This window comes from Prosopis cineraria, unplaced genomic scaffold (assembly GCF_029017545.1).
Source record: "Prosopis cineraria cultivar Desert tree isolate PC_DT_omini unplaced genomic scaffold, ASM2901754v1 PC4, whole genome shotgun sequence".
NCBI lineage: Eukaryota > Viridiplantae > Streptophyta > Magnoliopsida > Fabales > Fabaceae > Prosopis > Prosopis cineraria.
The window spans coordinates 6,874,083-6,976,849 of record NW_026555335.1 but is presented as its reverse complement, the minus strand read 5'-3'; the positions used below and the strand labels follow the sequence as shown (position 1 = coordinate 6,976,849).

The following is a 102,767-nucleotide window of genomic DNA, read 5'->3' as shown; positions in this document are numbered from 1 at the left end:
TTATCAAAAATAAAAAAAATTACAAGAATTATAAAAAATTTTAATATTAGCTATAAATTATTTAGACTCCAAAGTATATTTGAATAGTCAATTTATAAAAATAAAAAAATTAATATTAAACAAGACCTTCCGGATAAAATTTATATTATTTAGATTAGTTATTAACAAGCTTATTAAAAATATTATCTTTTTTATAAATCTTTACGTTAGATAAATTGTGATTATTTGTTTACAAATGAAGAGCCTTTTTATACACTTATTTCTCATTAGCCATTATATAAAAATTCATGGTCAAATTTTTCCACCTCTTATCTACTGCACAATTTCCCACTGCACATGATCCATGTCCTATGAAATGAGGGTTGTATTTTAAAAAAAAAAAAAACACACACACACACACTTTGTTGTCACATAACTAGCCTTATTTTACATTTAACATCAAGAAATCTATCGTATTTTTGTTTTTACATAGTTAATGACTTGATGAGTTGATGTTGTCTTCAACTTATCTTTGAAAAAAAAAACTGAAATGCTTTCTAAGTTAATTATGATTAGTTGTGATAAATTGATTATTATAATTATAATTGTAAGAAATATGCGTGGATATTTTATAATAAGCAAAGGAATTGTAAAATTATAAAATAACCATCGTGTGAAAAAATAGTATCTTACTTTTTGTAGAATGAGAAGATAATTTAAGAGAAAAATTGCTTAAAAAGACATGACCAGCATATGTATTCCTTAAAAGCACTTAGGATATTAGGTCTTTTGCTGGCAATAATTTTAGGGGTAAACGATCGTTAATGGTGGGGGGAAAAAGGTTGAGCACGGTCCTTTGCTATCAATATGTCACTCAAGGTCATTTGGTGACAATTTATTAAGCACTAAAGCACAAAGTCTTTCAATGTTACTATATTAAACAAGGTCATTTAATGTCAATATGTCATATAAGGTCCTTCAATGACAATGTGTTTGCACCTAATGTGTATTTACAGATGTTTCTTGCATATAGCGAAAGACTCTTACATATGATAGAAGAAACATTACATATTGTGGAAGAAATTTGCCCCTACAAAAAAGTATTGCATTTGATAAGAAAGTATTACATATCATGGAAAAAATTTACATTTGTAAGAGAGTGTTGCATATGATGGCAGAAATATTATATATTGTGAAAGAAATAAGTATCTGTGGGGAAATATCGCATATGATAAGAGAGTGGTTGCATATAACAGCAGAAATGTTGCATATCATGAAAGAAATTTGCATATGTGAGAGAATGTTGCATATGTGGAAGAGTATTGTATATGACGGGAAAGTATTGCATATAATGGAAAAAACATTGCATATTATGAAAGAAATGTACATTTATGAGAGTATTGCATATGATGAGAAAAATCTTGCATATCAAGGAAGCTTATTTTATATGAAACAAAAAGAATCATAGCCTTTGTTTCTTCAATTTTATGAAACTGCAAATAGATATCCTAACAATTTTCTAAATTTTCATGAAAATGCAAATAAATATTCTAAACAAACATAGATAAAAAGGAATCATGCTCTCTATTTCTTCAATTTTCATGAAATATAAATGGATATTCTAAAAATTTTCTTATTTTCCATAAATATTCTGAAAAAACATACACAAAAAGAAACCACAACTCCTAACTATATCAATTTCATGAAAAAATTATATCATATCTTAAAAATGTATTTAGCATGACAAATATACTCATACAAATTGGAAAAAATTTAATGGAGTGACAACTAGATATTAACATCATATCATGGATCAATTTTTTACATTGAGCATTAAGTCTAAAAGAAACACTATACAATAATAACAACGCTTTCTATACAAAAACGTTCCAACTACATTACAAGAAGTAATCTCTATGAAATGTTATTTATAAAAGAAGTGGATGATTTTGCTCAACTTCTTTTGCTTTAGTTTGATGATTTTGTTTAATGGGATTCTCTTTAGAATCTTCTTCTAGTTCTTCACATGATCCATCTTTTTCACATTCTACTTTGATCACTTCATTAAAAAGATGCAAGGACTAAACAATGGCCATGAAATTATTCTCTAACTATACAAACAAAAGCCATATTCATTGGTGTTAGATAGTAACAAGCAGTCACAACTTTCTTATTGAGTCTTTTATTCTTTTTGAGGGGATTATTAAAAAAATTAATTCTCAAACCACATATTTCAATGAGAAAAACTAAAAAGAGCATGAAATAATTAGAAAAATAGTGCCATTAGTTTGAGCAAGTATAAACATAATCTTTGTCTACATAACATGTAATATAGCTTTGTGACTTAACATGGAATAAAAAGGACTCAACATGTTGCATTAATGTTTATTTAAATATAGTTTTGTGAAATAAAATGGAATACCTCAAAGGAAATGAAAAGCAAAACATCAATTAGGAAGAAGTAGGCATCCAACTTGGCAAAATTATTAAGGTTGACAAAAAAAAATTTTAAGGAGTTGATCCAACTTGTATTTAATGATGATTCTAAAAAATTAAAGGTTTACGCAAACGGCCATAATCAAAATTTTCAACAAACTAAAATTGCAAAATCCAAGGCCAAGTCTATACTCATGTCAAAGAATATCACCTTGTCAATTGTTAGTTAGGCCATTTTGCCACTATTTCTTTAATATGAAGGCAAGCAAATTACAAAATTGAAAGCAAGAACCAAACCTAACAACAAATCACCAAACAACCCTAAATTTCATAAATGTATACAGCCACAATATGCTATTGGACACTTTCCTCCATAAAAAAAATCTATTATTAGACACTTTTAAGAGCTTAACTAATGAGTTAGTTCTTTTGCAGCAGAGGTTTAGCCAATGAATTCAGATAGGATAAAGAATAACTCCTATTCCTTTAGGAAATCATAAAAACTTTACCAAAAAGCAAATAATGATGATCAAATACAGCTGTGGCGTACAATGGCTCAAGTCATGTATGAATTCTTTATTAAAGCTATGCAAAACAAAGAGATCATTGAAACATTCAAGACATACAATGTGTAACATTCTAAATTTTTACCCTTCACTTTAACTAGGTTAACAACATTTTGAGAGATTAAGGGTATTTAAATGCCTTAGAGAAAAATTTATAATCAATTAAGGCTTAAAAGGAGATAAGAAATAACCTGTCTTTATAATTAAATATTTTCAAAAGGCAAATGATAATATTTTTGAGTAATTCTTTTTGCATTAGAAAGTAGACACCTCAAGCTTTGTATAGAGTTCTAATTTATAATTTTTTTGAAGATGTGTGAAATTAGTTATGAATTTTTAAATTTAGGGCAATAAAATTATATCGTTGGCCACTGCCAATAGCACTTGTAAGAGGTTTAGGGATGACAGTGAGAATTAAAGTTTGTTTGTGAAACAAACACATGAAATTGATTTTTAAGAGGTTTGGGGGTGATTTTTAAAGAGCTTTGCTAGGTGATTAGAATAGTTGCCTGTCTCTCAAAATAGTTCTAATTTTAACATTAATGTAGTAAAAGCTCAACCTTAGATCATTTTCCTAGTGAGTGGCTCAAGTTAATTGGGAGGTTACCTAGTAAACAAATTACCCAATTATTTGAGAGTGATTTCTAGCAACCTACTAAACAAGTAACAAAAATCCAGACTAAAGCAAGTAAAGTGAAAATGTCCTTATAAATGATTAGAACCCAAGAGTTTGGCTAATGAAGGAATCCTTTTCTTCTCATTAATTAAGCCATTTCGTGCTTACAAAACCCCTCTTGACTGAAATGTAGTACACCTAAGACAACTATTCTAAGCTACTTAGCCTATCTAGTTCAATTTCATGAGTCTTAAACTAAAGTCCTTAGGTGATTACATAGTTAGTTTCAAGTATTGATCAAGTATGTAAATAAATTTTCCCTTAAGAGTCTTGGCCAAATTGTGAAAGTGAGAAAGCCATAAAACTATGAAAAGCTCCCTCAAATGTCAAGCAAACACTTCACAAGACTATATAAAATTAATGCAAGACAATCACCAATTAAAAACACAATACCATGTATAATTCCAGTAGTGGCTAAATCAAACTAAGAAATAATTAAGAGATAAATTAATTTCACAAGCTCGTTCTCTTTATACAAGTAATCAATTCAAACTATAATTACATAGCTATGATGATCAAATCCTAAATCAAGGATTCTAATCCTTTATCTTCCTCCCTCTAGAATTCTTTCAAGATGCCTAGCCTCTCATTTTCATCTTAATGAGCCCAATGATTGGCTTGAGTTTGTCAAATCTATTTGCCATTCTAATGGAGATTTGAAGCCTTAGAACCTTGAAAAATTGGAAGGGATTAATTGAACTTGATGAGAGGAGGAGAATAGTATGTGATTTTAGTAAGTTTGTGAGTGATTTATGTGAGATTAAGGGGTTAGCTAAGTAGAAGGATGAAGAACAAGAGAGAAAATGAGAGAAAGTAAAGGAAAATCTATGAATGAGAGAGAAGAATGTCTAGATCTAAAATAAGCATTGGGAATCACAAAATTATGAGATGGAAAATAGAAGAAAATAAAATAAAATGTGGTCTTCGAATTCACAAAGCAAGTGGTCAAATTCTGTAAGCAATCTTGGAGGAAAGGGTGATAATTCCTATGCTTGTTCAATTGATCACTTGCTCCACACCTCTTTATAACTTATGCTACACCTTTAAGGCTTGTTAATCACACCACTTCAGCCCCTTTTAGTCACATTAAAGTTGTCTTGGACTTATATATTTAAATCACATATGTCTTCCACCTATGTCAGATTTTATATAAAATCAATATACTAAAGTGTGACATTAATAAAACTTAGGCCAAACTAAAATCCCTTAGAGAGACAATATTGAATGTTGTCTTTTCTTAATAACTTCCAAACTAAGATAAATCAATAAAAATTAATTATCCTACTTGTAACATATTAAAAAAAATTTCTATGATTTATTAATATAATGAAGGTTAATTATATAAATTTAAATATAATTGGGTTTAAGGATAGTCAGAGACGATTATTGAGTTTGGCTTTAGCCTTTAGATTAGGTTCAAAAGTGAATTGGGTTATCTGAGCTCAAATTGTAAAAAAAATAGATTTTGGCCCACTGTGCGCTGCAGCATAATTTCTAGAATTAGTCTTTTAAAACACACAAAAACAGTTCAAAAGTTAAGGGAGACACTGGAAAGCAAAGAGAGGGTGATAAAGAGAGTATTTTATTGCTAGGGCATTAACTTGTAGGCATTTTAGAGGTGATTAGAGCTTAATTTCACCTAGATATGCCTTCCTTATCGCTTCTTCTTTTCTCTACACATTTTGAAAGTAAGATTTGAGATTAAGAGATAAGGATTTTTGGATCTAAAGCTATTGCCTATGGGTCTGAACCTATTAGTGTAAATGGGACTAATGAAAGTTGTTTAAGTATTCTATACATAGTTTAAAAGTTTTTACAAGGTTGCGAGTTTGGGTCATCCATTTTGGATGAACCCTAAAGCTCTAAAGTGTGATTTTTAAATTGTTGGATGTTATATTAGTGATTATTTAAGTTAATGGAAGCTAAATGGAGTTAATAAACCTAATAGTTATGCTTAAATGCAAGATATTGAAATTTTAGGTAATTAAAGTGTTGATTAATGAAAGTTGAAAGAATATTTATGATGATATCAATGATGATTGGTATGATTAATTATAAATCAATCATCTTGTCCACTATTCAAACTTTAGTATAGCTTGTAAAGAACTTTTATTGAGGGGTAAATCTTTGACCTCTCAAAAGTTTAACGTAACTGAAAAAAAATTAACTTATGCATTTGTTTGTTAATTAATTATAGCCGTTTATAATTGAACATAAGATATGAGTATATTTTTGAATATATGGAAGCATGCAAATTGTGGCAGAGTTAATATTTAATGGTTTTGTTGTAAAAAAGAATTTGATTATGTGAAATTATTTCTTATACTTTATTTTAGCATGATTTGAAGAAAATATGGATTTGAGAAGTGATGAAATTGTGATAGGAGTGTAGATGAGTATGAGAATAATGAGTATTATACGTGTATGCCATGTAGAGCATTTAGTAAATAATTGCATATATTATGTGTTAGCCATGATTTCATTGCATAATTATATGAGGTGGGGGGTTTTCCTATAGGGAGAGGAGTAAATATTAGAAATTCATGTGGTAAGGCTGTCATTCAGAGCTCGATGGCTTGTCTCTTTATTTTATCATCCTACTTATTCTTTAAGGGACTGTCCTACTTGTTCATCAAGGAACTCGAACCTAACTAGCCTCCATCGGTTCATGAGGAGACTACATTACGCGAACAACACCCCATGATCGTTAGTATTGGAAGAAACTGTAACTTACAAGTGAGTGTAGTAGCTTTAGTCGGGTAGCTTCTCATAAGTGAAAGGCTTGAGTAGTCTAATGAAAAGGATGAATCCCACTAAATAGCCACCAATTTTACGACAGAGGTATCAAGAGGGTATAAAATTGGCATTGATCATGCATATTATTATATGGTTATATGGTTGTTATTTTTATGATCTTGCACATTTTATAAAGGGCACATTGTTGTTAGTGTTGTGACCTTTGCATGCTAAATAATTTAGTGTCATATAATTATTAGTTTTATGATTATATGAATTTGGTAGTTTAATATGTGAATGTGTTTCATTTGAATATGTCATTTGTATCGTTATGATTAATTAACATGAATTTATAGAGGCTAGATTAAATTTAGTTACTGAGTGGTTGTACTCACTCATTTCTCTTCAATATTACAGGTGCTAACTCATTAAGACATGATTAAGGGAAACAATCTGAGGCTTAAGATTTTTATCCTAGATTTATAAGCCTAGTTTAAGAATTGATGTGTATAATTTATCTTGATAATTCTAACTAGAAGATTACATGTTTTTGTTTACTTGTACTGTTAGATTCTTAATCTAAATTGTGTATTTTGGATCCTAAGTTGTATGTGAAATGTGAAATTTAAATAGGGCAAAAATACTAACACAAGTAAAGAGTAAGTATATTTGTGAATGATGGTGAATTAGATGTGAAATTATATAATTAAGACTCTCCCTATCATTTTTGAGATTAAGGGGTTGAGTATTGAAAATGTGTTGTGTAACATCGTAAGTTTTTAATTTGAAACTTTGAGTGTTTAAGAAGGATAAATTGATCAAAATATGTGATTTATAAACTAATGGTGTTTTTGAGGAACTAATAAAGTTATTTGACCTTTGAACAGCCTTGGATATGAGTTAAAATGGTGTAGAGCTCAATTGGACTTGAGAGAGTGGCCAAAAAGGCATGTGATACTTGTTGTGCCATGTGTCGTAGTGCACATATAATGTGCCATAGCACACGACCAATTTTGGGATTAAACTAGATGCAAAATGCACCTAATTTTAAACGAGAAAAAGAAAGAAACGAAAGAGAGATGAAGGAGGAGGACTTGAGGTTTGTTAAGGCTTGCTTCCATCATTACTTTGAGAGCATTTTGAGCTTCAAATCTATATTAGTAAGCTTCCTATCCTTTTCCCTTCTCATTTATGCAATTTTTTAATAGTTTTGGGTATGGTTGAGGCTTGATTTGTGTTTTCTTGGGTATTGACTAAAGCCATTGACTTAGTTAAGGTTTAAGAGAGTTAAATCAAGCTTTTAAACTTAGATTTATAAATTGTGTGGTGATTTTAAATTTTGATTAGGGTTTGGATGAACCTTAAGTTAAAATTTAGAGTTTTGAAATAATATGAATAAATGATTAGTGATATTAATGTGTTTAGATGTTAAATAGGATTAATGGAGTGTGTTGTAAGAATTAAGGTTGATTAAGTGGGATCTTTAGGTATAGTAGGTACATGAAATTTAGTGATTTAGGGTGTAATTAAAATGATAATTGATAATTTTTACTTAATTGTAAAAATTAAGTATTGCTCGAGTGTTTATGTAGACTATATAGAGAAAACATTAGACCACAGTAACCCTTTTTGTGATAAAAAGATTGAAGTAACAAAATAATTTACTCTATTTAATTAAGTGCTTAACTGTTTGTTAGTAGATATGTAATTTTCCTACATATGTCTTGAAAGTATTACATATTGTGAAAGAGATTTTATACATTTGAAATGATTTTAAAATAATGAAATTGTGAAAGTTTCTTATATAAGCAATGGGTGATTTTGATATAAGTATGTGATAATTATTAAAATGTGAGCATGATTATGATAGGGGGTGAGAGTTCACTTGTAGGAAGAAGTAGTAGAAGTCTGTATGGCATATATTTCCTTAATACTCTAGTAAGTTGTGGTGTTAGAGATTTATCTCTTTAGTATCCATGTGGGATACAGTGTTGGAGATTGAAGCTCCTTAGCATCAATGTGATGTAATATTGGAGTAATGAAACCCTTATTAATGTATATGCACTTGGTCCAATAAAGCCTTTAGTTTTACTGAGGTAATATGAAGGTTCAGATGGTAGAATAATCATACTAAAGTATGAAAATGGCTTATAAATATGGAAATATTTATGTTTGAATATGCTACATAAATGTTTTTACTTTTATAAGCTTTACTTGCTTCTAGTTATGTATATTAATTGATAATCATGAATTATTCTGTTATTAAGATTTTTATCTCACCTCGGGGTTCTATTTTACAGATGAGGGCTCTGGTAGTAATAAAGGGAAGGAAGGAACTACTGAGGATTGAAAGCTTTGTCTATATAGCTCTTTCCTTTTCTATTTTGGTATTATAATGAATATCAAGAATTCTATGCCAAATTAGGATTTCATGCATATTTTTTGTCACTTGCATAAAAAAATATGAAATATATGTATTTTGACTTAAAATGAAGTATCTGATTAAACGAATATGAATGGTTAAGATACTAGCGCAAGTAATGATGTTGTAATGTTTTGTATATGTGAATGGCCATAGTATTTTATTTGGAGTTAGATTATTCCCTTTTGAATGCATTATGGAATAGGGTATTTGGTGATTAAATTGTGTTTAAAATGTTGTTGTTGTGATATAATTGGCGTATCAAGTTGTGTATGGTCCATTTGAATTGGTCCAAGTAGTTCTAAGACTATTACCATTAGGTTGAGAGTTTTGAACACCTTTATGTGTGTTATAGTTTGAAAATGAACCATTTTGGATTCAAATGTCCAACTTTTAAATGGTTGAATATTTAGATGTAAGATTAGTGCCAATAGTTAAAGGGCTTGAAGAGCTACGTTTGGATGCTTAAACTGCTCAAATCAGATGTTGGATGGTGAAATGGTGTGCTCCAAGAGTTAGATCCAAAGTATTGTCATGACAGCAACAATGCACTACTGCACATCACACAACGAGAAGCTTATATTCTCTACATCATCCACCGCGATGAATGGAGCATATTTTAGGCATTCAAAAATAACTCTTTTAGTACTTGTTTGATAGGGCATTTGACCTCCTTGCTTATGCTACATTATTTAATTTGTTTTAAACTATTGTTTGAGTTCAAATGACTTTTCAAAAAGAGTTTTCTTAGAATTCCAATATTTAAACCATTTACTTCTAAAGCTTTAAGTTGTGATGACTTCTCAGGGATTTTAATTAATCCTGATTATCACAACAATGTGTTAGAATGTTTTTTTGATAATGTCAAAGCAAACATTACATATTGTGCATGTTATTAAAGTATTATGGTGTGTTGCATATGTATTATTGAGTCTATTAATTATGGTCTCTAGATGATTGTGACTTTATGACACTTGGTTGTGATTTTGGACACCTTAGTTATCTTTTGAAAGCAAAAATGAGTGAGTTTTCATTTTGGTATCTAACTTTTAATTGAGAAATGATTTAAATTTAAAACTAGTGCAATTAGCTAGAGCTCAAAGAAAACTTTTCGTGGACATCTAGATCACTTTAATCGGATATTGAATGGAGAAATAGGGCGTATTAGAAGTTTAGGTAAAAAATCTGTCATGGCATAGGTTTTTCATGCTATGTCGCAACATAAAATTTTATGCCATGGCGTATTATACCAAAATCACTATTGTTGTTCTTTTGACCTTAATTTGATGTTGTCTTATTTTGTATGATATCCATGATTTCGTATACAGGTTTTGCTCTTATTTTAGTTCAGGAAATGATTTTATAGCAATTTAAATTTTGAAAATTCTAGATCCTATTAATATAAATTTTACAAACTCAATAATTTACTTAGGCTAGTCTCGTGCTTACCTCAATTGTAGAATTAATTATGGATTAGAAAAGGAGACCTTATACCACAAATCATATCCCATCAAAACATATAATTCCAATGCATTACATGTAAATTCTGAAAAAGTGAATTTTTAGACCAAAATATCACTAGTGCATTAAATCTTAAAACTTAGGCACGTTTTCACTATAATTGCAACAGGAATGCACTTTGTAGCATACAGATGTATAAAATAGCCTTGATTAGCTAAGAAAAGTGTGCAAATAATATGTCTTATCACTAAGATTTTGGAGTTCCCAATATTAGGGTACGGATTCTAACTCATACTCACTCAAGGTAATACTTTTAATCCATCTTCTACCCTCCAGTCTCTTTTTTAAGAAAGTTTTAGCAGTGATTAAGGTTAGGGTTCAAATTTTAAAAAACTCTAGCCATTAGATTCAAATTATGTAGGATGCTTGGGGTCAAATAAATGTTATTTAGGTTGTTTTGATTATGATTATGATAATGAGATGCTTAAATATGAAAACTTTAAACTTGAAGGAAAGTTTTTATGATGATTTGAGGAGTTACAAACTAAATAAATGTTATATAAGTGGAGGGATGATTTTGGTGATTAAGTTTAAGCTTAATGAAAGTTAAATAAGTTAATGGAAATAAGTTTTAGAATTGATTTTGCTTAATTACACTTAATGAAGGTTTTAGGCCTTAATCGTGATTAAGGGTTAATTAATGACGATTAGCCATTAATGAGGCTTAATGATTTTAATTATAGATTTGACTACTTTTAGAGCTTGTTGATTGCTTGAGAGTCCTATAAGGTTACCCTTACTAATTCAAACTTAAACTTCATCACTAATATAATCATGGGATCAACCCAAAATGATCATCAAATCATCTAAAAAGTCATTAGTCTAAGTTTTAAAATTATACAAACGGGATTTCAAGTTTTCAAACTTTTAAAAACACTACAATATACTTTTCATAAACAAAATCAAAGTAAAATATGCTCGTAGAAGCATAAGATACCAATTTTTGTCAAGGTATTTGTAGTTAGTTGAAAAACAACAACTCAGTGCAATAACACAGAAGTGCATTATGGCATCTCGCACATGCCACAACACATTCCTCTTTATGTCATGAGTGACAACATTTGACAACAACAAGAAGGGCAAACTTTTGATGTGCTTCATTTCTTCGTTTGACATCCAATTGAAGTGATATATATATATATATATATATCTATCCACAAAAAACTCTTTCAAATCTCTAACTAATGATATTGATCTCACTCAAAAATCATTTCTCATTAAAAAGTTGCTATTTGCAAACTCACTCCTTTTAAACTTTGAAACACAACTATGGCGTTTAATTTCATCCTCAAGTGCCAAAATGCTTACACCTATCATTTGATCACACTCAATAAATTAAAGGACACTTGTGTAATATACCACAGTAATACAATATTACATATATCACATTTTCAACTCTCAACCCCTTGATCACAAAAATGTAAGGGGGACTATTTCATATGAAATATGAATATACTTAGTTACAATCAATTCTATCATCAACATCATAATTGTAATAGTATTTTGGCTCTATTTAGATATTACAACCAATCATACATGCAACCTAGGTGTAAAATCACCCTTACTTATCCACAATTATCTCCACAAAATCAAGGTAATTATAGGAATAACCTAAATAAATTATTAAGTTTGTAAAATTTTTATAAATGGGATCCCAAATTTTCAATACTATAAAATCATTAAAAAAATAAAATCAAAACAAAACATGGATACAAAAGCATGGACATCTTATAAGGTAAGATAACACCAAATTAGGGCCAAAAGAGCAAAAAAAAATTAATTTTGGCACAATTAAGCTACAACATAAAATTTTATGTTGCAGCATAAACAGTAGAATCTATGATAGCAATAAAAAGCTGTCATGGCAGACTTCCTATCTGAACTTTCAATGCGCACCAAATCTCCATCCAATGTCCGATTGAGGTAATCTAGGTGTCCATAGAAAACTTATTTAGTGAACTAGCTAATGACACTAATCTCATTTACATATTCTATCATATCAAAAAGTTGGACACTCAAAACTCAAACTACTACTTTCTCAACTTCTAAAATGTCCAAAACCCAACCTAAGTTCCATTAGCCCACACAACCACCTAGATTATACTCAAGGGACTTAAGATAACCTATGCAATACACCACAACACACATATATACCACATATCATATTTTCACTTCTCATCCTTAAATTCATCAAAAGCAAATAGGGAGGTCATCATCATTTAAATTATCCAATTACACATTTATAACCCTCAAAATAGCCTTAAACACACTTGCACAGCATTTTGGCTTTAAAGAGGCATGTTTAACTCATACAAACTGACCAAGGGTATCAAAACACCAACTAACAATCACATATAAATGCAATGGTGTAAGTAATCAACATAATTATCCTAGTTGGCAATATCATGATAATGACATATTGGTCAAAAGTATTTGAGGCATTACAGTAGTAAATTCAATTCCTAAACCTCATATGCCTTTTCTTTTTCTCAATCAGAGCTAGCCTTATAAAATGTTAAATAGGGGGTGAGTATAACCACCCAGTAATCAAGTTTTACCTAATTTATATAGTTGCATATTAATAAAAAATGAATGTACTTGGCAATAAACACACACATAAAGATGATGATAATGTATAGCCTCAGCTACAATAATAACAACCATGTGATCGGACTTCAAACACATAATCATATATATATATATATATATATCAATAATGCACAACTTGGGTCATAGTAATACCAACCATACATCCCTAAATCATACCGAACCATAATACTAACAACCACGTAGCCAGGACTAAATGCATGATCATGTGTCAATCTTATATCCTCCTGTTACCTCTGACTGAAACCAGTGGCTATTCGGTGACTACGTCTTTCACAGACTAACCTAGCCTTCCATTTGTGAGGAACAGGCCAAGGTCAACTCACTCATTTGTATAATTTGATTTCACCCAAAAATAACAATCATGGAGTGTTGTACCCCTAATCTAGCCTCCTCATGAATCGGTAGAGACTAGTTAGATTTGAAACCCTTATAAAATAAGTGGAATAATCCCGAATCAACAATGGGACAAGGCCTACCTTTTGATTCTAATGTCAAGCTAAGCTTCCAATTCCAATGGTCACCACTAATACCACGTGGATTTATCAATCTATTCCTTTCCCCAGGCGAACTTCGGCCAGTAATCATGGTATGCATAGGTTACACATATTACAAATGTGACCAAATTCACAATATCATGTCATGTCCACATTAATTTTCACTCCCAGTAAACTCCACATATTATATATATATATATATATATATATATATATGCATGTGTGTATCACATATGTTAATATTTTCTCAATATCACAGTCAAATGGTATAATTGCTTCACACATATGTATCATGCACAAAACTCTTCATTTTTTAAAAGCCATTTCATGTATAATACCACACAATGTCAAAATTGCATCAATAACTTTCTACACATCAAACAAGTTTCAAATCATAAATTTCAACTACTTAATTAACATACAACTATATAAATAAGGTTTCCTCTATTTACCCCAAACCTTTAAGAAGTCAAATGTTATCCCTCAATCATAACTTGCTTTTCAAGCTAAATTCAAACTCACCGGTGCTACGTGAGGTTAGTATACAATTATATTAACACCTATCACTAATAACCATTAAAATCACCACTTCCAACATCTAATTTCATACTTTAATAATTAAATTTCTCAACTACAAGATCAACCTTACATCCAATAACTTTATTAACTCCCATTATCTTCATTTAACTTTGAAAGACTTAAATAATCACTAATATATCATCCAAAAATTCAAAATTATCATTAATATCATAAATTACTTACTTCCAACTCTTAAATTTAAACACTTTAATCATCCAAAACTCTCAGCTCCTGAGTTTAATCACCATATTAGGTTTATTAACTCCTTTTAGCTCTAACTAATATTAACACAATCCTTAATCAACATCAATGGCAGCCACCTACCCAAGCACCACCATTTATGGCATTAAAATGCACAAATTCATCCATAACTAAGAGCCCACTCTCAAGGACGCATAAAACTATTATCTTTAAGCTTAGATAACTCAAACAACTCCTATTAGTCTCATTCAGACCCATAGATTCAGACCCATAGCTCTAGGTCTGAAAATCATCATCTCCCAACCTAAGTGAAATTAAGCTCCAATCACCTCTAAAATGCCTAAACGTTGATACCCTAGTAGAGGAACAATTCTCTTCATCGCCATCCCTCTATTTCAAACTCATCTCACCTTGTTTCAAACATTTTCATGTTTTTAAAAAAAGTTAATTTTGAAAATTATGCTACAGTATAAATTTTATGCTGCAACATAAAGCACAGTGGGGTAAAAATTCAATTTTTCTCTACAATTTAAGTTCGAGAGACTTAATTCACTTCTAAACCCAATACAAAAGCTAAAACCAAACCCAATAATCGTCTCTAACCATTCTTAAATTCATTTATATTTAAATTTATAAATTTACTCTTCATTAGCTTAATTATTCAAGGGAATAATTTTTGGGATGTTACAATAATCCAAAATACAATACTTAACTCAATTCAACATATAATGCAAGTAAACACAAAATATGAGGTTCCTAGCTAGCAATGTCATAAATGAATACACATAATGAAACATAATATAGGAGGCCTATAGTTAGGAAATTATATTCCTAAGCCTCTGGTGCTTTCCCTCTATCTTGACTCGAGCTAGCATGTGTAAATATTAAAGATAGAAAGGTAGGTACAACTACTCAATAACCAAAGTATGTTTAGCCTATACAAAATGTTAATCAATTATAATGATGCAAATAGCTTTAACAACAATAACATACAAACTTATTAACCACCAAACATTCACAGCCACAACACTAACAACTATGTAATTAAGAAATAATATCTCAATACTTGTCATAACAAGAACAACCATGCAACTTAACATATTATGCAAGGGTCATAATACTAACAATTGTGTGCCTTTTATAATGATATTCGAGGCCACAATACTAACAATCATGTGGCAATCAGATGTATATATGATCAAGCCATCCTTATACCCTCCCAGTACTTCTAAAATAAAACTATGAGCAATTTTGAGGTTTATTCATGTGATTGGACTACTTAAGCCTTTCACTTATGAGAAGTTACCCAAATAAGGCTACTATACTCACTGGTATTGTAACCTTAAGCTAGTCCCTTCATAAAACAAGTGAAGACTAGTTAGGTTTGAGTTCTTTATTGAACAAGTGAGATAGCCCTTGAAGAACAAGTAAGACGATAAATAATTACAAGTAAGCTATCGAGTTCCAAATGGTCACCATACTATGTGGATTTCTTTGACAATTTTGTGGCATATGGTACAGAAAGCTGACTTTGTGTTTTCCATGACTTATGCGTGGTGACGTACAATACTCCATAAGTTCAAAATTGGGGAATCCATAGGCTGAGAGTGAGAATGGGGCCTTAGCCAGATCACCCCTTACAAATGGAGAGTAAAGCTAATTCGGTACATAAGTTAGTTCCATACAATTTAATAGCCCATAAAATCAGCCAAAAAATATAAGGAGAGAAATAAGAATGGAAAGCATATGATTATACATAATTATCATCATTTCATTATATGCTTTGTGATTAATAGTTAATGATCTTGTGATATATGTTGAATATTAATAGAATGTTAACTGTAAATCCTTGCCTTATATGTTTGCATTTGCCACACTTTTATGTACTTGGATTTATGTGTCTTGGTTACTAAGATTGCATAATTTCACTCCTATTGTTTAATACTTTTTAGGAAATGCTAAGTATGTGGTTAAAGGGAAAGCATCAAAGGTTAGAGAATCTTAATTCTTTAGTAAAGCCTCTAGCTTTGTAATTTATGTATTTGAATACTTATTATTGTCAACATTATAAGTTTATACATGCTTAGCTACATCTCATTTTCTTGTTTGAATTATTTCACAAATGCTTGTTAGCCCTAGATGTTAACTTGGGCATTTTGGTGGCTGGCCTTATGTTTTATGAAAAGGCTCAATATGCAAATATGTGAAGATGTTGATTAATGCTTGTTGATACATGTTTTTATATATTATTGAGTATGAAGGGCTTATACATGAATTTGGTTACTTGTAATCTAGTTAGAAGTTGCTTATAGGGGAGGCACTTGTACTTGTGCATAAAGCTTAATTGCTTGCTTAGCACTAAATGCTGTAGGATCCTCATATGATAGCAGATTGGTTTATAACTGGAATCACTGGTTAAATTGTTAATTTGCCTACATATGAGAGTTTGAATCACCTTAATCGGATATCGTAGTGTTTAAATAGGAATTTTAAAAGTTATTTTTGATTGTTGTCAATTTGTGCTGATATGCAAGGTTTGCTGTCGCAGAATGCATCAGGTTGTGACAAGCGTGTGCATGAGTAGTGGTTGCAGCAAGGTGGCCTTTATATCACTAGCTGTGATAGAAGTATGTTTAGCCATGCAAATGTGTTAGTGGATAATTGGCCAAGGCAGATAGACTTTTAGTCACAACAAACATGCCAATTTTGTGAAAAGACATTTTTGACCTGAATTTATGTTGTACTTAAGGTTACTCCCATTTTCCATATTTCAGCATATTTGATTTTTATTAACTATCTTTGAGATCCCAACATTAAAGATAGCCTTTATGAAGTTAATAATTGTAATAGCCATGGTTGATCCTAAATATTTAGGGTTTGTACGTTTAGGGAAGTTTAATTTTAGTTGGCAAAGGTCATTACACAATGCAAGAAAGCTAGATTATTGTCTAAACGTACCCATTCTTAGTCTCAAAACAATCCCAAACCATTGAAGTTGAATATAGGAAATATAAAAAGATCCCAATTACTAGATTGACACAATAGTCTTGTAAGAGGCACACTTAGGTAAGATGAAAGATGAATAGTTCTAGAAATCACAATAGTTCCCCGAAAAGTTAATTGTGTAGACTAAAAAAAAAGCTTTATGCAATAAAGTTCAAATCTTTCTGCATAGCTTATTGGATTCTAACAGCCCATGGTTAATTTTTGTAAGAGAAGCCAGGGGAAACCAATGATAAACTTTGCAAGGCATTGCAAGATTCGAAGTCACAAGGCAATGTCTAATCAGGATATGCCAGGAAAAGTAAAATGAAGAACCTAAAGATAAACATGTTAAAAACCAAAAAAGCTAACAATTAATATCCATTAAACCTGTGGTCCTGCAACTGCAAAAATACATGGAAAGCATATCGTAAAGACATGAAATCAAATGAAGGGAAAATTAGAATGAGATTGGGGTCGAAAGGTGAGGCCGTTGGAGGGAGGAGCTGAAATTGGGGTCGAAAGGTGAGGCGGAGCATTGAGCATGAGGACACCGATAGATCCCATATCAAAGGACTTAGGGATAGGAATCGGAGGAGAGAAAATTATCAATGAACCAGAGAGATATCAAGTAACCAAGACCTTTCCTTATCCTCCATTGTCGCTGTCGAATTACCGAGCTGCGGCCATAACGATGTCAAAAATGGGAGTGGGAGAAGAGAGAAGTAGAGGATTTGGTTAAAGATAACTTAGTTATTTAACTCTTGAACATATTGACACCACAGGAACCAGGTTCCACTCCAAATTTCAAATCCTCGTGAGCAATAAACATTGTGGTAAGTCTTTTTAAGTAATTTTCCCAAACTTGAGAGAAGCAGTTTAATTAAACAAATCAATTACTGGGATGACTAATAGGTGGGGGAAAAAACCGAGTACCCTAACATGCACATTGACTTCTCCATGGATGATTTAGTCCATGCTTGACTAATCATTGTGCATTTAAAACTTGGCCTTCCACTGAATCCAGTTTATTTTTCATATCATTATCTGTATCTAATACTATTAGATTAGATTAAATTATTAAATTTATGTATTGTGAGACCCAAGAGCTCTCCTAAAAGCATTTATCATAACAAAGCTCAAGCAACAAGTATAATCTAATAAGCCTTCGCAATCATTGAAGCTGTTGTTAACCCTTCTCATATCCCCACTCTATAATCCATGAAATTCCTATTCCAGTAATCAGAATAAATTAAATGATAAAAGCAGAAACTAAAATACGCTAGATCCCATGGAATATGATCAGCACCAATTAGAATAAACATAAATAAGAACTACCGGTAAATTAAATTCTTTGAAATAAATCTCTCCATTACGTTCCGTCATCTTCAGCAAAACAATGTAAGGTAAATTTAGGGAATAAACAGAATGACAATCTTTGCAAATAGTAAGCACAGAGAAGAAAGTTACAGAGAGTTCAAACTAACGTCGAGTATGGCTTTGGATGAAACAGCAACAAAAAGAAACAATAAATTCACTCGTATCTTAACCGCAGCAAGGTAAAACGCAAGAAAAGTTACGCTGTATCATACTCGCTTTCGGAGGCAGCACCACTACTCGCTTTCAGAGGCAGCACCACCGTGAGCACAGATCCCTTTGAAATCAGAATGACACAGTAACTAGCAATGGTGGGGACTGAACCAGAGAAAGAAGACAGAGAACTACAAAAGATGAAAAAGAAACTCAAACTTCCAGACCCTTCTTTTTTCTTTTTCTTTTGGCAAAGTATTTTGCGACACCTTTTTTTGGTAAAGTATTTAGCACTTGTAAAGCATCGACCAGACAGACATCAATTCATCTTCAACCAAAGGAATAGCACTGTTATGGCCCATCATTAACGTTGAGATGCATTCTTAACAGATGATCCTCCTTTATCCAGTTGTAACGCTCTTGGATCAAGTGGGATACTCCCGACCTTCAAAATCCCAGAAGACCCAGCATATCCGTTGACTTTGACTTGCATGGAGCCAACTGTTAGAACATCAGTTGGCTCTTTGTTAGCAAGACCAACTGCAGGCGGTTTAGGATCAACCGGTTTTGGGGTGATGGTAACTGAACCGATCTTCAACGTTGAGGTAATATCTTCACTGTCAACTGCAATTTTATTAGCCTTGTCATCCACAGATTGTGAACTGGTAACATCAGGATTAATAACAATCTGCCCAGAGCTTGAATTTGAAGTCTCATCAAAGCCATTTGAATCATTAATCAGCTTAGAAATCTCCTCAACTTTGTCAGGCAGAGTCTCGACAACATTATTTAATTTCCGAGGTGGTTCTGATGTTGGTATGAACAATGGACTCTCGAAACTTTTCATAAGCAATTTGGCTTTCTCGTCCTGCATGATCTTCTGACGATTTTCATAATACATAAAGTCATCTAGCAAAGATGTCTTCAAATTATGATTTTTGAATATCTTCAGCATTTCCATACCTTTTTTGTACATTATCTGCAAATACACAGATGCATTTTATAGTCAAAGTAATGACAAATGGTAGAGCTAATAAAAATCTCAATTGTTTATCAAGTTCAAATAAAACCATGATAAAGAAGGTAGACTAAAACATGAAACAAGCAGAGAAATAAAAAGTTAAGAGTGGCAAATACTGTCCCAAATCAGGAAAGAATTATAGGAACATATCATGGGTCTACTTTTCATGTCTTAACAGCTGCTAAATGAACACAGTCAAATGACAAAATAAATCACCTTGCTAATTGAATACAATCAAATATGATGAACGTCTGTAAGTTTATTGAGAGAATTTTGAAGACTTGAAGGCTTTAGAACCCTAATCCAGTCACAGGTAATAATCCTCATCAGAAGGGCACCAAATTGCAACGGGAAACAAACTTCAGATGGGAGAAGCAAAAAGCAAAAAGCAAAAAAAAAAAAAAAAAAAACCCTTGAGAACAGATACAGAGGTTCCACAAGCCTACTACAGAGACATCAATGTTGAATATTAACTCAAATTGCCAATTCTACATTGGTTTAAAGAAACTGCTGATTAAAAAGTTTTCTACCTCTTGAGTATCTCTACTATTGGTGACTGGCTTGTTCTCATTGTTCTCAAGTATAATGTGCCTAAAATTTGCATTAGGCACATCTTTGATGATGTGCCACCTTACAGGGAAGCTGCCACTCCATTTATCCTGCTGCCAAAAGTCCATATCTTTGTTAAAGTCAACTGGACCTACCATCTCTGCAACACCACAGAATTGTCCACTGGCGTTGACCTGCATGAAAAAAATTATCAACAGTAAGCATGGAAAAATAAGTGACAGACTTGCACAGAGATTTTATCTGATTATACAAAGGGCAAGATTCAAGTACTTAGCCTCACATACATCATATACTTTTATCCATTCAAATCAAAACAACTGGATTTTAAGGTTGATGATATTAATAACAAGACTTTGTTATTTCTTGTTATAAATATTATTATCTATAAAAGATTCACGTCTTGATTTAATTGGAGACAAGCACTTTGAGTATACAAGGCAAAGTATATAAGTTTTCCCTTTATACAAATAGAAAAGGGGGGCATAATTGGAACACATTGAATGCATCCACATTCCACACCATATAAACTTACAGAAAAAAATAAAAATATAGGACAGCCTCCAGATTTTCCCCCGGCTATTTTCTTTGCATCTTCAAAAACACTCTGCAGTTTCTTGTTTCCATGAGGTGTAGATGACCAGACATTATATTTAATGCTTTTGTGAACATCATCCTCACTGTATGACTTTATGACAAAGAACTTGGCATTTTCATATTCAAGAAGAAAATCATCTTTGTTATACTGATCTGTATAAATCATGATGTTCCCCTGTGCATTACTGTCTCCCGCCTTGGTTGTATAGGCCTTCACAGTCAATTGATGCTTTGATCTATTGATTCTAGGACCTCTATTTTGTTCACCCAAAGCATCAAAACTTCCATTTACATCATTCGGCACTTTGCTAATGGGAATCTTTGGTCTAAATTTACCAACTGTAGACAGCCCATTAGCACTAGAACCAAAGTCAGAAGATTCAGTATTTGAAGGAAGAGCCGCTTTCAATTGATTATGATGAGACAAAGCATTCTCGTTTGAAACATTATCTACAGGTTGGATTGAGGCACCAGCTCCTCTAGCCTACAAAACAAAAGGCAGGTATAACCATAAGAGGATCCTTCAAGGAAGTTCTGAAACTTCAAGGAGCAAAGGATCAGAGGTAGGCAAAAGCAAAAGGCACTCTTAAGGGTACTAGACCTCTAAAATGCCTTGAACAAGAGGTGCTACGAAGGCACATGCCCAGGTGAAACAAAGCATCAAAGTAAGAACAGAATATGCCAAATAAACAAAAAATAGCATTTGACATAAATTAACTATTCAAACATAATAATCATCAAATGCACTAATTAAGTCACTAACATTATTACTCAAGCATAATAATCATTAAATCATAACTCATAATAATATTAAGTACACTCAAAATCATCGTTCAGCCATATGCCAAAGTATATAGTTAACTAATTAACTCAAACTATAAATAGGTCTGTGGCTGTCACCCTTTATGGGCGGGTTTGCTTATTTGTGTTTTTTTGAAACCACAGCCTACTTCAATAAAAGTTTCTACCTTATTCTTGAATTAAATCTTTAGCTTTGGGTTGGAAGGGAGGGTTTATGTGCAAATGCATCCCTTTTTTGCTTCCAAAAAGAAAGGCATAAAAAATGCTAGTCTGGAAGATCTGAAAAAATTGACAAAGGCAGCTCCATGGTAGTGCTTGGTTTACGTTACTGCCTCTCATGGTGGGAGAAGCACTAGCCTTGAATAGTATCTTGCAACAAAAAGTTAGTGAATCTCATGCTGAGGTGAGTGGCCCAATCCCGCCCCCCTTTTTCAATTTTAATAGAATACACTGAACCCGTAACTGAAAGTGGGAGGAATTCCTACCTGATGAACAGGTGAAGCCAAGTTGAGAAAACCACGGCCAGAAACACTTCCATGTGTCACAGCTTGCTTCCCATTAGCATTAGCTCTAGGGCCTTCTGATACCCTGGTCAAGGAACTTGCCTGATTTGATAAATATTTTGAAGAGTTCCTACTAACAGCACCAGAAGCTGGATTGAACTTATGTTTCAAACCTCTTCCATCAGATCTACCGCCAGAAGCACCAATCTCGAACAAGGAGTCAACAGAACTATCAGGAAAAATGTCCGGTTGAACAACAAGAGGAATGTAAGCAGGTGAAGAAACAGGGTTTTGATAATTGGGGAGGGTGTAATACTGATGTGCCCCTCCAAACGGGCCATCAACTCCTATCATAGCACCAGGAATGTAAGGATTGTAAGGATTGTATGGAGACTGTGCATATCCATAATTAGGTGTATAATATACATAAGGCATACTTTCATTCTGAGCACCCTGCAGCAGAAACAAAAGCATTTAGATCAACAGCTACACTAAAATAGGTCAGAAATTGTTCGGCGTTGGGATGGGAGATTCTACTTACCGTATACTGGATATCAGGACCATCTACACCAAAAATCCTATTGTGGTCCTCCCATTCACCGGGTGGTTCAAATCCTAACAACAATAAATGGGAAAAAAATAACATATCAAGATACTGCCAAAATACACATCCGAAAGTGCTGATTCAAAACCCTATTATTCACCTGTACAGTAATACCCATAATTGGTGGCAGCAGGGTAGTACATGTTCTGATCAACAACAAATTCAGGGACTCCTTCGTTATACATGACTTCAGATCGTTCAAGATTTGGGCTCCTCAAATGTGAGTTTAAAACAGCACCTTCAATCTAGAAGTGAAGTAATAGAACATTACTGACCATCAATCAAATAACATACAAAATGCTTAGGTTCAGCAAAATAGAGATTATTAAGCAGCGTTCATATGGTTAAGGTCAAGGAACATAAGTTACATGAACTCAAAAAATTACCAAGCAAGAATCTGGGTTTCTAGTTTCAGAAACATCATACATTTCCATATCAAAACTGCCACCACTGCATAAATCAATATAAAAGAATAAGCTCACAAAATAATTAAAATTTAAAAACAATAAAATAGAAGGCAAGAAATAACTTTTTTCCCAAAAAACAGATTTCATCAAATGAAAAAAATAACATATATAATCTATAACATGTCAAAAATAAAAAAAATACACTCATGGGCAACTTCCTAGGAAGCACCTACAATTCAAAACGGTTTATATATGTGACCTCCATGTACCCAAGCCTAATACGCATAAAATACAGCCCAATACCTAACCAAGGAGTATCCGAGTTAAAAAAAATTAAAAGAAAAAAAATACTTCATAACGGATAGACCTTAATATTTCTAGATAAAGCTTGGACAGCCCACATTAATGCTTCACTTTAGATATTCAGAAACAAGCCTTCTCGACCTCCGGACATGATTGACATGTCTTCTGAATTTCTCTTTCATTTCTTCTCGTCTCTATTCTCCATGATTGTACAGTGTTCAGCAAATATCCGCTCTTTATCTTAATTCTTAATGCAATAAAACAGTAGTTTTACTACATCCTTATCTTTTAAGAGCTTGAAGTTTTCACTGTGCAGAAAGAAGTGAACGCACTAAGAACTTCCAATTCACTCTGTGCTCCTACCCTATTATTCACTATGCAGCAAGAGGAACGCACACTAAGAACTTCCAACTCACTCTGTACTCCTACTCTGTTATTCACTACGCAGCAAGAGGTGCACATACTAAGAACTTCCAATTCACTCTATACTCTTTACACTCCATTTCTCACCACGTATTTATTAAAAGTTGCCAAATCCCTCTATGTCATACTCAAATCATAGCATCCATGCTTCATAAAACCACTCATAAATCTAGTATAAATACTATGCAGTCCAACGAACATGAAAGCCAGGGTTACTGACATCGGCATCCCCAGAAGAAACAGTGATGAATGTGTCAGAATCTATGGAAATAGATTTCTCTACTCCAATCTTTCTGGTACTCTCTTTGACCAGAAAAATGTAAATAAATAACAATGCCTCAATCATATCAATTGAATTCATTGCATCCTTAGCGCTGACAGGTATTTGCACTATCTCTAACTCTAAATGCACACCTCATGCAACATGCATACTTTTAAGCTGTGTTAATTTCTGATAATTTAACAGCAAAATGCCCAAAGATGCATCAATACATTCAAGCATAGGTGTATAAACTTTTAATTCCGAGGACATAAATGAACAGCAGAACTTCCTTTGATATTAGAAAATGCAACACGAGTAAGAAATATTTTCCAAAAAATGAACAGTACAACCAACCCAATCATCCTCTCAAGAAGAGATAGGGGTAAAGGAAACTGAAGCAAAGATAAGAACACTGCTCAACTGGCTACAAGCCTGAAATAGATAACACCTCCCTTGAGTATTTACACTATTCGTCAAATTTCAATTTACCTTCAAAACCAAAAATCACAATTTTTTATTACACACAAAACCCTTCAACGATAACCGCTAAAATGCTAAATATTGAAGTTCTTCAACCTACAAATCACAGAAAAACTTAGCAACTCGCAAAATATGAAACCAATTTCACGAAAAAGCAAAAATCTAGCCAGTAAACACAGGAAACAAACATTTTCACTCACAAATGCAACACCAGGTAACCAAAGAATAGAAAAGAAGGAGTAAATGGCTCAAATCCACCCCAATATATAACCCTTCAAAAAGACAAAGGCCTCACATTACTGGAGCATGACTGAAATCCACCAAATACAAGGAATGAATCAACAAAGGAAGAGAAAGGGCGAAACGAAGAGGTACCCGTACGGAAGGAAAAAACTATTGAATCAAGCCATGGGTGACACGAAAAGGTCCCTAAGATTGGAATTCAGGGCTCCCAGCAGCGAAGGAGGATTTTCCAGCAACATCCTAATAGCGCAGAGATGCCTAAGAAACCCTAACCATCAAGTGGACCAAGGGAGCCTTTGGCGGTTTAGGCTTGTGTAAGAAAACAGAAGAGAGAGACTGTCTGTTGTCGAGAGAGTCGAAGAGAGAGATAGAGAAATGAAGAAGAAAAGAGACGCGCAAATAGAGATTCCTGCAGATTTAAAGATGCAAAGCGTTTCGAAACATTATGTAGATTCTGCCAGATTGCCGAAAATAGCCCTACGTTGTTCCGGATACAGCAGAAACGCCACGGAACAAACTCGAATGGGGCAACATGTAAAACAACACCAAGGCCAAAACGGCGCCGCTTGCCCTGCTTTCTTACTACGCAAGATAGTAAGGGTTACGGTGACAGTCAACAACACCTAAAAGTGGTCCAAGGAACGTTTTGCTTAATTTATTGATTTTCCCATTTCTATTGCTCCACTCTCTGCCAACAGTGTCTGTGTCTACAATGAGCGCTGTCAAAATAGCCTCGCCCCTTGATAGTTTTTGCCCAGGAAGCCAGAGAGAGGAGAAGGTCTCTCGCCTTCTCTGCCATCTTCTTCGTCACAAGTTCAATTTGGTTTGTTGTGGTTTAATTGAACAAAAAAAAAAATTACCAAATCAAACCAATCAATTTATTATGATTTAAAACTTATTCAATTTTTTATTTTAATTAATTTAATTTAATTTTTGAGTGATTTAGTTCAACTTGATTTGGTTTAGATCTGGATCAAATTTAAATTTTTTTTAATAAAATATTTTTCATAATCACTATTATACATTCATGTTAATTAGTAAATTTTAACTATTAATTATTATTTACAATTAAAAATCTCTTGAGCATAAAAGAATATTTTTTAATAATTAATTAACATGTTTAACTATTAAAAATCAATGCATTATCCTTAAAACACTTGAGTATAAAATTAAAAAATTATCTTGAAAAATTATAAACAACATTTAATTAATTATAATTTATTTTTATTAATGATTTAAAAATAACTAAATTTAAAAAAGGAAAAAATTGATAAATTTATAAAAATATATGTAATAAATATAATAAAATTTAATTCACTTTGGTTTAAATTTCCGAAAATTAAAACTTGAACCAATCAATTTTATCGAAAGAAAAAACAAACCAATCTTCATTTAAAATCAATTTTAATCGATTCATGTTAATTTAATTTGATATGATCAATTTGGATTGATTTTCACTACCCTTACCTCCTACCACAGTTAATAGTTTTCTTTCTTTCTTTTTAAATCATATTGATATATTTTCCGGTCAATGGATAAGTTGCTTAGCGTGGTGGCAGCTCTTTCTTTTTTTTTTCTTTTTTTTTGGCGCCAATAGTGGTGGCAGTTCAAGATAGAAAATTTTAATATCTGGTTCGTCTGACTCTTTTTTAAATAAATTGGACGTTCCAGGAATTTATCTTGAGCGATTTGCTTGAAGAGAGGGGCCAAATTATAATAAAAAAAAATCATATAACTTCAACAAGCGTATTCCAGTCTTAAGGAACAAGAAATTAAAGTCAAAATTTCTTTTCAAAATACATGCGACTGGTGCATTCTGATTGAGGGCCTAATATTCAGAACACAAGAAATAGAAGAAAATTAAACAAATAATGATGATTAAAGAGAACCAGGTAGAATACACGTAAAAAGTCTCTGACTGAAGCTCCCTTGATGTAAAAAAGAAAAGTGGCGAAAATAGATTAAATTAAATTAAATCATTTTTAAAAAAAGAAAAAAGAATAAATTTATTGTTTGGAGACAACATCATGCTGACAAGAGATACAAGGGGAATGGGCCTGGAAAATCAAAAAGCTTAGCAGGCTCCAAATCTCCAAGCCCATACATTGCAAGGCCTCCAATCTTGCTAAGGCGATCCCATATTCTTTCCCACCACCTTCCCATGCTGGGGCCCACCCACTTTCTTTTGCTTCCCCCAGCGCACAATGCACAGGTTGTTAAAAGTAGAGGCTATAAAATGACTCCCACTTTATCAGCAGCCATTTTTATGTTTTCTCATTGACACTACCAAAACATCCATTCCCCGAATCGAAGGTGACAAAACAGTTATATATCTCAAGGCATAGTTTTCTAATTCACAATCTTAGACAACACAAAATTAGCACAACCAAGATCCATAGAAATGCATCAGGTTTAAGCCATATAGATCTTATGCAGTGAAAATGCCTAAAACTGGGTGACACTCAACAATACTTGGTGATGCGATGACAATGTTGCTCTGTAAAAGAACCTACACTACAAAAGGATTGAACAGTGCAAAATATATATTATACGAGTAGATAACGGGTTACTTTCAATGAAACCAAAGAAACAAAAATTACCACGAAGGTCATTTGACGACACAAGAATATAAGAATTGCGCCCCAGCAGCCAATATCCCAATTCCATAATTAATACAGCAAAGATGATCAAAATAAATGTTAACTATATTCCAGCCAACCTAAGATTTGCTACTTCCACCGAGACGTGTGAAGATTTCTTAAAACAAGTCTTCGGATGATTTAACCTCGGTTTCCTGTGAGATTATCCAAAGCCAATACCCCAAATATGTGAAGAGCTTAACATAGCCAACCGGTGGGCAAAAGTAGGACGTGCCCTTCCAAAATCAGGAGAATTAAAGCAAGACTCTAGACATTAGGATCTGATTGAAGGCAAGGGTCCACTACAGCCCCTGAATTAACTGTCTCAATACTACCAACATCCGGTAGCCGCTCCACATGTTCAGTACCCAGAAGTGAGTTCCCCTGGGACCTGGAAGACGTAGTGACTGTTCTTGGTTCAGTAGCTTCTACTTGTGCTCTATGCTCATTCTGATCAGAAATAAGTTGATCCGGTCTATCACGTCTATCATTGCTGTGGCTTTGACTACGGCCGCAACTGCGGCTGCGGCTGCGGCTGCGGCTATAACTTCGACTCCTGCGGCCATGGCTGCGACTGCAACTCCGGCTGTAACTGCGACTCTGGCCACGAGACCAGCTGCGACTTCGACTGCGACCCCTACTCCAGCTCCTACTCCTGCTTCGTGTTCTGCTTCTGCTTCTACTGCGACTTCTGCTATAATCCCATGTTCGAACCCTTTCAGGACTGCGGCTGTAACTTCTGCCTCTATTCCTGTAACTCATATCTCTTCTGTTGTCAAAACGCCCACGGCCACGCCCACGTCCTCGCCCATCCATGCTGTAACGATCATGAGAGTCACGTTCACCCCTACCCCAGCCAACATGACCACCTCTAGGGCCACCCATTCCCCGACCCCTGTTGCCCCTACCAGGAAAGAAATCACCTCTTCCACCTTGCACACCTGGACCATCCCTCATGCCACCACGACCACCAAACCCACCACCATCTCTCATGCCACCACGACCACCAAAGCTGCCATCTCTCATGCCACCACGACCGCCAAAGCCGCCATCTCTTGTGCCACCACGGCCACCAGACTCCCAACGGCCACCACCAGAGTCAAAACGGCTCATTCCACCCCTATCCTTTCCAAAGTTAGCTGGCCCACGCAATGCCATCTGTCGTAACTCTGGAGGCACAAGCTGGTTAGCACCCTCCAAAACTTTAATCAAGTCACCTGCATGTTTCCAGTCCTGCTCAGAGATAAAGGTGTATGACACTCCGGTGGCTCCAGCCCTTCCTGTTCGTCCAATACGGTGCACATAGTCCTCAATTCCATTAGGGAAATCATAGTTGATCACAACCCTGCAATTGGTAATTTCAGAGAATGTAATTGAGAACATGTGAATGGCACAAAGACCATCATAAACTCAGAAGATAACTGTAATCTAATAATTCAGATATTATATTAAAAAACAAATAAATTTCTGTCAAACACTATAGGTGCAACTAAAAAGCAGCTAACCTTATATCCTTGATGTCAAGCCCACGGGCAGCAACATCAGTGGCAACTAGAATTGGCGACTTCCCAGTCCTAAACTGATTCAAAACCCAGTCTCTTTCACCTTGAGACTTGTCTCCATGGATTGCAGCAGCTCCAAAATTACGGCCCATGCCACGGGCCAGTTGATCACATAACCTCTTTGTGGAACAAAATATTATGACCTTGGAACCTCGTTCTTGGGCTCTGATGATCTGCTCTAAACGCCTTTGTTTCTCCATTTGTGGGACAACTTCAACATACTTCAAGATTACAGGACATCAAAAGGAAAATGAATCACCATATACAAAAAAAATCTCACATTGCAGTTATATTCAAAGGAAAAAAAAAAAGGTTGCAAATGGCACATATGAGCACAAGACAAAAAGGAAGACCAACTCATTCAAGATCTCTAAAAAATATATCATCCAAGCTATATACCAAGCAACAACTTAGCATCTTGAAATCTCTATTTCTATAAAAGCAATTAATATTATACTTATAAATAGTTTGATTACATTCATTAGTCAGCTGATTAACTAGACTGTACAAAGTGTAGGGAGAATGTACATTTAAATAGACCAAAATGTAGCAAAAGAATCGGTAGCACACAGGTCCAGCTCAGGAACATAATTACCAGGCAATAAATCTAAGCATTAAATGCCACAACGTTCATAAACAAAGAAAGGAAGGAGTGTTTTGATTGTTGCACCAAATATGGAATTAATCAAGAGATAAGTCTAGAGAGAACAAGAAGAAGAAGAAGAAGAAGAATTAATCCCACTAGGTGGAATCAGCTACATGGATTGTAGACACCAAATAACTTAGATTTATAATTTAATTAGAATTACACCAGATCAGGTCTGATGTGAACGGAAGAGAGAGGTAGGCTGTCAGCAGTGTTATATCGGGAGATCCTTGCGTCTCAAACAGCTAGGAGGCCCAGTGTTTTCCACTTTTCTACTCTGTTTAAAGCTTAATCCAATGGACTTACACTCTGTGGATTGATTCCGAGAATTTATACCAATATTGAAATTATATCTCCATTATACATACACAAGCATTCCCAAAGGCATACTGATTTTGGTGTTTTTGCACAAAATATAGAAAAATTTAAAAATATGAAGCCCCAATTTTAAGAATTACAAACCTATGATGGATTTCCTTCCTGTTATGGACCATCATCTCATCAATCAAGATAGGATTTAGTCTCAAAGTATCTTTTTTTCTTGGTGTTATGTTTTGTTTTCTTCTTTTGCAGTGTCAGCCATGCTAGACACATGCTCAAGCTGAAAAAATTATTTATACTAACAAGCATGAACATATGTTGTCTGTTCCATTGTGCTGTCAAAGTTCGGCCCAACACACCAGAAATTAGGTGTCCAAGCTTGATATAAAAGCATATATATAAAACTTGCTGATCTCTCCATAAATAATGGCATGTACATACTCGAGAAGAAAAAAACACAGGAGCATGCACAAGAGATAGGCAGATTCCCAAAAGATCTTCTCAACATAAGGAATTTATTCATTGCATAATATTTCTTACGCTAATAATACTTGAAACACACCTACAAGAGCAGCAATCAAAATTTGCCAGGAAAGGAAAACATAAACTGTTCACCAAAACAAATAAGCTTTAAAAGCTTTTAGAAAGCAACAGGCAGAAAGTATCATAAGCCTGTGTTTCAACCACGGGGGCACTAATCCAATACCTGTGTGATAGCTTTATTTGCAGCAAGCTCATCAACATTTCCAATATTAACTTGGACAGGATTAACAAGGAGGTCACCAGCAATTTTTCGTACTTCTTTAGGCCATGTTGCTGTGTACATAAGAGTTTGCCTGCGTGGCGGTATCTCATTCACAATCTTACGGATTTGAGGCTCAAAACCCATATCAAGCATTCGATCAGCCTCATCAAGCACAAGAAGTGAGACTTGCCCAAAGTCAATTTTCTTCATCTCAAGTATGTCATTGAGCCGGCCAGGTGTAGCAACGACAATGTCTGCTCCACGATCTAACTCTTTTAGCTGAAGAGCTTTTGGTGCCCCACCATACAAGCACTGCAGAGAGGAATGAATTTGAGAGACGTGCCGAGACATGTTAAAAACCAAGTCAACAGACTAAATTTCTGAGCGAAGATTAAATATAAAAGTAAGATTATGATAAATTTAAAACTGAATACAGACCGTGCAGGAGACCCTTGAAGATTGGCCAAATTTTATGGCTTCATCTTGAATCTGTGTTGCAAGTTCACGTGTTGGAGCCAATACCAACACTGTGGGGCCATTCTGGGGATTGTTACGCCTCTGTCTAAGAATCATAAATGCTGGCATTAAGTAACCCAATGTCTTTCCAGAGCCTGTTTTGGCAATAGCCACTATGTCCCTACCCTGTAGTGCAACAGGCCATGTTTGAGCTTGAATAGGTGTTGGAGTTGAGAAGCCCGCAGAATAGATCTGAAATAAGAGCATGTGCAGGTAATAAACACCGTGAACATTGGATACATCCAGTTCCTTGTGATTTTCAACAAAACAATAACACTCAATGGCACACATAATTTAGCAGACAACAATAAAAAGACCCATAGGTTATGGTTGCTTACTGAAGCAACTAAAAAGGGCAATAAAGACTTAAGAGGCGGAGCCAATAAGCAACAAATCCCATGTCACATAAGGTGAAATTTGAATAAAGGGCGAACCACCCTTCTAGAAGATGCCCAAGAAAGGCTCCAACCATCCATTTTGCAGGCTCCAAAAATCAGGATAGTAGTTGCACATGTAAGTGTGACAATAGCTGCAGCGTACGACATATGCTCCTGCTCCGGAGCAGATATCGCACCTGCGACAAGTGAGAACAGATGAGTTTAAAAGTAAAGTTTAAGGAAAAGACCAAAGAAAAAAGAGTGGACCCATGACTTCATTAGGGATTATCAAAAAAATGCAGCACCTTTAACATAAGTGTGTAAGCTTACCTCTCTCAAAATCTCTGGAGGAAACCCAGCAGCATCAAATGTCATGAAGGGGGGAGGAACATTGTCACCCTGCCATGTAAGACAAATACTGACGTCAGAACAGCCCAGGACAAAATAATACAACAAACAGAAAATTTAAACAAAAGTAATCTGCATGACAACAAAGCCCAACCCACACCAGTGTGCTGCAAAAAACTTTGTGCACAGCACTATCCATGAAAAAAGTCATATTAAACATGAACAAGGAAGCATATTTTTATGTTAAAAAGAATCATAATTCTAATGTGAGAGATAATCATGATACTGTACAAATTCAACAAAAATGTTAACATCAAACACCTCTCTGTATCCAGATATGTTAACAAAAATGTTGACATACTGCAAGAAAAAATAATCTCAAAAGGAAAAGTACGGACCGTTGCTGTAACTTCATGCTGCTGACGGTAAATTTCAGCAGGTGACAGATCAGTGACATGAGGCCTTGTCAAGGAGTTGCTAGCAACTGGTGGAGGGCCCCCAATCGGAGGATTAAACATGTTATGCATACCATCCCCTGGGACACCATTTACCCCATTTCCACCAGGCGTTGCATTTTGAAAAGGGGAACTGCCGATCCTCATATCCTGCAATGATATAGAAGACAATCAACTGCTTAAGATCAACACTTAATTAGAACATCACACGTACACTCTAGAGAAAATATTAAAATAGAATGGTTAACTAAGAAAGCAACATAAATGAGAACAAGGGAAGTTTTTAACACAAGCATTATGTACAGATAGGACTGATGAAGTGACATTTTCCCAAAAGTACAAGGACACCCAAAGGGATATATTTCCTGAACTGCTTTTTCTTCTTACTTTATAGCATCTAATCGGAAACATAAACATAATTTTCAGAACAGTATGCCAGCAACTGTAGTTATTTAGGAGTACAAATTTTCCCTTAATCATTAGAAGTCAACAGAACTTTAATAACACCCAAAAAAAGAAGAAGAAAAAATCTCATGTCAGTAACAGTCAAACACCAATAAAAAATATTTCATCAAATAAATTAGTATGGAAATGATTTAGACTTGACACACGAAAAAACCTGCTGATAAGCCTGCTGATTTCTTGAAATAGGTATTGGTGCAATATTTGGCTGCTGAGAACCCATTGATGTCATCTCCTTGCCAGAGTTGTAGTAATATTCATTCGCAGCTCTAACACGTAAATTATCCTCATGTCCCATCTTTAGGTCAACAGGATGGGCATTAGATGGCTGACCATGCATCATTCCTGGGCCCATCTGGTTTTGAAAACTATGACGATGTTGATAAACTAAATCAGCACTACCCTGCTGCGATTGAATTGCTGCAGAAGGTTGCTGCATGCTACCAGACAAAGCACCAAATGGTTGTGCTTGGCCAGCATGAACACCAACACGTGGCCCCTGGACAGAGGAAATACCAACAGGAATGTTCTGATTGCTTTGCAGAGGCAAGGCACTCTTTTGTTGATACTGGGATGGTGAAAGTCCAACTTGACTTCCATTTTTAAAATCTACATCCTCTATCTTTGGGAATGCTGCTTTAAACTCCTGTTGATTTTCCAATGGCTGACCATGCATGTTATGCTGGATCGGTTGGGAACTTTGCTGCCCATTTGAGTGCATGCTTTGTGAATACGGCATGTAATGTGGGTTCTGGTGACTGAATTGATGAGCTTGTGGCTGTCCCATATATGAACTATGATCCTGGGTAGCTCCTTGCCCAAAAGGTTGTGAATGGATGGCTTGTTGTGGCATCTGATGATGCATTTGGTGTGGTGGAATTTGCTGACTCAGAGGCTGTAACATCTGCGGCTGTCGGACTTGTTGCAAACCTGGTTGTGGCATAGACTGCAGTGACTGTGAACTCTGTTGTTGTCCAGCTTGTGCTCCTTGAGAAGGTTGCTGCTGAGCAACCTGTGCCACCTGGGGACTATGCTGTTGGGATAGGTGGCTCATTTGCTGTCCCTGTTGGTGAGAGGTTTGTAGTAACTGCTGCCCATGCTGTGCCACCACCCCACCAGGTTGCACTGAATGAGCCGCTGGTATGGGAGCCAACTTGGGCGTAGAAGCTGCAGCAGGTGGCCCAGCAGGTAAGGGTAGTGGCAGCGCTGTAGGCTTTTCATACTGGGTGATGTTGGTTTCAGGATTCCAATAGTATAATAGACCCGTACTTCCGTCAATCAATCCCTTCCAGGGTTTTGGAAGGGTGGGATCATCAGGTGCGTATCGTGGACCAAGAGCAGCCGGAGCGGCCTCAGCTGTTGCCATGTATAATATGTATATCTACAATCACAAACAGGAACAACTGTTCAAATAAAAACACGGTAAAGACGCTATATCCCAGAGATTCTGTCTACGCATGCCAGAACCCACTAAAAACAAAACACAATATGCGAGAACCGATCAAAAGACAAGAACAGAAACTTAGAGGAAAACGTAATCATTCTTCGCAAATATTTCTAACAAAAATGAGCACAGAAAAACGTAAATGCCCGAATAAATCCAATCAATAGAAGTAGGAACCGATGTCGAGGTTAAAAAAAACATCCAGAGAGTTGGAGCAACGATGAATACCACGCCGAATGACGAGAGGAGAGTTGAACCCGAACGGTGAAGGAGCCTGGATAAAATGGCATATCAGAGGCAGAAGAACTACCACGCCTAGAACGGGCAGATAGTTCGGGATCGACGGCGATGACGATCTCAACCGCAGAAGGCGGCAAACAGAAGCGAACTTCTGATCGGTGGCGAGGCTGCGAGGTGATGCTCGTCGACGATTAGGAGGTCGAGGAACGGCGGACGCAGCAAGCCAGCAGGGGAATGGGGATTTTGGGAATTAGGTTAAGGTTATGCGGGCAATTGGGCAATGACTCGGTACAGCCCTACTTTTTCATGTTTCCATCTTTTACCCGGCCAACTTGCAAGTTTTCTTCGCCCACTGCCGACCCAGTACCCACGGGCCACAGCCCGGGGGAAAAAATAATAACAATAAGAAATGTCGGTCCAAAAATAATAATAATTAACTAAATAATTTTTCAATTTGGTTAAAAACTTATATTCATTCATCCGTACATGTATTATTATTTTTCATCATATTTTATTAAAAAACTTATTCATCTTATTTACTATTTTTAATTTTAAAAAGAAAACCCAAGAAGGACGAAATTTGAATTATATTTTTATCTGAATTATTAGAGTTATCTTAATATATTTTACTGTGTTTCATAAAAATGTTGTTCGAACAATATGATATTCCTTTTGTAATTGTAGCAGGATCAGAGTGATGCCTGTCTTGTAGGGAGAGATAGAAGTGAAAAATATGTCTTGAGGTGATTTTTGTTTTAAAGGAAAGTCTATTTTTATTTTAAACTTTGTTTGGTTGGAGGAAAATGAAGGAGAGGAGAAGGGAGTGGGTCCATTTTGTTCATTTGGTTAAAAAAATTTCTCCCTCTAAATTGAGATTTTTTTGGAAGAGAGATAAATTTATTGACTAATTTACCCTCATGATTTTTGTTATATTCCCATATTTTCCTTGGAAGAAAATAAACACACGACTGCTCTCTATCTTCGCAAATGTTTGGTTTCTCTTATGCATGGGTCTTCTTCAATTACTCAAACCTCTCACCATGCATCTTGTTTGGAGTGTTCGAAGCTCCCGCCATGCATCTTCTCTAAAGTGGTTAGAGCTCCCGCTGTGCATCATCCCATCAGATTCTTTAAAACTCTCACCATACATCGTCCAGTTGAACTGTGAGTTCTTCTCTGCTCATGTTGCCCACTTTTTATCTTTGCTTTGAATGGATCTGCTATTTCTGTTTGATTTGAGCTTCATCCACTTCGTCGTATTCTGAGATTCATCCTAAGCTTTCTTTTCTTTCCGTTCGAGCCCTGTTCTAAGATTCACCATCTTTATCCTCTGTAACTAATAATCTGTGAAGTAGGTCATAGAACCCAAGTGAGAGATTTGTGCTCTTGAAATTCATAGCTTGAGATTCTCTATCTCCAATTGTTCTCTCTATTTTATGTTGCTCTTGAAATTTACAGCTTCATGATTGAGCCAAATGGATATTTCTTCTAACAATCCACTCACCTTGACTTGTGGAACAAAACCTATAATCTCTCTTTGACTTTAAATTACTCCTTGTGTTCTCGTTTGCATTTTTTAATTGGAATATTATAGCGTTCTTTTTAAAGCTCTAAGATCTCTATTCTGGAGGTTTCGACAGAGCCAAAGGGAACTGATATATTTATTGCTTGTAGTGAGCTCCACTTTAAATTCTGGGTTGTGGTGATATGTTATTATTGGTATCTATTGTATTCTACGTCGACTTGGCTTTTGTTTGTGTTTGATATTGAGGAGTTTAAGTCACAATTACATACTCACATTTCTTATCTTTAGAAATCTTAGTAAGATGCTCAAGTATTGATTTTTTAATCTTATGGTACATTTTTTTACCTAAGACATTAGAGCATAATTGTTTGGGATTGTCCATATTGTTAAACAGGTTAATTTTAGACCACTTAGGAGTTTGTTAGTTGGGAATTGTATCTGTTGTGTGGATGACACATGATTGTATAGATGCCTCAATTTTCTTGCATCGAGGATTAACTGCTGCATGTATTTGTTCTTGATACACTTATTTCTTGGTCCGAAAAAAATCTTACAGGGACTTTGATATGAGTTAAGGGGATAAAATGAGAGAAAAATGTAGTAATTTGTAAGTGTTAATGAATAAAAAATTTATTAATGCTTTTTTTCCTTTTTTAGCCAAGTATGTAATATATATGATCATTGTTTTATGCTAATTAAACTGTATTTTTTGTTCTCATTTATGATAATTGTGGCTTGTTTATTGATTTGCATTATGCTTTTTTGGTTACCTTGTTAGATGAGCAAGGAATCTAAATATCTTTTACTAATGTAACACTGGTTTAAATTATGTCAAAGAGCACTAGCTTTTCTTACTTGTGTTCTTGTAAAAGTATATGCAAGTGAGATGTGTTTGAAGAAAATAAGTTACAGTTTAAGTGGCAAGAGAGAAATGGCATGTGATGAAATAATGAGTCAAATTAGTGATTGTCTATCTAGTCAAAATATCATTAAAATGACTCCTAAAACTTTCTTGGCATAGTGTCGTATATTAGAAAGAGAGGTTGGTACCCACATGATGATCAAGTGTGAAAGAAATGGTGCAAAAACTCTATTGACACATTATGCAAAAAATTGTGAAGTAAATTTTTAGTTTAGGCATTCTGGTGAGACAATTAGTCACCATTTTTATCAAGTTTTGACAACTATCATTGACTTAAAAGAAAAATTTCTTGTTTAACCTAATGGCTCAATCATCCCTCTTAAGATTGAAAAGGATAAGAAGTTCTTTCCATATTTTAAGAATTGTGTCGGTGCTTTTGATGGAACCTATATACGAGTCAATGTGCCTTCTTTAGATGCTCCTAGATACTATGTAGAAAGATTTCTCGACACAAAACATGTTAGCAGCATGTACATTTGATCTAAAGCCCACTTATGTGCTCCTTGGATAGGAAGGTACTGCACCTGACTCAATAATCATTAAAAATGCATTAATACAAAAAGATAAGCTTATAATTCTTGAAGGTAAATATTTTATCAATTTTGATAAAGTTTACATTTGTGATTGTAAAGTTATTATAGTAATTATTTTCCTTTATGATAGATAAATATTACCTTGTTGATGCTGGATTCATGTTAACAAGAGGCCTTATAACACTTTATCGGGTAGTCCGCTATCATTTAAAAGAATATTCAAAACAGAATTCACCCTTAAATTATAAAGAGTTATTTAACATTTGAAGTGCAAAGTTACACAATGCCATTGAACATGATTTTGGCATTTTGAAAAAAAAAAGATTTGACATTCTATCCAATGCAATTGAACCTACATATGGAATCAAAACTCAAAAAATGATAATATATGTATGTTGCATTCTTCATAACTTTCTTGTGAGCATGAACCTTGTTGAAGATCTTTTAAAAGAAGTTGATGCTGCCCTTACAAGACAAAACCATTCAAATAATAATAATCATGCTTAAAGAGGTGACATTAATGAGGTTGTTCAAGGTAAACTTGTTAGAGAAAATATAGCCAATCAGATATGGGTAGGTTATCAGGAACATCTGGATGCTCTTGAGGATGGACTTGATTATTGAAATTTCATTTTTTTCAATAAATTAGAGAATCTATTGTATTATTATATACATTGAAATGTGTTGTATTATTACATTGACTTATATTGAGTTTTATTGAAGTTTGATTAGACATTGAAATTTGTTATTACATTAACTTTTATTTGCTATGTATTGTTTGTTTAGATAGACATTGAAATTTGTTTAGCTTTTAATATTAGGATTGATATTATGCGATTATATTATGTGATAGGATGGCACTAAACAATAATAAGGAAACATTGAATTGGACAAGATTAATGGATGATGTCTCATTGATGCTTTTATGACTAAATATAATAAGGGCTATAAAGTTAATGACACTTTTACAACTACAGCTTATGATAACATATATAAATATTTGAGTGCTTTATTTGATAAACAAATTGACAAGGAAAAGGTGAAGAATTGATGGAAGACTTTAAAGAAAAACTTTTCAGATGTATATGACGTTTTTAAAAATTTGAGTGGGTTTACCTGGAATCCAACAACTCAAGTATGGGATGCTAAGCTTGAAGTTTGGGATGCATTAATTGAGGTAAATTTCCTATATATGCATTAATTATATTATTCTTTTGTAATTTAAAATTGGTCAATTTATGGCTATACTTGTTTAATGGTCTTTGGAAATGGGAAAGCATGCATTTGCAATTAAATTGCCTTTTACCAAATCAATTTAATATGCTATTTCATTGTTTTCTAGGCTAAACCAAAAGCAGCATTATAGAGAACTACTCCTTTTCCAAACTATGAAAAAAATGATGATGTTATATGGAGTAGATAGAGCTAGTGAGATAAGAGAGAGACAGCACATAAGTGGAGAAAGAGATGTCATTCTTAAGAATAAGTCATTGAAATTATTAATGATATTAACAACATTATCTCACAAAATAGAGCTACAATTAATGTTGAGCCTAATAGACAAGAAAACTCACCTGACCAAGAGCACTCACCCCTATTAATGGTGCATGTAGCAAGAAGACAAAGAGGATATCTAAAGAGACGGAGGCTAATCTAAATGAGTTAATAGGAGCAATGTTAGCTCTGGCTGAGACAATTCAATAAGGAAATGTAATGTGGGACAAAGTTTAAAGAAGGTACCACAATTGTCAGGTGAAGAAATTTGAAAAATACTTGAAGAGTGTAGGTGTGATGCTGTAAGATTACTTGACATATATTGGTCTCTTATAGCTGATAATGATATGCTTAGGGCAGCAACTCAATACCCAGCATCAATACAAAAGAAAGTGATAATGACGATATTTTATAGTTCTAATTAGACGATGACTTTTATTGTTAAGTTTTATATATTTCGTTAGCTAGATGCTTACAATGTGGTTCTTGAGTATTATTAATGACTTTTGAATATTTTGTTAAATGTTCAATATGTTGGATGCTCTTAACGATAATTATATTTTATTAGATGCTCAATATTTTAGACACTCTTGCTCTATATATTTTGTTATTAATGATGACAATTATTGATCTTAGTATTTATGTAAAAAAATGATGTTAATATTGGTATTTCAATTTCCTTGGTAGGCAACCTCTTTTAATGGATATTAGGATTGTTTTTTTTATCAAAGAATTAAATGTTTAATGTGTGATTCTTTGATATAGGAAAAGGAATTTATTATTAATGGCCAACATATATAATTCTTTCCTATGAAATTTTTACCCAAGATGTTAAGTGTTTTATATAATTATTAATGAAAGTGTCACTTATTTGGGGAGAAGAAGTAAAAAAAATTGATAAGTTAGGGTGCTTTTTAAGAAAAAAATTATATAATTTGAGTTTATATGTACAATTGATTTTTGTGACAAAAGGTTAAAAAATAAAAATATTTTTACATAAGAGTATAAGGGTAGTTTAATTATTACCTCCGTTCTCCTCCCCTTTAATAAAACCAAACAAGGTAATTTAAGAACCCTTCCCTCCCTTTGAACTAAATACAGCCTTAGAGAGATGGGTAATTAATGATAACTTAGGTGATTATGATCAGAATGTGAGTAAAAAATTACACAAGTTAGCCTTATATTATAGAAAAATTATCAATACAAAGAAACTCTAAGAAATATAGGAAGTAAAATTTCAAACAAATCTATTGAGCCATGCATGATAGATAGACTCCTAACATAGAGAGAGAAATAAAAGGAAACATTATATTGGTGCAACAACACAACCACTTGGCTTGATAGATATAACATGCTTTGACCCACAAAATCATTCAAACAATAACCAACACCAAGATCCAACCAATACTATCATAAAGAAGTTGTTAAATAAATCAAAATAAAACAATCTTAAAAGAATCTTTTGCGGTCTCCTACAATGCTAGGCAACAAGTATGCCTTGTAACCTCCCTAAGGTTAAACCGCAGTTAACTTTAAATCATGATAATCTAGGTTTAACCTTCAAAAGATTACCAAGCATAAGGTTTTACAAAGGAATTTCTCAAATGTTCTTTCAAAGGAATCCAATTTTAACAATTCAAATCTTAAATATAATTTAATAACTCTAAATTAGAGTTTTTGAAGACAAAGCAAAAGCTTGAAAATTGATTAGGACCCAACAAACTTTGTGTAAAAAGTGACTCATGCGCTACAGCTTATGGCACATGCGCTACGGTGTGTCTTCTTTGTGCCATGCGTCGCGGGGTATTGCATAAAATTTAACAGATCAATGTTGTAATATGACAACATAGGCATAAACTTCCAACGTGTCGCAAATCTTCATCCAACGTCCGATTGAAGTGATTTCAGTATCTACACGGAATTTCTCCTAGCTCTAGCTAATGGTATCAGTTTCACATTTAAACTCATTTTCTATAAAGAGATGGACACCAAAACCCATTTTGACCACACTTTCACAAAATCTCACAAATGGGTTGTCCCAACTTAACCACACGTGCCAATAGCTTACACCAACCCTTCAACAACACTCAATGGACTCTTGCAGATGTAACACACCACATACAATCAAAAATACTTATCACATGAAATCACCACTCAACCCCAATTTTCACAAAATGTAATAGGGGAGGAAAAGTTGCACAAAATCAACAATTTCATTCCAAATTTCTCAAAATACATATATTTCTACTTGTACAAGTATTTTGGCCCTAACTACGAGTTCACAACAAAAACTCACTAATCTAGGGTACAAAATACACTATTTATACACAAAATCATGTAAGTAGTGCATAAATTGTGACAAATGATTCTAGTTGGCAATTACATTAATAAATACACATGAAAGTAACAAAAGAAAGGCATATAAAGGATTACTCCATAAATCCTAAGTCTCTGTATGTTTTCCCTAACTCGAATCTGATGAGCTAGGTCCTAAAAATATTGAGAATTGAGAGGTGAGTATAATCACTTAGTAACCAAGTTTCACTTAACCCTTATGGTTGCATATTAATCGTAAATAAATATAATTAGGCAAACAAGCACATATATCATATAACACTAGGCCACGATTCATAAAACTAATAATCATGTGATCAGGCTTGCCATAAAACATTTTATCATGTTATTTCACAAAAACATAACATAGGGTTACAAAAACAGTAACCATGTGCCCTCAACACATGCCGGACCACAAAACTAACAACCATATGGCCGGATTTATATACATGATTAGATGCCAACCTTATATCCTCCCGTCACCTCTAACATAAAATCGGTGGCTATCACGTGGCTACGTCCTTCACGGACTAACGTAACTTTTCACTTGTGAGGAGCTATCAGGCCAAGGTGAACTCACTTATTTATGTAATTCGATTTCCTCTAATACTAACAACCATGGGGTGTTATACCCCTAATTTAGCCTCATCATGAACCGATGGAAACTAATTAGGTTTAAGTCCCTCTTAGAACAAGTGGAACAGTCCCAAATCAACTATGAGACAAGGAGTACCTCTTAATTCCAATGATCTATGACAGGACTAGTTCTCGATTCCAATGGTAACTGCCAATACCACTTGGATTTCAACCAATCTACTCCTCTCCTTAAGCAAACTCCTACCAATGATAATGTTATGTATATTTCTTATATATTATGCATTTCAATAATAAATTCATGACAAACTCTCACATACTCATATAAATCACTCCACACATTTTATTATATACTGCACATCTCTATTTTTGTAACAACATGCCATAAATAAACCTTTAAATCACAAGTATGGCATAATCAACATTTTATTTTCCAAAACCATTTCACAAGTCGATCAGTGCCAACATGCATCATACATTTAAATCATTTATCATATTTCACAAAACACAATTAATATTCAACCATAAAAGTAAAGTTTCCAATGGTTATCTCGGTCAAAGGTTTACTCTTTACTATACCAACTTCCTAAAGCTTCAACAAGCTCGAATGGTGCCAAAAACAAACTTCTCTACAACCATACCATAGGAATATTTTTATTGTCTAAATCTTGAAACTTTATCAATATAAAACTCCACACACTATTTTTTTATCAACTTATAATCGCTACTCATTCTTACCCAATGGGCTCATTAGGCTCTATTAATGCACATTATCATTAATAACACCTCAAATTATCATTAATGCACATAAACCTCTCCCAACTACCTCATAAATTTTTGAATAATAAATGCTCTCATGGACCAATTGTAACATCCAAAAATTTCAAATCTAAAAAAAATTGATTAATTAAGAGATAAATTAGTTAAAAATATAATTAATTTATTTAATTATATTTTTGGGTTGCTAATTGAATTTTTGGGTCATATTTGGCTTTAAATTAAGATAGGATGAAAGTCATATCAAGTCAGGTGGCATCAGGGAGAGCAAAATTCACTTGTTGCTTGCTTGTCGTGAGCCGTAGTTTGCGTGGCATGCGCTACGGTACACGACATAGCAGACAACTTGAAATTTTGGAAATGATCAAAAAAAGTTAGATTTTGGGGTGGAAAACCTAGAACATAAAGGGGGCAACTTTGGGCACTATTAGGGCATTAAGTTTGAAGGATTTTGAAGACAAATTGAGCCTCTAAACTCTTGAGTAAGTTTTATATTCTTCTCATCTACCTTTTCATCTTATTTTTCATGGGATTTGAAAGAGTGAGAATTTGGTCTGATTGGATTAAACCATGAGTCAATGTTTTAAAGGTTTCTATTAAGTTTAAAGGTTTAATTTAGGTTTATTAATCTTGGATATGTGGTAATAGGAAGCTACTTTCTTGTTTAGTGAATTTTAGATCAAGCCCTAACTTGATTATAGGGTGTGATAAGTTGAGATATTAAGTTTTATATTATGATAAAGTAGAAGGAGGCTTAAAGGAATGGTGTGAACAAATTCTAATCTTAACAAGCCTCTTTGTTGAGAATATGAATGAGAAGTGAGAGAATTAGGAGGTTATTAATAGTTAATAGTGCTTGTGTTAATTGAAAATTAACATATAATACTTGTTGTTGTAGATTGTGGTGTGGGAAGACTTATCTTGATAAAAGAAAAAATTTAATACCACGGGTAACCTTTTTAGTAACAAAAGGGTTGAGGTAACTAAATAATTTGCATTGTTTATTACCTTGTGTAAATTATTCTCAAGTTATTTTTTTATGATTTGTTGAGTATATATGTATAAATTTGTTAAAAGTTAACTATTTTAGAAAATGAGTGGAGTATTGGTTTATGAAATTCTATATTTTTGAAGTAAATGGTAAAAGTTGTTATATTTATTTGGAAAGTTGTTTATGCATGGTCAAGTGGAGATATGTAGTGAAATATGGCATATTAGAGGATGGGAGGTTACCCCAGTGAAGATTAAGTCTATATAGCATTGCTAGCACCTCAGGACGTCAGGTGCAGTACTTACTCTCCTTAATGCCTGAAAATGGGTCCAGTGTTGGATATTTACTCTCCTTAGTATCCAAAAAGGTGCGGAGTTAGAGACTATACTCCTTAGCATTCGTAAGATGCGGTGTTGGAGTAAAGACACCCTAATTACTTATAATAGGGGGAAACAGTAGTCCATAAGTGATTTAAGACACCTTAGCCAGGTAGTCCTACCACGGATGGTGAGCTTAGGGCCCACACATGTAGTTTGGTTCTGTGAAATAGCCTACTAATTCGGTCGAGAGTATTGAAAGACTGGATGGTTAGGGATCATGCATGCAATTTATAGTGATCTTATATGATGTGATTATGTTACTTATTTTAATGCTTGTTTATAACTTAGCTTATTAATCAATAATATAGATTATCTTAGTTACTGACATTTTTATTCATCCCGTCGTTATCATTTTACAAGTTCCACCAGTGAGACTGAGCCAGAGAGGGAATCTGGCAAGGGCTAGCATACTTGTTACATTCTCATTGTAAAGCTCGTTTTCGATTTGAGTGGTGTACATAAACTTGTTATATGATATTATATGTTGCCAACTAGGAATGTATATCATTTTGATTGGTTGCACTTGCTTTATGCTATGTTATTTTGTATTTTAGTCCAATGTTGTATATGATGTAAATATGTGAGAATTTTATGGTGATAGGCTAAAATGCTATTATAAGTGTAAGGAATGTTTTATCTATGTGGTGACAATGCATTTGTAGTGTATTATGTGATAATAGAGGCCAAATAGTACTTGTAGTATTAATTGTGTATTTTGACCATTTTGGGCAAAAAGGCTATTGAGTGGCCAAGTTTTAGATTTGGTATGTTTTTGTGTGTTTAATTAGTCACTCAAGTTTATTTTGGTCTATTGGACTTGGTTCAAGCCTTACAATGGGTTAATGGTATAAGTTATGAGTTTTGGGTACTTGGATGGTTAAATTTTTTTAAAAAACTGACTTTTACATCTGAGTGTCTAAAATTCTCATATGGTGTTAGATCGTAACGAAGCTTATACCATTAGTTAGTTTATTAAATAAGCTTCACGTAGGCGCTTGAATCACTCCAATTGGACATTAGATGTAACAATGGCGCATGTTTGAAGTTCATCTAGAAAAGCTGTCACAACATTGTTGTCATGGACACGTGCGCTATGGTGCATTTCACGCAAGCCGTGGCATACGGTACAGTGAAAAAACTTAGCTTTCTGTGCCATATGTCGTGGCGCATGGACCAAAACACTCAAAAATGACATTTTTGGCCCTGTTTTGAAGTGTTTTGCTTTCCAAAACTTTTCCATACTTCCAATACCTATATAAATCATTAAGTTTGAGCTCAAACTATTAATTTGGAGAGTTTTTTATGGGATCCCAATTATTCCACAATTATTTTTAAAGAATTATTAGTTTTAACCCTTATATTTATAATGTGAGGTTAGGAGCAATCCTTGCTCTTAATTATGATTGTTTGTTGTGATTATGTGGTAAATTTTGGTAATATCAAGGTGAACATTACACCAACCACTTCTAAAATCATTAATGTGGTGTTTCAATACATTAAACAACTCCTATTATGCTTATTTTAACTAATGAAATTGGACCCATACTTCTATTAATCGAAAATCCATCTCCCAACTCAAACCCTACCATAAATCATCATAAATGTGGGAGAGAAAGGAAGAATGAGGCTTAGATTACTTACCTTAGAGTTTAGGAGATTCAAAATGTCAACAATGAGAGCTAATATATGTGCCCTAGTAGAGCCTCAGTGTTCTCTTCATTTTCCTCTTCCTCTTCTCTTCTATTTTCATGTATAGAATGAATCAAATATATTTGATTTTTGGCCGTGCACCGGGGTGCATGGCATAGAAGACTTCGTTACATTTAAATTGTCTCTGCGCACCATGGTAGACCAAGCACGCATTGTGGTGTTTGGCACAGAGAACGGTTCTCCACTTTTTCTTCCTCTTTTCCTCGCTCGAATGGCCCGTCATCGATCTGGACCCACTTTTAGAGCTAAAATCTCAACAATTTTATCAAGTTAAGCGCCTCTGGCCACACACCTCATTAACTCACTAATTACCCTCATTACATTAATAAATTAGGATTAAATTTTTTAGATGTTACATGCATGTTTTGCATGACATTGCAACCTCTATAGGCTTGGACTGTAAAAAGGAAAAGTAGAGAGCAACATTAACATGCATTTCTATAAGATTGTGAAGTTGTTTAGAATAATGCCAACTTCTACAAAAAAAAAAAACAACACTTTTGTCAATAATAGGGTTGTAATTGGAAGCATAAGATAAAACCTAAAAGAAGGAAAAATAAATAAACAAGAGAACTAAACAATAAACACAAATAGTCAGAGTAGGATTATAGATGTAAATGTAGGCCAAACCATATCCTTGCAATGTCTTTATAAGTAGGTTGTGAGATTGTGGTGCGGAATTTTTGGGAACTCGTAAAACTTGATCTGGTAATTAATCATTTGTAATTTGTAATAGCATAAAAGAGCATACTTTATAAAGTAAAGTTCCAATCACACAAGGTGTTATTGTAATATCCTCTGACATTAACTACCATTAAGCACAACACTTAAGACCATTTATAGAAATTAAGAAAGAAATCAGAAGACAAGATCAACCTTACAATGACCTCTATCATTAACCACGCTTAATCATAATCATATCATCAATGAACATGTGTCATTCCTAAGAAATAATGAACATAAACACTTTTATAAAATATGCCAACTATCGTGCATAAATCTTGATAGAGGTTACATCATATAGAATTTCCATATTGCTCTTAGTCATTAGGTGAACTCCTGCCCATCTATGAACATGTAACATACTCATGTTATTCAACGATATATTACAAATGCAAACTTGATTAACTTATTGTATAACTAAGTACATACTATCGAGTCAAGATTGTTTAACCAATACTTAATCTTATGTCATAATTATGTGCTCATACTTATCACAATGTAAAGCATTCACTTAAGCATATATTACAACTTAATCATAAAACTCAACTAATCATAGCCACATCATTCTCAATCATCGATACTAACATACTTGCATATTCATAACATCAAATTCATCATAATTAACAACATATAATTCATAATTATGAACAACAATTATCTACAATAATTTAACTTATGGTTATCTCCACCCCACCCTCGGGTTACCACCCTATGAGTATAATTTGGATTCCAAGAGAGCTTTCCAACAAACACAACAAGCTCTAAAGCAATCAATTTATAATTAATAATTAACAAATAACACCAATGAATAATTGTCATTAATTAAGTCTAATAGTAGTTCAAGCCTTAAATCTTTGTTAAGCACGATTAACCAAAATCAACCATAAAATTCACTTCCATTGACTTATTTAAACTTCATTAAGATTAATAAATTCTGTTATCCAACTTTCTTAGCTCAAACTTAATTAATTAGCATTAGGTTCAACTCTAAACTCGTCATTAATTACACCCATCTAATGCCATTAGCAATCATCAATGATTAGAAACTTCATCCATAGACTCTATTATAATCATTAAAATGAGTTAAACTCCACTAAGAATTTGAACAACAACACCTAACTCAGCAAAACTTGAAGAAAAATGCATGAAAAGGATAGATGAATGAGTAGAAAAGCTTATGTAGGGATTTGGTAGTCTACAAACACCTCCAAACATAGGGTTACAAAATCTTGTAAAAGTAGTTGAGCATTTTAATAAATTAAACATAATTAAAGAGTCAATTTTCACAATGTAGGACCATCCACCAAGGCTAAAAACTACATCCATTACGGCTTATGGTAACAAGACCACTTATTGTGGCCAAAACTATGATCCACTATAGTCATTTGCAATGAGGCCTTAGGTTAGGAATTATAACAATTCCTTTTGAAATATCCATGAATATTTTATAATATCCAACAGGAATTAAGTACTCAAAATTGCATACACACAATACCAACTAGAGGTTTTACAATGAATACTCTGTGTCACTGTCTTTAGATGCTTCCCCTTTACCCTTGCCCTTACTGTCTCTTGGTAAAATATTAACAACGAAAGTGAGATTATACAATCTCAACAATTAAGACACATGAACTTAAATATATAAAAGTGTGGCAAATATAAACACACAGGCCAACATCCACATTTAACATTCCATTGATGCTCAACGTATATCATAAATCTACTATTCATTAATCAAGTGGCTTATAATTAAAAGATGATAATTAAGCATGATCATATTGAATGAATGTTATTTTTTAGAAGTTTATATTCTACACATAATTTGGGACCACGATAATAATATTTTAGACAAGATATATTATTATGGGAAAATGAAAATAAAATTATTTTAAATTATGTAAATGACATTTTAATAACTTGAAATGCCATAATTCTGTAATTTCTAAATACTTTTTTATTGTTAGAAATTAATATAAATAACTAAATTACTCTTAATTTAAACTTGTGAATTGCTGCTGAATTCTTACAATTTAAAAAAAAAGTTGTGAATATAAGAATAAAACTTATAAATGATAATTGATATTTGTAAAATTTAAAGAATATCAAGATTTTAAATGTGAGTTTTTGAATTATTGTTAAATTTTTATGATTTAAAAAAAAGTTGCAAGGCTTGAAACAAAATTTATGAATAATAATTGATAATTGAATTAAAGATAATTTAGTAATTTTTATTAATTTTTTAATGATAAAAAAGTTCATAAAAACTTAAGAAAATTATGACATTTTAAAGGATCAAAATAATATTTATATAATTTAAAGTAATTTTATTATTATTTTTTCTATTATTATTATTATTATTTTATCAATATCTAAAATCTAAAATGGAAAATGCCCCATTGCTTTCGGTCAAACAAAATTGACACCTGCTCAGGCGGGGATTCGGCTTCTAGAAAGCAAATAAACTTGCTGGACAATTCCAAACTGCTAGGCCTCTATAAGAGCAAACGGTAATCACAGTCAAGCATCCTCAACCGCCTTTCTGAAGAGACTAGCTAGGAAGGAAAGGAACGGGCAGCAAAGAGAGTGAAAGAGAGGGAGTGTTCTTTAATTTTATTCTTGATTCAGTAGCACGTACAGGCTGAAGGCTATGGAAACTGAGGCTGCTGCCACGACAGAGTTTGCGCTGGCCGATACAGATATCAACTGGGACAGGTTTAATCACGAACTTTCTTATCTATTTTTCTTCCTTTGATTTGTAGACTTTGGAGAATTAGAAGCATTTTTTTGGTATATGGGGTGGCTTCGATGTTTCGCTCTTAACGATAGAAAAGAAGCAAAAACAGTATTTTGCGTGAGGGAATTCAAAGGGCTGACACATATTGATGGGGGTGACTGGTGAGGTTGGCGTTAAACGCAGGCGCAGGAGAAGGAATGTTGGACGAAGGAGAAACAAAAATTGCCTAAATACGTCTTTTTTCTCTTTACTTTGAAGGATTCCTACCTCATTTCTTTCAGTACATCGAGTAGGTAGGAATTTCGCATATAGTACGTCTAAAAACTTGTTGAGTTCGTACATTTTCTTTAGAGCGTGAAAATGATGGTAAGATGGTATCCCATGCATACAGCGTACATATGCTTGCTTGTATGTCCAACTTATCTTATTCCTACATTCCTATATCTTTAATGAACGCTAGTCAGTTCATTTTATCGTTTTGTCTGTGTGGGCAACTCTACACTACTAGAAGTTTGGCAAATTCTCAAGTTGGCCTATGTAACACAAGTTGCTTTCCCAAGTGCTAGTAGTTTCGTAGTAGATGAGCTTGGTGTATCAATAAGACTTGAGGATATCCTACAAGCAATAGACTTTAGCAACTTAGATCAACATTCACTTCCATGTTTGAGTGATAGTTTCTTCTTTAAGCTTGTCCTCCTTGGGTCTTAGAGGAATTTTATGCCCCTAATTATTATAAAAACTTTGATATTTTTTAATATCGAGATCTTGGTTTTGTACGAGATGGATCTTAAGATGTGATTCTTTTATCTTCTCTATCTCTCTGTTTTTTTTTTTTACATATATATTTTCCTATATTCTATTTCCCTCAAACTCTAATTTGATGTTGTTGATTTCTTATAATCTCAATGGTCTAATCAGGTTGGATAAGAGCAAATTTCACGTCATTGGTGCTGTACTCTTTACTGCTCAATCAGCCTTGCTTCATCCAACAGCAGTGGTAAAGACAAGAATGCAAGTAGCTGGATCTGGCCTCTCCCACATGAGAGGAACATCAGTATTTACTCGCATATTAAAAAATGATGGTATTCCTGGACTCTTTAGAGGTTTTGGTACTTCTGCTATTGGATCGATGCCTGGTCGGGTCTTGGCTCTAACATCACTTGAGTTGTCAAAAGACTTCATGTTAAAATATACTGAAGATTTTGACATGCCTGAAGCATCATGTATTGGCCTGGCAAATGGAGTGGCAGGCATGTTCTCAAATCTGGTATCTTGTGTATACTTTGTGCCTTTGGATGTGGTATGTAATCCTTCTCTATTTTAACAGTTCTTTGTCCTTTAACTTTACTAGGTATGAGCTGTACAAAACTTACTCATGAAATTCTGATAATATGTTCTGTAACCATGTAGAGTTTGTTTATTGACTTGTCAGATCTGTCAGAGGCTAATGGTACAAGGTCTTCCTGGAACTACGTACTGCAGTGGGCCATTTGATATTGTCCGTAAAGTTGTGAAGACTGAGGGTTTTCGTGGCATTTATAGAGGCTTTGGATTAACTGCTGTAACCCAGTCACCAGCATCTGCACTTTGGTGGGGTTCATATGGTGCTGCACAACACATCATTTGGAGGCAATTCTATCTTAGACCAATCTATTAAATAATCTTATAGCTTATTACTTCCTTTGTCATGTTTTACTTATATATGCTTATTGTTTCAGGAGTTTAGGCTATAGAGATGCCATGGAGAAAAAACCTTCGCAAACAGAAATGGTGATTGTCCAGGCTACAGCAGGGATGGTAGCTGGTGCTTGTTCCTCTGTTATAACCACCCCCATAGATACTGTAAAAACAAGGCTTCAGGTATGTAAAGCTTCTTGTTCTGTGGCATTCCATCTTCAGCAAGATAGCCAGGTTTTTTTGTTTGTATTTGAAATTGTATTGGCATGTCAACTAGTTGAATGTCCCATTCACAGGAGGCGCTTCTTTCTTTTCCTAGTGTTGATTTTAATATCGTTAATTTGGGTTTGCCTCTTTTTGACTTGCACAAAGGTTATGGACAACCATGGTGGTGGAAGACCATCAGTGCTGAAGACAACAAAGACACTTTTCAAGGAAGATGGATGGTGGGGTTTTTACCGGGGATTTGGACCTCGTTTTTTGAATATGTCACTCTATGGAACTACCATGATTGTTACATATGAACTGATAAGTATGTCACATCTCTCTTATTTATTCTGGCGTCAATTTTATTCTATAATGGCTACTTGAAATGATCAGAGCTCTGTCTTTTATCACGTATTATTCAAATGTGCAATTTCCATCTGCATTATATGCAAAAGTTTACGAGTTTTAAGCAAGTTTTGGGTTCTAGAATGGCTCTCTTTTTGACAAATATGCTCCCGTCCTACCTCTGTTCCTTCATTGAGTCTGTTTTTAAACTCTCTACTATTTAGATGTTGGAAAAATCAGCTGATAGCTGAGAATGATGGCTCTAATACTTGAATTAATTAATATATTTGATAATTGGTTATTAGGATAATCGGTTAGTATCTGATGCAAACCATAGTGGGTCAGGAATTAGGTGATTTTGTTGTTATTCAGGTCTTGAATCTTATCATTCTAATTCAGCTAACCTCTATGTTCTCATTTACCTCCCTTTTAACAGAAAGATTATCCATACAAGACGGCCGAGTCTGAGATCATCTGCTTGAAGAAGCTGCATGCCCTGTAAGGCACAAAACTCAGATTCCATTCCACTTCCTCTTCACTTTACAAGAACTTGATGCATCCTTTCAATCACTGCACCGTGCAACATGGGAATGTTTGATGAAGCAAACCATGTCTCAGATATTTTCGATGCTCTTGCTCCGGTTCTTACACAATTTTGGCATTCTTGCTTCTTTTTCGGAGGGGTGGCCAGTCAGATTTCATTAGTGCTAGTTGTTAGTTAGAGGCTGATCAAACGTCGTTCCAAAGCCCAACATATATCTGACAAATTTGTACATAACGTTTGTTTGGTGATCAAAGGAATTCATTTCCTTCCTGTTCCCGCGTGGTATTTTCCATCTTTTAAACATGTTGGGAGAAAGTTTAATAATTGGAAGTTAGGCTTTTAAAAGGTAAAATATACTTGAGCTTAGCCTGTGAATGCATTTTGCATTGCAGCAATGATTGAGAAGTTAAACCAAACATGAGAGCACTAAGCAAATTTTACCTTGCTTGAAATTATTTTGCTTCTTTCCATTTCAAATGAATTTCTCAGTTCTCAATAGTACTGTCAGAAAAATTGACACTTTTCGTTGGGATCCAATCATATGGGAACTACTCTCATTAATGTCTTAACTGTTCGGTCAATTTTCTCCCCCCCCCCCCCCAAAAGAAAAAGCATGCTTGCAAAGACTTTAAAACAACTGATCAGAATTTTTTTTTTTTTTTTACCTATTACTATATTATAATTATAATTATGTGAAGTCAGCGACGGACCGGGGGGGCATGTAGTGGAGCTTGCCCGATATCGCAAACTTCCTTTTGAAAATATGCTAGTACTTTTTTTTTTTTCAATATGCAAAAATTATTTTTGGCATCCCACTTTTTTGTAATATTTCATTTTTGGCCCCCATATGTCAATTTCTGTCTGAGTATAGACTATAGAGTTTGAGAAGAATTTTACAAAGTTATTTCATATTCAATATTGATATTGATCATTTCATATTAATAATGATAAGAAAATAATTTTAAGCTTTTGTCAGCACTGTAACTTTAGTCATTTTTTATGTGACTGAATTATAATTATAAATAGAAAAATATAATCATTTATTCATATAATTTCATTAAATTTTGTTTTTAGTTCTTATAATTTTTTTAGTTCTCAAAATTTTAACAAGATTAGATTATATTTATTACTCAGATCCTTATAATTTCAGTGTTTTCAGTTTCTATAAGGACTGAAAACACTGAAAAATTATAAGAATTAAAAATAAAATATGATAAAATTATAAAGATCAATAATTAGAAATTAAAATGCTAAAAAATAATAAAAACTAAAAATAATATTTAATAAAATTATAAGGATAAATGATTAGTAATTTTAAACTTTCATGTATTAATTATACGTAGAATAGTACAATCAGATTAAATTATACAGAAAGTACATACACTAATGATGCCTTGCCCTGCTGGCAAAAGCCTCGAGTGACAAGAATAATTTATGCCCAGCCATTCAAGTGTGGAAGACGGAGGTAGCTTTCACATCATACGTCCTCGTGGTTATAATCTGACCTTGCAATTTGCATTGCTCACAGTTCTGTTTTGGGTGTGCCCCTCTATAGACGGACAAACAAAGCTTTCGTTGGCTCTTCTGAATCTGAATCTAGCAGAGCCTTCGCCCTAAACGACACCTCATTTCGATCTCTCTCGCTCTCTCTGCTCTTTCCTTTGCTCCCGTTTTGTAAGCTCTCTTTCAATTCTTGGTTCAATTCTTCTAAGATGATCGATTTGATCTCTTCATATTTGGAATTGGGTTCGATTCGGACATGCGTGCAAAATTTTTATTTGGATTTAGTTATTGACATGATTAGATTCAGTCGTTCGATCTAAGCTCTTTTCTTTTCCTCCTGATCTTCTGGTCGATTGCCGAGGGGCGATGTCATTCGGTTGATTTTTCGTGTTTGAATTGAATAACCATACCATCTTAGCTACCCTTTATATGTGTGTGTATATATATATATATTTTTTTTTTGATCTGACATATTTGTTGAAGTTTCTCCCCATAGGATCCGGAATATGCACTGGGTTTTGTGGTAAGATTGCATTATTATGCGTTCTCGGCTTTTTTGGTTGCTATGTTGCGATTTTTTGTTCTGATTCAAGATATTCAATTTCTTCCCTTTGAAATTATTCCATATATTGCAAATATTGTGGGTTTGTTTGTACACACCCAAAAAAAAAAAGTTGGATTTGTTATCACGTATCTATGTTAATGAGTCACTGAAAGTCCGTCTCTTCTGTTTTTCCCCTATATTCTGTATACCTTATGCATATTGTAACAAGACAATCCTGTTGGAGATTCCTGACCGCAGGGACTATGGTTGGCTTGAGAACCTCACCTATTTGTAACCAGTGCATCAAAAACTCATTCCATGGACACGTCCATTGACTTTTACACAATCAAAAATAAAGGACGATAGCTGTTTAAATAGCTAGTGGCTTCTATGGAAGTTGAAACGTGAATTACAAGAGGAACTGCTTTATTCCAAGTTTTCTCTAAACTATATTGTCACCAACATTTCCATTGCAGATTCTCTTTTGAAACTAGTGATTTTAAATTATTTTACGTCTTTTTTTTTATGTTATACCTTCTCAAATCTCTACTAGACGTGTTACTTGTATATTGCACAAAGTCAAACAAATATGCTATACTATTTGTAACTTATGAATGGGTACAATACCTATAGATTATGTATATATATTGATTGATCAGGAGCCTCTACAACTAAGAATTAGTGTTTTGGCATCTAATGACTTACTACGATTTGGATCATTGGAAATGACAGATAAACAATGGGGCTGTCTTTTACCAAGCTTTTCTCCCGTCTCTTTGCTAAGAAAGAGATGCGCATTCTAATGGTGGGTCTCGATGCTGCTGGTAAAACCACAATCCTGTATAAACTCAAGTTGGGAGAGATTGTCACCACAATCCCTACTATTGGTAGGTTTTCCTTTTAACCATTAATGATAAAATCTTAGAGGATCAAACTAAGAAATCTAGAAGTTTGATTTTCTTCGGGATTTTATAGGATCTTCTATTATAATCCTCAAAATTAAATTATTTATTTTGTATCTTCTTCTCTTTAAGATTACTGTCCTTTGAAACTGATTGTTTGCTAAATCATATTTGCAGGATTTAATGTGGAGACTGTAGAGTATAAGAACATTAGTTTCACTGTGTGGGATGTTGGGGGTCAAGATAAGGCGAGTGGCATCTCTTCTAAATTTTTATTCCCCATTTTCTTCTAAACTTCAAAGTCATTGGTAAAAAATTTATGTATGTCTTTCCATATTAATATCACTTTAAAGGCTTCTATTAATGAAGTGTGATTGAGCTTTAAGGGGTCAGGGCCTCAATTTGGTTTCTTTGTTACTGGTGATTTTCGCAGTGGTTGTTCGTCTTAAATGAAGATAATTTGATCTGAAGTCTAGATTTTAGCAGCATGACTTTTGGTTTTCTTTTTTTCTTGCCTTTTTTTTTTTAACTATTCGGATGCTTTTCACTTTTTAGGTACACCATTACTAAATGTTAGCCTTTTCGTCTGAAAAAATAGCTCTGTCTTGACGTTTGATTTGCTATTTTAGTTCCACATCAAACATGATCAGCTTGGATAAAAGAAAATGATGGATCTGATATTCCCTCTTTCCTAGATTTGTCTGCCTGAAAATGCTAATGCGTTTGTAGCTTATTTATGTGTCATCTCTAAACTGTGTTTTGATCACATGGATGGTTTTAGATTCGACCTTTGTGGAGACACTACTTCCAAAACACACAAGGACTTATCTTCGTTGTGGATAGCAATGATCGAGACCGTGTTGTTGAGGCTAGGGACGAGTTGCACAGGATGCTGAATGAGGTAAGAGCCTAGTAGGGCTTGATCTGGTATTCAGGCTTATCTGTGTTTGTGTGATATTCCTGTCAGAAATGTGCACCCAATTAATAAAATAATTTGATTTCGAATTCCTTTTATGGACAGGATGAATTAAGGGATGCTGTCTTGCTTGTCTTTGCAAACAAACAAGACCTTCCCAATGCAATGAATGCTGCTGAAATCACAGATAAACTTGGTCTACATTCTCTCCGACAGCGCCACTGGTAAAGTTGAAAACCCCCTCTTGGCTCTACTCATCCTCATCTATGATCTATCCACCACCACTATCAGTGAAAGTTTTGCATCATCACTTACATGTGCATAATTATTTTTATCAGGTATATCCAAAGTACATGTGCTACTTCTGGGGAAGGATTGTACGAGGGACTGGATTGGCTTTCAAACAACATCGCCAGCAAGGTTCTCCATTTCCCATGGCTTTCTTTTCTTTCCAAAGTACCTGTGCTCCTTCTTAATCTGATTTCTTTTCCCATTCATTCTTGTTCTTGTTTCAGGGTTAAAGGACGCTAGGTGCTGGTTATTTTTCTCAAATATGATAGCAAGCTGTGGCCTGTCGACACTATTACGATATTCGTGCCTTTTTTTTCTTTCTATTATACAGTAAAAATCCAGTTTTGATTCAAATAAAGTTCATGCAGAATGTTTGGCTTCATGTTGGCTTTTAGTGTTCCGTTTTTTTTTTAAGTGCCACAAACTTAACTCATTCTTCAGTGGATATTTAACTGGCTGTATCTGCTTTAAGAATATCGAGTATAATTTTTTCTTTTAATTTGGCGACATAAGTGAGCTAGATTTTGAATTTTATTTGGTATGAAACTGTACTTCACTCTTTTATCCTTCTTAAAAACGACAGACTTCAAGTATGGAAACTTTTATGACCTCTCTAAGCATTAATTTCAGGGTAAAAGATAAAAATACTCACAAAATAATCAGTTAGGGATACTTAATATCTTAAAGTGAAAAAAGGGTCAAAATACTCAAAACATTATATGAGTAGGTGTAAAAGTGATTAAATCATTAATTTTGACCTAATGTCATTAATTTTGACAGTTAAATGCTGACTATACATGTCATATGTTAGTTTTTGTTATCGTGGACTAATAAAAAGATAAAAATATCTATGAAATTATCGTTCAGAAGTAAAAATATTCATGAAGTTATCGGTCAGGAGTCAAAACGCCTATAACGTTTTTAAAGTTGCAAAAGTGATTAATTCATTAAATTCTTTAAATGTTGACTGTTTAGTTGATACTAAAGTAGAAATTGACTTTTTTTTTTTTGCTAATACAAATAAGCAAATATTTTCAGATGAATTTTTATGGATGTTGATCGATCATCGTATGAGTATTCATAATGTTATTTTAGTAGGTGCAATAGTGACTAATCTATCAAAATTTATGCCACATAATTTCTTTCTATCACCACGTATCTCGCCCCCTTCCTTCCTCTCTTTTTACTATTTTTTTTTTGTCTACAAAGCCTGAGATTCAACACAATAAGATAGGTTATACACAATTAAAGATTGAGACTGAGCACACCTCTGTTACACCGTCATACCTCAAGAACATTATCACAACCTTAAGTAATTTCATTCATAATAGGTTCAAAATTTTTAAATGATTTTCATCACTGCTGCAAAGAAATAAGCAATTTAATTTTATATTTAGTTAAAATGACATTTTCTCACATGATATTCATATAATGACCAACTAACCTTCAAAAAATTTTATCTGAGAATATTTTTTATCCATATTAGAGAAAAAAATAGTCAATTTCAGCTAAATAGTCAACATTTAAGGAATTTGATAGATTGATTATTTTTGCACCAACACTAATAATGTTATGAGTATTTTTGCTCCTAACTGATGATTTTGTAGATATTTTTGCCCTTTTATTAGTTCACATCACAAAAATTGACACGTGGCATACGCAGTTAGCATTTAACAGTCAAAGTTAATGGCGATAGCTCAAAGTTAATAGTTTAATCACTTTTGCACCCACCCATATAACATATGAATATTTTTATCATTTTTCTCACTTTAGGATATTGAATGCCTCAAGTTTACTATTTTCTGAGTGTTTTTGTTCTTTTACCCTTAATTTTAACTATTATGTGTTCATGCCATCCATGTGGAGTTTTGTATTGCTAGATGGATGAAATATTCTTTAAATTTTAATTTAGAGTATTGTTGCGATTACAAGACTTCTGATCTTGGTAGAAGAGTGGGGTGAAAGGAGTTCAACCTTTTTTAAGCAAGATCAAAAGTTGGAAAGGAGAGCTACTGGAATTGGGCAAACTTGATATCAAATGATTGTGTACAAACTTGGACAGGAAAGAAAAGCAATCAGATCAACAATTTTATTTTTATTTAACAAAATAATTTTAAATTCCTATACTTTAATCAAATTTTATAATAAATTTTTACATTTTTTTTATTAATTTTTTCATATTACACAGAATTTTATTTTAATTTATTAATTTTAAAATATCATTTAAATCTCTTATTTTAATATCGCTAATTTCATTAATAACAACCATTGATATTGACTTTTAAATAGTTTAAATTTTTAAAAGAATGATGATTAGCAAAAAAAAATTATTATTTGAGAGTAATGTTTTTAGGATTAGATAACTAAAAATATATTTTATAAATTTAAAGCACTGAATTGGAATTTTATATCAAATTAAAAGATAAATAGTGATTTTTGCCAAATAATTTTTGAAACATTAAAATATTAATGAATTAATTTAAATAAAACGGTGTCAGAAAAAGGACACGTCTACGTGGAGAGTAAGTGAGTCCAAATGGGAAACAGGCAACAGCCCACAGCCAAGAACACGACACGTTCTCTTCATGCAGGCAGCTCTGCCGTTTATATAATCTCACTTTCCCAGCACTCGCAAAAGCGTTCAACATTAGAAACCTCTTCTCTTCGTCATCATCTTCTTCTTCTCAGCTTCGTTCAGAAAAAGATGCCAGGCCTCACCATTGGAGACACTATCCCGGACCTTCAAGTCCAAACCACCCATGGCAACTTCAAGCTCCACGATTTCTTCTCTGGTTCCTGGACCATCCTCTTCTCTCACCCTGGTTCGTGCTCAGTGTTGCTTTTTATACCTATACTCTCTCTCTCTCTCTCTCTCTCTCTCTCTCGATTTAAGCTTTTCGATGATTCTATTAATGAAATTGATGCAAAAAAGCAGGCGATTTCACCCCGGTGTGCACGACGGAGCTTGGGAAGATGGCCAAGTTCTCTGAGGAATTTAGTAGGCGAGGAGTGAAGCTGTTAGGTCTGTCCTGTGACGACCTCAATTCCCACGAAGAGTGGATCAAAGACATTGAAGCCTATACAGTAAGTTTTCACTGATCTCACGAACCCCACTCGCTTGTCTCATTTCAATTTAACTGGTTTGGCAACATTCACGGAGAATTAATTCAGAGTCCATCAGAAAACCAGAGACCTCAAATTATGTATATGTGTATATATGTTGCATGCAGCCAGGTGCGAAGGTGAACTATCCTATCATCTCTGATCCTACGAGAGAGATCATCAAGCAACTCAACATGGTAGACCCTGCTGAGAAAGACTCCAATGGCACCCCACTTCCCTCGAGGGCACTTCATATTGTGGGCCCAGACTTGACGGTGCCGTTTTTCTGCAGCTTTTTACTAAACATGCTAATATGCATATGTCAAGAGACTTACAAAGCAACCACCTCCCCCCCCCCCCCAAAACCTTATTTAGGGTAAGATTGTTTGATGTGGGATTAATTAATTTGTTGCAGATAATGCTGAGTTTTTTGTACCCTGCGAGTACTGGAAGGAACATGGAAGAGGTGGTGAGGGTGTTGGAATCTCTGCAGAAGGCCTCCAAGTATAAGGTGGCCACTCCAGCCGACTGGAAACCTGGGGATCCGGTAGTAATTTCCCCAAGTGTGAGTAATGAGGAAGCCAATACCATGTTCCCTCAAGGTTTCCAGACGGTAGACCTTCCATCAAAGAAGGACTATCTGCGTTTCACTCAAGTTGCTTGATGAAGCCTTTCTTCTTCAGCAAGCTGTTTGAGGCTCAGTCACCATCTATCCATCCGATCTTATACACACACATATAAACATATAAAGAACAAGCCTAACCTACGAGGAAATAGCAGTGTTTTGTGTTGCCTTTATGTCTTTTTGTCGTGTATGTGTGCGAGTTTCCTTTTGATAATTGTGGACTCCATGTCTTCACTTTCTATGATGTGAAAATATCCTGTATCTAACAAGTAAAACTCGTTTCTTCTACTTTTACTACTAAGTCTCGTATGGTTCCCACCCCAATCAGTATATTCTTTATTCTTATTTTTATGCAAGAACGTGAGAGAGGCAACTGCTCAGGCAACCTAATACTTCTTTGTCAGGCCTACTTGTTTACTGTGTATTAAAAAATCGTGGTGAGGTTTTTTTTTTTTTAATAATAAAGGTAAGTTGATTTTCGTCACCTTATAATGTTAGTGAAATATATGCTTGAGATTCTTTAATAACGAGCTTGAGCAATGCCATGAACGCCGTGGAGGCTTCGGACTATTTAGTCAGGTTATAACTAAAACTGAAACCATGAGCAGGTCCCAGTATGGTTTTCTAACTGCCACATTCACTGTTCAATATTGCAGTCCCAAGCTTCTTTTTGGTTCCTTTTAGTTCAGTAAACATCTGATCTGAAGCAAATATTATAACACAACCAGATTTACCAAACATTCTTTTTTTTTTTAATGTCAAAAGGATTCCAATTGTATTTTTTTTATGTGGAAATTGGAACAAGCGTTCTTCCTTAACACGGCTGCTCTCGAGAAGTTGTATAACAAAAAGTAAATTTTATCAGGTATACAGATTATCGCCAGGCTGTAAACTTGCCACGCATTAAATGAGTTTATAACATACTCCTAATAACCTAATTCAATGTAAAGCAAATTGCGAGAAGGCGACACCACTAGACAATATTCATGAAAACTCACTTTTCTAAAGCTTTTCTATCCAGTAGCCATAAACCCGCTTTAATCCTGTTTGATGTTTCTACTCTTGGACAAATCTACATGGAAATTCTTGCGAATTCGGAAGAACCTAAGTGACTACATTCTCTGAGAAAATGTTTTATAAACAAGATGTAGAAGCTAGATGGCTTACACTCGACGCAATAACTTAAAAAATAAATTGGAATGGAAAAACTCAACTCAGCAAAAGATAACCTGACATCAGCATGTTATAGATTTAAACAGGCTTTCATCTCTTCTTCTTTCCACCTTTCCCAGATTTGTTGGAGGGTCCAGCTGATGTTGATGCAGGCTCCTGCTTCTTTACCCTTGCATGGTGTCTGGGCACCATCTCAGCAACACGAAGCATCAGGCCTTTTCCTGCAACAATCAAAACGAAAATTAAAAAGACATTCAGATTCATCCAATTTAGAAGATATATGTTATGTCGGGTTATTAGAAAGGAATGAAATGAATTGAAAAAATTAATACAAAAATGAACTAAATCATCCCTTCTTCTCATAGTAAACATGATAAAATTCATTAATATATATTACAAATGCAAAAATCATTACATCTTCCAAAATATCATGAATCATGATTCACGACCCTATAAACTAAATTAGCCCTCTCCCTTATAAATATGATTTACCATCTCTTTTGATCATATCATTTTTATCTTTATTTTTCAATCCATTTTATTTAATTCTTTTCTAGTAACCAAACGGAACCTTAGAATTAAGAATTGCTTCGACTTTGGGCCATTAACATTTGCATTTTTATAATTCAATTTTAATACCGGATGTAGTTTTTGTGACTTGTCAGCATTTCAAGCTAAATAAACCTATTTACTGCTAAAGATTAAAAAGAAAAAAAGAAACAAATGATATTGTGAGAAACTTCTACCCAAAAGGCATTACTTGATCAACAATATTTCTCGCAAATGTGTCTATTTCATACCATGAAAAAACAACTTGCTTGATCAATAATATTGAAACTCTCAGCACGAGTAGTTATATCAATAGTGTCCAGGTCCAAGTTACTTAAATTTTAACAAATCTACCCTTCATGATGAACTAAACCAGATTTAGTGCTTGTGCTAGTGACTTGACCATGAAATTGGTGCCAGCTAAAAGCTACAAAAGAGGGCAGCCTCTGCCAGCAGTTGAAAATGTTCTCTTCGCTACTTAAGACACATTATACTCAAGGCTATAACCGAAGAGATATTCGATGGAAGTGATCAAATTACAGCAATGATTCAGATTCACTTAAAGATTACATAAAAGTACATATACTATAAGAACGGCAATAATAATTGTGTGTGTGTGTGTGTATAAGCGCTATCTTACTGGATGTAATGGAAGGATTATATAGCGTGCCATCCTCCTTTTTCAGCAATACCCGCACTCTACCTCGTTGCATAAAATCTCGTGGGTATGCCTTGTCTATCTGCAGTTGTAAGAAAAATTTAAGTGAAAACCCTACCGATAGGCCAGTCAACGGACAGCATTGAAGGGAACATGTAGAGACACAAAAAATTGGGAAGAAAAAGCATAGAATTAAATTCACAAATAAACATGTGTATCAAGTATGATAAGATACGATGCTTCAGATATGATAAATTTTAAAATTTTTAAGATACAAGTATGAGAGATATAAATATTTAGTTATGTATATATCCAATAAATTAACACATGAAAAGTGGACAATACACAAAAATTTGAGTTCTAAACAAGTGTTTTATAAGTAAAAGAAATATTCATAACAAGACAAGAAGTTGAGTTTTTTTGGCAAGTTCTTAAGTTGTTCAGGGAACAATTTCAAGGGAGAGGGGGGAAACTTATTATGCATATGCTAGAATATGTTGCCCATCTTATATCGTACAAGTATCATATTAAATGCAATCCAATACAGGTATGCTTACTTTTTTTAAAGTATCGATACAGCATAGGAATTTACTCAAACTGAACGAGAACACCAAATTATACAGCACAAACCTCAATTGCAAAGGGAAGTTTAAGATAGCCGCAGCAATCACCAATTTCAGCAGAAGTAGGATTTTCACATGCCTTGCTCAGGCCAATTCTCCTTCCTTCGGCTACTGTCTTTTTTGAATTTATGTAAACAGGGTACAAAACAATCCACTTCTTTATGTTGGGTAATTCTCCTTCCATGCTGCGTGTTGAAATTTTACAAGACCGTTAAGAAAGACACAAGTATGCCTGAAGGTAGCAGAAAAATCTGTAAGGTGCAACCACAAATTATAAGAACCCTTCTTTTCTTCCTACTTGCCAAACATATTTTCTTTCAGGAAAAATCGACTTGGAATGAATTCTGTACACAATGTTTATCTGAGCAATCAATGTGCAAGCAACAAGTGGACCATAATTCAAACCATACAGTCACTGATATAAAGAGAACAAGGAGAAGCAAACAATTTTAGTTATGACTTATAAGAGATCTAGCGCCTTAATCAGGTTATGAAAAAAAAATAAATAGAAAGGAGGATGGGGAGCTTTAAATGCGGTGCGCACTCCATAATTTCAGTTGAAACAAGCATTCAACATTAATCATGAGCCGACGGGAATTGTTCATTAAAGTCAATAACCAATAAAGCTATAGTGCAGGCAGACAAGCTAGAGCGATATTGACCACCGATTTGGCGCAGCCACCAATGGAGTTTATGAGGCAAAATTGAAGGGAAAAGATTGTTTTAAAGGGAAAAAAAAAAAAAAGAGGTAAAAGAATCATGAGAAGGAAGAGAAGCTGACAGCAGAGCTCGATGTCGATGTCGGAAAGGAGCCTTAGCCGTCTGGTGATGAATGGATCTGCTTCCGGTGATGAATAGCTGTTGGTGCCTCCTGTTCTGGGTTACTCTGATCGCCGACGCTGGCGGAGATGCGTTTTATATGTATTGTATAAAATTTAAAAAAAAAAAATTAATGAACAAGGTAACACATAATGTTTAGTCCATGTAATTTTATGATATTTTACTTTTTAATCTCTATATTTTATTTTTATTGTTATTAGTTTCTATAGTTTTTACCGTTGATGATGTTAATCCCTCCCGTCATCAATATATTGTAACATTAAATCTTATGATGAGTCCGTATATATTGTAACATTTTAAATTTTAATTTATAGATAATTTTTGAGATGTGGAAATGAAATTAAGAGTATAATGAATTGCTGAGCATGTTAATGACTAGGAGTTTAGAAAATAAAGAAAATAATTCTAAAAGGAGAATTTATCAAGATAAAGCAAATAATAAAAATTTAATTTCAGGTAAAAAAATATAATAATAATGATAATAACAAGAAAAAAAAGAGTTTGAATGAATAAATAATAAATAAATAATACATATATGTACCTGTCTATGTATAAATATTTAATTATGATGTAATATATAATTATATATATATATATATATATATATATATATATATATATATGATGGAACGCATTTTGGGTATGAGCCCAAAGCCCACTCTTATTCTAATTTAATGTACCCTAACACACACGCATTGAGAGTAATTTCCGCGCCGCACACCAGAGGGGCATCAGTGCTAGCATCACGAGCAAAGGCTATAATTTTAGAACATAGGTTACAGTCAGATATTTAAAGGGTGATTTTAAATTTTTTAAGATAAGGTAAATGTTCTACATTTTTGGTTCTGTTTATTCATCTTCCTAGTTTTTAGATTTTTGAAAGTGAAAAAAATCTAGGTGCAATCTATTTAAGAGTTTTGTGTCATTTTGCTGATAGATAATTTCTCTAATAATCTATTCAGATCCATTTTGAGGTTTTAAAAGGTTTAATCTCTATAAATGAACTGGTTATTAAATTTGAGAACTCTTATAACAAGGTTTGAGGCTTAAGAATAAAGTTTTGAGATAAACGAAGACTTCAGATCATGCTTGAGTTAAATATATATATATATATATACACATGTTAGAATAATAAATGTAGATAAATTTTTATATAAAAGGATATGGATTTTAAATAAGATTTTGGATTATTTTAAGAAGCTTTGAGGTCTTAGAGTAACATTAGAAGCATCGTAGAGTAACTTTAGAGTAACTTTTTAACAATTTTAAACTTATATATTAATATTTTTATATATGTGTGTCTTTTGTAAACTCTTTCTAAAAGCTCTTACTACTTGAATTCTTATTATATAATTTCTTATAAGCTCAAGAAATACAGGTAACTTAGGGTGTTTTCATATGTGTACAAACTCTGTGTTTGATAACAAATATGTATAATTATAAATTTAATTGTAAGAAATTTCTATGCTACTTGAATCCTGTCAAGCATACTTGTAGTTTGGTTTTATATTATTGTTGGTGTTTCTTTTTAAACATGCTTGTAAATATAGATTAATAATGTTTATTTGATGGAAATTATATGTTACTTAAAAATAGTTCATTTTTTTTTTCAAACATGCTTGTAAGTTGATTTGATCAAATGAGATATTTTTTTTTTCTTTTTAAGCACGCTTGTATGCGATGTAAATGATGTGCATGTGTGATATGCATTAGAAGATGGGTTGATGAGTAGATGATAATGATGATGTGTTTATGATTCTGTGACTACATAGTTTGCCTCCATTGTGTGCACAAGGCCAACCACTATATGCACAGTGTTTGGCCTCTTTCAAAGCCCCATTTTTCAATACTTACCTAATTATGTTTGTAAAGGAGGAAATGGGGGATAGTGACACCTCTTGTTGGATTCTTTAAGGAGGGGAGTCATAGTCTGGGCTTGAACTCTATACCTTTGGACTTTGGCCAGGTATATCTCGAGCATTGAAGAAGTTTGGTCAGTCCAACATGTGAATCAGACTGCATGTAAGTCTATGGTTCCAATCAACGAAATAAGGATGGATGGAGTAATAAAGGAGATTATTGGTATTGCATATTAATATGTTATAAGTTATATCTTATGAAATTCTTATGCCATTACTGAATGATTCTCATAAACACTTGTATAATTGTCGTATAATTGTGTGGTTGTAGTTTGTACATGTATGGTTAAATTTTGGATTACTGAAATGTTAGTGCTCATCTTTCTCTTCAACATTTTAAGTAAGCTTACGGAATAAATGAGAAGCATCTAGGAGCTTGGGGCTTAGCTTGAGTAAGCTTTAAGTCCCATTTTAATTTGTTAAATAATCAATTGCCGGTATAAGACTCATTTATCATTTGGGTTGAGTTTTAAAATTGTTTATTATTTATTGATAACTGAAAAGGGTATTGTTAGTTAAGGCCTAAGGGTATGGAGGTTGCTTAATAAATTTATTTGGAGTAAACATTTTAAATATAAATTGTTAAGTGTCAAGACATTTATTAAAATAAATATTTAAATATTTATGGTGAAATGTGACATGCATATCTTCGGGCTTTAGTAAGCCTAAATTTTTATTGAATAAAATATTTATTTATCTTAGATTATTTTCTATCTATCATGGTAGGGTGTTATTTATAATTTTAAATAGTAAGTACAAACTTTTATAACCTTCTTAACGTTTTTAACTAGTTTAGTTATTTTTATCAAGGCTGGATTTTAAATATTTATTTAGTAGATGAAATTTTTGTAATCATGGTAGTTTCCTAAAATATAAAATAGCTCTCTTCTATCATGATCATCTTTACAAAAATAAATTTGAGAATTGACTTTAAATCTTTATACTATGATAATTATTTCTTTTTTTTTTAGTATAAATCTTTTTATTATTATGGTATTTGGTTAAGTTGTTAGTTAGTGAAGTTGGAGTATTACAAATGTTATCTGTTTAGCATATAAGTCTAGTTCAGTCAACATATGTTAAACTTAAAAAAAACAAATGGCAATCCTGACCAACAATGGTCAAGACCTCAGGATCTATGTGAATGCCCATGTCGAGGGTAAGGAGAGGGGAGGGGCAAGGTGGATAATGATATAGTCTCACCAAACTAATTTGGTCTTTGAAAAATTCTTCAAACCTTCTCACCAACAACCTCAACAATCTCATTCCCAATTCCACCATGTCCTTTGCATATTCCTTACACACTTCTCTTCCTACAGAACTTTGATCATTTCTTACAAATCTCAATAATTGAATTTCAATTGTAATTAGAAAAATTAATTTACCTCATTTGAGGAGGGTTTTGAGGCCATTGATTCTCCCAACGTGCCCCACAGTTGTTGTCAGGATCAACGAAAACAAGGGCAAGAGTGGGTTCTTCTACTATGTAGTGAAGCGCTTCCTTCTAATGCGGATGTCCTTGATATGCTTGACGTTGTAATATCTCAGCATCTCTCTTCAAGTTCCTCTTCTCATCCAAGCTCTGATGGAAGAATTATTGCTCTGCCACCTTTATCTTCTATCGATGCTCTAGTTAGGACGTCGTGGTTGATGATCTAAAAGAATCCCTATTGTTGGCAAGCACATCCAATGTTAGTAACAAGGGCATCGACATTAAGGGCAAGTGAGGTCAATGAGAGGACTAGATTCATGTGCCAAATGAACAACTCAAATAGATAACATATGTTGACTCATCATAAGATTTAATAGTGTTAATGACAGCTTGGCAAATTTAACATTGTTAATAACCAGATGGACTAACATTATAGACGACAAAAATTATAAGAACTAATAACAATAAAAATAAAATATAAGGACTAAAAACAAAATACTATGAAACTACAAGGATTAAACATTGTGTTTTTCCAAAAAAATAATAATAATGGTAGTTATTGCCATTTGGTTTGTTGAGGTTGGTTATTAAAAAATAAATTATTTTTATTAAAATATTTATTACTTAGATTTTGATTATTTCTTCATGAAAAATACTTAAAACAAATGTCGTCATTGTTTGGACTTGGGTAGAGCTATGCAAAAGTTTAATTACCCTATCCAATCCAGATCAATTCGACCAAGTCTACTTTATTTTGATCCAACAAAAAATTTCGTTCAAAGGATTAAAGAGACAAAAAAAAAAGACTAACTTCTAAAGTTAGACAAAATAAGAGATCAAGCTCTCAGACCACTTGATCTAGTTTGATCCTATAAAATTATTTTAATATAATTTAAATTATTTTTAATATGCAAGTTTAAACACAATGTTTCCTTCATTCACATTTCACCATGTTCTTTAATATAGTTTTAATTTAGTTTGTTATTAAATTATTATTATAATGTATGTAAAACATACTATTGAAGTTCTGGCAAATATATATATATATATATATATATATTGTTGAAGGTTTTTTAATATTATTGTTGAAGTCATGAATTTAAATCATTTGAGTTGCAACTAAAATATATTTTTTTGTTGCTAGCAATTGTTATGAATTTTTTTATGATTAGAAGTTTTTTATTATCTTAATTAAATTTATTAAAATAAAATGAATTATTTCTTCTCAAATAAAAAAGATAAAAAGTTAAATGAGTACTGAATCATCTGAATCATTCTTCTAATGCTAAAACTAAATTTTAATTTTTAAATTATTATTAAATTAGACTAGATTGTAGGTTGATTAATTTAATCTATTTTATAGAAGGAGATCAAATTTTGAATTGGGTTAAAGTCTAAGTCTTGTTTAATTTTTTGTGCAATTAGGAGTAGCCGAGCAGGAATCACGCGTCACTTGATTCACATCGTACTATTAATCTACTATTTTATAAAAGGAAGTAAGGAACGGGAAAAGAAAAAGGAAAAAAAAAAAAAAAGTATGCAAGAGCAGAAGACCATTTAGCCCTTGTCCCAAATAGGTGGTGGTTAGGGTTTTGGGGGAGAAAGGGCGAGGATTTTGATTATTTGTAGTTCGAGAGCGACGAGGAGATTGACGTAGGCAACAAGAATGGATTCTAAGGAGTTGGAGGAAGAGATTAAAAAGTTGAGATTGAATGAAGATGCTGCGACCACCTCGCAATTTCGCAGAGAGGATCAAGGGGCTGACCATGATGCTGGGTTGCAGATCACTTGCTTTTCCGAAGTCCTCAACGATGTCACCTTCCATTTTCAGATCATTCGCTTCCCCAAGCAGGTGCCTGATCTCTCTATCTAAACATAATGCTTATCGTTTCCTTACGGGCTTCAGTTGACTGTTAAATATTGCTCTTGCCATTTTACCGGTGCAAGTTTACAAGAGTTTTAAATATGCAATTTTGTAGATTTAGACTTTCTTCTCTGAAAGAGTTTTGCTTTTGATGTCCGGTTCTTGTGGATATTTGCAATTCGTATCAGAAAAATCGGAAACCAATTGAAATTGGATTAAGATAAGTATGGTTGGATTGGAATTTAAACTGTCTTCTGTATATTTGGTAAAACTGTTAAATTTTTGCATTCTATTTTCAAAGAACTGTGGCAGCCTCTGGGTTCCATTGCATCGGACGAGGGAGAATTTCAGGCCAAAAGGAAGTTTCTTTCCTAACTAGACAGTAGAGATTTTCTAGGCTCCTTTAGGAATCAATGCAAGGAAGGATAGTTAGGTGGGAGAGAGCAAAATTTGCTGCATATGTATCAAGATCGATCTTTATACATGGTAATGACGTGTTTTCAATTCATTCATTCTTCTGTTCCTAAATTAAGCCTTTAAAGCCCTTATTAACTTATTTTCTGTGCTTCATTGCAATGTTTTCTGGGTATGGAAAATTTTAAATGCATCGACAACCTTCCATTTTAATGTTAGTTTGATCAGGATAAGTTTATAATCCAAATATCCAAATATTCATACAATTGAGTAATTTATAGGTATTACAAAATTTTATTTTAATTTCATCTCCAGTTTTGGACAGTTTAATCATGTTGCATTTCTAAACATCATCTTTCTTATGGCCAATCCCTTCGTACGGTCGGTAGAATTTTCAACCAGATTGCAGAACCTCTTTTTTTTTTTTTTATCAGTAGATTGCAGAACCTTTATTTCCACCTTTTCTTCCAGTTTCTCCAATAGACTTTTTTTTTTTTAATTCGGTGAATTTTTACTTTCATTTTTTTAGGCCATAATTTGAATTTTCACTTTTCAAGGCATCATTTCCCAAATGTTTGAAATTGGAGGTTACTAGCTGCGATTGCCGAATAATTTCCCCTCTCTGATTGTGACAACTAAGACAAATACTTGTGAGAAATTGGATTGTTTCGGTACTTGTAGAATTTTGCGTACCTTGTACAGCATAGGGACATTGTTTTTCATTGCTTTGACTATTGTGTCATTCTCTTGATTTTAATGGTTGGGACAGATTTATGTGTGGATTGGTCACAACTCCGCCAAACTTGGTCACATGTATGCAGCTGCACGAACTCGCCCAGTAAGAATTATTCTTTTAAGTTTGCATTATATATATATATATATATTTATTTAGCATTTTCCTCTCCCCCAGTTTATCATGTCATATTTATTATAGATCTTGACACATTCTGGTTAATACAGAACAATATGGCATCTGTGACTTCCATACTTGGTGGAGCTTCTGATAATACAGGTTCAGGCATTGCTCGGCGATTAGGTAACTGAAGTCATGTTTGACAAGTCAAAGTTTCTTACATTGGTTTGTGAACTAACATTGTTCATTTTGCAGTGTTAAAGACCGGCCTCAATATAATTTTGGCTTGCAGCGTTCCAAAAAATAATCCCATGCTTGAGGTTCGATCCCTCGCTCATTCTCACATGTGCACGCACACAGAATTACGCACGGTAAAGTGATCTGTTTTATTTGCCAAATATTTCAACATCGAAAGCAGAAATCGTCACCTTTGGAAAACCGATACAGTTCTGTTCCTTATAGCTTACTGGTATGTAACTTGCTTGTGTTACTTGCTGATACGGCACAATATTGCAATCAGCTATCTATTATGGTTGTTTCTAATTTTCTTTTGCATGACTATCGGCTTATATATGAGATGGTTCAGTGTTACATGTTAATGCATTAATTTAGCAGTTAATACCATATTTCTATACCACTAATCTTTTTTATTCCAACTTTTGTGGGTTTTTTAGGCAGATGCTGAGAAACTACTGATACAGAAGCTCATAAGCCTGGGTTACACCAAGTCAAGAATGGAACGGAAATCTTCGTAGCATAGGCTGCTATGACGTGGTGTGTATTTCACAAAGCATACCTCCCATAGAGTTTTGGCAGCGTTTTCATGCATACCCCCCCCCCCCCAAAAAAAAAAAAAAAACTTCAAAAATTGTAACATTTGAAGCTACCAATTTCAAGATATCCGACCCTGGCAGAAGATAGATTCTGAAATTGTGGGAAAAGTAACTATTTTGTGTTGGGATTCATATAGAAAAGTACCAAAGCAAGCTTGTCACTTATCCATGGGACTTGAATTTCTTTACTGCAACTAATTTCACTTTGTTATTTTCTGGAAAAAAAAGGTATCTAGTCATTTTTCCCGGAAAAGAAGGGGGTATCTAATCATTATGTTTTTCTGCAGATATGTAGCTGATTTCAAATTCTATGCAAAATGTTTGAGATTTATCCTAATAAAGCTTACATATTATGGCTTAAATACTGTGGCTAATCCAGGCCTATAAATATCCAGTCTAGCTATACATAACGTCTTTTCTAACAGGCTAAAGGTCAAAATATTGCTGGTAAAGAAACGAAATGAGGGCCAAAATCTGGAACAGTAAACGGGAACGCTACTCTATCCTATGAAATTTATTACTGGATCAATGGTATCTGCTGTATTTTTTTTTTTCGGCCTGAATATCTGCTGTATGAATATATTGAATTTTGGGAGATCATAAAAGATTATTAACAGATCTTTCAAAGATCTTCAATATTTTGAAAATTGAAAAAATAATTTTAATCTTTAAGTTTTGGGTAAATTGATCAAGTTAAAAATAAAATCTCTAAGGTTTGACGTGCCAGGAAATAAGTCATTCTACTTAAAACATATATTACAACTCAAGGCTTTGCGAAAGAGTTGGCAATAGACCATGTGAATTATTTTATTGTGAAGTATTTGCTACAATTCTATTTTCTAATTGCCACTGTGCATGGAATTTTAAATATCAGAAACGAATACATGAATCAAGATGCCATCAAAACTGTTTTGAAAATCATGTTCTTTCTTAGTCAATTGCAAGTTACAATTGGCTCTGATGCACTCTCTTGAATTCTTACCATTATTACAGTAGTAAACTTCATTAAGATTACAATGAATAATTTACATGAGGATTTCTACTGTCCAGTCAGACAAGTTTTTCATTACATGTTGGCGCAGATATTTGAATCTACGTCTTGAGACTAAACAACCCAAACTCCGCACCATTAGACAATTATTTAATCTTAAGATTTCGTTTATTTCTCTACCAAATTGAATGCAAATACTTACAAGGATGACCGATCAAGTACCTAAACTAGCCAAATGTTTTCTCACTGCTGTAACACATGTAGAGAAATCCATCGTCATCCTTGTAAGCATTGTAGACGGCATCCAGGAGACTCGCTGTAATGAAAAGTCATGGAGATGACATATTAGCATTGATAAAATAAGATTGATGAATCTGGGAAGATTTAATGAAATGATGCATTTACCAGTCTGAGGTAGCGTGTTCCTTACAAATATAAACAAAGCCTTCCCAGGAGGCAAATGTAGCCTGCTACTCAAAATGTATATGAACTGCCCGATGGACATATCTCGAGGAACCAAATATCTACAAAAGGCAATGCATAAAAAGAGATCAGGCCCTCCAACAGATGGTGGTGCTTAAACACATCAATATTCCAGTACATAATTTGAAACCCACTGAATGCATCATCACCAATCTCTAATACACCCAAAAATTCGGAATTGTGGAAATTTGCTTAAACAATGGAAGAGCAGATATTGAAAAAGGGACGAAAGAGAGAGAGAGAAACTCAAGCAAAATATAACAGAATCCGTTGTTGAAAAGAAAAATCTGTTTTAGATAATACTATCAAATGTTAGCCTGTAGTACATTATTGATAAATGGACTGCACCGAGCATATGCTAAAATAGTTGTTTCATGCCCTTGTCTACTCACAAGCATGAACTTAGCAGAACAAATATTGCACGAGGATGTGAGATATCCCGAAATGTAAAACATGAACTTTGCAATAAGCTCTTAGAAGTTAGAACACAAATGAGGTGATTGTTATGTTAATGCAAGTTACTAACTTAGCAGAACAAATATTGCCCTCTAAAAATATAAAAGTCAACCATTCAGCCAGAACCTACTTCTTCTTGTCCAATTCAGGGAGGTCTGTTCTAGAATACTTCTCAATTACTACCTGCAAGGCACCCCATACAAAGAAATAATCAAAAGACAGCTCAAAGGTTGCTTTCATTCTTATCGCATGATAAAAGTCTGATTTATCTGTTCCATTCATGCCCCCTTTTTTTTTAGTAATCATGATGCGTGTATAATATACAACACTTAGACCCATTGCTGAATAATATTTTCATTTCCTTTTTCCAATAAGTTTAAGGAAGTTCACTCGCACCAAACATCGCCAACGACCGCCAGCTATTAGAGGTATGTAAAAATAGAGAAAGAGGCTAGAAAGTGGGATGGAAAACGTGGAAATCAATCATTTTTTACAGCCCTGCCGAGACATATTAAGAATAAAAGTGGCCATAAACTTGCAAGATTCACTAAAGAAAATGGATAATTGAACAAGAGAGGCATCCTAAAATACCGGGAGGGGATTGAAAATTACATCGCGAAACAGGGAATTATCAACTAGTACCAAACAAGAAAACCGAAGATGAACTAGTGTCCGGACAAATATGGATTCAATTCCCAGAACATCAAATAAAAAGGAGACGAAGCTATGCAAATTCTTACAGGTACTCGATCCGGGTATTTTGCTGCGATACTCTGTGACTCCTTCAGACGTTCCTCTGCACCGAAAACAAGACAAATCAAAGACGTAAATAATATTGCAAGATAATCGTACAGATTGGACAAAAAAAGAAAAAGAAAAGAAAAGAAACGAAAGAACAGGTTAGATAAAGAAAGAAATTGGCAGGGTAAAAGAAAACTCACCAAAAGTGAACTCATCCTTGAAGCACTTCATCTTCCCCATGAATATATCTTCTTGAACTGAAAGAAAAATGGAAAATGGAAGAAACCAATGCAAGAACGAGAGAAAATTTTTCCAGAGAAAAAAGAGCTGAAAAGTTGGGAGAAATTTTGACGGGGCTGACAGACTGGATATAAACGGAATAGAAACACTTCTCGTTCACGAAAGCGATTTTCCTCTTGCGTCCTTCCCCAGTTTTCTGGTTGGATAAAAACTCAAGTCGTTGAACAATACCACACGTTAAGAACCGAACTAAAGACCCGATGAAGCCAAAGTGGGTATACAAATATGGGCCACGCGTCTGGTCGGCCCAACATTCCAATTGAGTTCCTCTATGAGCCCTTATTCTCCAAGTGGGGGTTGGTGGTGACTAATTTGATGACATGGTGAACAATCGTATATAGATGAATCGTTCGGTGAGTTGTGACATAATATTATATGACGCCATAATTTGGGTAGGCCCAAATAAATCTACATAATGTTTTTCATTGAGCCCACTTTGATGGTATGTTCTGTAAAAAGATCCAATAAGTGAGCGCCACCTTTTTGGCTCAAAAAAACATCTTGTTTGTCGTTTTGCGTGCGTTGGCGAAGCGTGGTAGTTGAATGACAATTGACTCCTCCGGGCTCCGACATCAAAAATGAAAAATCTGCCACTTGGCTCGCTCTTAGATTGCATTTGTCACCCTCAACAGATATTGGTCTAATTAATAAATATTTTATCCATAATTTTATTAATAAATAATTTACAAGTACTTATATAAATATTTTGAATTTAAAAATATGCCCCAATAGTAATAAACTTTTAAAATTTAATTCATTTAATTTTTAAAAAATAAATTACATTTGTTGTTGAAACAATTTTACAGAATTTTTTTCATATTTAATGGTAATGATAATAATAGTAGTAACTATTAGGGATATTACATGCACCACACACAATTCAAAGTAAATGATGTTGCTTGCCCTGTGTAATTTACTGCCATGTTTTATTATGATGGATAGATTTTTAACCAGGAAAAAAAAAATGATGGATAGATGTTTATAATTTTTCAAGGTATATATGATGAGTCATGTCAAACAAAAAATATGTGGTGAGTACGTAATTTTGTATGGACATATCATCTTGTTGTCATCAAACTATATATTTGTGGGCTAAAAAATTGTCAACAAAATGAATATATATGAAGTTTGCTCCAAAAAAACAAATGAATATATATAAAGATATTACATGTGAACATGTATTTAATGAAAATTTTAACAGTTATTTCAAATTTAAACTAGCTAAAACTTATTGTGTGGTTGGTTTTATTAAGCACCCGTCACGCTAATATTTAATTTTGTGTATATTTAATATGTTGACTAAATTAATAGTTTTTTTTTTATTATTGTTTTCTTGATTCGGCTTTCGTACAAGGGATCCCATGGACATGAATTTTTAAAGACTTTATTTTGAATATAACAAACCAAGATGTTGGGAGTCAATTTCAAAAACGGTGCAAATAGTCAATAGGGTTTTTTTTTTTTTTTGGTCTGAGTCAATAACTTCAATTTTAGTTAACCGTAATAGTTATTTAGAGCAGATGGTTTCAAACAAATTTATTTGATTAACTAGTCTTTTAATTTATTCAAAAATTAAAGATATTTTTTAACCTCAAGACCATGGTGACATTGTAAAATCTCATAACAAGTTAAAATATCACTATTATCTAATCACAATTAAAATCATAATCTATGATAATCAAGGTATAAACTCAAAGGAGATTATCAAATTTGTAATTTTAAATAAAGATGTCGCAAGTTTTCATAATTTAAAACAAGTCAAAGACATTCGTTAGGCCTTTAATCAAAATAAAATATTGTTATGAAAATATAGGCTACAGCAGAGGAGTAAAAAGAGTTGAAAAATATCAATGTTATGAAAACAGAGCAATGCGCCCTAACCCCGCGCACCATGTGCTGTAACTTGTCGCTCTTCATGTGATGCGCCGCAGCGTGTTACATGTTAGACAACAAATTGCATTGTCATTTTGACAACAAATTTGGGCAGTTTTTAATATGCCTAATTTCTCCGTCCTACATCTGAATGAGATTATTTCGGTGTCATGGAAAACTCTTTCCCTAAACTAGTTAATGACATGAGTTTTACTTCCAGATCAAATCACATCAGAGAGTTGGACACTCAAACACATTTTCACAATTTTTACCATAAAAGGGTGACAAAAACCCCTTATAAGTGCCAAAAATCATTCTTAACACTTAAACTATATTCATTGAATCTATAACTAATAGTACATCACACCACATGCACATATAAACCTTTATATCACATTTTTATCCCTCAATTCCTTTAATATCAAAAACATAAGGAGAGGTTTTGACACTGTATTTCACCAAAAAATCATTCATATCCCATTCAAAACAACCTTACTACACTTATACTAGTATTTTAGCCTTATCAACATTTACAATAACTATAAACAATATCTCAAGGTTTAAAATACATTCCAAACATTACAAACAACTATACAGTGTAGGTGTAAACAAAATGTATCGTAATGCGCAATATTCAATCTATTACACAAAATAAATAAATTAAAGAGGCATACAATAGGAATACTCAAATTCTTAAGCCTTCAGAGCTTTTTTTCCCTCTACCTCAGAGCTATAGCTTATAAAATATTAAAGGAAAATGGTGAGTGTAACTACTTAATAGCTAAAGTAAGCCTACCATATATAATTGTATATCAGTTGAATAAATACACACATGATTGAAGCTGATTTCCTCAAAATACACATTAGCACATGTAACACAAATTATTATTTTTTTAATTAACTCATTCTCATCTCAATCGCAAGATACATTGTCATAAGATACACAAATAAATGACAATAACCCAACTTATTATCAGACTCCTATAACTGATCATGCAATATATGATGCCCATTCATTTTTTACAATTTTATTTTTAAAATTAACACATTTAGCTCACAACCATGCGCTACTCAAGTGAGTATTAAATCTCATTTTTAAATATATTACAATTTATTACTACTTTCAAACTCAACACAATCATCTATATTCTATTATACTTAATCATCAATCAAAATTTTCATAACAATCATCAATTTCACATTTCAAAATAAATTATAGTTTGAAATACATTTCAAAGTCATCCTAGCATTTTGGTTCAAATCAAAGCAAGTGCACTAACACATGTCGCATAGCATGTTATCACATCAACAAGATCAATAATTCACATACGTAAACCTATTTTTACATTAACGAATAATTAATAAATAACTACCTAAAATAAAGTTTTTTCGGTTACCTCAAATTTTTAAAAAGTTAAAAAAAATTTCCATAATAATTTACCTTCAAGCTTGATTCCCCCAACTAGAATGGTGCCCAAATGCACAATATATAATTAATCAATTCTAAACTCATCAACATTATCATGAACACAATTCCAACTCTCACACTTTCACTTCTACACCACCTAAGATCTTTACTTCTCACCTTTGGACTTACTCATTGGATTTATTAACTATCTTTAACTCTCAATATCATTAATGAATCATTAAATCTCCATTAATGACATGGCAACTCTTCCAACAACCCTCAGTGATGCTATGTTTAGATATTTATGGCACTTACCTTATAATAACCTTTAAAACTATTAATATTTAGTTTAAATACTCTAAACAACTCCCATTAATTTTATTTGAGTTGATAGGTTCGGACCCATAACCTATATAGACAAAAAATTATCTCATATTATCATACCCTAAACAAAAACTTCAAGAAAATGAAAGAGAAAGGAAGTTTAGGGTGTAAGACACTTAATTTATGTGTTTGCTAACATCAAAATACTCTCAGATCACCAATGCGACAAACTCTAGTAGAATAAAGATAAGCTCCTTTTTTTCTCTTCTTTCTTTTCTGTTTTTTGTCTTAGTTCACGATTAGTTTATCAAAAATTTTAGTCATGAGCCATGACGCATGGCACAAAAAGGTCCTCTCACTTCAATGGTCATCTGTGTGCCACAACAAATGTGCTGCATGCCATGGCATATGGCACAAAGGCAATCCTTCACATTTTTCTCCTCTTTTTGATGCCTAAGTAACCCGAGTTTACCTCAAACCCATAATTAGGATTGAAATTACAACCGATTACATATATTAAACCCTTCTGGCCACACGCGACATCAAATCACTCAATTTTTATAATTAAACTTGATTAATTTCTTGACAATCCAGTAATTAAAATTTGAGATGTTATAGGTATACATGCTCATAACTCACAAGGCCTTCCTTTTTTATTAGTATGATTATACGAAAAAAAATATGTACTTAATCTTTCATATTTAAGATACTTATTTTTAATTAAATCAAAATATTTGAATTTTTTATGTATTATATATTCTAGAATAATATCATGTTATTGTAATTAGATACAAATCCGATGCATTGGCTGTCTAGATTAGATCAAGGACTAAATCATATGGATATTGCGTGTGACCTCTATTATGCATGACTAGTCAATGTTGTAGTTTAGTAGCTTCGCTATAAATTTTATATAATGTCGCGGACAAATCATACTTCAACGATTTATTACTATGTCAAAGTGCACGCGAGTCTTTGAACACTAATTGATTTTCTAATGTCTTTGATTCAATAGTCAATCAAACAAATTAAGCACGTTGTGAGCTTCACTTTATGCTGAACTTCATTCATCATTATTCTAGCACGTGTTTTTTGCTTCTTGTTTGGCATATATAATAACTCACCTTTAAAAAGATAAAAAAGAAGGGCAAAAAATCCACTATTTTAGAAAATCCTGACTCCAAAAAACACTATTCAAGAACTTAAAGGTGTCCAATTTCTTTATCCAGCCGCGATGTTAAACCATGAAATCGTAATTATAAATTATAAATAGATTAGAAATTTGTTATGAACATGAAAGCTGTTGGATCCCATTATACACGGAAATTATAAACAAGTTATATCTTATACTTTTAAATTCGTGGGAAGACTACAGTAACCTTAATTACTTCATCTTATCAATGATACGTGTGGAGACAAATAATTATAAAAAAAAAATCTATAGTTTAAGAGTCATTTGCATATAATATAAAAAATGCAAATATATTTTTTGCCCACCATATTCCTGAAATTATAAGCCAATTAACAATTTAGAATTACCAGTTTAAATTTAAAAAAAAATGAGAAATTCATCATCACGACTTGAAAATAAAACACTCGCTACAAGTAATCTAATCATAGTTCACAGGAAATATGAGTACGCCACTGCAAATATATTGATATATTTATTTATGACAAATGACTGTGTCAGCATTTTTTAAATAGAATATAATCCACTAGAATTGTGCTTTTAAGTAATCATGTTTCTACCATCTGTTTGGATAACTAGTCAGAAGATTGGTACAATTTAACTAGAGATTTTTAGTTTAAACCTTGAATATGTAGTAGTAATTAAATTTCAAATAAGAGATATGCCTCTAAAAATGTACGCCTTTGGTTGGATTAGTTTCTGTCAAAGACTTGAAATAACATAACAAGTGAAAAAAAAAAAAAAATGTCCGCAAGTGAAAAAGGGAAGATTAATCTACATACCCTTATATTCTTACTCAAATTTAAATTAGGTCCACATAATTTATTTTATTTTAATCAAATTTCTATGATTTAATCAATTAAATATGTTAATCTTTGGTCGTTGAATTCCTTTAATTTTTAATTTTAAAAATAAAATTAAAGTTTTTATATGTTTAGTAAAAGAGTATATATTTTAGAATTAATTATATAATTTTTATAATTCAAAATTTATATAATTAGGTTATACTTTCTAAATAAATTTTAGATATATACATTTTTATTAAAAAATTAATAAAATTTAAAATATTGTATTAAATAAATTTTTTGCCTACAAGTATCAAACCATATTTTTTATAAATTTTAAAAGTGTTTTTATTTTGAAATATCCAATAATTTATTAATAATTTTAACTTTTAATGACTAGCATATTTAATCAATTAAGTTATGATTGCTTGATTAAGATAAAATAAATTATAAAAATTAATTTAAAATTTTAAAAATTAAAAGGACTTGTAGATTAATTTTCTTAAAAAAAAAACCGAACACAATTTATTTTAATAATAACCAAAGAATGAATGTTGATTTATAAGACGAAAGAAGTATGAGAAACGAAAAACAAAAAAAGGTCATTGTCATGGGGTTTGTTGGACGGGGACATTGCACCGCAGTTCACCAACCCACGTCCAGTTCATCTGATAATTGATCAAAGGCTGGTCCAGCTTGGTAGGAAATTTCGACTTTTTTCTTTGACTTTCCAACCTTCCTGTTCTTCCTTTTTTATATAAACATGTATAGTTATGTGATTTAAACTTTATTAATTATTTACACTATTATCTGTGTTTTTTGGCGTGCGTTTAATAGTATTTTTAAAATTCATGAATTTATTATAATATCCCTAGTGGGTACTAGCTAAGAACGTACTAGGATGATAAGTGCATATTTTATATTTAAATAAGAATAGATTTTTATTTAAATTTAATTATATTTATTAAAATTCTATATCTATTTAATTAATATTTATATATATTTTTCTCATTGCTTAATTATAAGATAACTTTTTTTCATATAAAATTTACTCATATCTTTTTATCTTTATATTTTACAGAAAAAAAATAAATTAAATAGAAGGAAAGAAGGAAAAGAAAAATATAATATATATATATATATATATAAAGAAGAAGGAAGTAATTCAAATCTCATATATATATATATTAATTATACATATACAAATTTATGAGCTATCCCGAGGAGAATAAACAGAGATATGTATGTAAAATTATATATATATATATATATATATATTAGAGTCTTATATCGACAAGGAATAAAAGGAAGAGCCTTCACTTTAACTATAAAAACCTCATTTCATCAAACAAAAAGGCATTCAATCACTTATCTGAGTATCTTAAAAGATTTTTTTAGGATATTTAGAGCCTGTAGAAGCATTCTAAAGGCTGAAAGCGAGATTGTTGAAGAATTCTACAATTCATAATTATTTTTTTTCTACGCCTTAATTTTTTCTGTAATTATTTTTCATGATTCAAAATTGTAGAACAGTGTTATTTAATTTTATTATGTGCTTCTAAATTACCTAGTTGGGGGCAAGGATGCTCTCCAATTGGAGAGCTAGTTTTCTATTTTTTTTATTTTGACTCTTTACATTTATGTTTATGAATATTTTTGCTTTTTTTAATTATATTTATTTCTCTTCATTCTTTATATTGATTTAATGACTGGCTACCATTTAATTAAATCTATGGGTAATCTCAATGGACTGGGAGGTGAAAAGAGAATCTGGATATAGAGAAATAGACATAAATAACTAAGCTAGAGATAATTCTAAAATTTATGGTAACTTAAATTATAGCTTCATTGTTTAATTAATTACTTGGATGTTGTAGGAATGAATTTAATGCTAATTAAAAAGGGATTAATAATTCAGAAAAATATTATAACACTTTAGGATTTGTTGTCACTATAATTGATCATAGTCAATTTAAACGGTAGAAACTAACAACCTATAAGGTGAATCTAAACTCCAACATTTTAAGTATTGTGTTTTCATTATCATTATTTTTAAATTTATTTTTATTATTTATATTTTCATCAAATTATTCATTTTATTTATTTTTCTCAAACTATTAATTATTTAAATTATTAAAAGCGTAACTTTCTTGTGGGTTCGACACTAAAATACTTTAGGTAATTTATTAATGTGATCTTGTATACTTGCGAGAGTGATCATAGGACTCCATCACACTGGCTTTATTTTTTTATATATAGTTATTGGATTGAATTAAATTCAAGTATTGTCAAATTTAACTAAAGATAATTTTTTTAAAGACATTTTTATAGATTTATATAAATTTAAACTTAAGACCTCATAGTTAAGTGATTATAACTTCTTTATTAAGACCAATACTTTTTTGTATATTGGCTCCATTTGGTTTGTTCAAATGAATTTTAGAAAAAGTGAGAATGGTCCTTGGATCTAAATTTCAATGCTTAAAAAGTAAGACGTAATGTTTAGTAAAATAATTTTTTGTTATATTAGAATTAATAACAAAGGGCAAATGAGTAACTTATCCAACAAAAACAAATGACTTATAACATGAACCCTAAACTTGTATAATATGTAACTTGCTCCCTCAACTTTTGAAAATTATACAATATAACCATTACGATAAAAAATAATTAACTTTGACTATTTGTTCACAAAAAATTAATAGTTTTGGTTATTTTCTATAATTTTTTGGGGTCCTTTATTTTAATTTTTTTTCCTGTTTTCATAATTTTTAGGTATTTTTTGTAATTTTTTAATTAACTGGTAGTTAAAGTTAACTTTTATCAATAATAAGGATCAATTGTATTATTTTAAAAAGTTAAAAAAATAATTTGTACAAATGAGTTTAAGGTTTAAGATATTACTAAACTTAAAATTCAAGAGGTAATTTGCTCATTCACTCTAAAAATAAAAGGGTTACAATTTAACTCTTAAATTATAAATCTATGAATATCTATGAGATTTTTTTAATTATAAAATAAGGGAAACGCATAAGGAGAAACTAATCAAGAAAATATTTGGGAGGTTAATGAAACAAAAACTAAAGAGAGATGCGTGGAAGTCATGCCTTTCAGCCTTTCATTACATGGAATTGCATTCAGTGCTCATTGTTTGTGATGAGCACTGTGCTCATCAGGTCAGGAGAGATCTTGACCTTTTATTTCAACCTTATTTGATTTTTGTCGTTTATTTAAATTAATTTTTAAAATATTTTTATATTATATTTATTAAAATAAAACATAAGAAAATTATTATTAAATTTGAACTATTTAGAGTATATTTAAATGTTAATTTGTAACTTTTATAAACTTTTTATATTAAATTAGGTTAGTTAAATTATACATGAATTGTATAGAGTCTGTCTATATAGTAAAATTGTGAAATTATAATTTTTTAATATTAAATTAGACTGCTAGATTAAATTTATATTGACTAGATTGATAATAAATGGATATATTAAAATTTAAATTTTTTTATATTTTTTATATTAATAAGTGTAATATTAAAAATATTTAAAAAATTAATTTAAATAAACGGCATGGATCAAATAAAGATGAAAATGAGGATCAAATTTCTCCTGGCTTGATGAGCACGTGATGCTCATAAAAAATGATGAGCACTGAATGCGGACACTCCATTATATATATACACTTCAATATATTTCTTCACCTGATTTATTATACTTATATATGTGTGTGTATAGATTATAATATAAATCACAGTTGATTCACTTATGTTAATAAAAAAAGTTGTTTATAATTTTTTTTAAAAATTTTTCTCATCTTTTAACTCTTACCCTTAAATGAAATAAGTATAACATATTATTCATCCAAAACACTCTCATTCATCATTAGAGTAGAATATAATAAAAATAAATATATTATTAAAAAATATAAGAAAAATATAACTTTAGATCTGTATATTTTACTCCTGTTTTGTTATTGATCTTTATACTTTTTTTTAGTGTTTTTGATTCATGTAGTTTTACTTTTTATTGTTTCAAGTCTCCTAAGATCTCTACACTTTGTTTATGAAGGGATCCAAAATAATAAAAAATAAAAGTATAATAATTAAAAATATAAAAAAAGTACAGAGATTAATACAAAATAAAAAAAAGTACATAGACTTAAAGTTATATTTTTTTAAAAAAATGTATACTAAACTTGCTTTAGTTTTATGACTTTTTCCTGTACATTATATTTATATTGAATTTTGATTTTATATAAAAAAAAGGTCAAGCAAAGTTTATAAAAAATGTTATATATTGTGATTCAGTTACTATGCATATATGTATATATATAAGCAAAAAACTTTAACAAAAAATGGGTAAAGCAACAAAAAAAAAAATCTTTCACAACAACATACATCTGCGTGTGATGGCAAAAAAAGAAGACAGTCGCTTGTGGTTTCGGCAACGAATTTTGATTTTATATCTTTCTGCACCTGGTAAGATGATGTAATTAAATTTCGAAAAAGACTGCTGGCAAAAATAAAATTAAAAAAAAACAGAGAACAGAAATAAAAGTTGAAAAGCCTCGGCCCTCCATCAAGTATATTTTACGAGGAGAATGTTTTAGTTTGAATTAACAAATTTTATTACCCTCCATTTTTAATTTTTCGGTCAATTAGCGTCTCAAAATCTCTTGCTGAAGAAAAAAAAAAAATCACCATTCTTTACTGGTCTTCAAAACTACCGTAGATCGCTGGTAGTTAAGATTTGTCCAAGATTTGAACAAGGAATAAAATAATCAAATTTAGTTAAACAAATAATTTTGATATCTTAAGTCAACTTAATTCCCACAGCAGGCCGTTGACTGGCCTATTTGATGATCATAATTTAGGGGCATCATGGTTTGTTCCAGCAACACCATGATCTGACCGGTGAATAAACACCAATGCCTCAAATATGGTTCGCTAGTTATTTATGTTTATTTATTTAATAATGCTATATAAAATTTCGGCCAAAAAGCAACAAGTACAATACCTACATTTGCCACTCACGAGTTATGACAGATAAAAAAGATGCACGAGTGCCGATATACCTTTTTTGTCACTGCATTTAAAATTTTAAATGGCTTGAATTTTATATAATGTTTTATACTTTCAAAACTATATAATGCTAGTATATTTTATTTTTTAAATGATTGAAATAAAAAATTTTAATGTATTAATCACAAATAGGATAAAATATAGACCACAGCCTCTTTTTTTGGGGGAGCAATTCAGGGTTTTTTTCTTAGAGGAAAGTATATGATACTTTTTTAAATTTTTTAAATGTTAAGAAGCATATATAGAAATATATATTAAATATATGAAATGAATCGTGAACATGATTATTTTTTAATGAGAAAAATAATATTTGCATCATGGCGATTTTGAAACAAATTGCTTAAATTATAAACAAGATACGGTATACGATACTTTCCCTTATAAAAAAATACAGAATCCGAGTCCCCCGCCCCCTTTTTTTTAATGGCCGGGGTTGGGAAGAGCCATGGCCCATGGGCATCTTGATCTTGAATTCCAAATTCTGTTACTTTGGAATTTTTTTTTTCTGCGAAACATTTTTTTATTTTTCTTTTTTCAATTTCACATGTTTTACTTTGGATTGTATTATAGTGTTGGGGAAAAAAAAATGAGTCCATCTTAAGTAGTTTATTCTTTTGTTAAGGCTTGGAACGGGTCTTTACTCCTAAACAGTTGTCAAGGATTCACATATGTTTTATATGCCTCAAATTATGTCTGAGATCACCTGTCTTTATGTGAGAAAATCACAGTTAAATTCTTAAAAAATTAATAACAGATATAGGTCTTTAATAATTTTTTAAAATAATATACTGCAAACAACAATTTAAAAAGTTAAAAATTTATAATTTCAATTATAAATTACTATTTAAGTTCTAAATATAACTTTCAATTTATAGTTAAAATTTCAATTTATACTGTCTAAATTAATATTTATAATTTATTTTATTTAAAATTATATCAAAATATAATTGCCATTGATTTTTTAAGATATTTTCTTTAATGATCTATTTTTACTTTGTCAATGATTTTTTTGGTATATTCCTGTAGGCAAAGAATAATTATTAAAATAAAACTATATTTGATTCTTCTAAGCGCAAACATCGTGGAATTTTTTTTTTTTAACTATGAGGTGCTTACTAATTTGGATATTCGTTATTATTTTTATAGCTGATGATGCACTATTCCTGAGAAATACTATTTAATTTAAATACACTCACGTCAATAATTTTGACCAAAAAAAAAAGTTCGTCGTAGAAAAAGTCCAAATCAAAAGCAAAAAAATATAAAAAATAAGACCTTTCAACAAATGCACACAAATTTCAACAAATTGATGTCAGCATATTATGACCCCGGAAAAAACACAGTTAATTAAATCAAATAAAATAAATATACTAAAATAGTTATCTTCCTCTTATATATATAAATATATATATATATTTTTATATAAAGGGATCGCAACTAGGAAGCGGCACTAATATGACAGTATCATCTTAACAGGTACTAAAATCCTGCGCCAGAGTTACATTTAAACCAAGAGGAGCGAAAAATAGAAGATGAAAACTAATAAAATATGATAGCATCATCTTAACAGGTATATCAAATTTTATTGGTATCTTTTGAAATATATTGACTATACACCACTAAGATTACATAAAAGATTGGATGATACTAAAATTCGGCCAAACCCAAGCCCGGTCTCTTTCATGAGAATGATTGAATTAGGCAACCCATAATTCAATTTTCTCCAGTGATAACTTAAAAAAATTAATGAAATTAGACTTTGTCCATAAGATTGAAAGACTAATCATGTTAGTTCAATATTCATTTAACTTTTTTTATTTTTTCTTTATGAGAGGTAATAATTTATTTCAGCCTAATAATCTCAATTAAAAAAATAAAAATATTTATAATCATATTAAGTCCATAATAATTTTCAATGATGAGAAAAATATATTTCAGTTATAATTCAAATAATTTAAATTTATAATTTTAATAAAAACAATACTCAACAGATTTCAATAATACTACATTACAACAATAATTTAGAAACAAACTTAACAAATCTTTATACAATCATCTCCTTAGCGTCAATTACACTTGAAGCATTTATCAAAAATAAATTAATTATAATTATATTAAATAAATTAATAGGATCGGATTGAACTAAGTGATTCAAATGCTTAGTCTCTTGTCCAGCCCAATCTAAAAAAATAGTCTGGTCATTTCAATCTTTTTAGTCTTGAAGGATCAGTGTTTATGCCGTATCGAATAGGATTAGACCATGTTAAGTTAGACTGGATCAAAGAAAACCGAAGAACTTTTGCACAGCTCTATGCACCACCAGGGGTGGAGCCAAATTTTTTTATTAAGGTGAGCCAAAATGACAATATATATATGTGTGTGTGTGTGTGATAATTAAAGAAAAGTTACACATATCACCTATATAATATAAATATTTTAACACACATATTTTTATCCAATTTTACACATACAGAACAAATATATATATATATATATATATTAAGTTTTGCTCATTGATTTGTCATAGTATAAAAATTATTAGTCATTATGCCTACAATGAATGTTTTAGTAATTTCTTTCTCAATATAAATTATCATTACATTAGTGAAAATTTTATCATCTCTATGAGCATTAAATAATTTAAATACATCATTAAAATCTAAAGTTTTGTTCAATGTAATAGGCTATATTACTTATTTATTAAATTTATTATTTAATTTTTTAATTGATAATCATAATAAATAAATATATTAACACATTAATAATTCTCAATTGTTATAAAATCTTTATGTCAATGAGATCAAATTATATTAGAGTAAAAATTATTTATATTATAAATTTCAATAACTTGATTAGTAAAAAAGTAATTTTTTTTGGAAGAATATATTTACCAAATCTTTTAACTTTTAGATGATTCATTTATGATAGATATTAAATACATAGCATTCAATATGTCTTGAAATTTTTATTACAGTAACAAAATATAAAATGAAAGCAAATAAAATGATATTAATACTTTAAGAACATGCATATTATTATCTTGTTGAAAATAAGTAGATGTTATGATAATTATATCTTCAAACTACTAAAATGATTATTTTATATATACATAAAAGATTATATATAAAATTAAAATAAAAATTAATAATTCATAACTTCTATAACCTGCTGAGAGGTAAAAATACATAATTATAATATTTTATTAAAACAAAATTAAAAAGTTAGAGAGACTAGGACCTATCTATCCCCTCTCCCCACCCCTGTGCACCACCCAGAAGAGTAGGAATTGTTGCACAGTCAACTGGACTAAATTAAAAATAATTTTATCAAAAGTATTATTTTATCTCTACACAAATTCAAATACAAAAAGCTTATATTTTCATAATTATTTTTACTAAGATGAGTTGATATTGAAAATAGATACTCAAGCACAATTTATTTTTAACAATTTCAATGTTATTATATTTTAACATTAATTTAAATTTAAAACTCTTTAATAGTGTTAATTGATATAAAGGATTATATCATCAATGTGAAGATTCAATTTAAAGGTTATACATAGCACAAAAAATGGATTTGTGTTTTAGCAAAAAAAAAAGAAAAATATATAATAAGTCACAAAGAGTGTAGCTTTTTTTTTTTTTTAAAAAAAAATATAACCTGTCTCGTTAAAAAAGTTGCAGCAGGAGAGAGTGAGGTCTTGACTCATGAGGAAACACAGAAGGTCCAACGGTAAATGAAGAAGAGGGCGGGGTAGGTGTAGGTGGGAAAGCGCGTGGTCATGAAAGGCGCGTGGGAAATACAAGTCAGCTCCACAACTGCAACGGACAGCTGTGATTCACTTGTAGAGATCGATGGTAGCCGTTGGCCGTTGGATTGACATCTCAAAGGGCAGCTAATGAATCTGGCCCCCTTCTCGCTGATCAGGGAGGCTTTTGGGTCTGAGTTGGAACCCCCCCTCCGGCTTCTTCCTCTATAAATAACGATCCCATGGCTTCGTTTCAACTCGCACAGCTTGAGCAGTCTTAACTCCAAGAGGTTCCTTCTGTTCAAGCTTCACTCTCCTCGTCTATTACCTCTCGAGGTATTCTGCTGATGCTATTTTAGATCTTGGGATCTACTCTAGGGTCGTAGGTTCCTTGGGTGGACTTATTGGCATTTTCTCTTTGTGATCTCCAAATCAGTCTGCGGTTCTGTTTCTCTCTTCCTTCTGGGAGTTGTCTGTGATTCAAGTTTTATTCGCATTTCGTCCTCTAGTTTTTCTGCAATTCTGGTTCCTCTCAGCGTTTGTGCGGAAATACCCTTTGGGCTTTCAGATCTGGTGGAGTTGATTGCCTGTTCTTCTTCTAGGAAATGGGATTTGTTGGGTGATATATGCGTTTTGCTTCCTTGCGTTCTGATTAGCTTCGGAGCGTGGAAGTCTGTATCTCATAGTTGACAAGCCCTGTGATTTTTCCTCATATAGGATCATTTTTTCCGCTAGATTTGGCGAATGAGTGAACTTTTAAACGTGGTTGTAAGTGGAATTTGGTGATTAGGGGTTTTCTAGCTGATTTTGGAGTCTTGCTTGGTAGAGGGGAAATTTGTTTTGTGCTTGATTTTGAACTTTTCCTCGGGCACTACTAACTAATTTCTTTTTCATAATTTTGCAGCTTTAAAGATGGCAACAGAAACCTTCCTATTCACGTCCGAATCAGTGAACGAAGGACACCCTGACAAGCTCTGTGACCAGATCTCCGATGCCGTTCTCGATGCCTGCCTAGAACAAGATCCAGACAGCAAAGTGGCATGCGAGACATGCACCAAGACCAACATGGTCATGGTCTTCGGAGAGATCTCTACCAAGGCCAACGTAGACTACGAGAAAATTGTCCGTGACACTTGCAGGAACATCGGATTTGTTTCCGACGATGTTGGTCTCGATGCTGACAACTGCAAGGTCCTTGTTAACATTGAACAACAGAGCCCTGATATTGCCCAGGGTGTCCACGGCCATCTCACTAAGAGGCCAGAGGAGATCGGAGCTGGTGACCAAGGTCACATGTTTGGCTATGCCACCGACGAGACCCCCGAGCTCATGCCCCTGAGCCACGTCCTCGCCACTAAGCTCGGTGCCCGGCTTACTGAGGTTCGGAAGAATGGGACCTGCCCGTGGCTGAGGCCTGACGGGAAGACCCAAGTCACGGTGGAGTACTACAATGACAAGGGAGCCATGGTTCCTATTCGTGTCCACACCGTGCTCATCTCTACCCAGCACGACGAGACCGTGACTAACGATGAAATTGCAGCTGATCTCAAGGAGCATGTGATCAAGCCTGTGATCCCTGAGAAGTACCTTGACGAGAAGACCATTTTCCACCTCAACCCTTCAGGCCGTTTTGTCATCGGAGGTCCTCATGGTGATGCCGGTCTCACCGGGAGGAAGATCATCATCGACACCTACGGTGGATGGGGTGCCCACGGTGGTGGTGCCTTCTCAGGGAAGGACCCCACCAAGGTGGACAGGAGTGGAGCCTACATTGTGAGGCAGGCTGCAAAAAGCATAGTTGCTAATGGACTTGCCAGAAGGTGCCTGGTGCAAGTGTCGTACGCCATTGGCGTACCAGAGCCATTGTCTGTGTTTGTTAATTCTTATGGTACAGGGAAGATCCCGGACAAGGAGATTCTGAAGATTGTGAAGGAGAACTTTGATTTCAGGCCTGGGATGATCTCTGTCCACCTAGACCTCAAGAGGGGTGGGAATGGAAGGTTCTTGAAGACTGCTGCTTACGGGCACTTTGGTAGGGATGACCCTGACTTCACATGGGAGACAGTGAAGCCCCTCAAGTGGGAGAAAGTTCCAGCTTAAGTGTGTCTGTGTGTGTGTCTGTGTGATCAAGTTTTGGCCCTCGACTGTCCCCCCATAGTTTCTGCCTATCTATCACTTTACTCTCTCCTCTCTTTTCACGTGTTTTTATTCGATGTGCATTTCACACATAATTTTTTAGATGATGCAGCAAAAATGTACTCTCAGATTGCATGCTTGATATTGTGTAATAATATGAAATCAAAGGGAGTTTACAAATACAATTTAGTATTAGTATTATTAGTATATACTCTATAAGCTGTATTTTTGTCGGTGAATATGAACCACTTGAAAGCTGGAACTCCAATGTGCCCTGTGTGTTGTTGGATTGGGGTGTTGCCCTGTTGATTGATGCCGTGACATCGGTGTCAATCAAGATTCGGATCTTCTAAAGCTAAGAGGTTTATTTACCAAATACAATGATAGATTTGGTTTTTAGTCCGTTGATTAGGAGTGAGGGAGAGCTGGAAGTTCAAAATACCACATGGCACTTGATAGACCATTGGATTAATTGGATCGCGAGATGTTGGCCACCGTAGGAGATTAATTGATATATTCTCATGACTTGAAGTTGAGGAATTCAGATTCGCGTCGGTCATAGTGGAAGTGCAAGTGGTATGAATGGGAAGGTCGCATTGAATCCAGCGCTATCTAAGGAGGTGTGGAGTATATTTGGCTCACTTGCAGAAATATTTTCCCAATTAAACTTCCAAACGTACTTTTAGACTTCGTTCGGCATTCCAAACAAGTCCTTGCTAGAATAGAACTCTCGAGTACAAAAACCAAAATGAACACGAAACTTAGATTAAGAGAACTCTAATTGAATCATACACGCTCACCGCGTCCCTCTCTCCCTCCCTGTCCTCAATAGTCAACACGCTTCACTTGAATTCCGTTTCTCTTCACTCCATATCTCTCGTAGTTCAAAATTATTTAAATCACATTTTAACAGTATAGATTAATTTAATTTTTTTAAAAAAATTATTAAGTCTTTGAGCAGATTACCAATAAGTTATAAAATAGTGAATTGAATTTTGCTCTCCATCCAATATTATAAAAAATATATACGCTATCTCAGATATTTCAAAGAACAATTAATAAGATTTTTTTCAAAAATAACTTTAATTAGGGAGTGCATTCAATAAAATTTTCTAATTCAAACACCCAATTAAATAATGATTTAAAATGTTTTATAATATTAAATGGAGTGATGAGTGGACTAGATAATTTGAGGAGCAAGTTTTGGAGCATTGCGGGGCATAACTAGTTAACCACAACCAATCTGAATTAGGATGGTGAATGATGGCGTGTGAACGAGGAAAAGAGGTTGTCGTTTATGAAGATTTTAATCTTCAGAGGCAAAGCCAATTATCGGCAGAGAAAAAAAAAATAAAAAAAGACAAAGAAAAAGCAAAAGCAATGAATATTGGAGTGGTTTGCGTTTACCCTTTAAGGGATCAATGGGCAGTTATGGACGGTTTTAGTTGTGATCATTGGCGTCAGATCCATCCACGTGGCATACCTTCGCTCGAACACCAAAATCTCAAGTCCGATTCTCTCTCATGCTCAGCCTAACAGCCCATCAAATATGCACATGCAATTTATTTTCCCCCTTTTGTCTTCATTCCGAAAGTACAAGAAAAAAATAAAATAATGTCCCCTCACTCCCAAACTAAAAGAGATAGAGATTCACTATTTTAAAATATAAAATATTTTAATAAAAATAAGATTTAAATAATAATTTTTTAATATTATTTTTTCTATTATTTTTTCTTTTTAATATTCTCTCAAGTATTAAATAAAAAAATTTTTTAAAAATTTATATTTTAAAAAAATTATAATTGTAAAGTGTATTTAATAAACTTTATTATATGCATGATTTTATTTTAAAATGCTTTATAATTTAAAACATGAAGTAATATTAGTAGTAGTGATATTAGTACCATACTCTTGTATCTTATTCAAAGGGCATTTTTATTATTTTTTATCTCTATTTTTATTTTTTTTATTAAATGTCGGAGGATTTTATTTAAAAGTATATATATTTGATATGAGTAAAGTTAAAAATTTATTAAATTTTTAAATAAAGTTATTGAAAATTGAAAATTAATTTTTTTTAGTGTCAATGATATTAAAAATAATTTATAAATAAACATGAGAGAGTACGATACCTCAAATACGAAAATAAAGCTTACCCTTTTTCCTCTGATTTGGACTTTGGACCATCCCAACTATCGGTCCATGATGGTCTGTTTAGCTTTAGTTCCTCACTTCCCAGCAACGAATTAAAGGGGAGAAAGATCAATTATGAGGCTAGTGATTAAAAAATAGGGGCGTGGAGGGAGTATTTTGAAAAAGTAAAAATGGGCCCCCACATGGGCCTGATGGCCCAAGTGAGCTGGGCCTAAATTTTTTACAATCTATACTTTAAAATATAGGATGGAAAAATAAGAAGTAGGAAAAAAAAATAAAGAAAATTAAACTTCTAAAGCAATTTTACTTTTACATTTGGATTATTTTAAATTAAACTTAAAAATAATTTATAAATTAAAGGACAAACAAACAAGTAAATAATTGAATTGAATAAAAAGTGAATAAATTTATTGCCCACAAATTTTAGCAAATGATGCTGTTTAAAAATAGTGCCCTGAAAAAATTTTAAAAATATTGCCTCTTTATGTCACTCTCCAATAAATAAAGGCACTATTATCTTTTAGAATATAAATCCATCTTGTTATCAAAAAAGAATATCAAGAGCCAGGAAAGTTGATGTGAGAGAAAACGTGCAGTTTTTCTCAGTATTTAAACAGGTGGAGCTATTGAATCCTTTTATTTGAATTTACAAAAAGAAATAAGCAAAAGGAGCATGCATAATTGACGTTTGATTTTCTGAGAAAAATATAAAAATTTTCTCGCATATCCTTTTGGACTCAATGATTTTGCATATTACCATAATAATTGTGCCACTTGTACAGAATTGGGGGGCGTACCATGCGCGACAAGCCCACCAGTACCATCCATTACCTTCATAACAGTTTACGTTTCCCTGTTTCCCCACAATATGTTGCGACGGTCCGTTTAATCATATTTAAATTTGTTTCATATTACATGTTATTTTTAAAAGCAATATTTAAGAATCTTTTACCCTTAAAACAATACTCTTTTATAGAGTCGAAAATAAAAATAAAACTTAAAAATTTAAAAAAATTAAATTTTTTTAAAAAAATTAGAGTTTCAAATCCGACTTTGATAAGTTTTAAAAAACAAGCTCAGCGGCCCTTTTAGGCTTATTTTCATTTTTCCTTAAAAAATAAGATATTTTAAATTTTAAAATTAAATTTAAACTTTAGAATATATGTTTATCTTTTAAAATTAAAATTTTTATTTTTTAATTTTAATTTTTAAATATTATAATTTTATTTTTTTAAAAAATATGAAGTATTATAATTAAAAATTTTAATTTTTAAAACTTTTAAAAAATAAGAAAATAATAATAAGGGCTTATGGACTTGATTTTGAGCCCTTTATATAAGGGTCGGGCTTTAAAAAATGATGCATTTTAAGAAAATTAAGCTTAAGGGCCTAAGTCCATAAGAGTTGGGTCTGCCTGTTTCCTCACTCCACTCTCTAGTCTTCTCTATAAATCATTTTCATCAATTTTATCAATACCAATACAAAAAAATATAAAGAATAAAAATGCATAAAATTTCAAATATATCAATATATAATAAATTCAAAAAGTAATGTTATATCATTTTTTTCTCTCATGAAGAGTAATTTTAAAAATATTTTTTAAATATTACTTAAAAAACTGCATCATAAGTTATAAATAAAATTAAATAAACCTTTAAAATATATTTTATAAATGAAACCGGAGAGAGTATTATACTACTTCATGCTAGATTTTAGAGACATTAAGGTACTGAAATAAAATATTAAGAAATGCTTGATTCAACTAGTTAAAACAATCAAAGGTATCATTAAAGTTCTCATGAAGCCGTTATTAATAATAACAGTCTCCCATATCAAGAGATCAGATTAGTTTGAATGATGGAATTAAAAAAGGTATTAAAATACATGGGGGATAAATTTGCTTGAGTATATCAAATTTTTAAATATTTATTATATCTTCTAATCTATGTGCAACTATCTTAGGGAGAATAATAGATAAATTCCTCAAAAATAGGAAAATAATAATTTAATCTCAAAAAATGTGCTAATTCCTTTTAAGGGATTTATTTGTCAATAAATTTTAAAGTGAAATGACATTTTTGCCCTTATAGAAAACAAAATAAAGACAACAATCCTACTTTTCTGATCTATCATAGGTTAGTTCATGATCAGAGCAATAAGAATGATATAAATTATACCAAACCTGCTGTGCAATTGAAGAAGATCACCTTATATTTTTCTGGTTAATTTTCATATAATTCATAAATTTGATATAAGTATTTATAAGTTTGATTTCACTAATGACAAATGATTTAGAAAATCACAATTTTCTATTAGCAATTTTCTTCCATAAGCAAAGTCTTACTGATTTTATATGGTTCACAAGTTTGGTGTACGCATTCACAAGTTTAGTTTCATCAATGATTAAAACGATTAAAAAATCATAACTTTCTATTAACAATTTTCTTTAATTAGTAAAGTCTTACTAATTTCATATCGTTCACAAGTTTGATATAAGTATTCATAAGTTTGATTCCACTAATGATTAAAATGATTTAGGAAATCACAACTTTTGATGAGCAGTTTTTTTCAATCAACAAAATCTTATTAATTTTATATTGTTCATAAATTTAATTTCACTAATAATTGAAATGATTTAAAAAATGACAACTTTTTATTAGCAAACTTGTTTACTAATAAAAAAAGGGCCATGGAAGGTTCAAGATCAAGTCCCTCCCTTCCCCCTGGCCACCACCACCACCAACTTGCAGTTAGCTCTGGTAATATCATTCCCACATTAATCCTACTCTATTTCTTCTTCTCTGATCTTGTTTGAAGACTAAACATGCCCTAATTGGATAGTTTCTTCCCTCGCTCTCTCTCACTCTTACACACACAGATTTCGCATCTCTCTGTATTGCTTTTGGGTTTGTTTGTTTTTGTTTTGTTTTTTCATGGGTTCTCAGATGGAGACGTATCTTTTATATGCATGCATGCATATATATATATATATATATATCTTTCTCTTCCTATACGAAAAACTACCAAGAATGAGATGAGAGATCCTACATGCGATATGCATGCTTCTTTTCTTGAATCTGAGATTCTGTTCATGACAGGAGTTTATTAGATGACATGAAAGAATCATGAACCTCGCGCTGTGATATGCTTTTAACAGGAAACGTTTTTTCCACCAATCGAAGAATAATCATCATAACGTAAAGCTTTTATGTTTTCTCCTTTTATAAAATTCTTTGACAATAACATGATAATAACATAATTTGTTGAGGAAGAACGAAATTTCCCCCCTAACAAATGCATATTATAAAAGAACTCTTGTTCTGGCTGTACTCAACATAAGGACTCAATAGGGGGAAACATAACACATGCCTTTGGCAAGCATCTTCAACACAAGGAAGCTGGAATCCATTACAACACGGACAATCACTCATTTCAATACCTTCTAGGCACTGTCCCCCACAGAAGGAACAAAAGGAATCCGACCCACCATGTTCATTAAACCTTGTTACTGCCTTGTGACCATAAAAGACAAGGAAGATATACCAGAATTTCTTTCTACTGCCATTACCGTAAAGTAAAGGCAAATGATTTGATGTTACCACACAGCATAAACTTGTTCCTCTCAAGGGAAACCCTGCAAATCAACATGCTGTGGTTAAAAATCAGTTTACAGAACAAAGCATTGGGCGTTCTATTTGTTGTCAAGTGATTCCTTTCAAACGAAATTCCTGGGTTCATCAAACTTTCACTTTCAAAAGGAATTTCAACATTTCATGACAGGTCATACTTACCATGAACATCAAAAGTCAAAAATCAACAACTTCCAAACTTGTTCCATGGATTTTCTCTCGCATGGCGCATACCCGGAATCATGGTTGCATCTTCAGTATCAGTAACAGTGTTTTGGATGGTGGGACAGTCATACCAAGCTGGACTGAAAAATTCAACGTCTGACATAGTAGCTATGCACCCCCCCCTTTCCAACATAAAGTTCCTACCTTGTGGGTTTAATGCTTTTGGCTTTGCCTCCTATCTTGATTACTAAGCGGCCGCCCTACTTCAGAGACATATATGCCCAAAAAAAAAGCTTCAGAGACATAAACAGAGAAATTGATATCTCATCTGGGGAGCCAGCATTACACATTTCCTTCTTGAATGGTTATTATGAATTTTAGCATGATTGATGAAGCCTTGCGGCCATCTTCTACATTTGCTTGCTTATGCATCCTAGAATGCATATTGCATCACAGAAATACAGACCGTTCCTTCAAGCAGTACGGTGCCCAGAATCTCCATGCAAGACACCCAATCAGCAGTGTGTTGTCACGTGATCATTTAGAGAAGATGGCTTTTTTTTTTGTGGTTAAATCAAATTCACTCTGATAGCCTTTTATCTAATAAACAATAAACAATTTCGTTGCATGCCATAAAATTTTCATGAAGTAAATACGTGAGTATTGTCATTTATGAGAGCAATTATTCCCTCTGAAATGCTATTCCGTTCGCTCCAAAGAGCAGGAACTAGTTAACCAATTCACATAAGTAAGGAAATTAGATTGGTTAGTTATCTGTAAAATAATTGGTTACTAGTTTTTCTAAAATAACCCTTCTTTCAATCAATTACATTAGAGTATTATCAACGTAACTTGTGCATCATACAAGAATCTAACTATATGCGTAGTTTGGGAAAATTAGCACAAATGGAAGTCAAAGGAGATTAAGGTCATATATTTAGAAGTAAAACAAACCCCCCAACTGATTCCTACATTAAGAACCGAGGGAGTATTTCGATCGAGGCACCACAAGACATGGTCACACATTTCCCAGGCAGAGGCAGAATTGTACAATCTAACCCATGAATCATCATAAAACAAACGTTAATCATTGCCTAATATGTTGAGCTAAGAAACCTTCACAAAAGTACAAACTAAATTCCATCATTTGTGAAGTACAACGAATGCCTAAGTAAAAATTCTTTAAAACTTCCCAAGAAAAACAATGTCAAGCAGGATCTGATACCATTCAACCAGAAAATGAAGCTTCATTACTCCAACTGATTACTCATTCCACATCAAAGGAAGAAAATAATACAGCTACTCCAAAAGAAAAAAATTGGAGGACATATACACGTTTGGATATAGTGCACTCTGAATTCTGAGTAGGGGAAAAAAGGATTCCATTCATTAGCTTATTCACTTTTTATATCCTCAGTGACCATCTGTTTTTCCTGCTCCAAATAGTAAATTTTGTCACGCATACCTTCTTTTCTGTACGCCTCAATCATGATAGAGTATGTAGTGTCATCTGGTTGGCACTGGTTATCCTTCATACGGTTGAAAACTCTCTCCATTTCGATCAAATCCTCTGCCTTTGCACATGCAGAGATGATGGCATTGTAAAATGAGACATTCTCAGGTACCTCAAACTTCTTAGCCAAGTTAACACTGCTAATTACTTTATGGAAGAGACCTGCATTGGCATAACCATTGATAAGGCAGCAGAAAGTCTTTGAATCAGCTTTCATACCCTCAGCACGCATTTGATCAAATGTATATTCCATGTTTTTAGCATCCCCAACGTCTGCAAATGCCTCCATCACATTGTTATAAGTTGAAGTTGTCCAAGGAAACTGAAGCTTTCGCATATACTCCATCACAGAGGACATTTTGTCATACATTCTTTTCTTTCCATAAGCACCAATCAGGATATTAAAAGTGCGTGTTTCTGGTTCTATCCCAAAATTACGGAACTTTTCATACCATCTCTCCATCATATCAATCTGGCCCTTGTTACCAAAGACACTGATGATTGTGTTCATTGTCCAAACATCAGGATTGCATGTTGTACTATCCAGCATACTTGACAGAACTTTCTCCATCTGATCATACTTCCCTGCCTTGCCATATCCACTTAAGACAATGTTTTGAGTGACAGTGTTTGGGGTGATAGACCTTTCCACCATCTCTTCATACAGCGACTCAACCAAATCAAACTTCAAAGCATCCATGCAAGCTTTGATTAAAGTACTGTAAGTGAAAACATCAGGCTGGCAAAGAGGGAGGTTCTTCATCTCATTAAGAGTTAAAAATGCTTCATCAATAAGTTTGTTGCGGCAGTACGCTGCAAGCAAAGCTGTGTAGAGTTCGGAAGTAGGCTGGCAACCTTCTTCAACCATCATATTAAAAAGCTGATGGGCCCGTTGAGGTTGGCCACATTTTCCAAGCAATACAATGAGTTTCATGTAAGTTCCTTCTTTTGGTTGGTAAAAGGGTTGCTCTCTAAGCATCTCGAAAACCTGCATATTTAGATTATTTAATCATATATTGCCATATAGAAAATTATGAGTGAATGCAGTCTAGAAACATTTGACATAAGCTCTAAAGCATCGATAAAACTTCCACAGTACATTTATCATTCGCAATGCAACACTTTAAACTACACTTAAACCAAGTATATTTAATCTTGTGTTAACCGTGGAGCGAGTCTCTGTCCTACGCCCATATCCATGTCAATAACGATTATTAGGGTATAAAAATACCGAAAGTTATTTACAATATTAGGCATTGAACAAAAAACCTGGTTGAGTTATAAACAAAATATTAAGAGCAAAAATGCTTAATTTGTGAGGCACATTCAAATAAGAGACGCCGAGTTACCTCAAGAGCTTGAAGCCACTGTTTTTTCTCAATTCTGTCAGCCAAGCATTCGGTGACAGTGTTGACCCAGGCCTTAGCCTTGACCTTGCGGTCCAACTTCTTCTTCACATTCTTAATGGGAGTCCTCCTCTCACTGCGAGTTAGAGAAGTTTCAGAAATACCAGGAAATTCGCCTACTTTCCAGTGCTTTTTTTTAGCGACCGAAGAGGAAGAAGAAGATTTTGACGATGGAGGCGCAGATGCGCAGCGGATAATCCGAGGAGGGGGGATAGGGATACGTTGGATCTTCCCTTTGTCCAGAGGAATTGGAGAGGGAAAGAGGGAAGAAGAAAAGGAAAGATAAATTGAAGCCATGGGAAAGCATGAAGCTCAGTCCTCAACCCAAAGCTTGGCTTACCCTTCTACAGCTCAAATCACTGTTCCCACAATCTCTTCTCAGTTATATCACTCTACTCATCCGCAACCTTACCTGCTTCATAGTTGTAGACTTGTAGCTGATAGCATAACTATGCATTTTATGATATGCATAAGACATTTTTGTTATATATAAAAATTTTAAAATTTTAGTTTGTTCCTAAATATAAAACCCTTCTCATTTATTATTATTATTATTTTGCAGAAAATACCCATATTAATTATTCCACCTATCAATTTTAATATGCACGATATCAATTCATTAATTTATAGGTCTTCCTAAAGTTAAGGCATTTTAATTTATTATGTTTTCATTAACAATTTAATTAATATTTTTTTTTCTCATTTTACTCTTTAAATTACAAAAATTCCTAGTTTTATTTTATCCTTCCTTCATTTTTCCCTTTCAAAATAAACTTGACTTAAAATAAAACTATACTTTTACAGCAAGAAGCCTTACTCTGTTAAATTTGATCAATTACACAGATTAGTTCACCGCATATAATTATATTATAATATAATATATTATTAATAAGTACGATACAAACGAAAAATTTATGTAGTCATTATTTTATTTTATTTTTTTTGGGTTCAAATTATGTAGTCATTATTTAATCATCTGTATCTGCCCAAATGTTAGTCTCCCACTCAACTCTTTCACGGTTTCATCAAAACTGACTTGTTCTCGTGACGTGATGAATACTTGCACATACATTTTGTTTCATATCAATCAATAATATGCTAAAAGTGATCATAAATTTACCTAATACAAGAGGCTACATTTGTTGGCCAAACAAAAAGATAGAATATGATAAATTATACGGATTAAAAAATAATTATAAAATGTAATTCTAAATTGAGATGCAAATAATACCATGGACATTAAATTTTTAATTTAGAACATTTGTTCTTTAGCTTTTCAACACCACACAATTATAACAACCTTGAAGAGGGTCAGATGAGGTATATCATATTCAAAATCAATAATAAAAAAATTTACTACAACTGTCAAAAATAAAGGAAAGGAGCTCATTAATAATTAACAACTGATATTATTTGCCTAAATCTGAAAACCCCTTTTAATATTATTCGACTAATACAAAGTATTCTCTCCTATATGTCTACAAACTCACTCCTACCACTACGTCCATTTCCTAATATCGTACCACACATTCCATGATAGACAGAAATTGCTGATGAAGTCATACCCACCTAATTATACTTTCAGGACAGATACAACTGCCAACGATGTGTGTATATATACCAATAACTGCGACTTCCACATTTCAAAAAGTTAGAAGATTAAGGGCCAAAAAGAGGAGGAAGGAGAAGAGGGATCAAAGAAACAAATTGCAGGCTCACTACACCTGATATTCAGACACTACATGGAGCCATAATCTAATGATTCCCATCTGAAGGGCTGGAAGACATAGGAGACTTGAGGTGAGCTTTTGAAGAGCAATGCCACACAGACACACACAGCTGCAATGGCCACCATCGAGAGCATTGCTGGCCTATAAACCAGAGCCGTTCTAGTGCTGTGACAAGCCAGCTTGTGCTGACATAGCCCGCACTGGTGTGGAACTGTCGATGCCGCCATGTCAATCCTCTCGGTTTGCAAGCTGGAAGCTTTCGACAATGACTTTTGCTTCTTCGTGTTACTATCTACAAGGGAAGATGGGATGTCAACCACGTGATGATGATGAGATTCATCACTTTTCTTGCTTGTTTTTGTCTGGACAAGTTGAATGTAGGAGTGGTAGCCCCTCATGGATGCGTAGTCCTCTGGGGTCGAACCTGTGTTGTCTCGGACACTTTTCCATGCCTTGATTCCCACCTGAACAATGCCATAACCATTGAGTCTTGCATCTTTTTGGGACTGAGAAAATATAAAATGTATTTTTTTGGATAGAAAATGTAATTGCAATTTGTTCCATGTCAAAACTCTGTACAATCAACACTGAGAAAATGTGCAGCAGACTGAAGAAAAAGAACATACCATTCCAGGATCATCAATTAATGCATCTAATACATTCTCTGAGCCATGCATGCTTGCAGCGACATGTAGGGGAGTCAAACCAGCAGGGCCAACACTATCAGGTTTAAATAAGAATCTTTCAGAGTTCTTGCCAGCTTGTTTCTCCTTACTGTCGTCATCAGAAGTTTGAACTGGTGCAAATTTCAACAGTAGTTCCACCATGGGCCTGCAATTTCTACTCACAGCTCTATGTAGCAGACCCAAGTCTAACAATGCAAGCTGGACAGAGGCATGCTCCCCGGCATCAACAGTACCCTCAAACATAATGTCTAGAAGCTTTTTCATCACGGCACACCAATCATGGTCCATGCAGAAGTCAACAAGCCACTTGAACCGATTGAAATGGAACAGATCCTGGAAGGGTGCAATGGGACCCAGCCTAGCTTTCACACGACTTCTATGAAGGAGCCACCCCATTTCTTGTATGAAATCCAAGGCTCGAGTCTTTTCTTCCATCTGTTTCCTTCTCATTTGTACATCTTCACAAATCTCAGCTGCCTCAATCACACTCTCCAGATCGCAGATCTCTGTACAAATTTCTGGCTCCGCAACAATAAAAGGAAAGGAAGAGCCACTAAGACCATGATCTTCCACCTGAGATCAACATAGCCAAATCAGAGATGAAAATCATCCTTCACAAGTTGGTAAACGGAAAGAAATTATTTGTGTACAGTATTTTTTGTATCATTTTAATGTTCCACTTGCACATTATCCTCTTCTAGGGAACTGTATCCGATTATCTAGGCTTTTTAGG

The 102,767-nt window shown here is 33.0% G+C and overlaps 11 protein-coding genes across 20 annotated transcripts in view; 5 read left to right on the top strand and 6 right to left on the bottom strand.

The window, feature by feature from the left end:
- Positions 1-18,526: 18,526 nt before the first annotated feature.
- LOC129309043 (YTH domain-containing protein ECT4) lies at positions 18,527-25,349 on the bottom strand. Of its 2 annotated transcripts, XM_054950386.1 has the most exons (8): positions 25,076-25,349; positions 23,212-23,275; positions 22,926-23,070; positions 22,763-22,836; positions 22,204-22,674; positions 20,856-21,401; positions 20,284-20,496; positions 18,527-19,711 (listed from the first exon to the last, which is right to left on the bottom strand). In XM_054950386.1, exons 2-8 carry the CDS (start codon positions 23,257-23,259, stop codon positions 19,097-19,099), a joined length of 2,112 nt encoding a protein of 703 aa, XP_054806361.1. In that variant the 5' UTR covers positions 23,260-23,275; positions 25,076-25,349; the 3' UTR covers positions 18,527-19,096. The 2 variants fall into 2 exon arrangements, with proteins under 2 accessions (XP_054806361.1, XP_054806362.1); XM_054950387.1 differs by lacking the exon at positions 23,212-23,275.
- Positions 25,350-27,468: 2,119 nt separating this feature from the next.
- On the bottom strand, positions 27,469-34,985 carry LOC129308507 (DEAD-box ATP-dependent RNA helicase 46). Its single transcript, XM_054949635.1, has 8 exons — positions 34,687-34,985; positions 33,172-34,395; positions 32,496-32,702; positions 32,080-32,148; positions 31,295-31,564; positions 30,818-31,168; positions 29,088-29,365; positions 27,469-28,927 (listed from the first exon to the last, which is right to left on the bottom strand). The coding sequence occupies exons 2-8, from the start codon at positions 34,378-34,380 to the stop codon at positions 27,850-27,852; spliced, it is 3,462 nt and encodes a 1,153-aa protein (XP_054805610.1). The 5' UTR covers positions 34,381-34,395; positions 34,687-34,985; the 3' UTR covers positions 27,469-27,849.
- Positions 34,986-49,160: 14,175 nt separating this feature from the next.
- Positions 49,161-52,458, top strand: LOC129310123 (uncharacterized). Of its 3 annotated transcripts, none has more exons than XM_054951985.1 (6): positions 49,161-49,393; positions 50,334-50,715; positions 50,848-51,044; positions 51,134-51,275; positions 51,465-51,624; positions 52,081-52,458. In XM_054951985.1, the coding sequence occupies exons 1-6, from the start codon at positions 49,329-49,331 to the stop codon at positions 52,110-52,112; spliced, it is 978 nt and encodes a 325-aa protein (XP_054807960.1). In that variant the 5' UTR covers positions 49,161-49,328; the 3' UTR covers positions 52,113-52,458. The 3 variants fall into 3 exon arrangements, with proteins under 3 accessions (XP_054807960.1, XP_054807962.1, XP_054807961.1); XM_054951987.1 differs by lacking the exon at positions 49,161-49,393 and adding an exon at positions 49,616-49,708; XM_054951986.1 differs by lacking the exon at positions 49,161-49,393 and adding an exon at positions 49,912-49,952.
- Positions 52,459-53,675: 1,217 nt separating this feature from the next.
- LOC129309593 (ADP-ribosylation factor-like) lies at positions 53,676-56,843 on the top strand. 2 transcript variants are annotated; one of them, XM_054951218.1, is made up of 8 exons: positions 53,676-53,862; positions 54,188-54,214; positions 54,968-55,122; positions 55,315-55,385; positions 55,919-56,038; positions 56,159-56,277; positions 56,392-56,473; positions 56,569-56,843. In XM_054951218.1, the coding sequence occupies exons 3-8, from the start codon at positions 54,975-54,977 to the stop codon at positions 56,572-56,574; spliced, it is 546 nt and encodes a 181-aa protein (XP_054807193.1). In that variant the 5' UTR covers positions 53,676-53,862; positions 54,188-54,214; positions 54,968-54,974; the 3' UTR covers positions 56,575-56,843. The 2 variants fall into 2 exon arrangements, with proteins under 2 accessions (XP_054807193.1, XP_054807192.1); XM_054951217.1 differs by lacking the exon at positions 54,188-54,214 and having other exon boundaries at positions 53,680-53,862.
- Positions 56,844-58,998: 2,155 nt separating this feature from the next.
- LOC129307694 (1-Cys peroxiredoxin) lies at positions 58,999-60,395 on the top strand. Its single transcript, XM_054948552.1, has 4 exons — positions 58,999-59,166; positions 59,280-59,428; positions 59,575-59,721; positions 59,862-60,395. Exons 1-4 carry the CDS (start codon positions 59,049-59,051, stop codon positions 60,108-60,110), a joined length of 663 nt encoding a protein of 220 aa, XP_054804527.1. The 5' UTR covers positions 58,999-59,048; the 3' UTR covers positions 60,111-60,395.
- Positions 60,396-61,052: 657 nt separating this feature from the next.
- LOC129309934 (signal recognition particle 19 kDa protein) lies at positions 61,053-64,006 on the bottom strand. 3 transcript variants are annotated; one of them, XM_054951717.1, is made up of 4 exons: positions 63,856-64,006; positions 63,082-63,259; positions 62,434-62,533; positions 61,053-61,465 (listed from the first exon to the last, which is right to left on the bottom strand). In XM_054951717.1, exons 2-4 carry the CDS (start codon positions 63,256-63,258, stop codon positions 61,335-61,337), a joined length of 408 nt encoding a protein of 135 aa, XP_054807692.1. In that variant the 5' UTR covers position 63,259; positions 63,856-64,006; the 3' UTR covers positions 61,053-61,334. The 3 variants fall into 3 exon arrangements, with proteins under 3 accessions (XP_054807692.1, XP_054807694.1, XP_054807693.1); XM_054951719.1 differs by having other exon boundaries at positions 63,082-63,306; positions 63,856-63,996; XM_054951718.1 differs by having other exon boundaries at positions 63,082-63,325; positions 63,856-63,975.
- A 4,788-nt stretch (positions 64,007-68,794) lies between these two features.
- Positions 68,795-71,394, top strand: LOC129309254 (uncharacterized). 4 transcript variants are annotated; one of them, XM_054950741.1, is made up of 6 exons: positions 68,796-69,117; positions 70,313-70,381; positions 70,504-70,579; positions 70,652-70,716; positions 70,815-70,865; positions 71,071-71,394. In XM_054950741.1, the coding sequence occupies exons 1-6, from the start codon at positions 68,932-68,934 to the stop codon at positions 71,149-71,151; spliced, it is 528 nt and encodes a 175-aa protein (XP_054806716.1). In that variant the 5' UTR covers positions 68,796-68,931; the 3' UTR covers positions 71,152-71,394. The 4 variants fall into 4 exon arrangements, with proteins under 4 accessions (XP_054806715.1, XP_054806716.1, XP_054806717.1 ...); XM_054950743.1 differs by adding an exon at positions 69,431-69,615 and having other exon boundaries at positions 68,977-69,117; positions 70,815-71,394; XM_054950740.1 differs by having other exon boundaries at positions 68,795-69,117; positions 70,815-71,394.
- A 742-nt stretch (positions 71,395-72,136) lies between these two features.
- On the bottom strand, positions 72,137-74,352 carry LOC129309255 (autophagy-related protein 8i-like). The gene is made up of 5 exons (XM_054950744.1): positions 74,101-74,352; positions 73,900-73,955; positions 73,290-73,342; positions 72,626-72,744; positions 72,137-72,536 (listed from the first exon to the last, which is right to left on the bottom strand). The coding sequence occupies exons 1-5, from the start codon at positions 74,138-74,140 to the stop codon at positions 72,448-72,450; spliced, it is 357 nt and encodes a 118-aa protein (XP_054806719.1). The 5' UTR covers positions 74,141-74,352; the 3' UTR covers positions 72,137-72,447.
- Positions 74,353-88,794: 14,442 nt separating this feature from the next.
- On the top strand, positions 88,795-90,936 carry LOC129309599 (S-adenosylmethionine synthase 2-like). Its single transcript, XM_054951225.1, has 2 exons — positions 88,795-88,951; positions 89,520-90,936. Exon 2 carries the CDS (start codon positions 89,528-89,530, stop codon positions 90,713-90,715), a length of 1,188 nt encoding a protein of 395 aa, XP_054807200.1. The 5' UTR covers positions 88,795-88,951; positions 89,520-89,527; the 3' UTR covers positions 90,716-90,936.
- A 6,829-nt stretch (positions 90,937-97,765) lies between these two features.
- Positions 97,766-100,055, bottom strand: LOC129308069 (pentatricopeptide repeat-containing protein At3g06430, chloroplastic). The gene is made up of 2 exons (XM_054949056.1): positions 99,562-100,055; positions 97,766-99,200 (listed from the first exon to the last, which is right to left on the bottom strand). The coding sequence occupies exons 1-2, from the start codon at positions 99,913-99,915 to the stop codon at positions 98,094-98,096; spliced, it is 1,461 nt and encodes a 486-aa protein (XP_054805031.1). The 5' UTR covers positions 99,916-100,055; the 3' UTR covers positions 97,766-98,093.
- Positions 100,056-101,007: 952 nt separating this feature from the next.
- The window catches only part of LOC129308708 (squamosa promoter-binding-like protein 12), a 7,410-nt gene continuing 5,650 nt past the window's right edge, over positions 101,008-102,767 (bottom strand). The window contains exons 9-10 of the mRNA XM_054950030.1: positions 101,975-102,607; positions 101,008-101,812 (exon numbers count right to left, since the gene is read on the bottom strand). Coding sequence (XP_054806005.1) covers positions 101,357-101,812; positions 101,975-102,607 — 1,089 coding nt within the window. The 3' untranslated portion in view covers positions 101,008-101,356. The remainder of the gene's footprint in view (positions 101,813-101,974; positions 102,608-102,767) is intronic.

Excerpts from the sequence above, each read along its gene's own strand:
- LOC129309043 (XM_054950386.1), bottom strand. The coding sequence starts at position 23,259 with ATGGAAATGTATGATGTTTCTGAAACTAGAAACCCAGATTCTTGCTTG. Across the intron at positions 23,071-23,211 it reads GAAACCCAGATTCTTGCTTG|ATTGAAGGTGCTGTTTTAAA; the intron begins GTAATTTTTTGA and ends CTTCACTTCTAG. Across the intron at positions 22,675-22,762 it reads GTCCTGATATCCAGTATACG|GGTGCTCAGAATGAAAGTAT; the intron begins GTAAGTAGAATC and ends TTTCTGCTGCAG.
- LOC129308507 (XM_054949635.1), bottom strand. The coding sequence starts at position 34,380 with ATGGCAACAGCTGAGGCCGCTCCGGCTGCTCTTGGTCCACGATACGCA. Across the intron at positions 31,169-31,294 it reads CTTCAAGGGTCTCCTGCACG|TGCTTGTATGGTGGGGCACC; the intron begins GTCTGTATTCAG and ends TCCTCTCTGCAG. Across the intron at positions 28,928-29,087 it reads CTTGACATCAAGGATATAAG|GGTTGTGATCAACTATGATT; the intron begins GTTAGCTGCTTT and ends TACCAATTGCAG.
- LOC129309593 (XM_054951218.1), top strand. The coding sequence starts at position 54,975 with ATGGGGCTGTCTTTTACCAAGCTTTTCTCCCGTCTCTTTGCTAAGAAA. Across the intron at positions 56,039-56,158 it reads TGCACAGGATGCTGAATGAG|GATGAATTAAGGGATGCTGT; the intron begins GTAAGAGCCTAG and ends TTTTATGGACAG. Across the intron at positions 56,278-56,391 it reads TCTCTCCGACAGCGCCACTG|GTATATCCAAAGTACATGTG; the intron begins GTAAAGTTGAAA and ends TATTTTTATCAG.
- LOC129309255 (XM_054950744.1), bottom strand. The coding sequence starts at position 74,140 with ATGGGGAAGATGAAGTGCTTCAAGGATGAGTTCACTTTTG. Across the intron at positions 73,956-74,100 it reads CAAGGATGAGTTCACTTTTG|AGGAACGTCTGAAGGAGTCA; the intron begins GTGAGTTTTCTT and ends TTTTCGGTGCAG. Across the intron at positions 72,537-72,625 it reads GAACACGCTACCTCAGACTG|CGAGTCTCCTGGATGCCGTC; the intron begins GTAAATGCATCA and ends TTTTCATTACAG.
- LOC129309254 (XM_054950740.1), top strand. The coding sequence starts at position 68,932 with ATGGATTCTAAGGAGTTGGAGGAAGAGATTAAAAAGTTGAGATTGAAT. Across the intron at positions 69,118-70,312 it reads TCATTCGCTTCCCCAAGCAG|ATTTATGTGTGGATTGGTCA; the intron begins GTGCCTGATCTC and ends TGGTTGGGACAG. Across the intron at positions 70,717-70,814 it reads AAAATAATCCCATGCTTGAG|AAATCGTCACCTTTGGAAAA; the intron begins GTTCGATCCCTC and ends CATCGAAAGCAG.
- LOC129309934 (XM_054951717.1), bottom strand. The coding sequence starts at position 63,258 with ATGGAAGGAGAATTACCCAACATAAAGAAGTGGATTGTTTTGTACCCT. Across the intron at positions 62,534-63,081 it reads AACTTCCCTTTGCAATTGAG|ATAGACAAGGCATACCCACG; the intron begins GTTTGTGCTGTA and ends TTACAACTGCAG. Across the intron at positions 61,466-62,433 it reads TAATCCTTCCATTACATCCA|GAAAAGGCCTGATGCTTCGT; the intron begins GTAAGATAGCGC and ends TGATTGTTGCAG.
- LOC129308069 (XM_054949056.1), bottom strand. The coding sequence starts at position 99,915 with ATGGCTTCAATTTATCTTTCCTTTTCTTCTTCCCTCTTTCCCTCTCCA. Across the intron at positions 99,201-99,561 it reads AGTGGCTTCAAGCTCTTGAG|GTTTTCGAGATGCTTAGAGA; the intron begins GTAACTCGGCGT and ends CTAAATATGCAG.
- LOC129310123 (XM_054951985.1), top strand. The coding sequence starts at position 49,329 with ATGGAAACTGAGGCTGCTGCCACGACAGAGTTTGCGCTGGCCGATACA. Across the intron at positions 49,394-50,333 it reads ACAGATATCAACTGGGACAG|GTTGGATAAGAGCAAATTTC; the intron begins GTTTAATCACGA and ends TGGTCTAATCAG. Across the intron at positions 51,045-51,133 it reads GCACAACACATCATTTGGAG|GAGTTTAGGCTATAGAGATG; the intron begins GCAATTCTATCT and ends TTATTGTTTCAG.
- LOC129309599 (XM_054951225.1), top strand. The coding sequence starts at position 89,528 with ATGGCAACAGAAACCTTCCTATTCACGTCCGAATCAGTGAACGAAGGA.
- LOC129307694 (XM_054948552.1), top strand. The coding sequence starts at position 59,049 with ATGCCAGGCCTCACCATTGGAGACACTATCCCGGACCTTCAAGTCCAA. Across the intron at positions 59,167-59,279 it reads CATCCTCTTCTCTCACCCTG|GCGATTTCACCCCGGTGTGC; the intron begins GTTCGTGCTCAG and ends GCAAAAAAGCAG. Across the intron at positions 59,429-59,574 it reads AAGACATTGAAGCCTATACA|CCAGGTGCGAAGGTGAACTA; the intron begins GTAAGTTTTCAC and ends TGTTGCATGCAG.